Source organism: Tachyglossus aculeatus, chromosome 14 (assembly GCF_015852505.1).
Source record: "Tachyglossus aculeatus isolate mTacAcu1 chromosome 14, mTacAcu1.pri, whole genome shotgun sequence".
Classification (NCBI taxonomy): Eukaryota; Metazoa; Chordata; class Mammalia; order Monotremata; family Tachyglossidae; genus Tachyglossus; species Tachyglossus aculeatus.
Genome location: NC_052079.1, coordinates 4816070 through 4960248, shown reverse-complemented (window position 1 = coordinate 4960248; position 144179 = coordinate 4816070). Strand labels below are relative to the sequence as shown.

The 144179-nt window shown below is 44.1% G+C and overlaps 2 protein-coding genes across 3 annotated transcripts; both read right to left on the bottom strand.

Moving 5' to 3' along the window:
* Window positions 1-60586: 60586 nt before the first annotated feature.
* VCPKMT (valosin containing protein lysine methyltransferase) lies at window positions 60587-69943 on the bottom strand. The gene is made up of 6 exons (XM_038756739.1): window positions 69696-69943; window positions 67275-67385; window positions 66957-67023; window positions 66273-66392; window positions 65714-65818; window positions 60587-63356 (listed from the first exon to the last, which is right to left on the bottom strand). The coding sequence occupies exons 1-6, from the start codon at window positions 69941-69943 to the stop codon at window positions 63342-63344; spliced, it is 666 nt and encodes a 221-aa protein (XP_038612667.1). The 3' UTR covers window positions 60587-63341.
* Window positions 69944-72431: 2488 nt separating this feature from the next.
* SOS2 (SOS Ras/Rho guanine nucleotide exchange factor 2) lies at window positions 72432-142209 on the bottom strand. 2 transcript variants are annotated; one of them, XM_038756171.1, is made up of 23 exons: window positions 141899-142209; window positions 110099-110224; window positions 109289-109420; window positions 106028-106192; window positions 104804-105007; window positions 103598-103741; window positions 102272-102382; window positions 101091-101189; window positions 91287-91414; window positions 89368-90023; window positions 87884-87965; window positions 87060-87182; window positions 85588-85691; window positions 84806-85028; window positions 83622-83741; window positions 83321-83483; window positions 81828-81945; window positions 81010-81182; window positions 79272-79388; window positions 77016-77277; window positions 76108-76149; window positions 74841-74949; window positions 72432-74224 (listed from the first exon to the last, which is right to left on the bottom strand). In XM_038756171.1, the coding sequence occupies exons 1-23, from the start codon at window positions 141983-141985 to the stop codon at window positions 73711-73713; spliced, it is 4002 nt and encodes a 1333-aa protein (XP_038612099.1). In that variant the 5' UTR covers window positions 141986-142209; the 3' UTR covers window positions 72432-73710. The 2 variants fall into 2 exon arrangements, with proteins under 2 accessions (XP_038612099.1, XP_038612100.1); XM_038756172.1 differs by having other exon boundaries at window positions 72432-74220; window positions 74840-74949; window positions 141899-142208.
* Between the last annotated feature and the right edge of the window lie 1970 nt (window positions 142210-144179).

Below are 144179 nucleotides of genomic sequence, written 5' to 3'. Positions count from 1 at the left end.
ACCACTGTTATAGTGTTGTGTTGTACTCTCCCAAGCACTTATTACAGTAGTCTGCATAAATACGATTAAGAAAAAAAAGAATGAGAAATGGATATATATATGAATTAGTGCTTGAAATTGTGGGGTTACAGGATATAAGGAGTGAGGAGCTACTAGCTTCTAATCAAGACAGTTTGTAATGGAAGAGATGCCAGGACTCAAAGAGATTCCATAATTTTATATTTAAAAGTGCAGTAATTTTCCCTCCGTGGCAATGGCCTGTAACATCTGGTGGTAACACCTTTGGGGCTGGGGATTCCGTCTCCAGAGGGGCTAGGGCCGAGTCCCCGCTTTTAATGGCTTGGAACTCTTGGAGAAGTAGCAGAGAGACTTTTATGAGAACGGCTGCCAGTTGAGCACTTAAAAGTAATTGCTTTGTTTCATTTTTCAACACCAGGCCTTCCTGGGAGGCAACTTTAGAGGGTGTGGTTGGGTTGGATCCTGTGGGGGAGGGTGAAATTTGGTGCAGGCGGGAGATGAGAGATCAAAGGACTGGCCTGACTGCCAACCGTGAACAGCAGTGGGAAGAAGCAGAGTGGCCTTGTGGAAAGAGCCTCAGCCTGGGATTCAGAGGGCCTAAATTCTAATTCTAGCTCTGCCACCTCCCTGCTTTGTGACCTTGGGCAAGTCACAACTTCTCTGTGCCTCTATTTCCTCACCTGTAAAATGGGGATTCAATACCTGCTTTCCTTTGTATTTGGGCTATGACCCCAATGTGGGACAGGGACAGTGTCTGACCTGATTAACTTGTACCTACTCCAGCACTTGGAACAGTGCTTGATACATAGTCAGTGCTAAACAAATACCATAAAACATGAGATTAAATAAAACCCACCCTCTCCAGCACTTATGTGTCAAACACTGAGCTACACAAAATTGTGGATTCAAGATAATTAGATCAGAGAGGGGCCCTGGCCCATATGGGGTTCACAATTTGTGAGGAAGGGAGAGTACAGATCTTATTCCTATTTACAAATGAGAAAACTGAAATGTTTCCTAAAACTGAGGTCCAGAGATGCCAAGTGACTTGCCCAATGTCATGCAGCGGGCCAGTGGCAGATGTGGGACTAGAACTTGGGGCCAGGGTTCTTGCGGAGAAGGCGGGGTGTTCCAACTTGTGTTGGCAGAGAGACATACTGTCATTCTTTACTTTGGCCCCTTGAGCATGAATGCGCCCTCCTTTCCCACCCGACTACATCATCATCATCATCATCAATCGTATTTATTGAGCGCTTACTATGTGCAGAGCACTGTACTAAGCACTTGGGAAGTACAAATTGGCAACATATAGAGACAGTCCCTACCCAACAGCGGGCTCACAGTCTAAAAGGGGGAGACAGAGAACAAAACCAAACATACTAACAAAATAAAATAAATAGAATAGATACGTACAAATAAAATAAATAAATAAATAAATAGAGTAAAAAAAATATGTACAAACATATTTTTGGTGACTACATCACCTTCTTAGAAAAGGATCGAGGGGCAGAAGCATAGGGCAAGGAGAGGGGCACCAGGAGATTTCCTGTTAGGGAAGTATCTTTCTCTTCCCAAAGATTGGCTTGTGCGCCCTTGAGTTCAAAAGGATGCTTCCATTCTCATTCATGGTCAGCTCCTCCTTCAAAAACACTCATAAAGAACCATGGCTCTCCAGTTTCATTCCCCCAAGTGAAGCTTTGACTTATCAGACACCCCCCAACACCCCCCACCCACCCACCTTGTGCCCCTCCAGCCCCACCTAAGGGGCAGGGCAAAAAGCCAGCAGCTTTTCAACTTCTCCTTTGCATTTCCCAAGTTATGGTGAGTTTTCCGTCAGACCTATTTTTAGCCTTGAAGATTCAGCAGGATTTCGAAGTTTGTGCTTTGGATGCATGCCATCCTAGGACTGCATGCAAAGCCTTCTGCAAAAGCAGCTCCATTTTGTAAGAGATAGGATAATGGCCCATTAATATTCCCGCTGCTAGCACGGAGTGCCCTGATAGTCCAGCTCTGGTAACTACAGAAACCTGCCCGTCACTTCACTCACGAAAACTGCATAAGGGGACAAAACTGCTGGGAATCCACTTTGCCCTGTGGGGAACAATGAAAACAGACTAGGGACTGCAAGACCCTGATAAGGAGACACCCCAAGGGAAGCGGGGTGGTTTGCCACAGCTCCAGGGACCTTCTAGACAGTAAGCTCATTGTGGGCTAGGAACGTATCTACCAACTGTTACATAGTACTCTCCCAAGCGCTTAGTACAGTGCTCTGCACATGGTAATCGCTCAATAAATACGACTGATTGATTGATTGCCCCACCCTGGGAGGAGCTCAGCCTCTACAGGATCTGACTATGAAAAGATCGACACTGGAGATCACAGTGGCCTAGCCCCAGCGTCTATTTCTTCATTATCCTTACTGACACTCTTTCTCTCCTTAAGACCATTCTTTAATCAGTCAATCAATCAATCGTATTTATTGAGCGCTTACTGTGTGCAGAGCACTGTACTAAGCGCTTGGGAAGTCCAAGTTGGCAACATATAGAGACAGTCCCTACCCAACAGTGGGCTCACAGTCTAGAAGGGGGAGACAGACAACAAAACAAAACATATTAACAAAATAAAATAAATAGAATAAATATGTACAAGTAGAATAAATAAATAGAGTAATAAATATGTAGCTGGTAGCGATAGGATTATGAGTCGGCCATAAACACCTAGGCCCAGTTCCTACCCTTAGCAGCTGGGTTGTATTTACCCAAGGGGGAGGAAGCGGGGAGCTGCAGTCTCCCTCCCAAACTTTCCTATCCAAAATATCACCAACCTCTAAAGGTTCAAGGAAGAGAATGTAAGCCCCCCGAGGGCAAGGATGGAATTTTGGTGTATAAATCCACCGGCAGCATACATTCATTTATTTTCATTCAATCGTATTTATTGAGTGCTTACTGTGTGCAGAGCACTGTACTAAGCACTTGGAAAGTACAATTCAGCAACAAATAGAGACAATCCCTACCCAACAATGGGCTCACAGCCTAGAAGGGCGGAGACAGACAACAAAACTAAACAGGTACAAGTATATGTATCAGGATGAAATCACTGAATAAACAGCTGAATATACAGTTGAGTATACCCAAGTTCTGAAGATGACTTAAGTGCTAAGAATGACTTACTGTATGCCCATCTCTTTAACTTAGTTTAAAAAGTTAAAAAGTCAATGTAATCCATCCAAAGAAACAGCTGACTACTTAAATAACAAGGTAACGTTGCTTTGAGAGTATCACCTCAACCTTACTTCAACAAAATAATCCATCAAAAATGAATGACCCACAGTACTTTGAACAAACATACATCTCTAAGAAGTTCAAATAAATTGACACACAGCTGTTAATTAATTAATTAAGGCATTTGTTAAGCACTTACTATATGCCAATCACTGTTCTAAGCGCTGGGTTAGATACAAGGTAATTAGGTTGTCCCACGTTGGGCTCACAGACTTAATCCTCAGTTTACAGATGAGGTAACAGGCACAGAGAAGTTAAGTGACTTGCCCAAAGTCACACAGCTCCATACATTGAGCACTGCCTATGCAGAACGCTGTGCTGGGCCAGTACAATAGAATTAGAACACAATCTAGTCGTGGGAGGTGGGGCAGAACCTCAAATTACAGATCAGAGGAAGGAGGAGATGGGGTTACATACATTAGTGCTGAAGTGACAGAGTACAGAGGATTTGTACTCCATGCTATGGGCGGTTGTGAGTAGTTCGGTGTTTAGGTGGTGCAACCGCGGGGAGGGATGGAAGATGGGGAGACTAGAAATTAGTTGGGGAAGGCCTCCTGGAGGAGGTAGGCTGTGAAAGTGGGGAGAGCTGGGGTCGGCCAAATTTTAAGGGAGAGTTCCATCATCATCATCAACATCATCAATCGTATTTATTGAGCGCTTACTATGTGCAGAGCACTGTACTAAGCGCTTGGGAAGTACAAATTGGCAACATATAGAGACAGACCCTACCCAACAGTGGGCTCACAGTCTAAAAGGGGGAGACAGAGAACAAAACCATACTAACAAAATAAAATAAATAGGATAGATATGTACAAGTAAAATAAATAAATACAGTAAAAAATATGTACAACCATATATACATATATACAGGTGCTGTGGGGAAGGGAAGGAGGTAAGACGGGGGAAATGGAGAGGGGGACGAGGGGGAGAGGAAGGAAGGGGCTCAGTCTGGGAAGGCCTCCTGGAGGAGGTGAATTTTCCAGGCAGAGGAAAATGCATGAGCAATAGGCCAGGGGAGGCACAGGAAACAGATTAGACTGAGAAGAAGGACTGCAGTGTCCTCTTCCATGTCTGCTCAATAAGCAATAGCTACTTGATAAATACCACTGACAGAGATGATCCGTCTCTGGGAGGAGAAGGAGTGGTAGGGAAATCCTGGGAGTGGTCTGCGATGGTAGTCAACACAAAGCCTGGGGCATTAATACCATCTGATTAACAGAGAGGAGCCCTGGGTCTTCATCTAATAATAATAATAATGGCATTTATTAAGCGCTTACTTACTATGTGCAAAGCACTGTACTAAGCGCTGGGGAGGATACAAGTTGATCAGGTTGTCCCACGAGGGGCCCACAGTCTTATTCCTCATTTTACAGATGAGGTAACTGAGGCACAGAGAAGCAGCGTGGCTCAGTGGAAAGAGCCCGGGCTTTGGAGTCAGAGGTCATGAGTTCAAATCCCGACTCCACCACTTGTCAGCTGTGTGACTTTGGGCAAGTCACTTGACTTCTCTGGGCCTCAGGTCCCTCATCTGTAAAATGGGGATGAAGACTGTGAGCCCTCTGTGGGACAACCTGATCACCTTGTACCCTCCCCAGTGCTTAGAACAGTGCTTTGCACATAGTAAGCGCTTAATAAATGTCATCACTATTATTACTAAGTGACTTGCCCAGAGTCACACAGCTGACAAGTGGCGGAGCAGGGATATGAACCCGCGACCTCTGACTCCAAAGCCTGTGCTCTTTCCACTGAGCCACACTGCTTCTCTGGGTTTAGTACAGTGTTTGGTCATTGTATATATGTTTGTACATTGTATATATGTTTGTACATATTTATTACCCTATTTATTTATTTATTTTATTTGTACATATCTATTCTATTTATTTTATTTTGTTAGTATGTTTGGTTTTGTTCTCTGTCTCCCCCTTTGAGACTGTGAGCCCACTGTTGGGTAGGGACTGTCTCTATGTGTTGCCAATTTGTACTTCCCAAGCGCTTAGTACAGTGCTCTGCACATAGTAAGCGCTCAATAAATACGATTGATGATGATGATAGTACAAACTGAACAGGTACCATCACTAGTTAAAAAAACCTCCTTGATACTCCAGAAACTTCCCATCCAGGTGCCTGGGCTCTGCGACTTCCAAGAGAGGCAAGGCAAGCAGCCTCTCTTCCGGCCAGTCAGCCAAAATTCCAGCTGACGGCATCAGAGTATATGCCTACGATGCAAAGAGCTTCCTAGCAGCAGCGAAATGCAGCCCCAGATCTCATCCAGAAGGCTTAGATAACTGCTCTTTGCCTCCCGACCGCGGCTCCTGGACTCTCTCGTCAGGGCAGCGTCCCGTCGATCCCGGCCTCTTTCCGTTTGGGCCCCCAAAACGACTACGGCCCCATTTTTGCCCGGCCCGAGGAGGCCTCCGGTGCCCGCGGGAGCGGCGGTGGCTGCCGTCAGCACTTCTTCCACTTCCGTAGCTCCCGAATCTAGGCCTTGCAAAGGTGGCAGGAATTTTGATTTTATAATGAGCACCACAAAACCGGGCACCTTCCCAAAGGGCAGCTCGCAGCTTGAGGGTAGACCGTGGCATTTTGAAATACCAGGATGCTTTCTGGGGATGACTCAGGCGTCATGGGCCCAGCCAAGAAATTACCTAGGTTATATGAGAGTGTTTGTGCTTTCAAAGGCAATGAGAGTTATGGGAAGAAGATAACGCATATTTAAGAATGAATCCTTCCGTTTAAAATGCTTAGACCACGTTCTGAGCCATGAATCAATCTCTTTCAGTCTCTGTCTGTCTTCTGCGTCAGCTTGCTTGAGTACTCCCAGCTGCCTATAACACAGCAGTTATACTGTTATTTACCCTACTCCTCACTCACCTAACATATCCACATATCCACTTTCCTTCCTCCTCTGTACAATTATTTTACGCTCTGTGTCTCCTACTAGAGTGTATGCTCCTTGAAGGTAGGGAATCAAGCCTACAACACTCGACTGTCCTCTCGCAAGTGGCTTAGTACAGTGTACTTCCCAGAGGAGTGGTTCAATAAATACTATTGATTGATTGATGGAATAATCAGATGCATTAAAGAACATCCATATATACACCAGTGCTGTGTGTGGATATCAAAATATACATGCTAAGGGGTGGCCCAGGGGTCTCATTGAGCCTGCGACCAAATATCTCAAGGGAGCATTGAGTTTCCCACCTTCTTAGTTGTTTGTCTTTAAAAGAACCCTCTGCCGTGGGGTCTCTTTGTTGCTTTCGGTTGTAGGGTCCACTGCCTCTTCCCCTCTGTGCCCAACTCCTAGATCACCCAGTGAGTGAGGGAGGTCTCTGGGGAAGGGGAGGCACCCTGCCTTTGAGGCAGGAGAACGCCAACCTTGGGAAAAGTCTGCAGGAGGTTGCCCTAGTTTGTTTATTTTGCATTCTTGGAGCTGGTGACTGCTGAAATAAATGATAATAATGATGGTATTTGTTAAGAGCTTACCATGTGCCAGGCACTGTACTAAGCGCTGGGTTGGATACAAGCAAATTGAGTTGGCCACAGTCCCTGTCCCACAGTGGGCTCACACTCTTAATCCCCGTTTTTTACAGATGAGGTAACTGAGCCACAGAGAAGTGAAGTGACTTGCCCACGGTCACGCAGCAGATAAGTGGTGGAACCAGGATTAAAACCCATGACCTTCTGACTCCCGGGCCTGTGCTCTATCCACTACGCCACGCTGCTTCTGAACCCTGGGTGCAGTTAAATGAGATGCCAGGGATGACTCAGAGAACTAAGACTCCTGGACACTCAGTAGGGCTGCTGCCCCAGAAGGAATCAATCAATTGTATTTATTGAGCACTTACTGTGTGCAGAGCACTGTAGTAGGCACTTGGGAGAGTACAAAATAAGACGGTTGGTAAAACACCACGTCCCCCCACCTCCACTGGAAGCAACAGCTTCCAGACAATGGGGACAGATGAAGCTCTGGATTGAAGTAAGTTTTGCTCTGGCCTGACATGGGCACCACTCTCAGAGCCCAGTGGAGGGAAATCAGAAGCTAAAGGGCCCTCAGAACACCCATCCCATGTTCCCTGCCACCATTCCCCTTCCTGTCTGGGACCCTCCAGTTCCCCCACTTGTCTTCTCCAAGCGCCTCCCCGCCAGCCTCTGCCGGAGAGCTGCAGATGAATCGATTCAAGATCTTCCAAGTTCACGGCCTTGGTTCCCCAAAATAGGGTTAAACTAGGTTAAGACTCTTTTAGAGCTCAAGATGAAAATGCAGAGCCTCTAAGAGGCTGCCAGCTACATCTCTGACAGCCCTGCCTGTGAGCTGGACATCCAACTTCTCCCCTGCAGGAACCCTTGCAGCCCCAGCAAAGTTCAGGGATTGGCCTCACCGACCAAACTCAAAGTACGAGACCGAGGGGGGCAAAAATGAACTGGAGTTTGGAAGTGCTCCATGACGAGCCTGTGTGAAAACTGGCAGCGTGCCACTCAGTAGCCTTAACACATAAATTGCAGAGTTCAGTGAGGGCTTGAAGAGTGTTTCAGAAGAGGCCTAGGGGTTGCACTATTTATTTATTTTACTTGTACATATCTATTCTATTTATTTTATTTTGTTAGTATGTTTGGTTTTGTTCTCTGTCTCCCCCTTTTAGACTGTGAGCCCACTGTTGGGTAGGGACTGTCTCTATATGTTGCCAATTTGTACTTCCCAAGCGCTTAGTACAGTGCTCTGCACATAGTAAGCGCTCAATAAATACGATTGATGATGATGATGATGCTCTGAGACAGTAGGGCCGGTACCACTGGCAAAGCCCCCCTTGTCATCCAGGGTTTCTCACTCAGTTCCCACCAGCCATATCAACCCAGGGACTCTGGGCTTGAGCAGTGGGAACAGTGACTTCTTCCAGCCCAGCACCCACACCAACCTTCCCTTGGATGAAGACCCTTTAAGCCCCTTTTGGAGGAAGACTGGAGAGCGACGGATAGTGTAGACGGCTGAAGACACAGAGGGATCACTTGGGCCAGAGGTTTTAATCCAGGCCCATCTGTCCAGACAGAGGCTATGTGAACAATCAGGACGGCCCTGCCCCTTCCCTAGCTCACTGAATCATCTAAAACAAGCTGTTGGCCTAGAGAGTAGGGGGAGGGGGTGTTAACCACGTTGTTACCTGCACTGTCCTCCTCCAGGGGAGGAGGAACCAAAACACATGAAAGGGCATTTCCAAAAAGATAAAGGGTTTGGCAGTAATGCCTACTCACCTTTACCACAGACTTTGGATGTGGAGGATGAGGGGCCCTTGGTAGCCAAAGCCACATCAGTCCCACACGGGGCTGAGATGGTCAACGCCGGAGTCGTCTGTCTGGCCGGTGGGGCCTGTGGCTTCAGCGGTGCTTCTCCACAGAATGATTAGATGGCTGCCTTTCTTCTGCACCACTTCTTTCTCCCAGCTAGAAGCACCAGCTCACTAAGCAGCTCCCCTCGGCCCTGTCAGTTTTGAGGTGGAGTTCTTGCAACCCCCTTCCCTCCCGCAGCTACTTCTTCTCTCCCACCAGGCACTCTCCCCAGAGCGGAAGAGCTGCTGCTGTTGCCTCGGCTAGTCGGGGGAACAGCCCGGTTAGCATTTCCTGGAGCCAGCCAGTGAGGTGGGTCAGGGCTCCCAAGGCTGGAGGGTCGAGTGGGGTCCCGGGTCTTTTCCGTGAAGCTCCCAGAGACTATTGATTTCAAAGGGAAAACCAAACAAACACTTTCCCCCTATTTTTGTCAGGGATAATTCCACACAAACTGATGGCCCCTCCCCAGGTGCCCAAAGAAAGGGTTTAGAGCTAGTGGGCACCCAGTCAGTGAGGGTGAGAGGTTTCCTCCAAGGCAGACTGCAGAAGGAGAATGCAGCCCAGTGGGTATTTCCGTATCCAAGCATGGCCCTTTTAGGGATGGGGCTGGCCAGAGTGGTAGTTCTGAATCCTAAATCGAGGTTCCTGGCGAGGGCTGCGACCTCACCAATGTCCAAGAAAGCACTTCTTCTTTCTTCCTATGAGTAATTATTTTGTCTTCTCTGTTAGATTAGAAGCTCCTAATCTAAGATACACAGAAAAAATTGTGTATCTTACATTTATCCTGTTTTCTCACGGGCTTATTACAGTGCTCTGTATCCATTAGGCACTCAAAAAATACCACTGATTAATTGATTGAAAAAAAAATATCGCTCTCTACCACGGCACCGGAAGCCAAAGGAGACTAACCCTATATACAGTATACATCTATCAATCCCCAGCAGTTTTTAACTAAGGGATTCAGGTTTTCACACCCACGTACCTGGCAGGTACTCTGAGATCAGCCCGCCCCTCGGATTGGTATCACATCACGGGTTTATTCCAAAGGTGCAACTTCTTTTTCCCCTTTCATCTCAGCCTCAGTCTCTCCACCTTGGTTAGCCAGAGCCGGAGGAAACAGACCAATTAAACCCCACCCAGCCAAGGCAGCCTTTCTGTCACCAAGTTGATAAAAATGAGATTAAACGGTGCCCTTGGAGATGTTCTCTTGGCTTCCCCAGTAAAACAGGCTAACCACCAGGGCAACTTCTCACCTTCTCCTCAAGCAGAGCGGGAGGGTGCCAAGGAGAGGGGAAACGGGAGAAGGTGAACAGAAGGACAGGCAGAGAGAGGATGGGCTGCCTCATCTGAGATCAAGTAGTCCCCTGGAGGAAAGCTACTTTCTGGGAGCCAGGTGAGTTTATTAGCTGGGAAGATACCAAGAAGTGTGACTGTAGGGTTGAGTCCAGACCTGGCGACTCAAACAGTGTGTCTCTGTTTCAAGTTTAACCAAGATACGAGAAAGGGAGAGAGGAGAGAAAGTGGAGGGAGAGGAGAGAGACAGACAAATGTCTCTTTCGGTTTCTTTCTAAATCTGGCAGCGTGATTGATTTCACAGAGAGGATTGTAAACATCAGTGAGTTGTGTGGGGGTGACCAAGGCATTTATCCTAATTTGCCCAGCTTTCCCCTCGAAAAGTTGTTCCCAAAGTCCTCCACTCTCTATCTTATCCCCCTTTTAGACTGTCCCCTTTTAGACTGTGAGCCCACTGTTGGGTAGGAACTGTCTCTATTGTACTTCCCAAGCGCTTAGTACAGTGCTCTGCACATAGTAAGCGCTCAATAAATACGATTGATGATGATGATGATGGTTGGGCATCTCTCAGTTTAATGGGACATTTCAGGGTTGAATTTGCAGTAGGTTCCAGCCAGGGACTGGTTGGAAGAGCTGTGGCACCTCCCCTCTCAAAAATTTGATTGATTGATTGATCGATCGATCAATTGAATTGACCAGAGGGCCCGGAAGAAGCGGTGCCAGGAAATGCACCTCCCAGTGCCTCTGAGCTCCTTCAAGGCACTCTCCCACCCCACCCAGCCACCCTCAAAGAGCAGCAAGGGAAAGTGGCCAGTCTTTTAAATGATATATTACAAATTATTTATTTATATTAATGTCTGTCTCCCCCTCTAGTCTGTATGCTCATTATGGACAGGGATTGTGTCTGCTAATTCTGTTGCAAGTGCTTAATACAGTGCCCTGCACGTAGTAAGCACTCTATAAATACCATTGAGTGATGAGCTTGTTGTGGGTAGGGAATGTGTCTGCTGTTATACTGTACTCTCCCAAGTGCTTAGTACAGTGCTTTGCACATCTATTCTATTTATTTTATTTTGTTAGTATGTTTGGTTTTGTTCTCTGTCTCCCCCTTTTAGACTGTGAGCCCACTGTTGGGTAGGGACTGTCTCTATATGTTGCCAATTTGTACTTCCCAAGCGCTTAGTACAGTGCTCTGCACATAGTAACTGCTCAATAAATACGATTGATGATGATGATGATGATGATGATCATAAGCGCTCAATAAATACGACTGAATGAATGACTGCACTGACTGATTCTTGGGGCCCCAGCTCCCTCCTCAGAAACACACAGCACAAGGATGTTTAAAGAGTTGCCTCAGAAATGAGGCAGCGTGGCTCAGTGGAAAGACCGTGGGCTTTGGAGTCAGAGGTCATGGGTTCAAATCCCAGCTCTGCCAATTGTCAGCTGTGTGACTTTGGGCAAGTCACTTAACTTCTCTGGGCCTCAGTTACCTCATCTGTAAAATGGGGATTAAGACTGTGAGCCCCACGTGGGACAACCTGATCACCTTGTAACCTCCACGGCGCTTAGAACAGTGTTTTGCACATAGTAAGTGCTTAATAAATGCCATTATTATTATTATTATAAACGGTGACCCAGCAAGCCTGGCTGCACTTCCACCTCCTGGTTGTGGGACCAAGTCCAATGTTCTCCCATCCTGGTAGCCAGTTTCTTCCCCCCACCCCACCCCCTGTCTTCACCCCCTCAGGCTCCACGGTGGTCCAGAGGGCGTGGAGGTAATCAACTGGGGGTGGTTTCTGGGCCTTCACCATTCCTGCCACAGCAAAAACCTGGCTGTCACCTGTGGGGAGCTGCCGTAGAATGATCTGGGCCAAGAGAGCACGGGGGCTTTATTTATGTTGCAGCACTCTAGATGGGGGTGCTCCTGGGGACTTGGTTCAGCGTAAAAAGAGATCTGGGAGCCAAAAGAACGAAGGCCGGCCACAGGGGATGGGAGGATGGACGGTGCGGCAGTCTGGGCTAAGTTCAGTCCTGAGAATGAGAGCGGCTGCTTGGATTCTCAGTTCCAAGAAAAAGTAGGTCATCCTCCCTTCTGTAACAATAATTACCCAGATCCTTAAGAGGATGAGCCATGTGATCTTAACCCGTCGCCTGCAGAGACAGCATTTGGTCACTCTCCGCTTTCTGGTTTTCTCCAAGACACTGATCTCCAGGGCCCCGGCTTCAGATTTCAGAAACTGACCGCCACCAGATGTCTGGGTAAGAGGCTCCAACCCTCCCCGGGCTACAATAGTCTGGGCGGTACTGATTTCAACACCTGATCAAGAGCAAGGGCCAAGGGTACTGGTGGGTAGGTGAGTGTGAAGGAGAAGGGTCAAGTAGAAAGGGCAGAAGGGCCACGGGTGCCCGTGTGGCTCAAAACCCCCTCACCACCTCAGCTTAAATGGGGGTTGAATAGATGTGGCAGCATATGACCTTCTCTCACAATTATCCACGGAATAAAAAAAGAGAACTCACCCCTAGAAGGCTCTGGTTTCCAAGCACTTCCCACTAATCTCTGCGGAGAGCTCGCGCATAGCTACGTCCCTGACAGAGCACCTCCCCGATCAACGTCCTGAGGAAGGATGACATGGCACTTGGCTGCAAAGTGAAGACTCATCTCTCTTGGACTGAGAAAACTTTTTCCCCAGGAGGCCAGATCGGGTTGCATTACCCTCACTGCTGGGACGTTTAATCATAACGATCCAGCTATTATATAACGGCTTCCCTTCTCCGGACCGAGTTTTCTGAACCGATGGAAATGTGGTTAACCCCTGAGTTGTCAACTCCAGGGTTCACAGCTGAGAAAGGAGGGCTTGTGAAATATCTCTTTTGGGTGGTGAAGGAAGACCAGAGGAGGTGGGATTTGGAGTGCGGCGTAGAGTTGGGTTTTAAGGCCGTTCACAGGACTGGGATCGTCTAACTGGTCAAGATGATGGCCCAAACCAGGCACCTGACACCCAGCTTTCAAACCCAAAGTACAAGCTCCAAAAAAGTACCCACGGATCCCAGAGAATTTGGTAAAAGAGGGACCAATCCCACTGGGTTAAGAGTCGGAGCTGCCAGCTGGCTCTCCCAGCTTCTCTTGCCCTCCACCAGCCCAATTTGATTCTGAGTGTTTTCGCCATGATGCATTCAGAACCCATTCCAACTGCTGCTGTCCTTGGAACCCAAATCTTCCTAGAATTTGGCAGCCCCCTTGGATTTGAGGAGTGGTTGGCAGAATGGCATAGAATAACTCTGTAGGGAGGTGCCAAAAAAAAAGTCTCCTGGTTTCCTCCAATATCTGGATCACTGGGGCCACACTGTATTTTGTGGGCAGTTCAGGATGCTTTAACTTGGGAAGGACAGAATAGAGCTGGAGACAGTACTGAGAAGGGAAACCCAGAAGATGTGGGGACTGGACAAGCTTCCACATGAAGGCCGGCTGAATGGGAGAAACTATCTAGTGCTGGGGAGATGACTGAAGTTTACAAAATCACTACAGGTGGGGACAGGACAAACATGGAGCTGTTGTTCACCAAATCTGCTTACTTTGTATTCACCCCAGCACTAAATACAGTGCTTTAGCATAAAGCGGGTGTTTAATGAACACCACTCCTCATTCCAAATTCCACAGCAGAAGGGAAACTCTGAATTTTAAGGATTGTAGGTTCAAAGTACACAAAAAAAGACACTGCTTCCCAAAGCCGGCAATAAGCATATGGAAAATATGTACATTGAAAATACTGGCAGGTAAAAGAGCGCTTGGATAAATTGATGGACAACTTGAGGGAAAGTTAAGGACGAGGGAGAAAATTAGGGGGGTTCAATAGTCCATCCTTAACCATGAGAAGGGGCATGCAAGAGGGCCACCATCACACTGTTCCTCCAGGCATCCCTGTGCCATTCATTGTTAGAGAGAGAGTCCGGAGCTGGGTGGTCCACGGGTCTGACCCAGAAAAGACCCATGGAGAGCCACCCTCAAAGAAAAGCCTATCACTCCAACCTAAAGGCAGGGCCCTAGTGTTCCCTCTGGGTCAGCCAAAATGAAGAGGGAACAAGATGCTCTAGGGAGAGCCTTCAAAACTCACAATAGTCCATTGTTTTATAGGCACAGCTGCTCCCCCAAGTCTGATTCCTTTCTCAGTGTGGCTTGGAAATCAAGCTTCCCAGGGCAAGTGCCAGAAGAAGGGGGCAGAAGCTTCCTAACTTCTGGGTTTCCGAGGCAGAATCCAAGCTAGAGAGTGAGAAGATACTCCACCCTGGGGAGGGAGAGGCAATTACTTTCTTACCTCATGACAGCCGAGTGTCTGAAGCCGACCTCGGCCTTCAGCATGAACAACTGATCTTTAAAGTTCCCACATTCTGTTGCACCTTCCCTCTTCTCTCCTTGTCATTTCCTGGGTGAAGCGTTTTTTGGGGAGCTAGCTTGGCAAAACTGGATTTTGAGTATGATTCCTTTTTTTCATGAGCAGTGAAGTTCTGGAACCTACTTCCTAGCATTGAAGTTAGGCTCACCCCAAAATAGTGACACTGGGTGGGACACGTGAAGAGAACGAACGAAAGCAGGGCATCCAAAGAGCTGCAGTGTGGCGAGCTGAAACTGGGAAACCAAAATCAAGCAGAGCAGAAGAAACTTTCTGAGGGCACAGTGAAACAAAGCCTCGTAAAATGTTGCAATCACGCTGAAATCTTGGGACGGAGTTTCTGAGGAGAGATCAGCATAGCGTACTGCTAACGAGAGAGCAGTTGCTCCTTTGGAGAAAAAGCTTCATGGGGAATGAGAGATGAGGTGGTGATAGAAAACAGTGCCAGGCCTTGCAAACATTAAACACAAGATGAAGAAGAGCATTTTTGTACACACAATGTGGTTGGGACTGTGGGTCCTGCCATTGTCCTTTTCAGCTTCATCTGCACTCATAGATTGATTTCAACATCAGTTGTGCCTTTGAAGAACTATACCAAATATGTACATATGTACATAATAATAATAATAATAATAATAATGGTATTTGTTAAGTGCTTACTATGTGCCAAGCACTGTTCTAAGCACTGGGGTAATCAGGTAATTAGGTAAACAAGGTAATCAGGTTGTCCCACTTGGGGCTCACACTTTTAATCCCCATTTTACAGACGAGGTAACTGAGGCAAAAAGAAGTTAATTGACTTGCCCAAGGTCACACAGCAGACAAGTAGCGGAATTGGGATCAGAACCCAATCTGACTGCCAAGCCCATGCTCTTTCCACTAAGCCACGATGCTTCGCTACATACATATACATATATGGATATGATTCATTAGCCAGAGAAGCCCCCTCAGCATACCGCCTTCCAACCAAAGATATCCCTATTAAGCATTCAACCTGTCCCCAGAGAGCAGAAATGTCTGCCCTAGATAGCACGTTGGGTGGAAGCCCACTGGTCTTGCCCAAAGAAAATACCCCGGCTGCTTCAGGGCCTTGGAGAAAATAATAGCCCCACTGTTGGGAAACCTGGTCCCGGCTCTGCTGCACGGAGGCCCGATGACATGTGGAGGAAATCTGAAGTCGATTGGGTCATGTTCGTCTGCCCTGCTTATCTCACAGTCAGGGGGAAAGAGCAGTCAGCACAGTAGAGGGACTCAGCCTCCTGTTTGTCTTGATCCCTTCCTTTCCATGCGGCTGGGGAAATCCTGCCAAGATGAGAGCATTCACTGAGGTGGCGGTGGAGGGCACATCCCTGAAGCTCCCCAAACCTGTGCTCCCTGGGAGAGAGGCTCGGCTTGAGCAGACCATCACCTTCCTGGAACTGGACTGGACTAGGAGCCTGGAAGGAGCCAGGAGGACACCATGGCTGGTCTGCTGCAAGTGGGCTGGAATTTGCAGCTCAGGTTTCTTTTCACAGACAGACTTTGTATGTCGTGGCCGTCTGGCAGGCCGTCTTCCCTGTGATGATCTCACGGCCTTTTGCTCATATCCAATTTCAAGCCCTGCGCTCGAGAGGTTGATGACCAGTTTGGGCAAAGTGAATCCAGAGGAGCCACGGGACCTGGCTCGAGGTCACAGTCACCGACTAGACGAGGGTGATGGGAGGCAACAACTGCCACAACCAATCATCAGCCTTAGGGCGACATCCTTCCTTTCAATCTCTGCTTGGTTAGCTCTGAATCTCTGCAAGCTGTACGAAAGGAAGGCATGCCAGGAAAGCTGCCAGGCCCACTTACTACTATGTCAGGGTGGCAGGGGCTGGGGCCTTTCCCTGCTCTAAGATGGGTGGCGGGAGATTCAAGATCATGGCATCTTGTATCTACCACAGCCCTTACTACAGTGCCTGGCACATAGTATGTACTTAAAGAACACCCTTAAAAAATGGCAGAATGGTGACTGGGGTGGACTCTTCAGGCATCCCATCCTCTCACACCCTGCATTCCTTCCTGTGGGAATAACGGCTGCGGTTGCTCTCTCGCTCTCACCCAGCTGCGATCCTGCCTCAGGTCTACCTCCTCTCAGTGGTTCTGACTGAGGTCCCCCCGATGAGCGGCAGGAGACAGGCATGGAATCAGCTAGGCATCCTGGAGAAATCCCTCACACATCTCAGTCCCACTTTGGTCCGTCTCTATGTCTCCATCCTCACCCGGAGCAGTGCTTAAAATCTGTCAAAGAGCAAAACTCAAATCCCCTATGCCTATCCCAGAATGATACACCCCATAGTTTATGACCTTTCCTGACCTCACAGAGGTCATCTTTGAAAATGGTGGTGGGCATAGAGAGGGACTGGCTAGGCTAATCACTAATAACTCTCGGGCCTAATTAGACTAAGAGTCCAAAGTTGCAGTCCACTTGAAATGGAATTTTTCCTATGACCTTGTAAAGGCTTTGTTCTAACTAAGCCATAATCCAAATCACAAGAATACCATGTTCGAAGGACATAGTCTAGTCAGGTGCCTTGCTTCCAGGATTGGAGGGGTTTATCTAGAGGGCAGAGGGGGCTAAGGAGCCATTCTACACATTTCTGTAAAGCCTCAGTTTTCCCAAACCTCAGCCTGTGGGAAGAAATGAAAGCAATTTCCATCACCAACTTCCCTCAGGATTTCCTGAGTCACAGAACTGTCTTCTAATCCTCCTGGGTCCTAATCCCAAATTATTTCAAAAAGCTGCTGCTGCTGCTACCAGATTTAGGCAAATTATGGGATTTACACAGAGGCCAGCTGAACAGAATGTAAGGAGTTAAAAAAGGGTTTACAATTAAATGGGACTAACCTGAAACCTGTTAACTCAACCACAAAACAATCGACCCTGCCCCAGAGACCTCAATCTCCCAACACAACTAGGAGATTGTCAGTATTCTAAAACACACTTAATCAAGGACTCTCCAGTTCCTTGTTATAATTGACATTTTCCCTGTGTTTGGAATCTTGACGTTTCAAGAGAACACAAATCACTCTTCCTCTTTCCCATCCCATCCCAGCCACCCTCTGCCTTCTGAATAACTCACATGGTCTGTCACCTGCCTGTTACCAAAGAGAGCTGCAGTATAGCTGGGGGAAGGGGTCTGTCATATTGGACAGATGATCACTCTCCCCACCTTCAAAGGCTTATTGAAGGAGCATCTCCTCCAAGAGGCCTCCCCCAAGTCGAACCTCATTTCCTCGTCTCCCACTCCCTTCGGTGTTGCCCTTGCACTCGCACCCTCTATTCACCTCTCCCTCAGCCCTACAGCCCTTTTGAACAGATTTTTAATTTATTTATTTGATTTAATGTCTGTCTCCCCCTCTAAACTGTAAGCATGTTGTGGGAAGGGAACACATCTACCAATTCTGTTATAACATACTCTCCCAAGCACTTAGTACAGTGCTCTGTACTCCCCTTCCTTCCTCTCCCCCTTGTCCCCCTCTCCATCCCCCCCATCTTACCTCCTTCCCTTCCCCCCAGCACCTGTATATATGTCTATACGTTTGTATATATTTACTACTCTATTTATTTTACTTGTACATATCTATTCTATTTATTTTATTTTGTTAGTATGTTTGGTTTTGTTACACAGTAAGCGCTCAATAAATACGATTGATTGATTGATTGATTTTGTTCTCTGTCTCCCCCTTTTAGACTGTGAGCCCACTGTTGGGTAGGGACTTTCTCTATATGTTGCCAACTTGTACTTCCCAAGCGCTTAGTACAGTGCTCTGCACACAGTAAGCGCTCAATAAATACGATTGATTGATTGATTGCTCTGCACACAGTAAGCACTCAATAAATGATGGATTGGAAAGGGGACGCTCAATACTAACAAGTTCAATGCATAAAAATTGATTGGTATTAACACTGCATGAGCAGTCTCCCTGAAATATCAGCTCTCCCAAATTCTCTCCTGTCCCATTTCTACCTGGTAAGGGAGTTTTTTCAGAGTCTAGTTTTCAATCAATACCTTCCCTTTGGTTTCAGTTCTACACAAGCAAACCACACGGTCAGTGGAGTGCTGCTGTCTTAATGCCTAGAATGTTTCCAGGAGGCCTCACCATTAGCCCAGGAGTGGAAGGGGCCTGTCTAGATACCAGTTTTTAAAAAGAGGACCTTCTCAGTAGTACCGCTGGCCTAGTGAAAACATGATACTACACTTAGTTAACACTATTCACATTTGCTACAGGCTTCAGAAATTTGGACTACCAGAGGCGGGAAGAAATCTGTCACCTTCTGCCTTGGTTGACCACCCTGGCGGCCGTGATTCTGGACGCTTTAAGGGGATTCAGCATCAATCAATGGTATTTACTGAACACTTTCTGTGTGCAGAGCATTGTACTAAGTGCTTGCGAGAGTACAATGCAACAGTGTTGGTAGTCATGTTCCCTGCTCATGTTAGAATAATAATAATGATGACATTTATTAAGCGCTTACTATATGCAAAGCATGGTTCTAAGCGCTGGAGAAGTTACAAGGTAATCAGGTTGTCCCACGTGGGGCTCACATCTTCATCCCCATTTTTACAGATGAGGTAACTGAGGCCCAGAGAAGTTAAGTGACTTGCCCAAAGTCACACAGCTAAGTGGCGGAGCTGGGATTTGAACCCATGACCTCTGACTCCAAAGCCCGGGCTCTTTCCACTGAGCCACACTGCCCTCCTAAGACTAGAAGTTAGAAGAAGTTAGAATGACATAATGAACTTTATGACATAATGAACTTTTAGACTGTGAGCCCACTATTGGGTAGGGACTGTCTCTATATGTTGCCAACTTGTACTTCCCAAGCGCTTAGTACAGTGCTCTGCACACAGTAAGCGCTCAATAAATACGATTGATGATGATTTTGCAGAAATCCAACCCAACCTAAGTCAAAATCATAATAGTAAAAATAATACATGTAACATTTTAACAATTCTAATCTTATAATTAGTGGATCTCAAAATTTTGGGGCTTCAAAAATTCTGACTATGAATCCTCGTAGAGTTGCTAGGCCGCCCTGCTGCGGTAACTGGTCTCCCAGCCCCCGCCAATTTCGTTGTGGGCAGGGAATGTGTCTGTTTATTGTGTTGCGTTGTACTCTCCTAAGCAGTTAGCAGAGTGCACTGCACGCAGTAAGCCCTCAATAAATACGATTGATTGACTGACTGATGCACTCTGAGGCAGCTGCCTCCCTCACTTACCATCTGTAGATGGCCTTGTTTCAGATCCAGTTGAAAAGTAAACTAAGGTGGAGAAAATAAGAAACGTTTCAACAAGATGAGGCCCAAGTGTCCAGCTGGACTTCAAAATGGAGAGGAATTTGGAACTGGCTCTATCAATGGATGGGGAGCCAAGGGAAAAAAAAATCAGAGAAGAGGTGATGTGGACACTTTTTACCATGTGTGAAAGTGATCTCCCAACATTCCTCCCCATGATGCGCTCTGGAGAGGGAGAGTTTAGCATACATGGAGAAAGGCCTCTTGTGGCCTTCAAGGCTGGAGATGACCTCAGCACAAGCCTGCCCAGTAATACAGGATGCTGGCCAAGCAACTTGGCGAGCTGGTTTCCCAAGCTACCTCTGCTGGAATTGCTCTTGCTCTCCATCAATTAAACATCTGGGCCACTGGGCTAAAAATAGCTGGTCCTTGGCACGCTGAATGAAGGGAGTTTTTTGTTTAACTACTGGATCAATTTTGGAGCTGAATTTTGGAGGCAGCCCTCATAGCAAGCACCCTTCTAAGCCTAATGGAGTTTGCACGTGCAGACAAGAGGATGGTTACTAGCACTCTGGAGATCCACTCCAGAGCCAGTCCCAGGAATCCTGAGGCCAGGACGTCTCTCTGGTTGCCCGATGGCATTTTCATTATTCTGTACTCTTCCCTTTAGCTTTCTCTCCTCCCATCCTTCCCCCCAGCCATCGCTCTCCCTATTGCCTTCCTGTAGTTTTCAGATCAGTCCTTAAAGCCTAGGTAAGGTGGTTTTAGAGACAAGAAGGAAAAACAGGGCTACCAGTACCCTTGGGCAACAGCTGTCAATCAATATGCATGACTACACAACACAATCACGTGACATAAACACCCGGTTACTCAACCTACTACCTTTCATATCGACTGTGCCAAACTGACACAAAAATACAGTACCAGCAACAAACCCCCTCTGTAGGTGACCTGCTAATCTAAAATCATTAATATTGTTAAGACATGGAGATAATCTACGAAATTTTTTCAATTTTAGTCAGCTAAAGGGCAAGGAGGGTCACTTGGGAGGAGAGGGAGAATGGGAAGGGGCCTGCTGTGAAGAGGAGCAGTGTGGCCTACTGGAAAGAGCATGGGCCTGGGAGCGAGAGGACCTGGGTTCTAATCCCTTCTAGAATAAATATTCTATTTATTTTATTTTGTTAGTATGTTTGGATTTGTTTCCCCCTTTTAGACTGTGAGCCCACTGTTGGGTAGGGACTGTCTCTACATGTTGCCAATTTGTACTTCCCAAATGCTTAGTACAGTGCTCTGCACACAGTAAGCGCTCAATAAATACGATTGATGATGATGATGATCCCTTCTCTGCCACTTGTCTGCTGTATGACCTTGAGCAAGTCCCTTAACTTCTCTGTGCCTCAGTTACTTCATCTGTAAAATAAGGACTAAGGCCGCGAACCCCATGTGGGATATGGAATGTGTCCAACTGATTATCTTGTCTCTACCCCAGCGCTGAGTACGGTGCCCGTCACATAGTAGCGCTTAACAAATACAACAAAAAAAACTTGCCCAGTGCTTAACCGGTCATCAATTCCAGCAGGAGCTGATGACTACAGCCTGAACTTTGAGTTGGCATCTCTCCCATCCATGCTCCTTTCCTGCTCTCTTTCCTAGGAACTTCCTGGACACCCCCAGGGAAACTGTTGACCCTAGTGCCCACTGTCCTGAATGTCTTTCTCATCCAGAGAAGACACCGGGGAAGGAAGGACACAATGCATGTCAAGGGTGAAGACAGGGAGGCATGATTTTTGAGAAGATTACAATAGATGGTTATACTTTTTTGAAATCCTTTACTTTGTGGGTGTGGCCTCATTAGAGCATAAGTTCCTTGAGGGTCGGGAACACATCACTTATTTATGGTGCATTTTTCCAAGTGCTTGGTGCATTGCTTTTACCTAGTGGGCACTTGATACATGTTATTACAACTAGTGGGCAGAACGGAATGGGTGTGGCGGGGTGGAAGAGAGAGGAATCCAGCCCTTATTTTTTAATTCATTTGAACCCATGAGACCCATCTATCAGAAGCTGAAGTCCTAGCCTGAATGCACGTAACACAAAGGATTTGGATTATAGCCCTCAGACGATACCCACAAAAGCAATATATATTCCAAACGATATTCTGGAGGTGAGACATTGCTTTAGCTAATGGAAAACTAAAGAAAAAGTTTACTTTCCAAAATGCCCTTTCTTTTTCGGCCTTTGTCTATGGAATATTGGACATTATTTTCATTCCACATCTGCTGTCCATCCAACAACCTTTCCAGAGTTCATTCCCCTGGAGAAGGAGAAAGGACCATATTTAATGCTCATCATATTGGAGACACTGGTCAAGCCAACCTTAGGATGATAACATCTTCCAATAATTTCCTCTAGCTCTTTATGTGAAATAAAGCTGGCAAAGGTTTTTAAAATGTGGCCTTTGATTCCCTGCTTCCGTGGAATAAGGTATCCAGAGATGCTGCCTGAATTTTTTTTTTTAGAGAAACATTCAGTCCATGTTTCCCCACTCCTCCAAAACCTCCAGTGGTGGCCCATCCACCTCTGCATCGAACAGAAACTTCTTACCACAGGCCTTAGAGCACACAATCATCTAACCCCTTCCTACCTTACCTCCCTGATTTCCTACTACAAGTCAGTCTGTACATTTCACTCCTCTACCTTGATCTTATCTATTTTAGTAGGTAGTACCTCTACCTACTCCCTCGATCTTATCTATCTCTCCTCCGACCTCTCAACCACATCCTGCCTCCGGCCTGGAACGCCCTCCCTCTTCACATCTGACAGCCGATCATTCTCCCCACCTCCAAAGCCTTACTGAAGGCACTTATCCTCCAAGAGGCCTTCCCCACGTAGGCCTTCATTTCCTCTTCTCCCCCTCCCTTCTACGTCATCCTTGCACTTGGATTTGTTCTCTTCCTTCACCCCTCCCTCAGTCCCATTGCACTTCTGTACAGCTCTGTAATTTATTTATTTATATTAATGTCTGTCTCCTCCCCTAGACTGTAAGTTCGTTGTGGGCAGGGAATGTGTCTACCAACTCTGTTACACTGTATTCTCCCAAGCGCTTAGTACAGTGCTGTGCACACAGTAAGTGCTCAATAAATACAATTGATTGATCATCATCAATCGTATTTATTGAGCGCTTACTGTGTGCAGAGCACTGTACTAAGTGCTTGGGAAGTACAAATTGGCAACATATAGAGACAGTCCCTATCCAACAGTGGGCTCACAGTCTAAAAGGGGGAGACAAAGAACAAAACCAAACATACTAACAAAATAAAATAAATGGAATAGATATGTACAAGTAAAATATTGAATGAATATTGATTGAATCAAGGACCAGAAACCCTGAACAGTTACACTGTCTCTGTTACTCCAAACCACACACCCATTTCCTCTCTTCTTGCCCTTTTCTTCCCTTTCCCCCAACATCTCCAACACTGCTTTCTTCTTTTCCCCTACTTGATGGTCTTTTCCTTGACAGTGAGTCTTTACTAGTTTACCCACAGCTCCTTGAGGATTTCTTGGGAGATCAGCATTTGCCGGACAGCTGAAACCACTTTCCTCTTATAAGAAGCTTGCTGTTCTCCGGACAGCCTTTGAATGCTGTGGGCCCTGGAGGTAGGACTGGTTGAATGGAAGAGGGAGGGTCTTGGAGAGAGGAAAGATGGATGGACACGTGGAAGGAGGAATTTTGCCATCCAGAACAAATCCATTTCAGGGGGGTTTGGCTTCAATACAGCCCAAGCATGACTTGAAAAGAGGCGGGGAATCTCTGGAGGCTTATTTAGTCAGGGGAGAGAGTGTGGATGATGCAGCCCAAATCATCACCGCTACCACACAAACAGTGCAACCATTTGTCCTGCTTGTATTTGTACATCCCTTTTCCTACCTACCCGTTATTGCCCAAGCCAAGCTCTTCCAAAAGATCAGAGGCCAGAAACTGTGTTTTCCCGAGCCACAGTTTACAAGTGATTCCCTCTCAGCACAGCACCACTCACACCCATGGATACAGACTGTCAGCAGCATATTTACCAGCCCAAAGCTCTATTCTTCATTTTATTTGGCTTTAGCAGCCTTGTGAATTGCTGCTTCACTAGACTCACCGCCACTTTTTAGGGCTGGGGCAGTGTGGTTTAGTGTTAATGGCATGGTCCTGGGAGTCAGGAGACTCGGATCTGCCAGTTATCTGCTGTGTGTCCTTGGGCAGTCATTTAACCTCTCTGGACTTTTGTTTCCTCATCTATAAAATGGAGAAAAGTTATCTGCTCTCGCTTCATCTTAGAATCCTGGGTGGGACAGAGACGTTTCGATCAGATCATCTCGTCGCTACCTTGACTTTTAGTACATTAGACAGCACTTAATAAATGCCATAATTATAAAGTCATCATCATCATCAATCGTATTTGTTGAGCGCTTACTATGTGCAGAGCACTGTACTAAGCGCTTGGGAAGTACAAATTGGCAACATATAGAGACAGTCCCTACCCAACAGTGGGCTCACAGTCTAAAAGGGGGAGACAGAGAACAAAACCAAAGTCTCCAGAGCCTGCTTGTATAGAGTTATAGGGATCATTCTGAACATCAGGTTCCCCTCTATGCAGATGTGGCCTCTTCAAAAAACAGTTTATAGTAATCTAGAACACCAAGCAGCCAAAGGGGGGTCCTTAAGGCCCGTGGTGTAAGTGGGAGAGCCAGTGGGGGCACAGAAACCCCTTTCAAAAGGGGCCGGTCTCCCAGGAGATTGCAAAGGGGAATGGTGTTTTGGTCACTACTGGCCAGGGCAGGAAATTCCTCCTTCAGCTTTTGTTTGTTTTTAATTAAAACAATGGACAAAGGGCCCTGTCCCCCAGCTGAAGGCCAGCCCTCCTGGTGACTCTGCCAAACTGAAACAAAAGTCACCTCTGATGTGGGAGCTCAGGAGGGAGGCTCTAGCTTCTCAACTCCAACCCTGAGCTGCTGAAAGATCTGACCTTCCTTTGACCGCACAAAATGGCAATTTACCTCTAGGAACGAATGGAAAATGGGAGGAGCGGGAGTAATTCCCAGAGATTTAAATTCTCAACAAATGACCACCTTTCCATTAGAAGGTAAGGGCGTGAATAAGGCTCTTCCCGGGCTAATACAACTATCCACCCAGCCCAGGATTCCCCCTCCAACAGTGGCCACCGGATATTTGGGGGCATTTCCAAGGTGGTTGGCAACAATCAATCAAAACCCTGAGCTATCTTGGATAGGGCTGCCTGGATGACAGGATTGAGGATTCCTTTTCCTTTTCCCCTTATGACTGAGAGAAGACCTAAGGGGAAGTGTGTGGTTGTGAGGGGGGAGGGACTGCTCAGGGCTGTGGCCATCCATGGGAACTGAGCCCTGCCTCCTCTCTCACAGGTCTATTTTGACTGCACCAGGATCCAGAGTCATATGTCTGGGGTACAGAGAGCTGGACCTGACTGCTCAGGCTGTTTACCAGAAGCACTCTGGGCAGTCTGTAGGAGTATTTCAGCATCAAACAGAGAGTCTGCAGGCACTAGAACCCTGTGAAGATTAGAAGACTGGGACTGTGTCCAAACCGACTACATTGTATCTACCCCTGTGCTTAGAACAGTGCTTGGCCCATAGTAAGTACTTAACAAATACCACAATTATTATTATTATTTGAACCCAGAACAAGCCAGCACCCCTGGTTCTTACAGAAACCAGGGCTCTGCTAAGACTCTTTAAGGGCAGGGATTGTGTCTTCTGTTACATGATAGAAAACTTAGTACAATAGTCTGCACACAGTAGATTAATCAATCAGTGCCACTTATTGAATGCCTGCTGTGGGCAAAATGCTGGAGTAAGTGCTTGAGAGTTGGTAGACGTGTTCCCTGCCCACAAGGAGCTTACAGTCTAAATACTACTGATCGACCGATCTGCCGTCGGACTCCGGCACCTATCACGGTGATATAGAACGAAACAAGGGCTTAATCCTGTGGCTCACTGGGAGTCGGCACTCTGCCTTCGAGGAAGGGGTTACCGGCCGCAAAACAGGAAACAGATGAGACTAGCAACCCCCAAGAGATCCCTGCTCCTGCCTAGGCCAGGGCTAAGCTGGGCTGGGTATGGAAGGCTGTGGGGGCTGGGCTTCGCCCCCAAACTTGGTGGACCGCCTCCCCGACTGGACTGCCCAGAGCTGGCTCAGCTGGGCCTCTGGGCTCTTGAATTTCCCATACATACACTCTCACTCTCTGTCAGCCCTAATCAATCAATCAATCAATCGTATTTATTGAGCACTTACTATGTGCAGAGCACTGTACTAAGTGCTTGGGAAGTACAAATTGGCAACACATAGAGACAGTCCCTACCCAACAGTGGGCTCACAGTCTAAAAGGGGGAGACAGAGAACAGAACCAAACATACCAACAAAATAAAATAGGATTGAAATGTACAAGTAAAATAAATAAATAAATAAATAAATAAATAGAGTAATAAATATATACTCTAAGAGGACTCTAAGAGAGCTCTAAGAGGCCCATGCTTCCTCACTGCTCCGACTCAACAGCAACAGGGATGGCACATCCACACTGCCTCTTCCTGCTCCCAGGCTGGGGGGGGCGGGGGGGGCGGTCCTGGCTCAGGAACAGAACTGGGATGAGGGGGGAGGCCAGAAAGAACCATGGCGGCACTGCTACTTTCCTTATACAAGTTGAACACCTAAAATGAGCCCAAACTGGTCTCGAGAGCTGGTTGCAGCAGGTCGCGCTGGGAACGTCCCACAATTTTTCCTGCAGAATGTCCTATTTATAAAGCTGAGTCACTGCAGGCGGCTGTTTCTGCAGCCACCCCCAAGCACAGGGGACACACTGAACAGGAAACCAGCAGCAAATCCCAAACTACATAAAGCGCTGAGGGAACTCCGGGGATGAGGTTCCTCCCCTCGGCCCTCCCGGCCTCCCTGCGGACAAAGATAAGGACTATGAGTGGCCGACAACCTCACGCTCCTTTCCTCACCCTCACAGGTCTTTCCTGCCCCTCAGATCCCTCTGCACCTGCCTCTCCACTCTTCCTCCTTAGTTCAAAGGTTACCTTCAAACCGTGCAATTCCAGAAGCACGGTCGGGAAGTGGAGGCTAGCACTGAGGCCCTTTCATTCCTTGCCCTGAGGGCAAATCTCTCCTCCCTGTGGCCAGGCTATTATCTAAACCTTTTGCCCTGTAAGATACCCATTCCTGTTAAACACAACACAATGTTCAGCCTCTAATGGGCATAGATCATTGAAAACTTGGTAATAATTTAAATCTTTTAAAATGCATCCCGGCCGAGTTTCAGGCCAGTGTGGCAGGGTTCTGCTATAGATCAAAACTGGCTTAGGGGAAACACACAAGATCAAGAGTCAAGAGACCCACGTTCTAGTCCCAGGGCTACCACTGACCTGCTGGGTGACCTTGGACAAGTCACTTAACCACTCTGGGTTTCAATTTCCCCACCTGTAAAATGAAATCAATAATATCTGTTCTCCCTTCCTCTTTGATCTTCAGCCCTGTGTAAGATAAGCATGGTACCCAATCTGACTATCTTACCTCAGTGCTTAGCACCAAGCGCTTAACACCAATACCCTTTTAGACTGTGAGCCCGCTGTTGGGAAGGGACTGTCTCTATATGTTGCCAACTTGTACTTCCCAAGTGCTTAGTACAGTGCTCTGCACGCAGTAAGCGCTCAATAAATATGATTGATGATGATGATGATGAATACTCCAGAATTTCTGACCCAGAAAAAAACACAGCCTGCCCAACCATCATTTCCAACTCCCACCTTTCACCTCTCTTATCCAGGACCTATTCTGACCTTTCCTTGCCTGAATGTTTCCTGTAGCGTGGAAGGCAAAGTGACCTCTGAGTGACCTATGCTCTGCACATAGTAAGCGCTCAATAAATACGACTGATGATGGTTGATGATGACCTGATGTCAGAGGAGCCCCTTGCAGGGTGGAAATTGGCTTCCCATTGCAGCATGGAGCGGGAGAACCCCGTTGTTTGTGAATGCCAGGGCTCCCTGTGGGACTGGCTGAGGTTCTGCTCAGGCAGACCAGCTGCTGGCTAAGCCAGGCTTGTCCGCTTGACATGAAGAACGCTGAATGTCTGGAGACATATGATCTCAGAGCAGACTTCTGCTCTTTCTCTACCAGAGATCAGAGGGCTGGCCCAAAAGAATCTCAACACAGACCTCTAGGCTTACAGTCATACACACACACACACACAATCACTCTCCCTGCCTACCCTTCATGTTCTCCCATCCTCCTCCTTTCCACCCCCTGCCCCTAATCAATCCACCCAGTTGCAGCCCCCCTGACTTGCATCACCCTCTTGCTTCCAAGACAGAAATCCTCTCTCTCATTCCTGTTCTGGACTCCCCTAGTCAGCTAGCCGGGGAGTTTATTTCAATCATTCTGAATTCCTTTGAACAGCAAAGCATGCAACTGAAGCTCTCCCAAGTGACTCATACTGAGATAGAAAAAATGGACTCTGACGGGAGCATTTACAGTTCCAAATACCTAATTTTTTACCAGCTACACCCCAGGCAGCAGTGTCAAATGCACTTCAGTGTGCAAGATTTATTAAGACACAAAACTCTAGGGCAGGTTTATGCAAAGAACTTCGTGTACTAATTAACTTCCATCTAAGGCAATGTAATAGGGTGGAGGAAGGCAGGAAAACAGGAAAGGTTGGCGGGGTGGGGGAAGAGAGGGTGAGGGAGAGAGGGAGAGAGGGAGAGGGAGGGAGAAAGAGAGAGAGAGAAAGACTGAGACTAACTGTATGTGTATAGGTCTGTGCTGTGGATCTTTTAGGCCAACCCTCTGATCCCTAGTAGAGAAACAGCAGAAGTCTGCTCTGAGATCATGTATCTCCAGGCCTTCAGCTCTGTCATGTCACGAGGACTAGTATTTTCAACTAAAACATGATGTTCAAAAACAAAAAAAGCTCATTACATACCTGCCACTGATGTCACATTTCCACTTCACCTCCTCCAGGAGGCCTTCCCAGACTGAGCCCCTTCCTTCCTCTCCCCCTCGACCCCCCCCTGCATCCCCCCATCTTACCTCCTTCCCTTCCCCACAGCACCTGTATATATGTATATATGTTTGTATATATTTATTACTCTATTTATTTATTTATTTATTTTACTTGTACATATCTATTCTATTTATTATATTTTGTTAATATGTTTGGTTTTGTTCTCTGTCTCCCTCTTCTAGACTGTGAGCCCACTGTTGGGTAGGGACTGTCTCTATATGTTGCCAACTTGGACTTCCCAAGCGCTTAATACAGTGCTCTGCGCACAGTAAGCGCTCAATACGACTGATTGATTGATTGATTGATTGATTAGATCACTGAGGGAAAGTTTCAGTGACAGTTGAGGAGACTGAGGCCCAGAGAAGTGAAGTGACTTGCCCAAGGATCACACAGCAGGCAAGAGGCAGAATCGGGATTGGAACCCAGATCCTCTCACTCCCAGGCCCTGGCTCTTTCCCCTAGGCCATGCTGTCTTTCTGGCTCTGGGTATAGAGCCAAGGGGAGGGGGCATAATGGCTCCTTAAGAGGCTTGTCGCTACAATAACGTTTGACTGGGACTACAAGGAAAACAGCAAGATTGAAAATACATGCTTTTTTGTTTTACTTTGGGATGTTGATAAGAGGAATTGTGGTATTTGCTAAGTGCTTACAATGTGCCAAGCACTCTACTAAGCTCTGGTATTTTTGTGAATTTCCAGGGCTAGGAATCAAACAACTTCTCTACCCCAAAATTCTACTGAGAGCTCACCTCCTCCAGGAGGCCTTCCCAGACTGAGCCCCCTCCTTCCTCTCTCCCTCCTCCCCCTCCCCATCCCCCCCCGCCTTACCTCCTTCATCATCATCATCATCATCAATCATATTTATTAAGTGCTTACTGTGTGCAGAGCACTGTACTAAGCGCTTGGGAAGTACAAGTTGGCAACATATAGAGACAGTCCCTACCCAACAGTGGGTTCACAGTCTAAATGGGGGAGACCGAGAACAAAACCAAACATAATAACAAAATAAAATAAATAGAATGGATATGTACAAGTAAAATAAATCAATAAATAGAGTAATAAATATGTACAAACCTATATATATATATATATACAGCTGTTGTGGGGAAGGGAAGGAGGTAAGATGGGGGCATGGAGAGGGGGACGAAGGGGAGAGGAAGGAAGGGGCTCAGTCTGGGAAGGCCTCCTGGAGGAGGTTAAGTGCTTACAGTGTGCCAAGCACTCTACTAAGCTCTGGTATTTTTGTGAATTTCCAGGGCTAGAAATCAAACAACTTCTCTACCCCAAAATTCTACTGAGAGCTCACCTCCTCCAGGAGGCCTTCCCAGTCTGAGCCCCCTGCTTCCTCTCTCCCTCCTCCCCCTCCTCCCCGCCTTACCTCCTTCCCCTCCCCACAGCACCTGCATATATGTTTGTACACATTTATCACTCTATTTTACTTGTACATATTTATTATTCTATTTATTTTGTTAATGATGTGCATCTAGCTTTAATTATATTTGTCCCGATGACTTGAAACCTGTCCACATGTTTTGTCGTTGTCGTCTAGACTGTGAGCCCGTTGTTGGGTAGGGACTGTCTCTATATGTTGCCGACTTGTACTTCCCAAGCACTTAGTACAGTGCTCTGCACACAGTAAGCACTCAATAAATACGATTGAATGAATAAATGAATAGGCACTCAGAAAATACTATTGAATGTATGAAAAAGGCAATGTGAAACAAGGGAGAGAAAAATTCCTCATGTGAACTCTCTCCACCTTCTCTGCCCCTACCAGACCCCCATTCTAAGTCACAGCACTTTCGTCCCCCACAGTTTTCCCCCCTCACTCACTCTTGAGAGTTTGGACCCAACCCTGTGAACTTACATCCCACCATAAGTCAAATGACCAACATTCCTCCAGCCCTCAACCTCACAGGGTGTTTTCCACTGGTTTAGGCACTTCCTTGCCTTGCGGATATCCATTCCTTGAAAATTCATCATCATCATCATCAATCGTATTTATTGAGCGCTTACTGTGTGCAGAGCACTGTACTAAGCATTCTACTTGGACCACTATCTTCTTTCAGTTTATTTGATTTTTAAGTCCATTACCAGGATGAGCAGTGCCTGGGATTGTTTAAAACTTGGAGTAATATCAACTTGGAATCTTGAACCAACTTCTTCCCCCATTGAACACACATAATTCCCACTACTGTTCTCAGAGCCCTTGAGGGGCTCATGGGACTTTGGTCAATTCTGCTTTGAAAGAATAGAACTATTTATATATATATGTATATATGTTTGTACATATTTATTACTCTACTTATTTTACTTGTACATATCTATTCTATTTATTTTGTTAGTATGTTTGGCTTTGTTCTCTGTCTCCCCCTTTTAGACTGTGAGCCCACTGTTGGGTAGGGACTGTCTCCATATGTTGCCAATTTGTACTTCCCAAGCGCTTAGTACAGTGCTCTGCACATAGTAAGCGCTCAATAAATACGATTGATTGATTGATTGATATTTCAAATCTTTTCGACATCCACAAGCCCCTCACTGGTTTAACAACCCACCCCTCTCCTAAGAATCGGCTCTGGAGGTCAGAACGTACCAACCTAGCCTACTTAACCCACCTAGCACAGCACCGTATATTGGTGGATTCTAAGTGCTATTTCAGGGAATAATGAGATGAAACAAAGAATCTTACAGGAAAAGAATACCGAGTCAGTGTCTCCTCAGAGGAAACTTCTGCCTGTAGAGAGTTACATGACTGAGAACTCAGTCCTAATTAACCACTCTTTGTTACAAGTTTGGGGTCCAGGCCAGCCTGCTGATGGACAATAAGCAGTCTGAGGTGAGTCACATAGCAATTTGGCTTATCACCTGGAACTGGCATAAATCCACCCGCAATATTGATCTTATGCTGAGCATCATACTAGGTGCCTGAGAAATGTAAGAAAGGAGCAAGAGAAATGGACCCTGACCCCGAGGAGCTTATTGTCTAGAAAGGGAAACATACATTGAGGAATATTCCATGGAATCGACCCCCGGCCCACGTCATCCCCCGGGCCTGGAATGCCCTCCCTCTGCCCCTCCGCCAAGCTAGCTCTCTTCCTCCCTTCAAGGCCCTGCTGAGAGCTCACCTCCTCCAGGAGGCCTTCCCAGACTGAGCCCCTTCCTTCCTCTCCCCCCTCGTCCCCCTCTCCATCCCCCCATCTTACCTCCTTCCCTTCCCCACAGCACCTGTATATATGTATATATGGTTGTACATATTTATTACTCTATTTATTTATTTATTTATTTATTTTACTTGTACATTTCTATCCTATTTATTTTATTTTGTTGGTATGTTTGGTTCTGTTCTCTGTCTCCCCCTTTTAGACTGTGAGCCCACTGTTGGGTAGGGACTGTCTCTATGTGTTGCCAATTTGTACTTCCCAAGCGCTTAGTACAGTGCTCTGCACATAGTAAGTGCTCAATAAATACGATTGATTGATTGATTGATTGAATTAATTGGTCAATATGGTATAAATTACACCCAGGGATCAATCAGGACCCAGGATTTATTCCTGGCCAGCTCCACAGTCTGGATGGAGAGGGGAAAATCCAGTAACACCCTTTTCCATTATGAAAAATCTTCCCCCAGAGCAGGACATTTGGGAAGGTGGCAGGGTCTGGAGCCATTCTCCTGGAGCAGGGAGCAGGTACCCCTGCCGTGAATCCCTCCGCTCCTCAGCAATGTATCGGAGAAGCTCTGACTCACAGGCCCCAACTTGTCTCCTCCGTCAGCAGCGTTACTCTGGCTAAGGGAAGACGAAGAGCGTCACAGGGACCAGCCCTTCCTCTCTCAAATACCCATTTCCCTGTTTCTTGGAGGAATTGGCCCTGGATTGTAGCATGCCAAGTGCGAATGGTAAGGACCAGGCTTTCCAAAACTGGCACGGCTCACCACCGGATAGCTCTGTCATCTACAGAATCGGGGCCAAAGACACAGAGACGGGTGGGAAGGGCTGAACGCTTCCGGAGATAAAGGGTGAGGTCAGCCTTCAACTACTTCTAAGTTGCAAAAGTTGCACAAACCAAAGCCCGTGACTAAACTAGTTTTCCAGAAGTGGGACAAGGGTTTGCCTGAACCAGGGGAAAGACACCTTTGGGAGAAGACGCTAGGGGTAGTTTTACACTTGGCCCAGCTGTTGAGTTGCAGCAGGAACTGTGGTTTTGAGGGCTCAGTTGCCCCGTCAGCAGAACGGGTCTGGTCTCAGGTTTGCTGAGATGCTATTTGCAGAGTGTTGTGAGCAAGCTCCGGGGAGAAAGTTTCTGGGCCGCAGGGGAGAGGATACAGGAAACTGCCTCCCCCACGAAAACTGCTCATTAACCCCTGAACTCTTGGCTGATGCAAATAGCTCACGGAGTCACACACAGAAGGTCCAAGGGAAGGTAATCCCCGCCTCCCAAGAGGTGTAGTAGTCCTGGCATTTACTGAGCACGTGCTTTGTGCTGAGCATTCTACTAAGTCACTCTACCCTGATCTCGCCTATCTTGCCACCGAACTCTCACCCACACCCATCTTTGGCCTGGAACAGTCTCAATCCCCATTTTACAGATGCAGTAACTGAGGCCCAGAGCAGTTAAGTGACTTGTCCAAGGTCACGCAGCAGACAGGTGGCAGAGCTGGGATTAGAACCCATGATCTTCTGACTTTCAGGCCCATACTCCAGCCACTACGCTATGCTATTTCTCATGGTGCCTTCAGTCCCACCCCAGGACCCTCCACAGGTGCCACTGGGCATGAGAAAATTCATCACATATGTGTAGCAGTGTCTCAAACACTGAGCCACAGGCCATCATCTTACCTCCTTCCCTTCCCCACTGCACCTGTATATATGTATGTATGTTTGTACATATGTGTTACTCTATTTTACTTGTACATATCTATTCTATTTATTTTATTTTGTTAGTATGTTTGGCTTTGTTCTCTGTCTCCCCCTTTTAGACTGTGAGCCCACTGCTGGGTAGGGACTGTCTCTATATGTTGCCAACTTGTACTTCCCAAGCACTTAGTACAGTGCTCTGCACACAGTAAGTGCTCAATAAATACGATTGATGATGATGATGATGATGGAACACCCTTCCTCTTCATATCCAAGAGATAATTACTCTCCCTACCTTCAAAGCCTTACTGAAGGTGCATCTCCTCCAAGAGGCCTTCCCTGACTAAGCCCTCATTTCCTCTTATCTCACTCCTTTCTGCATCTCTCTGATTCAGTTCCTTTTTCACCCCTTCCTCAGCCCCACAGCACTTATGTCTATATCCATAATTTATTTATTTAATGTCCTTCTCCCCTGCTAGACTGCAAGCTCGCTATGGGCAGGGAACATGTCTACCAACTCTGTTATATTGGACTCTCCCAAGGGCTTAGTACAGTGGTCTGCATACAATAAGCACTCAATAAATATGATTGATTGATTGAACTAAGTCAATTCATATATACAGTGCCCATCTCCTGAAGGGTTCACCATCTAGGAGGCAGAAGACAGATACCTAAATCATTGGCAGCTGATAAGCAAATGAACTCTTCCCAGCAGCAGAAAGTCATTTGTTCAAAGACCTTCTCCAGAGTAATGGTGAGAATTTGGGAGAATTTGAACAAGAAAGCACACAGACACCTAAACAGAAAGCCCGCGTCAGAGGCAAATCTCAGATGACTTCTTGAGGATCCCTTCGACTCTATGAGTAACATTTGCCACAAAAATACAAATTGTCAACTCTTTGGTGTTTCCAGTGACAATGTATGGGTCCGAGAGCTGGACAGTGAAAAAACAGGATAGAAAGAACATCAATTCTTTTGAAATGTGGTGTTGGAGAAGGCTTTTGCGAATACTGTGGACGCCCGAAAAACAAAACAAATGGATTTTGGAGCAAATTAAGCCAAAGTGGTCTTTGGAAGGCCGAATGACTTGACTTAGATTAGCATATTTTGGACACATGATCAGGAGGACTAATTCTCTGGAGAAGTCACTAATGCTAGGAAAAGTCCAGGGAAAACGTGGAAGAGGCAGACCAGCAGCTAGATGGCTAGAGAGCAAAACAACGATAACAGAAGAACCATTAGAGAGGTTGTGGATTATGGCAGAGGACAGGACATTCTGGAGAAAGTATATCCATGGAGTCGCTATGAATTGGAAATGACGACGGCACTTAATAATAATAACAATAATAATAATAATTTGAATATAGAAGAAGGTAAAGCTAATGACCCCCCACTTCAGGGAAAATTCACTTAAATGTCGGTTGGAACCATTCAAGGTTTCATTTTTGCACACCACGGTTGCCAACCATGGAAAAGAAAAAAAATCTGTATTAAAACTGGATTCCTTTAACTCCCCGAATAATAAGCAGAAAGTGGTGTTCATTAGGGCATCAGGGAGGTAATTTACTAAATGGTACCCTAGTGCCCTGACAGATTTAATTCCCTTCCCACAGGTAAACAATGTATTCCCTGAGATCTATTCACTCAGCCAGATTAATCAAAAGCCCCACCCCATCATTATGCCATCTTTGCCCTGCCATCATTAACCCAGGTGGCCTCCCCTACACATCTTGAACCAGGCGTGGCAGACCTTGAAGTCAACGCTCCCTAAAATGGGAGCGATGAGTATCTCGGGGGCCCTGTGCCCCGGAAACCTGCCTCCTACTCCCAGAATCGAAGCTTCCCCCGAAAACTGCCCATTGGCCCTTGATTTCTCAGTCGCGTGATGCCAAGGGCCATCATGTTAAGCTTCCAGGGCTGGTCCTGGTCCAAGGCCCTGCTGAGAGCTCATCTCCTCCAGGAGGCCTTCCCAGACTGAGCCCCTTCCTTCCTCTCCCCCTCGTCCCCCTCTCCATCCCCCCCATCTTGCCTCCTTCCCTTCCCCACAGCACCTGTATATATGTATATATGTTTGTACCTATTTTTTACTCTATTTATTTATTTATTTATTTTATTTGTACATATCTATTCTATTTATTTTATTTTGTTGGTATGTTTGGTTTTGTTCTCTGTCTCCCCCTTTTAGACTGTGAGCCCACTGTTGGGTAGGGACTGTCTCTAGATGTTGCCAATTTGTACTTCCCAAGCGCTTAGTACAGTGCTCTGCACATAGTAAGCGCTCAATAAATATGATTGATTGATTGATTGATTGTTCCTCTGCTGTCTGAGCCTGCCCCACAGTGACCCAGAGGAATCCTCCTGCCTCTCTCTGGACTATGTGCTCTCGGAGGGTCTGGGTCCCTGCCAGGGCAGCCGTGGGCCATGCGCTCTGCCCAGGAAGTCTGGGCTAATCCCCAGCTGCCGGTGGGCTCCGAGCCTCTGCGAGGTGACAGCCTGGAGCCGAGGTCACAAGCAAGCGGGCATGAGGAAATGACCCGTCTTGGCTTAACAAGTACCTCGCCCAGTTCCCTCCCCTCAATTTCTCACCGATGATTAACTTCCCTTCAGGCAGAGAAGCCCATCCCTGCAGGTCAATGAGCCAGTCTGGTGCCTCTCCCTAGAACTGGCCCTGCCATTTCAAGCAGTGGCAGCTGGCCTGGAGCCCCGGTGTGGCTGCAGAGACAGTTCCTGAGACAACCAAATCAGGCAGAAACTCCTCACCCTGGACTTCAAGGCTGTCCATCACCTCGCCTCCTCCTACCTCACCTCCCTTCTCTCCTTCTACGGCCCAGCCCGCACCCTCCGCTCCTCTGCCGCTAATCTCCTCACCGTAACTCGTTCTCGCCTGTCCCGCCATCGACCCCTGGCCCACGTCATCCCCCGGGCCTGGAATGCCCCCAATCCCTCTGCCCATCCGCCAAGCTAGCTCTCTTCCTCCCTTCAAGGCCCTACTGAGAGCTCACCTCCTCCAGGAGGCCTTCCCACACTGAGCCTTCCTTCCTCTCCCCCTCGTCCCCCTCTCCATCCCCCCATCTTACCTCCTTCCCTTCCCCACAGCACCTGTATATATGTATATATGCTTGTACATATTTATTACTCTATTTATTTATTTATTTATTTTACTTGTACATATCTATTCATTTTATTTTGTTAGTATGCTTGGTTTTGTTCTCTGTCTCCCCCTTTTAGGCTGTGAGCCCACTATTGGGTAGGGACTGTATATGTTGCCCACTTGTACTTCCCAAGCGCTTTGTACAGTGCTCTGCACACAGTAAGCGCTCAATACATACGATTGATGATGATGATGATGAACCAAATGTGTTTAAACTCTGTGGGGAGGACCAAATACAGCTCAGTCTTCTACAGTCAGACCTATCCACCCAGCCAGCCAGCTTCTCCATTTCCTACGGTCTCTGGCCCCGGCCTCCACCATGATGGGCGGGCGGGGGGGTAGACCGTCAGGTGTCCAGGCCGGGGTGCCAAGTGAAGTGACTCAGAGGAAGGGAGGGACAGCAGTCACAGCCTCTCCAGCTCGGTCTTCCTTTCTGGGCTGGGCCAGCAAGGAGATTACAATGAATCCCCGGGCATTGTTAGTCTGACAGAGAAAGAGAAAGCTCACTTGGTACGCTCAGTTTCTGTTTTTCGGATGTTCCCTGTGTCATGAAAACAGTTCCACCCACGCAGCCCAGGGCCGGGTATAGGCCCGCTGCAGTAAAATAGCTTTTCTGCAGTTGTTAGGGGTGACCGAAACGTCATCTGACGGTCACTCCAGGATCCTAGGGGGAGGGATCGGCCCCCGCCCTCATTCACATTTGGTCCCTTATCAGGGGATCCAAGGACTCACAGGTTGGGTTGAGAAGGTGAAAGGAGAAATGTGAAGAAGGTTCACACACAAAAAAGCCTAACCTGATCCATTCATTCATTCAATTGTATTTACTGAGCGCTTACTGTGTGCAGAGCACTGTACTAAGCGCTTGGGAAGTACAAATCGGCAACATATAGAGACGGTCCCTACCCAACAACGGGCTCCCAGTCTATCACACTGCTTGAATAATAATAACGATTGGGGTATTTGTTAGGTACTTTCTCTGGGTCAAGCACTGTTCTAAGCACTGGGGTGGATACAGTCCCTGTCTTACATAAGGCTCACAGTCAAAGCAGGAGGGAGAACAGGTATTGAATCCCCATTTTACTGATGAGGAAACTGAGGATCCTGATAGACAGAAAAGAAACGGTTCGGTGGATTTGAGGGAGGGGCAGTTTCCATGCAGGGGGAGCAAGCCGGCTCACTCACAATTTCTATCTCTCTTTCTCCCTTTGTCGGCTACAAATCATTTTGGGCCCTGTGAGAGGTGGAGGAGGAAAAGGGTTGAAAAATCCTCGTAATCAAAAACAGCAAATGAAACAGCCTTTACAATTACGCTCTACTGTTCCTGACCGCTCCTTATAAACTGGTGTTATCTGGCTTCAGGCAGCAAAGACTGCCCGTTTAATCTCTTTAGACCAGAAAGTCCTTATGCTATTTTGGGCTGGGAAGTGTGGTTGGCTCTGGGCAGCTCCATCTCGATTCATCAAGGAGCAGGGAAGGGAGAGATCAAAACCAGACCCTGGCACACTGAACGCCGGCTCCCTGCCCTGAAACGAGACAGACAATGGTGGCCAAGCTCTGGGGTTTTACAAGTGCAACTGTGACTAGGGCTTTTTATTTTTGTTTTAATCCATTGGAATTCAACTCCACCTAGACTCTTCTGAGCCAGAGATGATTAAGCAGTTAAAACACTTCCTCATTCTGGTTATATACATTCATAAGGTTTCTGAAAGGTCTACTTGTCAACCTGACATGAAGTCCTTCAGGCACTGCTGTGCTGTTTCAGAAAATGAAGACGATATAAAATTTACTGACGGGGGGGAATGGCGACAGACTTAGTTCCTCTTTTATGCTCTGCCCTTGGTTTAAACGAGAGGCCCAACTCCTCTAAAATTCCTCGCTGCTGTGGATCAACCCAAAAGAAACAGAGGTGAAACTCTCCAAAGGAACATCACTGGCCTCTAAACAAATGAAAATAAATACATTTGTTTCATCTGAAATCCATTCCTTAATCCTGCGGCAGTTTATTCTGAATACTGATTTGTCACCGCACCTAGTTGCTGGCTGTTATCTCTCACGGCCAGAATGAAGAACTTTTACTTACTAACACACGGCATTTGGCACTCAACAAGGTGGAGTGGGGAACTGTTCAAATGTAACTCCTACCACACCCCCTTCTCTCCAAGCAGCATGAATAGTAGACAGAGCACGGCCCCGGGAATCAGAAGGTCATAAATTCTGATACCAACTCTGCCACTTGTCTGCTGTGTGACCTTGGGCAAGTCAATTCACTTCTCTGTGCCTCAGTCCCCTCATCTGTAAAATGGGGATTAAGACTTTGGGACCCACGTGGGACAGGGACTGCGTCCGACTTGATTTGCTTGTATCCTCCTCAGTGCTTAGTACAGTGCCTGGCACATAGTAAGCACTTGAAAAATACATTATTATTATTGTTATTATCAATTGCTGCCCTCTCCGACCCCTGTGCAGCCACTGGGTAGATCCTGGACCAAAAAAGGAAGAAGCTAAAAGCTTTGAGCCCTTTGAAGCTGCTGGGGCTACTGGCCCAGCAAGGTCACTGGCTCCTTTGTAACTGTAGGGACTACCCCAACTTGGGTGGAAGACTCTTTCAAAACGGGCTAAATGTTTTGGGATTCAGGGGACCTGGCCTCCCACTTTAATCTCGTTTGGTTTGAATGATGTTGATTTTGCCAGAGTCGGCCCCTGCGTGTTTTCAACTGATCAATTACTGGAGCACTTACGGTGTGCTAAGCGCTTGGGAGAGTACAGTACAATAGAATAGATAGGCACAAACTGGTGAGGCCTTCTGCAGTGAAGACCCAGTGATGATGATGATGATGATGATGGCATTTGTTAAGCGCTTACTACGTGCAAAGCACTGTTCTAAGCGCTGGGGGGGATACAATGTGATCAAGTTGTCCCACGTGGGGCTCACACTCTTAATCCCCATTTTTACGGATGAGGTAACTGAGGCTCGGAGAAGTGAAGTGACTTGCCCAAGGTCACACAGCAGACTCGTGGTGGAGCCGGGATTTGAACCCCCGACCTCTGACTCCAAAGCCCGGGCTCTTTCCACTGAGCCACGTGTGTGCAGGGCACTGTACTAAGCGCCTGGGAAGCCCAAGTTGGCAACATATAGAGACGGTCCCTACCCAACAGTGGGCTCACAGTCTAGAAGGGGGAGACAGACAACAAAACAAAACATATTAACACAATAAAATAAATAGAATAGATATGTACACGTAAAATGGAGTAATAAATAGAGCAACAATAGAGTAATAAATAGAGTAATAACAGTGCTTTGTACATGGTAAGTGCTTAATAAATGCTATTATAAAAACTGTGCAACCTTGGGCAAGCCACTTCCCTGGGCCTCAGTTCTCTCATCTGTAAAATGGGAATGAAGACTGTGAGCCCCCCCGTGGGTTTAAACCTCCATCCCCTCTGACACTCTTTTTCCCCACCTTGCCAGTTCTGCTGCCGTCTACCAGCCACCAGAAACAAAGACTGATGCTGTCCTCAAAATTCTTCAGGCAGCCAGCAAGAAAACCTGGGAAGCTCTCTCAAACATTCCTCCTTCCATTCTGTGGTGCTTGGGCTTTCTTTTAAATGTCCCCAAGGCTCACTTGATCCGGGGCGGGCCTTTCTGCGGAATTCTTCTCCAGTGGGTTCCTTGGCTCAGACAAGGTAGCAGGACAAAGCTGGGCATAGAGGGAGGGTTTCTCTCTGTAACTGGTTCCAAAGTCTTGCATTTCTACCCATTTCTGAGCACCCAGTAAAACCTGGGTGGTGGTTCCCACCCTGCCTTGAGCGTCTTTCCATAATACTTACGTAAAGGGAACATTTTTGCTTCCTGAGGACTTTCATCTTTTGCATCACAGGTCAAAAAAAAGTTCTCTCACATACACACAATCTGAATGATTAGAAATGTTAAAATCATCAGGAGAGTCAGCTAGACTGCAAGCTCTTTGTGGGCAGGGAATGTATCTGTTTATTGTTACGTTGGATTCTCCCAAGAGCTTAATATAATGTTCTGCAATGCAGTAAGTGCTCAATAAATAGGACGGACTGAGTGACTGACTCTGGAACCAGGTGCTCCCTTTCCATTGTAAGGGACATTCTTAGGGTAACAACAGGAAACCAGAATTTTTTTAAAAAATTGGAGTGCTTGGTAGGAGGAGAGAGCGAGAAAGAAAGAGAGTAGGGAGAGATAGGAGAGAAGGAAAGGAAAGACAGAGGAAAGGAAGGTGGAAGAGGCAAAGAGGAGGGAAAAGAGGCGAAATAAGGAAGGAGGGTAAAAGGGAAAGAAGAAAAGGGGAAGGAGGGAGGCAGTGCCCAAACATATGTGTCAGCAACTTCTTCCGTTTGCATTCCTGGGGTGCAGTGACAGAAATTCTTTCTGTCCCCACTGGAAGAGATCGGTGCCAATAAAACCGACGGGAGGAAGCCAATAAATTTTAAGTCCTGCGGGTGACATCCACTGAGAAATTAACTCTCGGACTTCAACCGCACAGAAGTTGCAGCCTCCATGCATTATTAAAAGCCTGTCATTCATAATTGATCTCCACATGCATTTCTCCGGGCTTGAAGGCCTCCCATAAAAGGACATGCTAGCCGGGTCCCCTCACCCAGAATCGACTGACCGTACCGCAGAGGGCTGGAGTGAAGCAGCCGGGGCGGCCACTTGATCCCGATGGCCCGCTAATCTCCTTTTCCATCAGGGTCGTAGGGAATCTGACCCAAGACCGGGCGACCCATAAGACGGGATATGAACACACTGCCTTCTCTTTGCTTTCCTACTGTCTCACCCTCCCGGGTAGTCGCCATTCGGGAGGAAGGATTTAATGGGCACAAAGACTGAAATTCAGTTTAAAAAGAGATCATGCTCTTTCAGGGGCAGGTTCTTTCCCAAGCATGGGGAAGAAATGGATGGTCTGGGCAGGAGTCTTCCCCTTTTAGACTGTGAGCCCACTGTTGGGTAGGGACTGTCTCTATATGTTGCCAATTTGTACTTCCCAAGCGCTTAGTACAGTGCTCTGCACATAGTAAGCGCTCAATAAATACGATTGATGATGATGATGATGATGAGTGGGGGTGGTACGAGGGGTGGGGGCAGGGGAAGCGCGGACAGGCACTTCTGGCTCCGCTTTCCTGGGTGAACCCAGAGGAGCCTCGCACCTCCGGCAGCCTGGGTGGGTGCAGCCTCCCTGGGAATGTGGAAAGATTCCCTGCTGTCAAGGCCTTTTCCTGCCTAAGGAAGCGCCTGTTGAGCCCTCCCGGCCCTTAACGGCGGAAACGGCAAACGGGGCGGGACAGGGAAAGTGCATTGCCTCCTTCCTTTGGGCCGGGCCCATGTCACAACTCCCCTCAGCCCAAGGGAAACACGGGAGCTGAAAGGGACAGTGAGTGCGGCCAGAGCTGAATTTCTAGGAAACTCTGCCAAGAGTCCCAAGTCACCCGCAATATGGTGCACTGATTCTGTGGGCTAGAAGCTCCCAGGCCTGCCAGCTCTGGGTTTGACTCTGACCATTTCCTTTTAATGGACTCGGGCTTTCAGCAAGCCACAGCTCCAGCCCCTCAATTTCCAAACTTGTATTGTGGGCCGAAGCAACATGGACCAATATTCTGAGGGATTGTGAGCTAATAAAAATGATCGTTGACGCAGCGTGGCCTAGTACGGCCCGTGAGTCGGAGGATCCGTGTTCTAATTCCGGCCCTGCTACTTGCCCGCTGTGTGATTTGGGCCGAAACACTTCAACTTCTCTGTGCCTCAGTTTCCTCATCTGCAAAATGGGGATTCAATGCCTGTTCTCCCTCCTACTTCGATTGTGAGCCCTTAGGGGACTGCAACCAACCTGATTACCTTGTATCTACACCAGCACTTAGAACAATGCTTAACACATAATAATAATAATAATAATAATAATAATAATAATAATGGCATTTGTTAAGCGCTTACTATGTGCAAAGCACTGTTCTAAGCGCTGGGGGGATACAAGGTGATCAGGTTGTCCCACGTGGGGCTCACAGTCTTAATCCCCATTTTACAGATGAGGGAACTGAGGCTCAGAGAAGTTAAGTGACTTGCCCAAGGTCACACAGCAGACATGTGGCGGAGCCGGAATTCGAACCCATGACCTCTGACTCCAAAGCCTGGGCTCTTTCCTCTGAGCCACGCTGCTTCTCTAATAAACGCTTAACAAATTACCTATGAAAGGATAAAGACCATTATGAAGACATCAATAATAATAATAGTAACAATAATAACAATATTAGTTGGCACTGATGTGGCAAGTGTGTTTGGGCCTCAAGGCCGTTTGGGTTGTTATCCCGGTGATGAGTGAGTGAAGGGGAACATTCACCCCTTCATTCATTCAGGACTATTTACTGACCACCTAGTGTGTGCAGAACCCATACTAAGAGCCGGGGAAGAGTACATTGGAGAATAAATTAACCGTTAAGGGGCTCACAATCGAAAATGGAAGGCAGGCAGCAAGCAGGCAGGTTGGTCATGAGCGCAAGAATAAAGATTAAAATGATGAAGGAAAATAATAAATACAAAGAGATCTGTAGGCATTAGTCTGATCCTCTCCTCCAAATCTTCTCAGTCCTCACTCTCAGTCTTTTCCCATTTAACTGCCTCACTGCAATGGGACAGAATCTGGGGTCAGGACAGTGGAGAGGGAAGGTAAATGGAGTGGAAAATCAAGATGCGAAAGCATTTTACTACTACTCCCCATTATCGCTAGTGAACAGGTAGCCTGGCCTACATAGGTGGAAGGAAATTACAGGGAAATCATGCCACCATGAACAGGAGGCCCTCGGAATTGCTGCATTTGGACAGTCACCTGCCAGACCTGGTTGGACTGTGAGCTCTTGGAGGGTAGGAGAGATCATGTCTTCGACCTCTACTGTTTCCTCCCAAGCACTTAGTATGGAGCTCTGCACAATGTAGGCAATCAATCAATCAACAGTGCATACCGAGGACCTAAGTTCTATATACAGCACTGTGCTAAGTGGGAGAATATATTAGCATAGACAGACATGATCCCTGACCTCAAGTTTACTTATAATTCATATTATTTGAGTTGTTTTCTCCCCTTAAGGACAGAAGGAAAGAAGGAAAAGGGGAGAGGTACATGAGTTAGTGCTTAAATAAGGAGAAAATATGAGATTACAAGGATGGAGGGAGGTCTGGACTAGTGAGTTAGATTTGGGAGGTTATCAGAGTGGCCTCTGAGAAGCGGCATGGCCTACTGGATAGAACACGAGCCTGGGAGTAAAAAGGATCTAGGTTTCAATCCCGGCTCTGTCACTTGTCTGCTGCGTGACCTTGGGCAAGTCACTTAACTTCTCCATGCCTCAGTTACCTCATCTGCAAAATGGGAATTAAGAATGTGAGCCCCATGAGGGACATGGGCTGTTTTCAACATGATTAACTTGTATCTACCCCATTGCTTAGAACAGTGCCTGGCACCTGGTAAATGCTTAATGAATACCATAAAAAAAAAGATGGTAGCTGAAGCTGTGGGAGCTCATCTAACATGAGTGCAAAGACTGCATGTGATAAATAGGACTGGTGGATTGCAGATCACTAACTTCAGCAACAGCAGCTCTGGCTGAATCAGTCAGGTATTCGGTTTAGAGCTGAGATGTGGACAGAGATCGATAAAAATTCCACCCCTTGGGCACTTCAAGCCCATGATGTCCCTTCCGAATGGTTGTCTGTGCTACAGAGAATGCAGCAGTGGAGCGCAAATACAGCATCTTTTTCATCTCGGGATCAGACCATAAATGTATGATCTGACTTCCAAAGTGGACTCTCACTCTCTCCTTTCTCACCCAAACCCCACTAGAAAAAGCCGGCTCTCCAGCTGGGGAGCCGGCTACATCACACCCTGATCCTCACTTCCAAGCTTGCCGGAAAACCTGTGCAACATCCTGATGCAAAAGAAGTGATTCATTCCTCACAGCTCTGATTGTGTGGCTCACACTTCCCGCTGGAAGAGCAGGTCACTGACGTGCCTCATTCTCCAGCTCTTGTGCATTCTTCCCTCAGGGACTTGGAGGTTTTCGGTAAAAGCTGCCGTTCTCAGATGATTCGGTTCATTTGCCATGTTAAAAGAGGGTCTCCCCAATTGTTGCTGAGAAGTTCGGTGTTCATTCAACTGTATTAGTTAAGAGCTGTGTGCACAGCACTGTATTAAGCGCTTGGGAGAGTACAGTACTACCATAAACAGAGACGTCCCTGACCACAGTGAGCTTTAGAAATGGCCTGGCTGTCAGTTTGCACCTGCGTGTATTTATCAAAGAGAACATCTAAGAGACAATCTCAACTCCTCTCCTCCTCAGATGGACATCTCCATCTGGATGTCTGCCCGCCATCTAAAACTCAACGTGTCCAAGACGGAACTCCTTATCTTCCCTCCCAAACCCTGCCCTCTCCCTGACTTTCCCATCACTGTTGACAGCACTACCATCCTTCCCGTCTCACAAGCCCGCAACCTTGGTGTCATCCTCGACTCTGCTCTCTCGTTCACCCCTCACATCCAAGCCGTCACCAAATCCTGCCGGTCTCACCACTGCAACATTGCCAAGATCCGCCCTTTCCTCTCCATCCAAACCACTACCCTACTCATTCAATCTCTCATCCTATCCCGACTGGATTACTGCATCAGCCTCCTCTCTGACCTCCCACCCTCCTGTCTCTTCCCACTTCAGTGTATACTTCACGCCGCTGCCCGGATTGTCTTTGGGCAGAAACACTCCGGGCATGTTACTCCCCTCCTCAAAAATCTCCAGTGGCTACCAGTCAACCTACGCATCAGGCAAAAACTCCTCACCCTTGGCTTCAAGGCTGTCCATCACCTCACCCCCTCCTACCTCACCTCCCTTCTCTCCTTCTACAGACCAGCCCGCACCCTCCACTCCTCTGCCGCTAATCTCTTCACTGTGTCTTGTTCTCGCCTGTTCCGCCGTCGACCCCCAGCCCACATCCTCCCCCTGGCCTGGAATGCCCTCCCTCTGCACATCCGCCAAGCTAGCTCTCTTCTTCCCTTTAAAGCCCTACTGAGAGCTCACCTCCTCCAGGAGGCCTTCCCAGACTGAGCCCCCTCCTTCCTTTCCCCGTATTCCCCCTCCCCATCCCCCCACTTTACCTCCTTTCCCTCCCCACAGCATCTGTATATATGTATATATGTTTGTACATATTTATTACTCTATTTTACTTGTACATATATATTCTATTTATTTTATTTGGTTTATATGTTTTCTTTTGTTGTCTGTCTCCCCCTTCTAGACTGTGAGCCCGCTGTTGGGTAGGGACCATCTCTATATGTTGCAAACTTGTACTTCCCAAGCGCTTAGTGCAGTGCTCTGCACACAGTAAGTGCTCAATAAATACGATTGAATGAATGAATGAATGAATTCCCCCTCCTCTCCTTCCAAAGATATATGGGCCCCTTATATTTGGGATTGTGGGACTGGTGCTGATCCAATCAGTCAGTCAGTCAATTGTATTTATTGAGTGCTTTACTGCATGCACTCTACTAAGCTCCTGGGAAAGGACAATAGAACAATAAACATCTTCCCTGTCCACAATGAGCTTACAGTCTAGAGGGGGAATATGCCTAGATGGAATGCTCCTAGATGTCTCCTGGGGTCGAAGGAGGTTATGTGGCAGCTGCAAAGCAGATTAGAACCATCTCTCTGACACTTCTCTAGCTGCAGGAAGGTTTTCCATGAATTCTATTTGCTTTACTCATTTACTATGTCACTGTATAAAGCCATTACCAAAAACAATAGAAAAATCATTCCTCTTGCCTGTGTTTATGGAGCCCTTTACTTGGATTGGATTCAACATGCTGTTTAAGGAGGATATAACCTCTTTGCTCTTGAAGGTAGATGGGGTGTAGATGTAAGACTCACTTTTTAGTCCAAACAACTCCTAGAGAGATCTCACATAGTAATACTTGTGGTATTTGTAAGCAAGCACTGTTTTAAGTGCTGGGTTAGATATGTTAATCCTGTTGAACACAGTTCCTTGTCCCACATGGGGCTCACAGTCTACATCGGAGGGAGAACGGGGATTGGATTCCCATTTTATAGATGAGAAAACTTGGGAAGTTAAGTGACTTGCCCAAGGTCCCACAGCAGGCAAATGGCAGAGCAGGGATTAGAACCCAAGTTCTCTGACTCCCAGCCTGTGCTTTTTCCAATAGGCCATGTTGTTCTTAGGGTGGAGGTGGTGCTGAGAGAGAACTGATAGAAAAGACTCAAGACCACTCTTCTTCCCTCCCCTACAGACTCCTTAAAGGCAGGGAACGTGTACTATGTGTCTGTGTGCTCTCCCAAGCACTTTGAACAATGCACCACATTCGCTAGGGAACTCCATAAATATTGTTACTACCACTTCCATTACTTTGTGCCCCTTTGAGAGTGAGCGACAGAAAGAGGCAGAGAGCTCTTTACGTCTCCCACCCTCATCTCTCCTTTGGGAGGAACTACCCTCCCTACACCTTGGGAGCTCCTCCTCCTGCTTTGTCAGGAGCCACGGCCCCCAGGTCCCAGCTCTTCCTCAAGGGGCTCAAATTATCTGTGGCACTGGAATCCAGGCTCCTCTTTCCCCTTGAACACCAACCATTTCCTCAGGATTTCTCATGGTCCCACAGGGGCATTGTAGAGAACACCCTAAGGCGATGGGAGCAGTCGTTGGATGAGTTCTCCCTCTACCTTCCTGTTCCTCAGTTCATTTGTCGCAGCCCCTGTCCCGGGGCAGCGCTCTGGGCAGCCCATGCTCAGCAAACCAACCTCTGACCGGCCTTGGCTCTCCTCCAAAAACAAAGCCAGCAGAGGCCCCGGGCATCCGGCCCGAGTTACTCCCAGCTGGCTCAGGCCTGGGCCTGCCCCGTTGCGCCATCCACCTCCCACCCCCGGCTCCTGTGGAGAGCAGCGGCCGCAATCTGCTCGCTTTCCTCAGGTGAGGTGTGGCCCGCAGCTCCAGAGACCTTGCCCATGCCCGGGCCCCACCCCAGTCAGCCCCATCCAACTGAGATTGTTCGAACTTGCAGGTCTGTCGGCAACACGGAGCTAAGGAGCCGAGCCTCTTCAGGGTGACCTTGAGGGCTAGAAACGGAACAGCCCGAGTCCTTTTATCTACTGGGTCGGAGGGGATGGATCAACAAAGCGCTTAAAAGGAAAGGGCGATTAGAGAAAGCAAACAGGGGCAGGAACCTCTCCTGGGAAACAAGAATTTGGGATTGTGGGGCTGGTACTGGTGTAATGCTCCTAGATTAGGTGTGGTTAAGTCAAGAGGAACGGAGTGCAGGGCTAAGCTTCATGTTGGCTGCTAAGCTGGGCGCTTAATAGCCCAGGTGCTTCTGGGCTTCTCACTGCTTTTATCCAGTGAGACCTTGGAGGCATCTTAAGCAACGGCAGGCCCACATCTGGCCTGTTCCCTGCCTGCTTCACTGAAAGAAAAGGTTGCCGCTGCAGCTGCCATATCAACTGCAACGGACTTGAACGGGCAACAGAACTGGAGGTCACCTCATTCCTCGAATGGGCAAGAGGCAATGTAGATATTGGCTGGCCTCAGGAGAGCCAATCTTCCGGTGCCAACTAGACAGGTGGCAACCTAAACCCAGTGGAAAATGGAGACCCTGAAAATCAGAGAGCACCTCCTGCAGAAACTTCCATGGACGAAAACGATACCACCAGTTCCAATTGCCTTCGGGAACAATCATGGATCGTGGGCCCTCCCCTGGAAAGTTAGTATCCTTACCTGAATGGTCCAATGCTATCTCTGGGGTTAACGGACAAAGTCAGAAACGCAGACTCCAGGGACATGCTAGTCATTAAAGACTTAGGAAGAGGTTGGTTAGCGCCTTCTCTTAAGTGGTTTCCAATGACATTTCTGGATTGTTTCTGGATTTCTGGAGTGTTTCTGGATTCCTTCTAGACTGTGAGCCCACTGTTGGGTAGGGACTGTCTCTATATGTTGCCAACTTGTACTTCCCAAGCGCTTAGTACAGTGCTCCGCACACAGTAAGCGCTCAATAAATACGATTGATGATGATGATGATGATTGTTTTCACTTGTTTTCTGGATAGGCAATTTAGCTGTGAAGCTTTGCGATGGGTTCTTGGATCTACCACAAACTAACTTGCTCTGAGACTTCCCCTCATGGTGGCTCTGTAAAATAGGGGTGGAAAGGTGAGGCTTCTGTTCTGGGAGGCTTTGAGGAGCAGTGTTGCCTAATGGAAGAACTTGGGCCTGGGAAGTAGGGGACCTATGTTGTAACCCTGGCATTGCCACTTCTGCTAGGTGACCTTGGACAAGTCACTTAACTTCTCTTTGTCTGTTTCCTCATCTGTAAAATGGGAATGAAACACTTGCCCTTCCTTCCCCTTAGACTGAACTCTCTGAGGGACAGGGACTGTATTTGACCTAATTACTTCTGTATCTACCCCAGAATTTAGTACAGTCCTTGACACATTAGTTAACGCTCAAATACCACGGTTGTTATTAACTAATTGAAGAACTAGAATATTTTTGAGTACTTAAAACCTCAAACTTTCAATGTCATAATCTGTGCTGATTGTGGACCAAACCAGCGAAGCTCCAGACAGATCAATCATCTAACATCCGATTCAAAGAAGCTTCATCGCAAAAATCAACCAACATCCTTCAAACCCCAACCTTAACCTTAATCTCAACCCTCAACAGGAGGGTTGACCCTGATGGGGTTTGATCGCTGATGTTGAGTTTTTGAAAATATTAATTCAAATTTTGCAGTGATTAGTCGTTTGGCATCTCATCTAGCTGACTCATTGTTTTCTCTTCTGTATTCATTAAAGTCTCTCCCACCACTGAGGAAGTTACTGAGTTGAAAGTTATTGCTCACACTGGATAAAAAGGACCAAATGAAATGGTATTCATTCTAAACAAATTAGAAAGAACCTCTCTAAAGGTCTACACTTGATGGTGCTTTAAGCCTGAACCTCAGCGGTCAAAGCCACCTTTGCAATGATGTTCCAGGAACGTCTATGCAAGGGGATAATTTTGTCTCTCAAAGTGATCTGGGCTCATTATCGCTTATGAACTGGAAAGTTGAAAAATACATAGATGGGAAAATAATAGCATCCTGACTATTGAGCAGACAGGCTGCTCTTTGAATTACACATTGTGTCATTATGTCAAGAGCGTTATAATGATTATCTAGGCCGGGCCTCTGATAATGGGAAGTGCTTTGTTGCACAAGGTTTCCCTCAAACTTTTCAGCATCAGGAAAAAACCCAGTCTCTATGCATGTAGGTTGACACATTATCATTTAGGTAGCTGCAATGATAATGTGTTAAATGATGCTGCAAAATCATTCCCTGAAAAACCACCTCCAGGCCCACGATAATGTTCACAGATGACACAGCTGTAACTGGCACATTGAAGGACAATGGAATTATTCCATTTTACAATTTCAAGAAGTCCCTATAGAGTTAAATTAGATCGAGATGGGCAGAGGCTCTGGAAATGGTGTCTTAATGATTTCTCTTACAAGTTTCAGGACAAGGAGGGGTGGGATGGAGCTCGATTTCAGATGGCACAAAAGCAAACTCTAAAGCAGAGAGAAAAGGTGTCCAAAGATCTAGATGAGTAGAGAAGCAGCATGGCCTAGTGGAAAGAGCATGAGCCCCTCCCCACAGCACTTGTATATATCTGTACAGATTTATTACTCTATTTATTTTGCTTGTACGTATTTACTATTCTATTTATTTTGTTAATGATGTGCATATGCCTTTAATTCTACTTGTTCTGTTGATTTTGACACCTGTCTACATGTTTTGTTTTGACGTCTGTCTCCCCCTTCTAGACTGTGAGCCCGTTGTTGGGTAGGGCCCGTCTCTACATGTTGCCGTCTTGTACTTCCCAAGCACTTAGTACAGTGCTCTGCACACAGTGAGTGCTCAATAAATATGATTGAATGAATGAATGAGCCTGGGAGACAGAGGTCCTGAGTTCTAATCCTGGCTTTTACACTTGTCTGCTATGTGACCTTGAGCAAGTCATTTTACTTCTCTTTGCCTCAGTTTCCTCATCTGTAAAAATGGGGGTTAAATCCTACTCCTTCCTACCAAGACTGAGAGCCCCATATGGGACAGGAACGGACAGGAACTGTGTCTAAGCAAATAACCTTGTAGGTACCCCAGTGCTTAGAACAGTGCCAGGCACATAGTAAGCACTTAACAAATACCATTCTTCTTCTTCTTATGACACTTCTGGGGTGTCTGAATCCAAGGACAGTCATACCCTACACATCAGAAACCACTTGATGTGTGCACTTAACAAATACTATTCTTCTTCTTCTTCTTATGACACTTCCGGGGTGTCTGAATCCAAGGACAGTCATATCCTACACATCGGAAACCACTTGATGTGTGCACTTAACAAATACTATTCTTCTTCTTCTTCTTATGACACTTCCGGGGGGTCTGAATCCAAGGACGGTCATATCCTACACATCAGAAACCACTTGATGTGTGCACTTAACAAATACTATTCTTCTTCTTCTTCTTCTGACATTTCCGGGGGGTCTGAATCCAAGGACACTCATATCTTACACACCAGAAACCACTTGATGTGTCAGAGAGTTGGCAAACTCTCTCCAATGGGCTTAGAGATGGAGTAATTCCAGGATTCACTGGAGACTCGATCCTGTTCATTTAGTTCCTGCATTTCAAACCTAACTGGTACGTTTTTTATCATTATATACAATAAAATAATAAGCCCGCGAATACTATTATAATGATAATAATAGTATTTGTTAAGCGCTTACTTCATTCCAAGCACTGTGCTAAGTGCTGTGCATACCTGTATATATGTATATATGTTTGTACATATTTATTACTCTATTTATTTATTTATTTTACTTGTACATATCTATTCTATTTTGTTAGTATGTTTGGTTTTGTTCTCTGTCTCCCCCTTTTAGACTGTGAGCCCACTGTTGGGTAGGGACTGCCTCTATATGTTGCCAACTTGTACTTCCCAAGCGCTTAGTACAGTGCTCTGCACACAGTAAGTGCTCAATAAATACGATTGATGATGATGATTGATGCTGGGGTAAATGCAAGATCAACAGGTTGGACACAGGAGGGGGAACAGGCATGGAATCCCCACTTTACAGATGAGGAAACTGAGGCAAAGAGAAGTTCAGTTACTTGCCCAAGGCTACACGGCAGGCAAATGGCAGAGCTGCAATTACAACCCAGGTATTCTGGCTCCTAGGCCTCTGCTCTTCCCACTAGGCCATTCTGCTTCTCCGAGGAGGATTTGGGTGGTCCTCCTGCCTGGATTACAACCTCTTCTTGTCTCAGATAAGTACCTGGAGTGACACACCCCTCTCCCTTCAGGGTAAGTAGTAGAGTAGAAAGTCATGATGGCTTTAATACTTTTCCTCAAAAACCTGCTTTTAGAGGATACTATCACAACATTTGAAAATGATGTGATGCTGTGCCCAAGCACACACTGGGTTTTGGTTTGAAGGAAGATGGAATGTGCTTTTTGGTTCTTTGAGCATCAGGGATGCAGGTACAATAGTGAAAAGACACCAAGTCCTCATTTTCCCTTCTCCCGCTCCCTTCTGTGTCGCACTTGCACCCCTTATTCACCTAACTCTCACCCCAACAGCACTTACATCCATATCCGTAATTTATTTATTTATATTAATGACTAATCCCCCTCCAGACCATAAGCTCTTATTGGGCAGGGAATGTCTCTACCAACTGTTTTGTTGTACTCTCCCAAGCGCTTAGTACAGTACTCTGCACACAGTAGGTGTTCAATAAATATGACTGACTGATCGATTGATAGCTGAGTTAGTAAACTCAGACTTCCACACCAGCAAACTACAATGAATTGTGCGTAAGCTTCTGCAAAGAAAAGGCTTGCTACAGAAGCCTAACGTCCTATATACTAAAAAAGAACAGAGAACACCCTTGCAGAAGAAGCATCCTCCAGTTCCTGCTAGAAATGTCCTTCCTTTTGCCTATGTAGAAAGAGCTACAGTGGCATTACGCCAAAGTGCATTATGAACATTTTCAAGGCTAACAATTGGAGAAACATCAATTTTTTTACAAATAATTTTAACATTTTACACCCCTCAGATTATCAGTTAGAAAGTACAATTCCCACAGTTCTGCCTCTTCTTGTTTTGATTTCACAGGCAAGAGCTTAATTAAAGCATACTTACTCAGAAACAAGGACTATGAACCTGACTATATTAACCGAGTGGAAGCACATGACATCTTCCACAGGTTCCAACCTGTCAATACATATGAAAATCTCAACGTTTAATCTGTCTTACTGTAGGTCAACAACTTAATTTGGCCTATGAGATCATCTAATGAAGTGTCAATCAACACGGTTTACCTTCAAATTTTAATCTAAGATATCCTATGTCCTTCACAGACTAATTCCCCCAACTTCCCGAGAGCCAGGGTTCATTCTAAAACTTTTCGACATTGAAATACTCTGTGGCACCTTTTAGTCTGCCATCTTCCTTAGGTTTGCGTCCAGAAATGGGATTTCTAAATGCACCACCAAATGGGGCCCAAGTCTAGGAAAAACGCAACATTTAATATAAGCAAAACAGAATTCACAGAGTACCAAACTACATATCTAGTAAAAAAAAAATCCATTTAAGATAGTAAATCTATTTATCCCATCAAAATAAATTAGCTTTGATTCTATCATCTGATGCTATAGACCTGCATATATGTATATATGTTTGTACATATTTATTACTCTATTTATTTATTTATTTATTTTACTTGTACATATCTATCCTATTTATTTTATTTTGTTAGTATGTTTGGTTTTGTTCTCTTTCTCCCCCTTTTAGACTGTGAGCCCACTGTTGGGTAGGGACTGTCTCTATATGTTGCCAATTTGTACTTCCCAAGCGCTTAGTACAGTGCTCTGCACATAGTAAGCGCTCAATAAATACGATTGATGATGATGATGATATAGACAATGATCAGTGAGTGACTGATGTAAACAGAGGCTAAAAGAAAGCCACGCTGAACCATTAAATGGCACACTTTAAAACCCCAACAGAAGCGATTCCAGATACTTATAACTGTCGTTTTGGATGATCTCATTTGTCAAAATCTCCGACAATGTTAGCTCTCCTAGGCTCCTGAGTTGACCATTCCTGGCAGCTGTGACTGGCCCCTGGAATTTTCTGCTCCCAGCCTCTGGTGCTGCTGTTCTGCGGCCTTGGGTTCAAAACCCACTTTAAACCTACTCAGTGGGAAATAAGCCTTTCCCCTTTGGTCAAACAGAGGGCTATGCTACTGCAGCAAAAATCATTAATTCGGCCTGAACGCTAATTAGCTCATCCCAGGGAAAAGGGAAAAACAGCCTGGCTTAGTGGAAAAAGCACGGGCTTGGGAGTCAGAGGAAGTGGATTCTTATCCCGGCTCCGCCACTTGCCTGCTGTGTGACCTTGGGCAAGTCACTTAACTTGTCTTTTAGACTGTGAGCCCACTGTTGGGCAGGGACTGTCTCTATCTATATGTTGCCAACTTGTACTTCCCAAGCGCTTAGTACAGTGCTCTGCACACAGTAAGCACTCAATAAATACGACTGATTGATTGATTGTCTGTGCCTGTTACCTCATCTGTATAATGGGGATTAACAGTGTGAGCCCCATGTGGGACAACCTGATTACCCTGTATCTACCCCAGCACTTATAACAGTGCTTGGCACCTAGTAAGTGCTTAACAAATACCATAATAATAATAATAATATCCCCCCAACTCACAGCGAGATTTCCCCAAATTTCTCCTAGTAAGTTCTGGAAATGAAAGACAGTTCTTCACATTGGCTGATTTGCTTGTTAAAGGTCATTAAAATATTAAAAGATATTTCCACCAGTGGGTACCAGGGCAGTCTGGACTTCAGTAAATATGTGGATAATCGTCCTCCTATTTCATACTGTTTTGTGCTAAAATGATATTGCTATTTTTATATTATATATTATATATATATATTTATATTATAAATATATATGTTATATATTATAGATAATGATTTACCTATTTATCTATTTATTTTATTAGTATGTTTGGTTTTGTTCTCTGTCTCCCCCTTTTAGACTGTGAGCCCAATGTTGGGTAGGGACTGTCTCTTTATGTTGCCAATTTGTACTTCCCAAGCGCTTAGTACAGTGCTCTGCACATAGTAAGCGCTCAATAAATACGATTGATGATGATGATGATATTGCGAATTCTCTTCCAAGCACAGCATAAGAGATTCAATCAATCAATCGTATTAAAGAAATACATCGGGAGAAAACACATTATTGGATACTTGTAGTATGTTTCTGCGTGTGGGAAACAGACAGTAAGAGACAAAAGAAAATGAAGGCTGGATTTCTCCAATGGCACTGTATTTTATAGGGCACTGGGATTATGCGCTTTGCTCTTAAATCTCTCCTTATGTTTACACAAACCTCCATTGCTGAAAGATGTTGTGGAAAATACTGACTACATAATGGAGTACTCTGAGCTGCCAGAAGGAAAGGTGCTGTATAAACGAAAGAATAATTAATATACTGAATAGGAAGCCCTGAGGGGGAAGACACATTATTTCATAGACAAGGGCTTTCAGTATCTAGAATCTCAAAGGTTCCTCGCAAGCACAGAGGTAAATTGGCCGCCAGATTCTGGGTTAGCCAGGGGATCCGTTGCTCATGGCTAACAGGGTTTTCCCCAACTTCCTTATACACTGAGTCTCTCCTCCGTTACCTTGTAGGGGACTCTGCAGGGGTTGCCCTCCTAATGAACAATAGAAATAATGTTTTCCCAGAGGTGAATGGACATCATCAGATTGACCTGACACTCATTCTACACTGTGGCAGGATTTTAGGTAGAGAGAGAATTATTCAAGGCCACATTCTGACGACTACAGTTTTGCAAGTCACTGGAAATCAGAGTCAACCTTTCTCCGCCTAAAACTTCTTGCTTACCCAGTTTTCAGGTATTAACAGAGTAGCCTTGCCTATTGGAAAAAGGATTATAACTAGGGCTCTTCCTCAATGTCTGCAAGAAGTCTCAGTTCTCTACTAAGCTCTGAATGCCTGATAATATTTTTGCTTTTAACACCCACTATGCAACCAGGTTTTAAATACAGCTAACAAGTGCAGAAGTTTACGACAATGAAATATAAAATAGCCATGCGGCAGTTTTTACTGTCTATCTACATTGAAATGTACTTTTGGGCTTGTTGGTGGTGCCTATGTACCACTCAACCATGTATTCTGCAAAATGCTGATATGAGCTCAAAATAAATTAAACTCAAAATATCAATATGTGGATTTAAATCCCTTTCTATGAAAGTTCTTATGAATAAATGAGCATAAGCATTATTTGAGCACTGACCTATTGAGTGCTGATGCCTGTGTACTTGTTTTGTTGCCTGTCTCCCCCTTCTAGATTGTGAGCCTGTTGTTGCGTAGGTATTGTCTCGATCTGTTGCCAAACTGTACTTTCCAAGCGCTTAGTACAGTGCTCTGAACCACAATAAATAAATACGATTGAATGAAGGAATGAGTGTTGAAAGGCCTCCTCAGGGAGCCTTTTTTTCCTGGTATGAGTTAAGCACTTACTATGTGCCAGACACTTTACTAAGCACTGGGGTAGATATAGATCATGGGGTTGGATATGGGCCCTGTCCCACACGGGGCTTACAGTCTTAATCTCCATTTTACAGCTAAGGTAACTGAGGCCTAGGGAAGTTAAGTGACTTGCCCAAGGTCACAGCAGACAAGTGGAGGGGCCGGGATTAGTACCCAGGTCTCTTGACTCTCAAGCTGGTGCTTTTTCCACTAGGCCACACTGCCTTCCAAGGTAACGGTCTGAAAGGGGTTGAGTTTTCAAGAGCATGAAAGCCTGAGATGGTGAGGACCAGATGAGCAAGTTATGCCATCAGTGTGTTTTAGTGATTTCTGTTTGCTTTTACCAAAATTGGGAACACTTTTCCCCCTGGCCTTTTGTTTCCAGCTTTGGAAATCACAAAAATGTTAAAAGTTCTATGTTACAAGCTCTTAACTGTCAAGCCTTTAAAGTAATTTATGCACCCTTCGTATTCAAAGAGGGGGCTATTGATAGTGCTCTAGAGAGTGTATATTGTCACTGAAGAAATCATGGTTAGCCCAAGAGTCCCTTTTGCTCGATATGTATAAAAACACAATCCCACCTCACTGGAGTCTAAAAATGTTAACCACAGTGTGAGGCTGTCCTAAACTGACCCTTTAGGAAAGTTATAAGCAATAAAACATTTAAAGCCACATTAGAATTGGTGCGTGGCCAGTCAAATAGTTTTTCACCCTCTGCAGTTTTTGGTTTAAAAAAAATAAATATGCCAAAACCCAAAAGACCACAAGTTCTATGATTGGCCAGTAATATACCTGGATCGGCATTACATTATGGCAGGGACTCAATATCCCATTCCTTGTATTTTGGCTCCGGGGGCCACAGCCAATCAACTTAGTCACTTGTGGCTCCACTGAAACCACAGCTCAGGATTCAAGACTCGCTCCATCCAGATTGCTGCATTTTTATTACAGATGTGAATTCGGGTATTGGACAGCAATTAACAGCAAGGATTAGGTCGGACACAGTCCCTGTCCTGCATGGGGCTCACATTCTCAAGTGGGAGGGAGAACAGATATTGAATTACCACTTTACAGTTGAGGAAGCTGAGGCACAGAGAAATGAAGTTATTTGCCCAAAGGCACACAGCTAGAAATAGGCAGAGCAATTGGCAGAGCTGGGATTAGAACCCAGGCCCGTGCTTTTTCTGCTAAGCTACGTTACTTCATCATCAATCGTATTTATTGAGCGCTTACTATGTGCAGAGCACTGTACTAAGCGCTTGGGAAGTACAAATTGGCAACATATAGAGACAGTCCCTACCCAACAGTGGGCTTACAGTCTAAAAGACTTCCCTGAAGCTGATGACCGGCATGGGGCCTGTTCAAGTAATTCGACCAAGGGGTGGTGACCAGTGACGATGGTAGAGAAGGGTAATAAGAAAGCGGCAAATGGATGAAATATTCTGGAAAAAACACCCCCAAGATTTAGGAAAAGTCTAGTTATGGGTTTAAAATATTTAATAACATTTAATAAGGCAACATTAAACTAACTGAAAAGAGAGTGCAAAAAATTATACTTCAGTGGCAGAGCAATATACGCACTGAGTCGTTACCAGGTGATTTTTTTTCCCCAGATTTTCAAATTCAAGTGGTTTAAAAAAAACGGTAGAGCATACATTTCCAAGGATTACAAATTCTGATCCTCTTAAATACTTCCTTGAGTTAAAGAAGATGTAGAAACTGTAATCCCTATTCCAGATCTAAGCGGCAGAGGCACGTACAGGGGCTGTGGGAGAAGGCCACAGGACTTTGGAGGGACTGTGATTCTGACTAGAGACAGAAATGATTTATTGATCTGAGACCACCGTCGGGAGGCAGTTTAGTCAGCTGCCTTCACCCTGCTCCACAACTGTCCAAGAGGGAGCTGACCCAAAGGCGCTGAGGAGGGACTGTTTAGGACAACAGTGCCCTTCCTTCTGCAGGGCCTCTGGGGAATGGATAGGAAAGCTGATCCGGGCAACTCCCCTGCCCAGGCTCTTTCAGGAGGCAGAGCTGGCCTCGCGGTTTACTGCAGCGCAGGCTAAAAACTGTGTTTTGGGGCCTCGAGTCTCTGGATAATTTGTGGCTGCAGACCTATGCTCAGGAAGAAGTCTTGCCCAAGATTACAACAGTAAGATTGTAAGTCAGCGAGAAACAGATTGCAAAGATTTGCTTGCACACTAAGTGAGAGCATTTCTCTGAGAGCAGGAAAAGAGAAGCAAATTATTTTCCAAATAGTTTCTCCAAATAGTTTCAGTCAAGCATGCATTATGAGAAGGAACAAACATTACCCACAGTTATCACTCCAAGGTGAACACCAAGTTATCCGCTTTTTGCGTCACGAATGAATCTAGGCCTTTAAAGTATCTGTTTCACCAGAACGATAGGCGTCATTAGCAGCCAGGACATTTTGAGAGTTTCATTTCTTTAGATGCTGCACGAATGAAATCCAAACACATCAGGAGAACAAGAGTGCAATGGAAAGGAAAATAAAATAGGAATGATTACTGGGGCAGTAATACGTATCGAACACGCCATGCAGTTTCATCTCACGTATACAGTGAGCGTGACAATGAATTAAGATTCCAAGTTAGTTATCAGCTTTTGTTCTAGTTTGTGTCTGAATCTCAGAAGTGCGAGAATGGGTCAAAGTTGGTTCTGGTTTAGCCACTGCGACCCAATGACCTGTTTATAGAATTTCACAGAATTAGTCCAATGATGCCATCTACAGGGAAGAAAGTCCCACATCGAACATTCCCATTTTCCAGCGGCTGGACATTCAAAACCACACTTCTTCTAATTTTTATGATATTTGAGAAGCACTTACTCTGTGCCAGGCACTGTTCTAAGTGCTTGGGTAGACACATGGTAATCAGGTTGCACAAAGTCCCCGTCCCACACAGGGCTCACAGTCTTAATCCCCGTTTTACAGATTAGGGAACTGAGGCACAGAGAAATGAAGTGACGTGGCCAAAGCACACAAGTGGCAGAGCCAGGATTAGAACCCACGTCCTCCTGAGTCTGGAGGCACATATGTCTCGCTGATACATGCTTCAGGAAAACAATTCAAAGAACAGTTTACATTAAATATCTTACAGCAAGCCGCCTATTGTAGCAATGCATTTCTCAAAATTAAAGTTGGAAATTAAAATTTCAAACACCAAACACCACAAACACCAATCCACCAGATTCTGCAAATAATAATGGCATTTATTAAGGGTTTACTGCATGCCAAACACTGTGCCAAGTGCTGGAATGGAGAAAAGATAATCAGTTCGGTCACCGTCTAAGAGGTAAGATCAGATGGTTTATCCCCATTTTACAAGTGAGAAACAGGGTACAGAGAAGTTAAATGACTTGCTCAAGGTCACGAAGCAGGCAAAAGTATGTTTGTACTCAATGTCAGGAAAGACTCTGAATTGCACTCCGCAAGTGAATAAACCAGATTCTTCGCCCTCCACCAGCCAACAGAAATGCCGAGAATACTAAATCCCAGTGTGCTACATATTCAATTACGAGTAATCAATAATATTGAGTGCAGAGCACTGTGCTAGGCGCTTAGGGATGGACAATGAAGGTGGTAGACAGAATCTCTACCCTTACAGAGTTTATAATCTAGGGAGTAAACATTCCCGGCCAGCAGGAAGTAATGCAGATAACTTATCATCACTGTGAACCTATGAACTTGGGGAAGCAGTAAAAGCAGTAATTACATCTCAATCACCCCCATAACTGATGTGTACTTTAGGTAGGATTCAAGGAAACATTCTATACAGTAGAATACACGTCTGTGGTCAAAAGGAGTCAATATACATGGAATTTTACAACCTGGTTATGCCTTTAGGAAGAGCTGAGCTAAAATCTGTGGACTGGAAATCGTGATGTTCAACAGCCAATGTTGTACCAGCAGATGCAGCAGAATCCAGAAAGAAAACAGATTCCTTTCAGTACTTCAACTAGTACAAGTGAATCAGTACAGATGGTGAACAACTGTATATTTGCAAATAATGTCATATCACTGGAAAGGAGAATACAACAATCACAGATGTAACATCACACACTTGGACTAGAAAGAGCCCAAAGAGCAATGAAATGATGCATGCCAGTCAATCGTATTTACTGCATGCTTACTCCATGCTGAGCACTGTACTGGGTGCTTGGGAGAGTACAATATAACAATCAACAGACACATTCCCTGATCACAACGCGCTTACAGTCTAGAGGAGAGAATGAATAAAGGCAGAAGTCAGGGGGACGCAGCAAGGCATGGGAGAAGAGGACAGGAGGGCTTAGGCCTCTTGGAAATGTGCCTTCAAATAAGGTTTTCAGTGGGGAGAGAGCCATTGTCTATCGGATGTGCTAGGTTTCACTCAGAGCACACATTCTACATGAAGACAATGCCAAGCACACGGGTGGCCAAGATGCAGTGCAAGTTACATATTCGAAGCAAAACAAAACGTTTTACTTTTGCTATTAGGGATGTGTACTCCCTAGATTATGTTCCTGAGTTGGTACATGGAACAGCGGACAGCCATTCTGGCCTTGATGCAGAAAGTACCCTCACACAGCACTGAAAATGAGTAAAATTCAATTACAAAAGAGAACAAGATGGACAAAAAGGACATTTAAATGTCTGACTCATCCAACACTAGTGTGAATGGCTAGTCACTCTCAAACTCACGTATTTTGACATTCCGCTTACTGAAGTTAAAAAGAAGTACGCAGCCAATACAAACCTGGGAAAAAATGGAGCAAACTAACATTAAACTTACTAATGAGAATTTTTCAAAGGTACCAACAGGTGGCTTTTATGGTTTAGTAACTAAGGAAAGTATTATTTCCTTACTATCATGAAGGGAGAGGCTCTTTTGAGCAATATCTCTGTAAGGGAGGGACAGGGAGGAAACGGAGAAAAGAGCATCAGGTGCTGCAAACATCAAATACAACAATACAACAAGGGACAGTTGTTGGTGCGGCCAAACTGTGGGACCGCAATTACCTTTTCAGTCTCATAAGCACTCATGGGTGAAGTTCACTGCCAGTGGGGTCTTCAAATCTGACTACTCTATATAATAATTAAGAGAGCCATACTTTGATGCTTTTGTAAGATGTCATGTGGGTTGCTATTAGGGATTGAGAAGAGGGATTTTAGGCTGAAGAAAAAGAGAAATATTGCAGAGAGCTTCTCCAACAGGACAGAGAGTGGACAGAAGAGCACATAACCTCTGACTGTATAGGAGACCACGAAGAAAACTTAAACCTCGACTTTCAAAAGGACTTCCACAGAAGCCACCACATGAATCTTACTTAAATTTAAAAAGCCCTTGCTTAAAAAAGAAAACAATTTCATAACTAATTGCGTTTTCTAGGCTGTGAATTGATAGGAATGTTCAAATCAGGCAACCTACATTTCTTTTCTCTAACCTACATTCTCAGATATATTAATGCTAATTCTAAAACAAGGTAAGTTGCTGGTTAACAGTGGGGCAAAGTACAGTTCCCAGAAAGGTCTGGGAAGGGCCAGATTTACAGAGGCCTATTTATTGAAGTCCTTTTTAACTCTCAGCTAATTTGCTCAGTAAAATCCCATTAATTAGCTTAGGAGATCACTTGCCTGCAGCGGCACTAGACAGTGTTTGGGAAGACTTTATGTAGTTTCACACATATCTGAAGATAATTTAGTGAGGCCTATAAATCGAGGTCTGAATTTACATGGGGGAAAAAGTTCTACTTTAAATACTGAAAAATATGTATAATTCAAACATTAAAATGAACAATAAATCATCACAATGGTCATTAATGAATAAATTTACTACCTGGGTACGAGTCCCTGATCCACAAACTGCAATGAGTGTTTTTTAGGAAAATAAGTCATTCACCGGCATGTTTGGAGGTGATAGAGAACAGCTAAGTTGCAAGAAATAGCAGTGGTTAATTTTTATGTTGGTTACTACCTGAGTACGAGTCCCTGATCCACAAACTGCCATGAGTGTTTTTTAGGAAAATAAGTCATTCACTGGCATGTTTGGAGGTGATAAACAGCTAAGTTGCAAGAAATAGCAGTGGTTAATTTTTATGTTGGTGGACACTTACAAAGTTATATACAGATGGACAGTAAATAATACAACTTCCACTTTTTCAAATATATGCCCTCGAAGTCAGTAAGAAATCAGAAAAGACTTCAGCTTTAAACAATTCTCACAACTTGGTATTTGAGGCACCAAAGCAGAATCGGCAGAAAAATGTTTAACTAAAAAGATGGGATTCAGGTGCCAATAACTATTTTCTTGGAATGCTGCTGGTTCAGGGATTATTTCTCCTTCCTTCCTCAAGCCTTTCAGATTTCATTCTAGACGAGGATAATATTCAACCATCACCCTTCCCAAGGGTATTATAAAGCATTTGATCTCTTTTGTGTTCCAAAACTTAATATAGTGTAAATCTTCATCAGGAAAAAAAAAAATCAACCAAACAAGCAAAACAAACATTTCTCCTAGGAAAACATGGTAAGATGCTCTTTAGTTTCCTAATTTATGCCCTGTCTGATTGTACTGTGTACTTTTTTACAGGACTCTATCTCACCTCAGTATATGTTTTGTTTGAGTAATCCACCTGAAACACTCCCTCAAATCTGTGATTTCATGTAGGGCAAAACAATAGTATAGGTTAGACTTAATATTGTACTCTCCCAGGCGCTTAGTTCAGTGCCCTGCACACAGTAAGTTCTCAATAAATATGACTGATTGACTTCCTTCCCCAGTTTGGTATAAGGAGCCTCCCTTCCCTTCAGGACTGTTAGCATATAATGACTGCTACTTCTTTGAATTCTATGTGGTAACCAATTTTCTGCTTGTTTCATTCATCAAATCCAGTCTCCACGGATATTTTAAAAAACAAAACAAAACAATAAAAAATTCTTTCCAAACTGTATTCCCAGGCTCTATCCACACCATTAGCTTATCCAGTTGTCATAGGCTTGAATTAGTCGGTCAAATGGGTTCATGATGGCAAATTCTATAAAAAAGAAATTTAGGCTTAAAAAATTTTCTCACCTCCAAAGCACTGAATACTCACTAGGCATAGCAAACTATATTAGAAAGGTACTTCGGTATTCACAAGTGCTGTGGGTCAACCCTGCTGTCAGTATTTTGGTACTTTTGGTACAAATGAAAACAGCCATGTAGATAGTGACTTTCTGAGTTGATCCCACAAAATTTCATAGGCATTATCAATTGCTTCCAATAACACACTCTCTTGCCCTTTAAATTTCCCTCACCTCACTTCCTTGATCCTTATAGTGAGCACTAGCCTCTACTTCCTACAGATACATCTTATGAAATCTCTCGCCCCGTCCCTCCTCCTCTCCTTAACTTCCATCTTCAATTGCTCACTCTCCACTGGCTCCTTCCTTTCTGCCTTCAAACACGCCCATGTCTCCCCCATCCTAAAAAAAACCCTCTCTTGGCCCCACCTCCCCTTCTAGTTATCGCCCTATCTCCCGCCTACCATTCCTTTCCAAACTCTTGAATGAGTCGTCTACACCCGCTGCCTCGAATTCCTCAATGCCAACTCTCTCCTCGACCCCCTCCAATCTGGCTTCCGTCCCCTACATTCCACCAAAACTGCCCTCTCAAAGGTCACCAATGACCTCCTGCTTGCCAAATCCAACGGCACCTACTCTACCCAAATCCTCCTCGACCTCTCAGCTGCCTTCGACACTGTGGACCACCCCCTTCTCCTCAACACGCTATCCAACCTTGGCTTCACAGACTCTGTCCAATCCTGGTTCTCCTCTTATCTCTCCGGCCGTTCATTCTCAGTCTCTTTTGTGGGCTCCTCCTCCCCCTCTCCCCTCCCCTTACTGTAGGGGTTCCTCAAGGGTCAGTTCTTGATCCCCTTCTGTTCTCTATCTACACTCACTCCCTTGGTGAACTCATTTGCTCCCACGGCTTCAGCTATCACCTCTCTACATCTCTGCCTCTGCTCTCTCTCCTTCCCTTCAGGCTCGTGTCTCCTCCTGCCTTCAAGACATCTCCATCTGGATGTCTGCCCGCCATCTAAAACTCAATATGTCCAAGACTGAACTCCTTATCTTCCCTCCTAAATCCTGCCCTCTCCCTGACTTTCCCATCACTGTTGACGGCACTACCATCCTTTCCGTCTCACAAGCCCGCAACCTTGGTGTCATTCTCGACTAGGCTCTCTTGTTCACCCCTCACATCCAATCCGTCACCGAAACCTGTCGCTCTCACCTCCGCAACATGGCCAAGATCCGCCCTTTCCTCTCCATCCAAACCACTACCCTGCTGGTTCAATCTCTCATCCTATCCCGACTGGATGACTGCATCAGCCTCCTCTCTGATCTCCCATCCTCCTGTCTCTCCCCACTTCAATCTATACTTCACGCTGCTGTCCGGATCATCTTTGTGCAGAAAGGCTCTGGGCATGTTACTCCCCTCCTCAAAAATCTCCAGTGGCTACCAGTCAACCTACGCATCAGGCAAAAACTCCTCACCCTGGGCTTCAAGGCTCTCCGTCACCTCGCCCCCTCCTACCTCACCTCCCTTCTTTCCTTCTACAGCCCAGCCTGCACCCTCCGCTCCTCTGCCACTAACCTCCTCACTGGGCCTCGTTCCTGCCTGTCCCGCCGTCGACCCCCAGCCCATGTCCTCCCCCTGGCTTGGAATGCCCTCCCTCCGCACATCTGCCAAGCTAGCTCTCTTTCTCCCTTCAAAGCCCTACTGAGAGCTCATATCCTCCAGGAGACCTTCCCAGACTGAGCCCCCTCCTTCCTCTCCCCCTGCCCATCCCCCCCGCCCTACCTCCTTCCCCTCCCCACAGCACCTGCATATATGTTCATACAGATTTATTACTCTATTTATTTTACTTGTACATATTTACTATTCTATTTATTTTATTTTATTAATATGTTTTGTTTTGTTGTCTGTCTCCCCCTTCTAGACTGTAAGCCCGCTGTTGGGTAGGGATCGTCTCTATATGTTGCCAACTTGTACTTCCCAAGCGCTTAGTACAGTGCTCTGCACATAGTAAGCACTCAATAAATACAATTGAATGAATACACAGAGGAATTGCCCCACTTACAAATTCCCATAAAAACCTGCAGTTTTAGCTTACTGAATAAGCCTTATACTTTCCAAAAACACAAAATCAGTTCAAAGGGGTTCAGGACCACTTGTCAAAAGCTGATGTTCATTCAGCATGCTCCTTATGCTGTTCATTACCTTTCCCTGTCCAAGCTGTTGTGACCACACACACAAAACAAAGACAGTGGCAATGCCTTTTAGAGGAATTCTGTGTTCTGGAAGTTGCAAAAACAAATTCAGTGGCTTTGTAGGGTGAAAATAAATTACCATTTTTTTCCGTTGGATGTGTAAAATATGAATATCTTCACTCCGATATTCTTCATCATGTTTTTGCAGGGGAATCTTTTCCAGATCAAAATCCAGCTGAAGAAGCTATAATTGAATTAATAATAGATAAACTTCAGGTTGACTATCTTTCCCGTAATCTTGTTAACTTCTGATTTAACATTATGAAAGCCTAATCAAATCAGAAAACATGTTAGGGCATTTGAAATACAACACCCTATTTTCCTTATCAACATTAACCTTACCCTTCTAGTGGAGTTTGATAATGCTTCTTTACTCCCCAAAATTGGAAAAACATTGCTAAGTGGGCAGGCCCTGAGGAGTTACTAAAGCCCCTGGCAATCTGGGAATTTAAATAACTTTGCAAGGATAATTCTCACCTTATAGCAATACCAAAAACAGAATTCTATCTTTGCATCTTTTAACAACAGATCTGAACATGAGATTGTCTGTCAAAATATACAGTTTTACTGCAAAAAAGGCCTTTAAAATTAAATAGCAAACTGCTGACATACTCATTAGTTATCAGATATGAATTTACCTCAAAATACTTTTTCTCTATTTCTGGATTTTTCCCCATGGTTCGTTGCTCATAACAACATATGATGCAGGTTTCAGGCCCAGCAAGATCTTTCAGGGTCTTCAGCAGTGGCTCCAATGACTAATCAAAGAAAACATTTTCCATTTAAAACTGTTGCTCTTTTCCTATGTCTGGGGGTAAATCTCATTAAACCTAGTCACTGAACTTACTCTTTTCTATTTATGTGAAATGGAAGTTTAATAATTAATAATATTTAACATTTAATAATTCTGATATCTACACGGCTGAACAACACTAGTATTCAAGTAGAAAATCATATCAAGGCTAGTATGTCCTTTGGGACACTGTCCAACAGCCTGTTAAAATAACTTGGCATCAACCTTTAGTCCCAGAGCTCTACCATGCTGCTGCTATGTGACCTTGGGTAAGTCACTGTCAGTGGCCATCTCCTACGGATAAATCCTCACAAAGCCTAGATTTGGATTATGGATTACCTATTGGTTTACCTATTTATCGGTATTTTATTATAGCAAATAAGCTACAAATACATGCAATGTTATGGAAGATTTTGTTTCTGGGTTACTTCTGCCAATCGTCTCCCATCTCAAAGGGGAAGAAGTGCCTTTCCCTATCATTTTTTTCCTTTCCCCTATTAGTCTTCGGTGTCATCACTTTACCGGTTACCTCTTCGTAGTATATGCAGTCTGCCATCAGTATATAATCTGGTGTAAATTCTGCCACTTCTTCTCCCCTTTAAAGACAAAACACAGCACAGTTACTTTACAGCATAAAAAAAATACATAAACTAGAAAAGCTTTGGGAGTGGCCAAAGCCCCACGTGGGACAGGGACTGTCAGATCTGATTTTTCTGTAACCACCACAGTGTCTGGCACCTGGTAAAATGCTGAATACTTAACAGAATTACAGTTATGACATTTTCAGCCCAAGTCAACAAATGTAACCAATTCATAAGTGGAAATAGGGCTCAAAGGTCATACCAACCATTTCAGTACCTTGGCTTGAACTGAGCCCGTGACAAGGTGCTTGTTCATGTCAATGTTCATCTTCAGCAGGTCCTGCAACTCCTCGAGATCCGTGACCACAACGTTTGCCCTACAGAACGGCAGCATATGTGTGCGTATAACATATACATTACTCAAAAAATACCATAGCTCGTGATGTTCGCCCTTCCACTCTCCTAAGTCGGACCTGGTGATCTTGTATCTACTCAGTTTTGGATGCACAGTAAGCACTTAAAACGGTGAGCGCTCTAGACTGTAAACACATTATGGGCAGGGAATTTATCAGCTAATTCTGTTGCATTCTTCCAAGTGCTAAGTAGAGTGCTCTGCACATAATAAACACTCAGTGAATACCACTGAAGGATTAACACATACCAATCAGTTGTATTTATTGAATGCTTACTGTGTGTAGAGCACTGTACACAGTAAGCATTAATAAATAGTAAGCGCTTAATAAATGCCATCATCATCATCATCATCATGATGGCATTAAGCGCTTACTATGTGCAAAGCACTGTTCTAAGCGCTGGGGAGGTTACAGGGTGATCATCATCCTCATCAATCGTATTTATTGAGCGCTTCCTGTGTGCAGAGCACTGGACTAAGCGCTTGGGAAGTAACAGTTGGCAACATATAGAGACGGTCCCTAGCCAACAGTGGGCTCACAGTCTAGAGAAGCAGCGTGGCTCGGTGGAAAGAGCCCGGGCTTTGGAGTCAGAGGTCGTGGAGTCAGAGGTCGTGGGTTCAAATCCCGGCTCTGCCACTTGTCAGCTGTGTGACTTGGGCAAGTCACTTCCCTTCTCTGGGCCTCAGTTCCCTCATCTGTAAAATGGGGATGAAGACTGTGAGCCCCCCACGGGACAACCTGATCACCCTGTAACCTCCCCAGCGCTTAGAACAGTGCTTTGCACATAGTAAGCGCTTAATAAATGCCATCATCATCATTACTAAGCGCTTGGGAAGTAGAAGTTGGCAACATATAGAGACAGTCCCTACCCAACAGTGGGCTCACAGTCTAGAGAAGCAAGATGGCTCAGTGGAAAGAGCCCGGGCTTTGGAGTCAGAGGTCGTGGGTTCAAATCCCGGCTCTGCCACTTGTCAGCTGTGTGACTTGGGCAAGTCACTTCCCTTCTCTGGGCCTCAGTTCCCTCATCTGTAAAATGGGGATGAAGACTGTGAGCCCCCCACGGGACAACCTGATCACCCTGTAACCTCCCCAGCGCTTAGAACAGTGCTTTGCACATAGTAAGCGCTTAATAAATGCCATCATCATCATTACTAAGCGCTTGGGAAGTAGAAGTTGGCAACATATAGAGACAGTCCCTACCCAACAGTGGGCTCACAGTCTAGAGAAGCACTGTGGCTCAGTGGAAAGAGCCCGGGCTTTGGAGTCAAAGGTCGTGGGTTCAAATCCCGGCTCTGCCAATTGTCAGCTGTGTGACTTGGGCAAATCACTTCACTTCTCTGGGCCTCAGTTCCCTCATCTGTAAAATGGGGATGAAGACTGTGAGCCCCCCGTGGGGCAACCTGATCACCCTGTAACCTCCCCAGCGCTTAGAACAGTGCTTTGCACATAGTAAGCGCTTAATAAATGCTATCATCATCATCGTTACTAAGCGCTTGGGAAGTACAAGTTGGCAACATATAGAGACAGTCCCTACCCAACAGTGGGCTCACAGTCTAGAGAAGCACTGTGGCTCAGTGGAAAGAGCCCGGGCTTTGGAGTCAAAGGTCGTGGGTTCAAATCCCGGCTCTGCCAATTGTCAGCTGTGTGACTTGGGCAAATCACTTCACTTCTCTGGGCCTCAGTTCCCTCATCTGTAAAATGGGGATGAAGACTGTGAGCCCCCCGTGGGGCAACCTGATCACCCTGTAACCTCCCCAGCGCTTAGAACAGTGCTTTGCACATAGTAAGCGCTTAATAAATGCTATCATCATCATCGTTACTAAGCGCTTGGGAAGTACAAGTTGGCAACATATAGAGACAGTCCCTACCCAACAGTGGGCTCACAGTCTAGAGAAGCACTGTGGCTCGGTGGAAAGAGCCCTGGCTTTGGAGTCGGAGGTCGTGGGTTCAAATCCCGGCTCCGCCACTTGTCAGCTGTGTGACTTGGGCAAGTCACTTCCCTTCTCTGGGCCTCAGTTCCCTCATCATATGTAAAATGGGGATGAAGACTGTGAGGCCCCTGTGGGGCAACCTGATCACCCTGTAACCTCCCCAGCGCTTAGAACAGTGCTTTGCGCATAGTAAGCGCTTAATAAATGCCATTATTTAGTTCATTTAAAACCGCGATGGGATCGCCTCAGGGCGCCGGGCCTAGCGCGGGCTCCCCAGCCCCCCACCCGAGGCCCCGCCCCTTCCGGTCCCCGGCCCCGCCCCTTCCGGTCCCGCGGCCCTCACCCCAGCGTGGCGGCCATGAGCCCCACGGCGCCCGTGCCGGCGCCCAGCTCCAGCACGGCCCTCCGTCGGAGCGGGCGGGCCCCGCGGCCGCAGAACCCCGGCGTCTCCAGGTACTTGGCGAGGACGAGGGCGGCGTCCCACACCACGCAGCCCACGCCGCCGGAGCCGTACTGCTGCAGCCGCAGCACCGACCCGTCCCGTTTCTCCACTGTCCTCACGAAGCCCCTCAGGGCCGGCGTGGCCGCCATATTGCGCCGCGACGCCCTCCTCCTCCTCCCCCCCCCGCGGGCGCTGCGCGCGCACCGCGCCCAGTTCCCTCGGCCCCGCCCACAGGCGACCCCTGGTGGCGGCTCCTGGTACAGCGTCGCTCGGGGCACGAGGCCCGGGCGGCCCCGCCCCCAAAACCATACTCACCCTTTAAATACACATAATAATAATAATAATAATAATAGTAGCATTTAATCTCTACTGAGATCTCACCTCCTCCAAGACGCCTACCCAGACTGAGCCCCTTCCTTCTTCTCCCCCTCGTCCCCCTCTCCATCCCCCATCTTACCTCCCCACAGCACCTGTATATGTTTGTACAGATTTATTACTCTATTATCTTGTACATATCTATTCTATTTATTAGTATGTTTGGTTTTCATCATCATCAATCATATTTATGATTGATAATGATAAATATGATGATTCATCATCATCAATCGTATTTATTGAGCGCTTACTATGTGCAGAGCACTGGACTAAGCGCTTGGGAAGTACAAATTGGCAACATCTAGAGACAGTCCCTACCCAGCAGTGGGCTCGCAGTCTAGAAGGGGGAGACAGAGAACAAAACCAAACATACTAACAGAATAAAATAAATAGAATAGATATGCACAAGTAAAATAATAGAGTAATAAGTATGTACAAACATATCTACATATATACAGGTGCTGTGGGGAAGGGAAGGAGGTAAGATGGGGGGGATGGAGAGGGGGACCAGGGGGAGAGGAAGGAAGGGGCTCAGTCTGGGAAGGCCTCCTGGAGGAGGTGAGCTCTCAGCAGGGCCTTGAAGGGAGGAAGAGAGCTAGCTTGGCGGATGGGCAGAGGGAGGGCATTCCATCTTACCTCCTTCCCTTCCCCACAGCACCTGTATATATGTTTGTACAGATTGATTACTCTATTTATCTTGTACGTATCTATTCTATTTATTTTATTAGTATGTTTGGTTTTGTTCTCTAGAGAAGCAGCGTGGCTCAGTGGAAAGAGCCCGGGCTTTGGAGTCAGAGGTCAGGGGTTCGAATCCCACTCCACCACATGTCTGCTGTGTGACCTTGGGCAAGTCACTTCACTTCTCTGAGCCTCAGTTATCTCATCTGTAAAATGGGGATTAAGACAGTGAGCCTCACATGGGACAACTTGATCACCTTGTATTCCCCCCCCCCCCGCGCGCTTAGAACAGTGCTCTGCACATAGTATGCACTTAACAAGTCATCATTATCCAAGCGCTTAGTACAGTGCTTTGGACACAGTAAGCACTCAATAAGTACGATTGATTGATTGATTCTCTGTCTCCCCCTTCTAGACTGTGAGCCCACTGTTGAGTAGGGACTGTCTCTTTGTGTTGCCGACTTGTACTTCCCAAGCGCTTAGTACAGTGCTCTGCACACAGTAAGCGCTCAAGAAATACGACTGATTGATTAAGCACTTCCTATGTGCAAAGCACTGTTCTAAGCGCTGGAGGGGGGGGGATACGAGGTGATCAGGTTGTCCCACGCAGGGCTCTCAGTCTTAATCCCCATTTTGCGGATGAGGTAACTGAGGCCCAGAGAAGTGAAGTGACTTGCCCAAAGTCACACAGCAGACATGTGGTGGAGCCGGGACTCGAACCCATGACCTCTGACCCCAAAGCCCGGGCTCTTTCCACTGAGCCACGCTGCTTCTCATCTAGGAATCGTAAAAACCTGCTTCAGCTCGGGTTCTCACGGCGGCAGATGGCAACCTCTCCAAACAAATGGGATCGTGTTAAAAAAAAATCAAATTTTGACCAGACGATTAATAATAATAATAATAATAATAATGACGACATTTGTTATGCACTTACAGTGTGCGAAGCCCCGTTCTAAGCGCTGAGGAGGTTACGAGGTGATCAGGTTGTCCCACAGGGGTCTCACAGTCTTAAACCCCATTTTACAGATGAGGGAACTGAGGCCCAGAGAAGTTAAGTGACTTGCCCAAACTCAGCTGACAAGTGGGAGTCTGGATTAGAACTCATGACCTCTGACTCCCAAGCCTGGGCTCTTTCCACTGAGCCACGCAGCTTCCCTTATTACCACTTTAACAGCTTACTAAAACAGACAGATGATCCGTGCTGTATGTCCCATTTACACTTTGAGGTTACTGGGGTAAAATAATAACAATAATTATGGTATTTAAGCACTTACTACATGCCAAGCACTGTCCAAGCGCTGGGGTAGATACAGGATAATCAAGGTGTCCCACGTGGGGTCACAGTCTTAATCCCCATTTGACAGATGAGGTAACAGGCACAGAGAAGTTAAGTGACTTACCCAAAGTCACACAGCAGACAAGTGGCGGAGCCGGGATTAGAACCCACGACCTCTGATTCCCAAGCCCGTACTCTTGAACTACACAAAAACGACACTGGCTAAAAGTTGAGGGGCTCTACACATTGCGAAGAACTGGTCATTATAAGGAATCCTTTGCATTATAAGGAACACAGACATTTTAAAATATTTTACAAATTAAGACTGGGGTGATTTATTAATCTTGTTAAGAACTCTGATACAAAGCACAGTAAAAGGCCACAGACCAGGAAATAAAACAAGTGGCTTTTGGCCACTTTTACAACTGCTGCTACAGTACTACCTTAAAAACATTCATTCTCTCATCAGCTTGAACAACTACGTAGCCCAAATGGCAAAGAAAAAATTCATTCCTTTGGCTGTTTAAAAAGTTTAATATAGTTTTAGTGTTTGCTGGTTTAAATACTACCAATCTCCAAAAAATATATATATTTTTAAAATGACTGTAAATGCAATGAGATCTAGAGAGAAAGTTATTAGGTTTGGAAGGCAAAACTCGGTTCCTAAGCCACAGAAAGCTTTCCTCTGAATGTGTGAGTTTGCAAAGTAGCATACTGTTTTATAAGCCGCAAGTCACTTACATTTATACAGGTTATTAGCATTATCTGAAATATACAATATAAACAAAACTGTACATACATGGCATATTAGCTTTGTTCTCCGAAACAGTAGGCAACTCATTAGCTTAAGACACTTTTGCCTGCCAAAATAAAAGGCACATTTGAACAGGATGCATGCTAAATACGCAGATTTTCTTTTTCAATAACTGGGTATGGTACCCAATAAGGTAGTCTGTCTACCCTGCCAACATAATCAAAACCTATAAATGCGATCTGACCCCTTAATTTTCTATCTTCAAATTAGTTCTCTCTTGTCTTTGTCTTCAGCAGCAAATCAATGGCTATAGCCTGTAAGTCAAAACATTGTGGGATTGGAGAAGAGTGGTTATTATTCACAACGCTCCAGGAAGGTACTCACAAAATCAGAAGATGAGGGCCCCTGTACATGTGTGAATCCATAGTCTTAAAAAGGCGTCTGGTTTTCAAATTGGAAAAATGCCACAAATGCACCTTTTTTAAAAAATTTTTGGCCCAGTGCAATCAGCTGTCAGTTGAATTCATTTTAGTGTAATCTTCAGTGCAAACGGGGAGTTCTTTATACTGGCCTAACTGTCGGCGGCACTGAGGATCCAAAGACAAGGCAATGCTACGGACCACCTGAGGGAAACGCTGAAGGAGCATGGAGACGTGCGTGCTTTTTGTTTTCCCAATTTAGGGCTTTTCTGGAGCAGGGGGGGAAAAAAATCAGCAGCATTTTTGTAAGAGCGTTATTTGTAAAAGTACTAAAATCCACTGCCTTTTTTGAATAAATAAAAAAAGGAACTTTACAAATACTATTCCAGTGTCAACGACTAAATATGGCTAAGGTCATTGAGGAGTTTCTGCGTTTTCTAGCAAAGACAGTCTGTGCAAAGGAGGATGAGAAAGCTCCCTCTTGTAAGTCTTTGGAGGCAGTTTGGGTAAATGAGGGCTAGAATTCTGCCTTGGCGGAACCGGGGGAGCTGGAGGATGAGCAAGGTTGTTGTGACTGGAACTGAGCATACAGCAGCGACGAGGTACCCTTGGAGAGGGGGTGCTTGGAGGAGTATTTGGGGAATTTGGACACGTACTGGTTTCTCTGAACCAGTCTGGATCTCTGTGGAGATGTCCCATCGGCGGTGGCTGAAGGTTAAACGGACAGTTGACGAAGTGTTCCGGTGGGCGAAGCGGAACTGGTGGGGGAGTATCTGGAAGGGGGTCCCTCGGGGGTGGTGGTGGTGGACTGTGAAGAGGTCCTTCAAAAGGACCACCGTACGCAGGAACCCGTGGCTTTATCTTCGGAGGTGGCGGCTGCCTTGGTGGAATAGCAGGAGGGTCGTCGCCGGATTTCAGATTTCCCTCCGATACAAAAACAAAACCGTCACATACACGATCCATTCATTTAAAAAATTCTAGCTAGACTAGCTTTAGGGCTTCTAATAGATGACGTTATTCCCAAATTGAGAAAATTAGGAAATCAAGTCTTAAAACAGGATATTTAAAATCCAAAGGTACACTGTTTTCAGACTGTGAGCCCACTGCTGGGTAGGGACTGTCTCTGTATGTTACCAACTTGTACTTCCCAAGCGCTTAGTACAGTGCTCTGCACACAGTAAGCGCTCAATAAATACGATTGATGATGTACACGAGGCTGATCTGAGATTCAAATCTGCCATCAGTCTTAGTTTTTTTAGCCAATGTAAAATATACTGCCAGTATCATATCTGAATTGTTTCTAACTAGTTTTAAAAGAAAAGAATATAGGACTTGGCAAGGTGTTTGTTAGCTCATTAAAAAAATCAGAAAAAATGAGTCTGTAGGGAAGTCAAATTTTGGGCTCTTGGTTTTACACCCTTGAAACTGATGTAGATTAAAGTTACTGTATCACTCATAAATCAAATCATGTTCCACAATGTTCTTTCAATTCACTACTACATTACAGCATTCCAAAAACCTATGGTTGAATGCACTTCGGTACCTTGGAATTTGAAGCGTCCTGATCGAACTTTTTGCGAGGTGGAAGAGGAGGAGGAACCAGTGGCTCTTCGCTTAACTTATGTAAACTTCCACATGAACTGAAAAAAGACTCTGAAAAGAAAACAATCACTGTAGCCACAATTCAGCACCTGCTCTAACAGAATCACTTCGGAAATATTAACAATAGAAAGAATGTTCTTATTATGCAGAAAAACTAAGAATCTGGCTCCTGCTAATCTATCCCCTTATCCCTAATCTATTTTCACGGCCGTCTCCCCTTGCAGACTGTAAACTCCTTGTGGTCAGGGATCACGTCTACTAACTCTGTTGTGTTGTATTTTCCTAAAGCACTTAGTACATTGTCTGCACAAAGTAAAAGCTCAAAAAATACCTTTGTCTGAAAACAGTTTTAAACTTATGCATTTTCTAATTCTTGGAGGAAAATTTTGCAGGTCAAAATGACTAAAAAATGCCGCATCTCACAAAATGCACTTAGGAAGCCACACTCTCAGTCATAACAGATCGATCGTATATTTTGAGTACTTGTATACACAGCACTGGACCCTTGGGAAAATAAAATATAATAGAGTTGGCAGATGAAATTATATTACTGGCACATATTTACTATCTTTGGATTTTATGACAAAAATGGGAAAAAAGTAATGCAGGTGGATGATATGCAGATGGCAAGTTTAATTAAATACTGACATTTCCAGGATAGCAGTACCATATGTTTAACTGTATTTCAATCAAACTACAGCACAAAAACTCCAAATCGTGAGAAAAATGATTTTAAAATGAAAATCCTGGAGTGGGATTAAAATTCTCAAATATATCTAACAGAAGTAGACAGTGAATAGCCTGTTTTATACATGGAAAGACCAAGAACAAAGATTAATTCATTTGCCTTTGGTAACAAACTATATCAATGAATGTTAGGGATTAAAATTAAAGAATTCTGACACTGCAATACTATGTATGCAGTTATTTATTTACTGTAAATAAATGTAACGAGTACTGTAATAATGTCTGTTATACACTCCTAACCGCTTAGTACAGTGCCCTGCACACAGTAAGCACTCAATAAATACCACTAACAGAAAAACTTTACATGTACTTTTTCTTCCTCTAAACTTTGGCCCTAAAGGTACATTCTGCAATATTCATGCAGCATAAAAAGCATGGCTGAGATTTTTATACTCAAGATATTTTAGTCTGTGTAACAATTTAAGACTCATGAAAAATGTTTCAGAGAAACTGAATACTCACTTGAATGGGGCAAGAGAACTGGAGCAAAGATGCTGTTGCTTCCTATGATGGAAAAAAACACAGATTTTAAAACAAATGGCAGTCAATCTAGCATTCTTCAGTTTTATATACATATGGAAGGCACTGAATGAGAAGCAAGGAGAATATTTTTATTTTGAACGACACACATACACAGAAGACTGTTTTATGCAGGAATATACAGGCTGAAAAGCAAAGAGCAGGTGCTCAATAAATACTAACAATCCTCAGAAGGAGATAAATAGAGGCAAGAGGGTTTTTTTTAAGGAGTCACCCTGGCCCTGCCAGAAGCAAACAGTTGTTTACAACCTCTAAGCATTTGCCCCTGAAACCAAGTCATTAAAGAACCTCCTTTCCTTCAGCTTTCCCTTTTCCCGATCCCTCTCCGCTCCAGAGCCCATGGCTAAACCCAGGCCCCAAAGTTAATGGATTGGGGCATTTCTTGGTTAAACAACAAAAAAAACCTGCATATTTTTATATTTAACACACACACACACACACACACACACACACTCAATTCTGATATAATGTGTTTTTTTTACATGATTTGGACATAATTCCAAGTCAATCCACTGGGCTGCAAGTTTCTTAATCAATCAATCAATGGTACTTATTGAGGGCTTACAGTGCAGAAAGCACTGTTAAGGGTAGGGATCCAGTCTACAACTACTGTATTGTACTCCCCCAAGGGCTTAGTACCGGATTCTGCACACAGTAAATGCTCAATAAATATAACTGACCGATTGATTTGGTGCAGAAACACCAAATGTCCATGCCCATGTGTATGGCGTTAGTCAAGGGGTGAGCACTAGAATAAAATTTTGAGGTTCTTCAAGACCACCTTAGAGCACACATTTCTGCTCACTCTCCAAGTGATACCTAATACTTACCATAGGAACTGTTGAGATCTATATCTAAAAATACACTAAGGTCTGAAGAAGCAGAGACCGGTGGAGTAGACGGCGTGTTTGGAGACGTTGGTGCTGACACTGTTGCCTCGTGCTCAGCTTCAGTAATCCGACTGAAGCTTATCTTACATGGTTCTCTTTCTAGAGGAGTTGGGTGACCTCGTAAAGTGCTTGAGGTAGAGCCATGCCTGCCCGCATTGGGCCTTATTCCAGGGGACTTTAAAGAGAAAGTTGTTTTCCTAGGCTAGAGAAGGTAAATGAGAATAAAATTATTACCAACCAGAAATAGAGATATTCTTATAAACCACTCTAGCTTTTTATGAATCTTCTGTTGAGACAACTATTACCAAATTCTGCAAATTTCTTGTAATTTTATTAAAATGTAAAATATATGGAAATCTCAATCTTCATCACTGAATTGGCCCAAATCTTCTAATGGTATTTATTAGGCAGTCACAAAGTTTCAAGCTCCGAGCTAAGCGCTGACGTAGATTCAAGATGACGAGGTCAGAGTTCCGGGCCCACATGGGTCTCACAATCTAAGAGGAAGGGAGAGCTGGGATCTTATAACCACTTTTCAGATGAGAAAAGCAAAGTTCAGAGATCCAAGGTCATAGAGCAGGCAGTGGCAGAGTTTGGATTACAATCTGTGTCTCCTGACTTCCATTCCATGGTCTTTGCATTAAACCATACTGCTTCTTACTTCAAGGGAGAATTAATCAATCAATCAATAGTATTTAATGATCACCTATGTGCAGAGCACTGTACTAAGTGCTTGGGAGGGTACAATATAACAGAATTAGCAGACCCATTCCCTGTGAATTAACAAGTTTACAGTCTAGAGAGGGAGATGGACGTTAATATGAATAAGTAATTCAGAATGTATAATTTAAAGGTATGTACATAAGTGCTGTGGGACTGAGGTGAATATCAAGTATTCGGATATCAAATATCCAAAGGTCATATATCCAAGTGCTCAGATGACGCAGAAGGGACAGCAAGCCGGGGAAAAGAGGGCTTAATTGGGGTAATGAATAATAAATGTGTTATCAGTTTTCACATACATTTGCAGAAAAGTTTTACCTAATCCCTATCTTGTACTACAGCCATCCCCTCAGGTTCACACAAATGAACGATCATACATGGAGGCTGTCAAAAGCCAGATACCTGGCTAATGGCCTTACCATAGTTTTGAACTCCCAGGGAAAATATAACACCCAGATATTACAGGGAGTAACAACCACATTCTTCTTTGATTTCTTACACTACCACCACCTTGGTTGATACAGACCGACAGACCCAGTTCTTCTTTGTTTCACCTACTCCTTCCTCCCACAAGTAAATCTTCACTGGCCACTGCTGCTTATGGGTTTCAATAGCTGGTCTTGTGCTAAAATTCTCATGTGCTAACCTTACGGATTTTAAAATGTAAATACCATTCATTATTGGAAGCATTTTCAAAAAAGTTCTTTTCGTCAAAATCTGGAGAAATAGTACCTGTATATTAAAACTCACATGTGGCTCTAAAAATTGAGCTGGAAATGTTTAGGACTCAAAAGGAGGAATGAAGTCTTTAATCACTGTAATTTGGTTCAGTTTGAAGTTCGATGTTTTGTTTTTCATGGTATTTGTTAAGCGCTTACTATGTGCCAGGCACTGCGCTAAGCACAGGGTAGATACAAGATAATCAGGCTGGACACAGTCCATGTCCCACAGGGGTGCATAGTCTTAACTCCCCATTTTACCGAAGAGGTAACTGAAGCACAGAAAAATTAAGTGACTTGCCCGATGCCAAACTTCGGACAAGTAGTAGAGCCGGGAGTAGAACCTAGGCCATCTAACTCCCAGACTTGTGCTCTTTTCCCTAGGCCACACTGCAACTCTAGCCTTTTCATATCTACTTCTTGGAAAGTGTACTTTAGAGCTTTGAGGCTCCGCTTGGTCCTTGGGATAGAGGACAGCTGGAATTCCAGTTACATAATACTGCTTTAAAAGATTGCAATTCTCCCTACCCCTCTATCTTCTTTACTAAGAGGATTGAATATCATTCCTTTCAAGGGGATATAGTAGCTGGAAAGCTGAGAAGAACAGAGGAAGGAGAAAGAGAAAGAATAGCTTTTCCGAAAATGCAATTTCTTTTCTCCGGGCTTGATTTTTAAAATTCTGAAAATAATACTTATTTCAAGGAACTTTTAGTAAGTAATAACTGTTTCCCTATTGAAGAACATAAGAACTTACAAATCGAGGTGGCTGTTTGCAGTTTCGGGGTTCAATTTCGTGTGATTTATTGAACAAGTAGTCTGTAAATTCTTTTTCAGATGTATTGCCCATAGGATTGAGATTTTCAAAGAATCCCTGGAATTAAAGACAAACAAAAGTAAGCGGTCTTCCCCTGTTCTGTGGCTATCAGTTTTCAGATCCACTTCTTGTATCCCAATTTTACAAAGGCTCTGCTCTTCAAGAATATACCAGACTTGACTATATGAAATCAATGGTATTTATTGAGCACTTACTGTGTTCAGTGCACTGTACTAAGCACTTGGGAGAGTATAAAACAACACAGTTGGTAGACATGGTCCCTGCCCACAACGAGTTTACAGTCTAGAGTAATATATGGTGGTTACCTCGTAACAGTCAACAGCTACATCATTCTGTAGGAGTTTTAAGCTAAACTGTGTTTACTAAAGGTATAAACACATATCAAAATATATATTTTTATTTAGGGAGTGAGTTAAAAGAAAGGAAGGGGGGAGGTGTTACTGCCTAAAGAGCTGTATTTTCATTGATTTTTATTTGAAATTATTTGTGTATTCACTTTAAAATTTACACACATTACTTTAAATGAGTTTGCCCATTTTTACTCCTTGGCATTCTACAAAAGAGCTTTTGTTTTGTTACACCTTTTTTCATTTACTATTAAGAAAAAAACCTCTGAAAATATGATTGGCAAACCAGTGGCACACTTCAAACAACAGTACGTGAAGACTATTCACACTTCAACTCTAAAAATATAAAGACACTCACTGTCTCAGAAACAAAAGCGCTCCTAAGGGTCAAAGTATCATTGGGTGCATGGACAAACTTGGAGTAAGGCTTCCTGGAGGGTGGGGAGAAAGGTATGGGGGCTTCAAGGGTGACAGGCTGCAGGGAGGCAAGAGCGATAAAAATGTAATTTGGGTGAGAGAATAGGATGTGCCTGTCCTGGATCCAAAGTACTGCACAGCACCTAAAAGCTCCTACTTTGGGCCACAAATCGGACAGGAAAGAATTACGCTTCCTGCCTGGCTCTAAAGTGAAGCCCCTTATCAGCCGGGATCTGGGGTTGCTTAGGGGATAATGAAGCTTGGGCCTGGACTCACAGCCTGCAGAGCAGGGTGAAGGTTAGGAGAGACCCTCACTTCATCATCATCAATCGTATTTATTGAGCGCTTACTATGTGCAGAGCACTGTACTAAGCGCTTGGGAAGTACAAATCTTGGGACCCTCACTTGGCTTCCTAATTCTACAGGAGCACAGAAGCCACCTGTGAGGGCCCAGAGGCCACGTCTAAGGAGGGGTCGGGTGGGACCCGAACCCCGGCTACAGCTGGAGTCCTGCTGAGAGCCTGTTGGATGATGTGGACAGCGTCCAGCCCTGTAGACAAGAATCTGGATCCATTGTGGCCTAGCTGGAAAGAAGCGAATTGAAAGTGGAGCTACCCATTTTCTTGTTCCACTTTCTGGAAACTTGGTCCCATCCGGCTCTTCGGGGCAGGTGTTCTAAGAATGGCTACCCATCCTGCCCAAAAATCACAGGGAAGAAAAAAAAAAGATGCTGAGAGCTTCAATTCTCAGATTGTGGTTGCCAAGGGGATTTAACCATTCTCTGTAGTTATGCCTTTGCCTCTGCCCCGTATTTTGCCTTCCAATAGTATTACATTTCTATAGTGGTACTGACTATTCAATATTTTTAAAAGTCATCAAACAAAAAGACTTACCCTTATTTCTGCTTCAATCCGCAAACAGTAAGGCTGATTCTGATACTGTTGAATTTCTCCAGTAATTTCGGCTACTTTCCTCCTCTTACTGAAGTTGATTAATTCTTTTCCTTGTTTCTTCAGAAAGTCATTATTTCCTTCTTCAGTCTTCAAAATATTGGTTAAATAAATTCCTAACAAAAAAGGATTTGAGGGGTTATTTTCATTGTTCCTGCCAATGAAAGAACAAGTAGCCCCTTCTAGACCTATTAGAACAACCAAAGAGGGGGAGACCCAAGTTAAGTTACAAAAAACACTTAACCACGTGACCTAATCTAGACTCAAATTTAATAAAGAAGAGTTTAGCCTGACCCAAAATCCATTTGCCCACATTTGAGAAAATAGACTTGATATTTGGGGAATGTAAAATCAAGAAAATTAGGCAAATTAATTTTCATAATTTGAACCTCCCCAGAAGGAAAAAAAAATGCCTTCATTAAGTTTGAATAGGAATATAAATATACTTTTATTTGAATTTTTCTACTTTGAACACAGGAAAATATTTGCAGTTTTATAGTCAGATAACAAAACAACCCATAATTCTAGGCACAGATATTTATCTACCCAAGTTATACCATTCAACAAAACAGCCCTTCAACAAAAAAAGGTTTGACAAAACAGATCTGCAAAAAGCATTTAATAAAATAATCCTACATTGAAAGAGAATATGCCTGAATATTTTGCAATAAAAATGAATGAAATAGATTCAATTAACTAGCACTTTATAGTCTAAATTTATTCGAGGAGCATAAACTTTTGTAAGATATGGGCAAAATTACCAAAAAAAGGCACACAGGGTGGATTGATTGATTTAAGTTTCGCCAGGTATTTTTTAAAGTGATCTTGGCTTAGTTCCACTGCTTCATCCAAAATTCTCCTTTTCCTCTCTTGTAATGCCTAAAAAAAAATCTTGCTTCATAATTCAAAATATGCAGATTTCAATATGCAGATTAAAAAATATGCACTTCAGATACAATTTTTTGTTTCAGTTTGAGCTTCCTACTCCGTTAACAGCACTACATACACATTAATTGAAAATTCATGAAAACATTACAAATATAGTAATCAAAAATATATTCATTTTCCAGATAGTTTAGAGCTAAAGAAAACTTACTTTTAAAGGCTAGAATAACTCAGTATAGATTCCAAAACCAGACTAAAATTTTCTAGTACATAGGGTTGGTTTGCATCCCCACGAATGCCTAATCAATACTGGCTGAAGAACACGGAGCAAAAAAGATTTTTCCTAGATTTGTTTAACAAGGGCTCAAATGTCACTTTAAATAAAACCAAAAAACACTTTTATAAAAGCGTGAAACTTAGGTTCCAGACCCTTCCCACCATTAAAATAGCAATTTTGTAATTGGAAAGTACAATTCGGCAACAGATAGAGACAATTCCTACCCAATAGCGGGTTCACAGTTTTGAAGGGGGAGACAGACAACAAAACAAAACAAATGGACAGGCATCAATACCATCAATAGAGATAAAGAGAATTATAGGTATATACATATCATTAATAAAATAGAGTAATAAATACATACAAATATACACAAGTGCTGTGGGGCAGGGAAGGGGGTAGAGCAGAGGGAGGGAGTAGGGATGATGGGGAGGGGAGGAGGAGTAGAGGAAAAGGGGGGCTCGGTCTGGGAAGCAGCCTGGCATAGTGGATAGAGCACGGGCCTGGGGAGTCATAAGGTCCTGGGTTCTAATCCCGGCTCCGCCACTTGTCTGCTCTGTGACCTTGGGCAAATCACTTTACTTCTCTGGGCCTCAGTTCCCTCATCTGTAAAATGGGGATTAAGACTATGAGCCCCACGTGGGACAACCTGATAACCCTGTATCCTCCCCAGCGCTTAAAACAGTGCTTGGCACATAGTAAGCACTTAACTAATACAGCGTCTAGACTGCGAGCCCGTTGAGTAAGGTCCATCTCTATATGTTGCTGATTTGCACTTTCCAAGCGCTTAGTTCAGTGCTCTGCACACAGTAAGTGCTCAATAAATACAATTGAATAAACGAATAAATGAATTTTTATTCCCCCCCCAAAATATTACGCTGAATCAATGCAGTAAAAACTCATGTAAAGCAAAAGGTGACCTATGTTTGTAGACAAATCCTATGCATAATCACATATTTTGCTACTCCTTTTTATTTACTATTTTTATCAAAAACCTCCACTTCCTCAAAAAATTGGGACAGAAAAAGGCTTGCATACTTTTATTTTCTGGACATAGGTTAGTTATTTCTAAAAAAACAGTGTAATACTTACCTCAAATGTGTGGTCTAACCTGTACACAGGCACTGAATTCACTGCACTGACAATCTCCAACACACCATTGAAATTGTTTAAATCTTGAAAAACTTGCAGGATTTCTATGACTCTACTCAACACTGCCACTCGTTCTTCAAGGTTCTCTGCTTCCACTATACACCTAACGAACAACAGATTTTTGGAAAACACTGATTTAGGAAATTTACTGGATACCTGAAATTTTTTATAGAAAAAAAACTCCGTACCACCAACCTAAAATTTCATTAAATATTAGAAGAATAACTGAATCTGTACGTACTTTTCAAACCAAAGAGTAAGATTGGTAGTATGCCTGATCATTTTCAATAAATTTGGGGAATTGATTTCCTTATCTTCTTTAGTCCACACACTTCCAACAAGTTCCGAAGGCTGAACTGCTCTGTTGAACCAGAAGAACACAAGATTTAATTAAAGGGCTGACAATACCATTTAATTTTCTATATGGTACATACAAAAAAGTTTCCGCTAAAAGTACATCTGCACGGGGAACAGAGGAGGCTAACTGGGTGATCAACTGACAATACTGTCAAGAGAGACTGATAAAGAGAGGCACAGTCACACTGAAAGAGAGACCATTCCTCCTGAATTTAATAATGGAGAGGAAGCGCTTAGTACAGTGCTCTGCACATAGTAAGCGCTCAATAAATACGATTGATGATGATGATGATGTCCAATGGGGCGGTGAACAGCCACCTCCCTGCCCGTCCTCTGCCAGGGTGGAGGGAAGGAAGGACAGGAAGAGAAGGGAGATATACACAAGCGTGAGCCAGACCTGCCACAGACCCGAAAAAGGAACATGAGCTAGGTTTACTACTGCTATATACCCTGTATATATGTTTGTACATATTTATTACTCTATTTATTTATTTATTTAACTTGTACATACCTATTCTATTTATTTTATTTTGTTAGTATGTTTGGTTTTGTTCTCTGTCTCCCCCTTTTAGACTGTGAGCCCACTGTTGGGTAGGGACTGTCTCTAGATGTTGCCAATTTGTACTTCCCAAGCGCTTAGTACAGTGCTCTGCACATAGTAAGTGCTCAATAAATACAATTGATGATGATGATACTGCTCTAGTTGGAGGCAAAATAGGCCGCAGCCAGGAATGGGAGAAGAGCCTGGTCCGGACCGTCCTCCTCACGCACTCCAGCCGCTGGTCTGACTTTCAGCCAGGAGCACAGGAGGCCCAAAAAACTATTAGGGGAAAATGAATGGCTTTGGGTCCAGAGTCCCAAAATTGGGCAGCGGCTCATTCATTCAATCCTATTATGTGCTTACTGTGTGCAGAGCACTGTATTAAGCACTTGGGAAAGTACAGAACAACAATAAAGTGACAATCCCTGCTCACAACACCACAAATTAATGAGCAACTTTTGTAGTTACGGGGCCTTCTAAAAGACTTTTCTGAACTTAAAGACTGAACAGCCACTGCAGTTCTTTACCTGTACAGGTCAGATTCGAGAAGTGTTAGCTGACGAGCAATTTCTATGGGATGGAGTGTCATGAGGTCAAAAGTTTCCAACTGCCCCGGTCTGCTGAGATGCCATTCAATTGGTGGAGGTGGGCTTTCAAATGTAATGCTATGGCTGATTCCATTTGCCTGAGCTTGTTTTTTCCTCCTGATGATTTTAGCAATTGATTCTACCCACTTCTTCATGGCTTTCCCTGAAAAAACAACACATCTGTGGAAAAGCCTTTCATGTATAAGCTTTAATACACTTGCACAGTCAAAAACACCCACCCCTGGGGTGAATGTCACTGTTAGTTGTACATTCTTTGAGTGTGAAAAACAACCACACCCAAATATATATATATATATATTTATATACACACACACACACACACACACACACACACACACACACACATGCACTTGTAAAATAATATCTTGTATTTACTACTCTTTTAGCAGTCATTCACAACTGAGGTAAAATGAGAATTAGGGGATAAACAAGCCATAAGAATATGTACAAAAATAAAGAGAAAACCTCTGTTTTGTTTTTATACTTACCAAGACCTATTTGTGTCTTCAGTGTGTTCACAATAGAGATAAAAGATGCCTAAGTATTAGCTCTTTACCCTGTACTTTTAAGCCATTTTGTACCCACTTGGAAAAATAAAATAAAATAAAACAAACAAAAACAAAATAAAACTATCCTTAAATTATTCAAAAAAGTTAGAAATAAAATTGTGATTGGCAATGAGCCCGCTGCACCCAACATACCTCTTACACTTGTAATAAAAGATTCTAGTTTTTCAAGCAATTCCAAATCTCTCTCAAAGTCATAAAAATGGTGCTCAACCCAGTGTCGAAACACATTCAGTATCCTGGCAAAAAGAAAAACAGACATTTTTAGTAAAACCCAAAACAGAAGACTACCCTCTCTTCTTCCCCATATCTACAGCTTCAAGGAATAGGTCTATCCGAAAGAACCACTACGGGTTTCGAACAGTGAATTCCTGCTTACAATCTAGCAGCGTCCATGACACTCCAGGTCACAATTCTGACATACCCCTCAACACTACTGAATCAAGCTATCCTAAAAGAACACAAAAGCTGCCATTACACTCCCAGTAGAGTTACTAGGATCGGCTGGCTGTCGATAGAGCCCCAGAAGAGTGAGAGCCCCAGAAAAGTGGTAGCCCACACGCCTGAACATCATAGGGTTCAAAGCTGAAGTCAACTAGATTGGCTTGGGCCGAAAAAACTACTCGTCCTTTACAGTCCCTCCAACATTCCCCATTTGTGGGAGGTTTCAAGCTAAGGGGGCATTTGGGGAAAGGCAGGGGACAATCTTCACTGCCAGAGGAAAATACTTGGCTGGGTGACCTAGTACAGGATTGGTAACATTCTTAAACTCAAGTGTTGCTTTCCGCACAATGCCCGGTACTGCAAATACACGTGCCATTCACTCACTGGAACCACTTCACAAGAGTGACAGCACCACCCGTAGTAGCACAACCTACAAGTGAGTAGAGACTCCCATTTCCAACTTGTCCTAGACCCTCTTCGGTCCTTAAGTTTAGATTGTTGCTTGAACGCAGCAGTAAAAGACCAAACAACTGCCTTTACGGGCTCCAGCTGCTTCCCTACCTCTGGCAAAGTTCCTAAATGGCACTTAGCCAGTGTATGCTCCCCTAGATTGTAACCTCACTGTGGGCAGGGACCTTGCCTACTAACTCTCCCAAGTGCTTAGTACAGTGCTGGGCACATAGAAAGTGCTCAATAAAATTGACTGATTCATTGATTTGATTTACATTAAATATAAATTACACACCTGTAATTTATGTATTTATTTATGTATTCTAACGTCTGTCTCCCCATCTAGACTGTGAGCTCGCTGTGAGCAGGGAATGTGTCTGTCCTCTCCAAAGCACGTAGTGCAGGGCTTTGTATACAGGAATCACTCAATAAATATGACTGACTGACAATGAAAGAATGAATAAACTGGTCTACCCCAGAATAAAGTGAGAAGGAGAAGGAGGAGAAATGCTCTGACCACTCTACAAGCCTTTGGAGAGGTGCAACCATATCCCTTTGGTGGACAAAATAATGTTCTCCATTGCCAAGGGAGGGAGAACTGGACTTCAGTTAATGTACCCCTTTCCCCACCTGCCCTCCACCACCTCTGTGGGAAGCTGTTACTGAAGCTCTAGATTTGTTTTGGAAATATAATAATAATACTAAGCCCAAACCTCAGTTGTACTGGCTGGACATATTCCTTGCGAAACCTTTTAAGGTCCGCACTGATAGGCTGCTCTCCTTTCTCCACTGCCAGCCTATCCGCTTCCGTAGGCTCAGGATCTGGGATTTCAAATCTAAAAATAAAGCACAAAAAAAAATACACTCATTCTTGATAGTTTTGCTGTGAAAGCTACCACAAGACTGGAGGAAACAAAGTTGGCTGCTGCTTTTCTATAACTTTCAATAAATTCTAAAAAAATTGCTTTAGAAATCTTGGATAATGTGGAGTAAGAAGTCATAAACTATATTTGTCCCATTAATTCCATCTTTCAAATTTAGGAGGTAAATACTTTCCTTTAAAGATTTACACACTTATAGGTGTAAATACAAAAATTTTGAACCTCAAATTAGGCAAATACAATGGAAAAATGCAGATATAAGAATTTAGCTAATAATTAAAATCAAAACTTCTTTGAAAAGTTTCCTTCTATTTTTTGTTGTGTTCCATCCAATAAAGGAGTAAATAGCATACAGAGTTTGGACCTACAGCTTATTTTTAAAACAATTATAAGCATCAAGGAAGGGGGTCTTTTATTACAGTATCACCTCACTCATATATTTGGGCTGCTGGAACAACATTAGATAGCTAATATACTCAGTTAAAATTTAATTAATTTCTTTAAAAGTGTTGCAATATACCAAAGAAACATATTTTTATACAAATAGCTCTTCACTTTCATTTTGCGTGGACAAAACATTAAATCCTTCACACAACCTGGGCCAGCTTTAAAAAAAAAAAAGAATTTAAAAGATAGGTGAAATATTCCCTGCTTACCTTTCGATCAATAAGCTCAACAGTTCCTGTGGTTTGCAAAAGGACCGGTACGTTGTAAGGAAAGTTCGCACAAAATTCGGATCTACAAAAGCAAAAGATTGATGAAAATAAAACACGGCAATAATCATTTTTAACCTGAAGATGGGGTCACAGGAACTGAATAAGACAACATTCATGACCAGATGATGTAATACTAGCCAACCCTTCCATTTCCACGTTCTGCCCAGGGACAGCGAGTGCTGTTCTTCCTCTAAAAAGGGAGGGAACAGCATGGCCAAAATCCATGCGAAGTATCCTGGGTGGATTTAAGCAATGAAAAGGAGAGAGGTAGAAGAATACTGCCCTTTTAACACCTTCACAAAGACAGCTACCTGTTGGTCTGTGTGGTAGCTACTAAACTCTGGCTGCAATGCTGCTGCCCGGACAGGACAAGCCTAGATCATCATCATCAATCGTATTTATTGAGCGCTTACTGTGTGCAGAGCACTGTACTAAGCGCTTGGGAAGTACAAGTTGGCAACATATAGAGACAGTCCCTACCCAACAGTGGGCTCCCAGATGATCTCAGCACATCCTACTTACATGTCCACTCTATTTATTTATTACTCTATTTATTTATTTTTTTACTTGTACATAGCTATTCTATTTTATTTTGTTAGTATGTTTGGTTTTGTTCTCTGTCTCCCCCTTTTAGACTGTGAGCCCACTGTTGGGTAGGGACTGTCTCTATATGTTGCCAATTTGTACTTCCCAAGCGCTTAGTACAGTGCTCTGCACATAGTACGTGCTCAATAAATACGATTGATGATGGTATCACTGGAAGCTCAAAGAGTCTGAAAGAGTCCCAAACCTTAGATTACACTGGATTTGTATGACCTCATCTACCGGACAGATTTCTAGGCTAAAATCAGCCCCTAACGGTCTTGGAACTGAGGCAAAAGTTTCAATTCAGATGAGGCACAAGGGAGCGAATCACAGGCGAGCAATGTAGAACAAGTTTCAAGTGAATCTGCCTTCCCCACAATTCCAAACTCATCATTACAACCTAATATTAATTTACAATTTGATTTATAAATCCCAATACACAAAAGCATATAATTTTATACATCTCAATATGAATGGAATCAACCCAGAGATTATTTTTTTATGGTATTTGTTAAGCACTTACTAGGTGCCAGGTACTGTACTAAGCACTGGGGTAGATATAAACCACTCACGTTGGACACAGTCCATGTACCACATGGGGCTCACAGTCTTAATTCCCACTTTAGAGATGAAGTAACAGGCACATAGAAGTGCAGGGACTTGCCCTAGGTCGCCCAGAAGACAAGTGGAGGAACCAGGATTAGAACCCAGGTCCATCTGATTCCCAGGCCCATGCTCTATCCACTAGGCTTTTGCTGCTTTTACTGCCTGTTCTCTGAGAAAACAGATTTTTAAGTACGACTGCCCTCCCACCTCAACAAGCAAATACCCCCACATACCTGCATACATATGATACGTTAGTCTTTCAATTAATTTCACCACAGTTCCGCCTTTAATTATAGGAATTCCACTCCTACTTTGTAAGTTGTCTTCAAAAACAATGTTTTCTTCAGAGTCTTTCACAACAAAACGATACAATTCTGGGCTGGGTAGTCTCAGAGGCTGCTCGTTTTCTTCTTTAAGTAACACCGAATCAAGCATTCGATCCAGAGTACTCCGATACTGAAGAGAAATTAGAGCTGCCATCCAATTGTTTTTTTCCTCAGCAGACTTGGCAGAAAATACAATGCTGTTCTCATCTTTGGAAACTAATTCAAAAGCATGTTTGCACTCACTAGTGTCGTCTTTGTCATTGATTTGAATTTTCCTCATGATAAACTTTTCTTTTAGTCTGAACTCTGCACTGCTGTAACCTGGAAGCCGGGACTGCCCATGATTTGTCTTACAGCTGATCATCAAGCCATCGAAGAGAAAAATATGGCGTTCGTGCTTAGCTCCTAATCTTGTTAGTGGGCCTTCCATGATGAATTCGTTACAACACTGGCCAATATCTTTGCCTTCCCATCCATCAATATTTTTCTGAATTTCATTCATTTTTTTGATGGCCAGGTGCTTGCTTCTTATTTGACGGTTATAAAACCGACAAACTGGATCCCTAAAATACAAAAACAAATGAATTATTTAGATACTACATGGAACAAAAGAATAATAAGCTTTCTTCACTGAACCCTCTGCCCTCTGAATAGACCAAAACACAAAACAACTGGCAGCGGAAAACACTGGACTCGGGTAAAGTCTTCGGTTTCCCGTTACCACCTCTGCTACTAGCTCACTAAGTACATCTGGGGAAATCATTTTCCTTTCTTGAATTTCCTCTCCTCATTTGTTTCTCTCTAAACTGTAAGCTTGTTATGGGCAGGGAATGTGTCTACCAACTCTGTTATTCTGTACTCTCCCAAGCACTTTGCACACAGTAAGTGCTCAATAAGTACAACTGACAGAAAATAACGTCTTTATCCTTCCGTATTTATGCTACCAATAGCTGTAGCATTGCTTTTTCTCCTCTCACTGGGGTAAATAGCTTCTGACTATTAACCTCCCTTGAGAGATTACAAGGTCCTTGAGGGCAGAGTCCGGGTCTATTATTCAACATAGTACAGTGCACTTGTATATAGTAGGGAACATCCAAGAATGAGATATAAAGAATTTGGAAGTTTGAGAATTGAGACTTGTGGATATTATCATGTGTTGAATCAAGTTGCGAGGACAGTGCATTTCTTTAATGTTAAACCTAATAATGTTGCAGACTTCTGCATGTCAAAAGTCAAATAGTTGCAAAAACTATTGGCAGAATGTATTTTGCTGATTTTACCCTGCTGGAGATCAATCTTATTTATTGAGCACTTACTCTGAGCAGAGCACTATACTAAGCACTTGGGAGAGTACAATATAAAAATAGACACATTCCCTGCCCACAACAAGCTTCTGAATTACTATGTAAAGAAATGTGAAGTATGGTGGCACTGAGTTTCAAGAGTGAAAAATAACTGGTCTACTTGGAAATGTACAGAAGCAGCGTGGCTCAGTGGAAAGAGCACGGGCTTGGGAGTCAAAGGTCAGGGGTTCGAATCCCGGCTCCGCCTCTTGTCAGCTGTGTGACTCTGGGCAAGTCACTTCACTTCTCTGTGCCTCAGTTACCTCATCTGTAAAATGGGGATGAAGATTGTGAGCCCCACATGGGACAACCTGATCACCTTGTAACCCCCCACCCCAGCGCTTAGAACAGTGTTTCACACATAGTAAGCGCTTAACAAATGCCATTATTATTATTAAATGTAAAATGGCTTTGGTTCAAAGATACCCGGCTGTCAGCAAATGTAGTTTGGAGTTGACTCAGACCCTTGGGATCGAATCTTACCCAGGGCGCCGTCTAGGTGAATGCTGCTTGTAAATCCGTTCCATACTACATTGAAGATTCAACAGCGCAGTAATGGCTTGTTTCAAACACTCTCTGTCCTCCTCTTCTTCACTGCATTCTTGTAATTGCTAACGGGCATACCAAAAGCAAAATTACATTTTGCATAATACTTGACTATTTTTTCCTAATCTTCGGAAAGCTACAGAAATGCACTATTTGAATATAAGCACAGAGAGTCTAATCAATTAATTGAAGACAATTCTGCCACACTAAAGGGAAGAGAATATATAAAACAAACTGCCAAATAATACCGGGACAACTTTTTCCACAACTCCTATTCTCCTTGGATTCTTTTCCCAGTTTTCCTGCAAAATACATTTCTGGCATTATATAACACGAGTATACTCAGAATAAGGGCTGAGTAGGAAAAAAATGTCACACTTACAATTTTACTGGTTAGTTAATGAAATGGAGTCAGATTGAAAAATACCATAAAATCGTATTCCTACATGTATCAGCAGTCCTTCAAATAACCGAGCTCTTATTCATGCCTCTGGGTATGGCTGAAGACAGATACACGACCACCAATCCATGGCAGTGATTGATGTATTTGTACCTGCAACATATTATTTTTTTTCCAATAGGTTCTCCTGGTAATACCAATCTTTCTGAGGCCTCTGCTCAAGGAGAGCAAACCCCTCTCTTGATTGTTGAATGACAGTTTGATCTATTCCCTGCTGCTGTCTCTTAATAGTCTGGTCTATACTGTATTGCTTGAAACTATGTTTCAATGCTTTTCCTATGGTAATGAATCCCATTTTAGCTTGCCACACAGCAGCACCCTGGATAACCCACTGTCACCCATCTCTGCATGCCCCATTCAATCAAGTTATTTAACAATGAACACTGTCTCAATACTACTACTAATAATAGTTGTGGTATTTGTTAAGCACATCCTGCTTGCCAAGAACCGCACTAGGGATAAATACAATATAAGCAGGTAGGACATAGTACCTATCCCACCCTGGGCTCTCAGTCAAAGGGGAAGGAGAACAGGTATTTTATCCCCTTTTTAAAGATGAGGAAAATGAAGCATAGAGATATTAAGACTCCTCCAACGTCCCACAGCTAACAAGTGGAGGAGCCGGGATTAGAACCCTATTTGACTGACAACCAGTAGCTACCTGTCGATGATCCAGTCTTCCATATCAGTGTTAATTATGTATGGAGAGACGTGCCTTCTGTGGTAGGTCTATGCTTCTCAGCCGTATTGAAGGTTATCAGTTTTATAGACCTTTAGATAGGTATTTATTCAACTGTATTTGAGCGCTTACTGTGTGCAGAGCACTGTACTAAGCCCTTGGGAAGTACAAGTTGGCAACATATATTATTCATATTATTATTCATTCATATATTGACTGAGCGCTTACCTTAATAATAATAATGATGACGACATTTGTTAAGTGCCTACTATGTGCGAAGCAATGTTCTAAGCGCTAGGGTATATACAAGGTTATCAAGTCGTCCCACGTGGGACTCACGGTCTTCATCCCCATTTTAATCATCCATTCATCCCATCGTATTTATTGAGCACTTACTGTGCTCAGAGTGCTGGACTAAGCGCTTGGGAAGTCCAAGTTGGCAACACAGAGAGACGGTCCCTATCCAACAATGGGCTCACAGTCTAGACGACTGAGCGCTTACCTTAATAATAACAATAATGATAGCATTTGTTAAGCGCTTACCATGTGCCAAGCACTGTTCTGAGCGCTGGGGAGGTTACAAGGTGATCAGGTTGTCCCATGGGGGGGGCTCACGGTCTTCCTCCCCATTTTACAGATGAGGGAACTGAGGCCCAGAGAAGTTAATAATAATAATAATAATAATAATAATAATAATAATAATAATAACAATGGCATTTGTTAAGCGCTTACCATGTGCCAAGCACTGTTTCAAGTGCTGGGGAAGTTACAAGGTGATCAGGTTCTCCCACATGAGGCTCACAGTCTTATTCCTCATTTTACAGATGAGGTAACAGGCTCAGAGAAGTTAAGTGACTTGCCCAAGGTCACACAGCTGACAAGTGGCGGAGCGACATTTGAACCCACGACCTCTGACTCCCAAGCTCAGGCTCTTTCCACTGAGCCACGCTGCTTCTCTATGTGCTTACCTTGGGCAGAGCACTGTACTAAGTGCTTGGGAAAGTACACTACAGCAATAGAGACAATTCCTGCCCACAAAGAGCTCACAGGTTGGGGTGGGGAGGAGAGACAGATATCACTCATTCATTCATTCAATCGTATTTAGTGAGCGCTTCCTGTGTGCTGAGCACTGTGCCATGTGCTTGGGAGAGTACAATCCAGCAAAAAAGAGAGACAATCCCTGCCCACACTAGGCCCACAAGATTGATGCCACCACATGCCCTTTCAAACTCCGAAAGACATACTTCCCCACTTGGTTCAGCTTTCTACTATTTTATATTATTCACTCATTCATGCTGAATGGCGAACTTTGTCTTCTTCCTCACTGCCTAGTCCAGTGCTTTGCACACAGTAAGTGCTCAGTAAACAGTATTAAATGAATTAATCCTCAGACACTGTACTACCTAGGCATCCTTCAAGTCTTGTGGTATTTCCTCAGAGTTCTATTTTTGAGGAAAAGTTCACACTGCATTACCTACCCTTTCTTTACCTGTACATTTACTAATGACCATGTGGTACAATGTCTTATATTTCCCATATTTCAAAACAAACAAGTTCTTATTTATTCTTATAATCCAGAATAACTCTAGACTCTGGACTGGTCACTCCATGACCTCTTAATATTTTAAAATAGATTAACCAAATAAGGTTTTCAGGAAACAATGACACCCTCAAAGTTAAAGTGGTTAACTGGCACATAATTCAACTATTCTAACAAATGAATTTAGAAAATTCATGCGCCGCCACTTCAGCTCTCTGAAATAAGTTATGTAAATTCAAGAATCAGTCCCAACAAGGAGATTCAACCGCAAGCTTCAATAAAAAAATTCCAAAACAATTTATCATTGAAGGAAAAATCAAGTCACGTAACGACTGAATCATGTTTCAAATGATTGAAATCTCACTGCCGCAAGATAACTGAAAAAGGCTATCTGCACTGTTTGGAAAATGGTTACCATGCACGAAATATGACAGCATGAAACTTCTCAAAACAATAGTCACATTTCACCAACTCTGGAGGAAAATTCCATCAGGGTTGCTTTAATACAATAAAAAAATTCAAAGAGCCCTTTCTATAAACAACTGTTACTACCCAAAATCAAGGGATATGAATATTTGTTTATATTTTAAGATCAGTAAGATAGTGACTTTCTTTTCCTTCCTTCAGTAAAGATTGGAGGCTTCCACTAAAAGAAATTAAGAAAATAGCATTTGACCTGCTAGGCCCCCACCCTTATACATGGGATTTAAAGCACTAATCTCCATACACTGCATCGACTCAATGTATTGTGTGGTATAGAATGGTATCTTGTGATCAAGAGCATGGGAGGATTTAAATGATTTGAAGAGTTTATGAAACTGTTATGCCATTAAACATTTGCTGCAGTCCCAATATTGAAAATGGTTTGGTACAAGAGTGAGAGAAAAAGCTACGGCATTTAAGATGAGCTTTATCAAGGATCACTGCATATAAAGTATGGCTACAAGTGACAAAAAAAACCCCAAACAAATGAGAATGGAAATCTAATTCATTTGCTGCTTAAGGGTTGTTTTACAGGAATTCTTCACTGTACTATACCTAGAATCAGTTTCTCTGATAAAAGACAGCAAAAGGAGATGTTGGAATGTTTACTGGAGACTTTCAAATCACAAATACTGCGCAAAAATCTACTGCTACAGAAATGTTTGTCAAAAGAGGTCAATTTTTATAGCTGAAGATGCCAGTATATAAATAATGATGGTATTTGTTAAGCACTTACTATGTGCAAAGCACTGTTCTAAGCACTGTTATTGAGTTTTTGCAGTTGATCTTTAAATTGGTCAAATTATTATCAAGCGACTAAGTAGTTGTTCAACAGGTAAATGAATTAGAATATGCAAAATTCATTTTACAGTTATAATTTTTATTGGCATTAATGTTGGATCTATTCATGATGTTTTCAACTATGAATGGCACTTGTGCATTGTGGCATTACAAAATAAACTATGATTAGAAATTTGTAAAAATTACTCAAAGAAGTAAAAAACTACGTTAGGTAAAGGTGAGGGATCCCTAGAGCCAGAAATGGTTCATTTTTCTGCAAATAGAAAGATTAAATCCTTTCCTTTTTTATGATTCTGTAAGCAGGTTCAGAATGTGGACTTCATAAACTGAACACTCTACACTGTTTGTTCATTTCCAGCAGGTTGAATTCAATTTAATCAACTGTGGGAACAATTTTTCCTGAACAGATCTTGAAGATATATTGTTTCCCAGCATCGTATCTGACAACATAATCCATCACTCGAATTACCCAAGCAACTTCATCATGTGTGCAATTCTCCAAATACTAAAGCACTAATATTTGTATAACCAAAATTTGAAAGAAAAAGTCAACATTTCCACAAGTATCCATAAACGGAAATTGTGTTTTGCTCATTATTCCAGGTGCAAAGACAATTGACAGTTTTAGGGTTTGGCAAAGCACCCAACGTGTTCCTTAAATGGGTGTAAATGACAAGTACAAGAAAAGAGGATCAAAATCAGGGGCTGATGTTTTAATAAGTCATTTGCTAAGTAATTATGCTAAGTACCCGAACATATACTTGGGGAGAAAAGTGAAAGAGGGGTACCTGTAGTACGCTTCTTGGCTACAGATTAATTGATCGATCAATTGTACTTATCGAGCACTTACTGTGATGCAGAGCACTGTAGCAAATTCTTGGGAGGGTACAACATAACAGAGTTGGTAAATATGTTCCCTGCCCACAAGCTTCGAGATGGAAATTTAATCCCTTTGACTGGGAGGCTACTTTGACCAAGATTTTAGATTTATATGTAAGAATTCCCTTGACCTTATGAAACATCTTTTAAAACAGACTGACCAAGCTTCTCTTGAACTCGTATTAAAAGATGCATCTATTAGGTATAACTATATGCCAGCAGCAAGACAAATTGTGATTTACAATAAGTTTTCCTTAAATCTTCTTGCAGTGACTCTCAATTTAAATCTGAAACATGAGACATATCTGTTTTTCCAGTAGTTATGATCTACTATTGTCTTTAAATTTCAGAGAGGGAGTTACAACAAGGTGATAAATGGAAGAGTTACAACTCAGATAATTTTGTCTCTTCCACAATTAATTCCTCTAGGACCTTTTTCTGAGTTATCTTTTTTTCCACATGATTTGAAGTATCTGTTACCAGACATTTCTTTCCTTTACTAGACCTGAAAATATAAGCTTCCTTCATTTCTATATCCATCTCCCTGCAGTGCACAGAAATCATTTGGATTTATCAAAACTAGAAGAACAATTTGAGATGAAAAGCTTCTACAAGTGTCTTGTACAAATACTCCCAACAATCACATTTGAATATTTTTCAGTACTCTCAATATTTCTATGACTACAAAAGAACTTGGCAACATGGTAAAGAACCATATTTAAGGTATAATTTGGTACTTATCAATTTTATGCCTTATTTAAGTCCTGTTCTACTTGCCAACTGAAAGTTTATTTCAAATAAGCCACAAGTTTGTGATACATTAAATTGGCAATGGTTGGAAGTATTCCCATTATTGGATAACAGATACTCTAACAAATGCTTTCTATTGTTGCATTTCAGTGTAGCATCGTAAAATATCCCCCAAAATAAATTGGAAGACTCTTGTGCCCAGTAACTCAAATTTAATCCAAACGGAATCGTTGGGTTTTTTTCCAGGAACTGGATGATATTAATTCAGTAATTACTTCCACTGGGAGATTGTCAAAAGAGTGCAGGGCCTGCTAGTGTAATATTTGGCTCTAGAAAAAAACTAAGAGTCTACTGAGCTGTAGTACTGCCTGACTTCTTCTACGGCTGAGAGAACTGGACCACCACCAGGCCGCCATACCTGGTTCACAGAGCAGTTCACCCAACTCTGCCTATGCGTTAGTCTCAATATCAAATGACAAGACGAGACCACAAACAATGAAGCTGTGAAACGTTGTCCCCTAATAATAATAATTTGTAATTTGTCAAGTGCTTACTGTGTGGCGAGCATGGTTCTAAGCATTGGCATCAAAGCTAGGTCTATCTTGACAAAGCTAGGCTGGTTGGGGCACCTGAAGAGAAAGTGGCACAGCCAAACAACTAATCTATGGAGTGCTGAAACTGGGAGAGTGAAAGCCAGGGGAGCAGAGGACATGTTTTCAGGTCAAGGTGAAACAGTTTCAGCCGCTGCTGCAACCCAGGAGAAAACTGGAAGTCAGCTGCTAAAAGGAGTGGCTTTCTTCAAGCATGAGTTTTGTAAGGAACGAAAGGCAATGAGGCAAAAGAGAAAAGGCAATGAGGCAAAAGAGAAAACAGCCCCAGGTGCTACGAACATTAAGCATGACAACACAAGCTTGGCCTTTTCAGCCACATACGCACTTGGGTGGGAATTTCCCCATCATTCAAATATGAAGGACCACTAGTATATCTGTATTATACTAGGAGGATAGAAATCCCGACAAATACTGTAGATAATGAAGTTCTATCAAAGGAAAAACTGTGCTTTGGTAGAGAGTAAATTTCTGCTAGAGCACATGTTTTCAATGTCTAGTTTGGCTATAATGCAAGAGAAACTTCCCAAATGCTTAGTACAGTGCTCTGCACACAGTAAGTGCTCAAGAAATATGACTGAATGAATGGATGAATGAATGAATTAAAGAATATTCATCCCACAATATGAGTCTGTCCTGGTATGACGTGATCCATCGCTGTTTTAAAAACAAAATTTTCAAGCATCTTCAAGAACAAAACTACCACATAATCACAAATAATCATTTGAAAAATAAGGATCACTGTGTGACTCTCCTATTTCATACTCTACCAAATGCTGAGTACAGTGCTCTGCACACAGTAGGTGCTCAATTAGTACCCTTGTTTGACCAGTCAAAAAGTATTTGGGGAGTGGCTGAACCATTAAAGTAAAACCATTGGGAGCAGTTACGAAAGGTTGCTTAAGGCAGATGATCGGCTTCGGAAAATTTTGTTGAAGATGAAAGGCACATATATTTATAGATTTCATATTAGTGATATGCAGAAGTTACATATGTTGCTGTTGTTTCCTCTGCTACCATATCATGGTTTTCAAAGCAAACAATATTAAGGAACCAGTTCCAGCCCAGTGCTCCAAGATTCGTACAAAAGCCTGGTACCTCCTTAGCAACTGACATGCGATAAAGGAACAACAGCAAAACTCTGAATGGTTTAGAGTTGCAGGATGAGGACTGAAGGGGTAGCAAAGGCTCAGAAGCTCCCAAGAATAATATACAGGGATCTGTGTGAGCGTTTGTTGGGAGGTGGAGAAAAGGGGAAACTAGATAGAATTTTTTTTTAAACCACAGAAATAATTTCATGCACTAACTTTCACTTTCTTGCTTGCTCCCCCCACTGTAAATAACCAGGCATTAATTGATGACACACACAATGTGGTGTGTTAATTCCTGGGACAAACCCCCATTCTGTTGCTGTTGAAATAAATCATCCATCAACATTACTTTAAGTAAAAAAAAATTAAGCAGAGCCATGTTAATAAGTGTCTACACATTTTCAAGCCATCAAAAATGTTGGCTATTTAATAGCCCTCAAAATATTATTCATTATTTCAGGCAAACAGTACATGAAATATTTGCTGATGACTCTTCTTTTATGCATCACAAATCAATCTCCAGCTAATAAAACACAATTAAGACTTAAATGGTAGGCCCTCAAAAGAACCCTTTCTTGGCACTTTGCCTAAACAGCCATTAAAAATTGAAGCTCTGGGCTACAACTGTCCCAAGACTGCTGTTTTCTACTGCCAGTATTTAGCTGCTTCAGGGCACACTGCTTTTTTTCTTCCTTTTAAAATTCTTTGTAGTTTTTTTTTCCGCACTTGTTCTTGGCACTAGTTCGTTGTTATATCTTCTTTGTGATGGCGCTAGTCCCTATTGAGTCTTAGCAACAATAAAAACAAACAGGAGACGTTCACATCCTTCGCTGTTCCAGTGAAAGAAGGCTAACACACAGAAGGTTAGCGGTGAAAAAACTCCCATTATCCAGTGTTAGGCTACAATTACAATAAAGCAGTGGGCTGGAAACTTCTGCCCATCCTCTTAGAATCACTGCCTATACAAAATTTTCTTGCTTTTAATTATTTTCCACATATCCAGATAAGCGAATGCAGATCCTAATCCAGGCAATGTAGGAAAACAAACCACAAATTCCCACAAACTTGGAGTAAAATTGCTGTTTCCCAGGAACATTTGCTGTTTCCCAGGAACACTTGGAACATTTCCAGGTTCCAAACCCATTTCTCAAATTTATATAAAAATTTATAAATAAGTTACCTTTAAGATAAACCTCAGGTTCATTCCTCTCAAAAAATCCTGTGATGAAAACAGTGGATTTTATCAAATCTGAACCACTTTAACTGAGCAGATATGTGGCAGACTATACTCATTTTAGGTAGTTTACAGAATATTCACAGCACTAAATGTGAAAAAATATTTGCTGCTTTTTAACTTTGAAGGGATTCAATGGTAGCATTATAAGAAAATGTCATCTCTTCCCTTCCATTCCTTCCCATCCCCACTTAATATAAAAGGGTACAGGAAAAAAAAGGAAAACATAAATTGTAAAGAAACCTCTTTTGGGCTACAATCAATCAATCGTATTTACTGAGCGCTTACTGTGTGCAGAGCACTGTACTAAGCGCTTGGGAAGTACAAGCTGGCAACATATAGAGACAGTCCCTACCCAACAGTGGGCTCACAGTCTAGAATACAATAGAACTAAATAGAACTAAAATTTTAAAAAGCAGCAGCAGAAAAAAGCAGCACATAAATTGGTAAGGATTTACAATCAGTAGGGGGGATTTATTTATATCCATCTTAAAATTCCTATGAAAATAACAATTTAGTGGAAACAGCGCCAAATTAAGACTCAAAGGGCTCTTGGGTTCCTTAGAATCTTTGTGCCTCAGAATTCCTAGAGATTTGAAAAAAAAAAAGGAGAAAACTTTCCCATACTTACCTCAGGGAAATATGAATATAAATTATGCAGATTTTGAATTAATCATTTGGAAGAAAGGAAACAACTTACGGTAGCTTTATCTTTAAATTATATAGTCTCAATAACTCATTTATATTACTGTCTGTCTTCCCCTCTAGAATGTAAGCTTATGGGCAGTCAGTCAGTCAATCATTTATTGAGGGCCTTCTCTATGCGGAGCACTGTACAAAGCACTTGGGAGAATGTAGCTGCTGATTCCATTATATTGTACTCTCCCAAACACTTTGTACAGTGCTCTGCACATAGTACGCACTTAAATACCATTGACTGATTTATTATATCTAGTTGTCTTCTATATTTGAAGATGATGCTACTGACTGTAAATTTTATCAATGTGATGGGGTGGTTGAAAAGGGTGATTCTTAACCAATAAATCATTTCCATAGCATGAACAGAAAGATCATCTCTTGCTCTTTCATGTTTTAAAGTGCCTGGGGCTGTGTTACTGTGTTTTAAAATTCTGCCCAACTCAAACGACAAGGCTTATAGTATTCACAAAATTCCACAAATACTGTAATCCTTTTCCTCAAAACAGTCTCATCTTACCTGTAATAATTCAAAATAGTGCAAGCAATGGTAAACTGGCACCAACATGAGACGTGGAAGGACATAACGCACTGCCTCTTTAAAACCATCAGCAATGGACTGGAAGGCAAAAAAAAAAATTAGCTGCACTTGGTTCTCTGTTACACAAACTATAATTAATTCTCTCAAAGCTGAGGTTAAAAAAATAAACATAAAAAAAGATTAAAATGGAGGACAACTATGGGAAACATACCGTCTTAGAAAATGAGAGCACTGGAATGATATTCTCCCCTTGCTCTTAAGCAATAGATGACATTTATTTCTATTTCATACAGAGAATAGGCAACAACAGAGCATATTCCTTTGCAAAACAATAATAATAATGATGATGGTATTTGTTAAGCACCCACTATGTGCAAAGCACTGTTCTAAGCGCTGGACAATGTCACTGAAAGCCACTGAGTGGTGACAGTGATGCTGGTAAAAACACAAGGAGAGCTATTGATGGTTGAACTGAATAGTTACAGTGAGATGTTCCTGGGTAGTTTGGCCACAGTGAGAACTGCCCTCTCCTTGGGTTTCAACCAGCCCTAGCCTCACCATCAGGCTATTTGGCAAGGATACAGTGGTGAGTTGAAAATTGGAAAAAAGTCATCCAAATTCATTGATGTTGACTTCAAATATTGGTTTCTGCAATCACTATTTACTCTTCACGCAAGTTTGGTGGAAGGAGAAGGGAGGGTGACGGAAAGAGAGGAGGCAGGGTAATATAGTGAGGGGAAACACGCTTCTCTCTACAAAATCTCTCCTGGAATAAATCACCTTCCAAGTCCATATCTGGACGTGAGACTGGGAAGGAGGAAAAAGAAGGGAGGGGAGTGTGAGGAAATTAGATTTCTCAATATTGGTCCGAGACACTGGTGTTTGGGACTACTGAACAGCTGCTCAATGTTAACAGGGTTGCTTAAGAAAAAAATTATCTCCCTCCATTGATCTGGATGTGGGTTTTCTTGCAGCTGAATGTATTTATTAAGTACTGACTGGTTTTTTTTAGATAACATGAATAAAAGTTACTGCATCATTCCAAGGGCAAAACTGAAAAGGTGGGGAACAAAAATTAGAGGGTAATCTACAAAACTCAGAATTGTAGAGCTGGAACTCTACTTACCTTTCATATAAAACCTCATTAAATCTAAATTTACCTGAAAATGGAGAGCAACTGCAGGTTTGGACATCAAATTATGGAAATGATCATGAAAGTCTGTCGAGAGAATCTCCTGTGACAAGGTTTCATAGGGGTCGAACGCTTGCTCCTAAGGACATGGAGAATTGGGTCAGGTTTCACAAGCTTAGAGCAGAAATGTTTTTCCTTAGTCCCCTGATCTCGTCTCTCTCCAACCCTCCGATTTCTTTCATTTTATCGGCCTCCCTGCCTCCAGCAGTTCCCCTGCCCCAATCTGCCCTGCCCACTGTCGCATCTTCTTGAACCAGCAAGCGGCACTTAGGACACAACTCTCCATTCAAAAACTTCCAATGGCTTTCCATTTCCCTCCACATTAAGCAAGCCCATGTTCAAAGCCCACTTACTTCTGGAGTCCTACCAACCCTGAATAATTCATTAGAGCCTGTGAACTCCTTGGAGGCCAGGAATGTGTGTCTTGCTTCTCCTGAACTCTTCCAATGGTTTACTTTGAAATATACTTTGAAATACTTTGAAATAAATATCACTGATCGATCATTCTCTCCTGTCCTGCTCTTTTTACTCCCATCACTTCCTAGCCATGGCTCCAACTTCAGCCAGAGAGGGAATCATAAGTACATCCTACTCCTCACCACTCTTATGACTCCCTCTTCTTCCTTCTCCCTGCTCTCCTTCTCCTGAGCCTCACACTAGGTAAGGACAGTCAGTTGTTCATGATTTTTCAGCAGTGGAACCAGGGCTGCCACACTGGGCTAAGCAGCTAAATTGAGCGGAAGAACAACTGTAATGCAGCAAAAGGCTCTGGCTGTGGTAAAAACGCCTTCGGCCCAGGAGAAAAATAGAGGAGGGGACAGAGCAAGCAGTGTGTGGCGTAGTGGAAAGAACATGAATCTGGGAGTGAGCCCACTGTTGGGTAGGGACTGTCTCTATATGTTGCCAACTTGTACTTCCCAAGCGTTTAGTACAGTGCTCTGCACACAGTAAACGCTCAATAAATACGATTGATGATTACTGATGACGTTTTGTGACCTTGGGCAAGACACTTAACTTACCCATTAAATCTCCAGTTTCCTCATCTGTAAAATGAGGATTCAATACCTGCTCTCCCTCCTACTTAGCCTGTGAGCCCCATGTGGGACAAGGACCATGTCCAACCTATTGCCTGGCAACTGTTTATAACAAATTTATAACACTGACTTCCTAGGAAAACAACCCACTATTTAACTTTTTACTTCATCCGATTTCTGCGGAACCAAGGATAAATACTGAGGGAGGCCTGTGAATGCTTTAGTAATTATGGTAAATAAGTATGTTTTACTAAACTTACTTCTGCCAGATCTTCAAAACAGCTGCCAGCTAAAGGGTGAGGACTACTCTCATCTGTCATTTCAACAGTGTCCTCAATTAGACCTAAAAGCTTCATGGTCAATTCATGAATATCTGAAATGTTGCTGAATATCACTTCAATATCCTGGAAAGAGAAGGAGTCAACAAACATAAAGGGTAAGTATCACCCTCATTTGACAACAATATTCCAATCTTGAATTGTGGGACAGGTAAATGCCATTCTGAGCAAATACTGGGCTTCATAACAATCTGAAATCTAACCACGGACTAATGGGGTCGACAAAAGACAAAGGCATCATTTATGCACCAAAGCCAGAGATGAAACGTGCCTACTGGATAATCTCTGAAGCCTTCAGACCCGAGCCCCAGGCCCAGAGCTGAAGAGCTTCCTTACAAAGACACCTGGAGTGGACTCCCCCTTGCTTGTTAAGATAATTCATAACAGGATTTGTCCAACTGGCCCCGGGTCTCTCTGAATGAAGTCAATGTCTTCAGCCTGTACTCATTTCCAGGACATTTTCCAGCTTGCTGTGGGGACCAGACCCTTGAATCTGAAGGTTATTTAGGCGTGCTCTTGAGCCTGTTAGTGAGAGTCACCCAACCTGATGCCCCAGGTCCTGGTTGCCATCTTAAAAATGTGGTTGAATAAGAGAAGTAAAACAGATCCCAGATAACAAAAATAGGTGCAGAACAGGCTCTTTCAGGACCGTTCAAGAACAGCAGGATGACACTTCGGGGAGAGGAAGGCTGATTCCATTTAGGAGAAACTTCTATCATACCAGTTGGCAGCCCTGGAAACACCTGGGAGCAGAGGCAAGGAATGTGCCTGTTTACTGTTATATTGTACCCTCCCAAGCACTTAGTACAGTGTTCTGCACACAGCAACCGCTCAATAAATACGGCTGAATGAATGAATATCTGATGTACCTCATCTCTGGAGAACCCATTACCACTGTCTAGAAAATTACCTCAACCTTTTTTGAACCTACTGATATTTTTCAGTTGTGTCTATGTTGGGGCTGGTGCATTTTATCTTTATTCAACAAGTTACATTTTTTAAAAACAAAAAGAATACATTTTTGCTCTACATATCAAAGTTGAAACTGACGCTATGTTTAAGGCTTAAGGATTCTTAGCTTTTACTTTGTGAGATTCAATAAATCCAAAATCCAAGAAAGATACTTACATAAGATGAGAACAGCTTTCTGTTAGATAGGAAAGCCTCGCGAAACACTTTTATAATCAGATTTAGCTCTCGCAGGTACTGCCTTTCTTCAGCAATTTCAGTTCTAACTAAGTCGTAGTAATTTAATTCACCTGAAGAAGAGGGCTCATCTTCACAGAGAGAAACCAAACCAATGTCGTCCTGATCAAACATGTCCATTAAAACCTGACAGAGAGATTTAAATCCATATTTCAACATTCTATCACTGCTACCAGTAACCAGTTAACACTCCATAAACATGGAGTATTTACTGTCAAATAGTTAACTTATTAAAATATTCAGAGTTACTAATCTTCGCAGTATCAATCTCACTGTCAACTTGTCAACTTTTTTCAAATGAGAATAAACTTGGTTGTTGAGTCCAAGAATTAGTACCACAGGTCATTTATTCCTGTGAGTGTGAATCCATCTGAACCACACATAAACATTTATGATGTACAGATCCCTGAGGAAAAGTGAAGAGACCATTTCACAAATTTTTCATTAAATGCATTTGGTAAGAATTTAAATCTCAAAACATTCTGAAAAATACTCAAAAGACCCAGGGGATGGTTCATGAAATCCTGCTACAAAGAAACATGCTAATTTCATTCGGATCCAACTGGAAAAACCAAAAAGGATGGGAAGGAGAGCGCAGGTACTGGGCCTCATACCTGGCCAGCTCAAGGACACTTTCAAGTTGGAATTTTTCCTCATTATTGCCCAGATTTCTGTACCACTGCTGCAAAAAAAGCCCCCCAAATTACAGAAGGATGAGTTTGAACACACCGCTGGGATAAGGAAACTACAAGAGTCATCACTGAGGCGAAGAGAAGCTGCAAGTCTGAAAACTAAGCTAGGCATGCCTGTTTCAAAAACAGTGAGGTCCTTTTGATCCCTGTAAGCTTGTTATGGGCAGGGAACATGCCTGTTAATTCTGTTGTATTGTACTCTCCCAAGTGCTTAGTACATTGCTCTGCACATACTAAGGGCCCAATAAATACCACTGATTGACTGATGTGGATTTTTGGAATCAGATATGTGGTCCGTCACATATATTATAAACTTTTAAAAGAAGTTTATTGATAATCTACTGGGAAAAGAAAGAACAAAAAGGACCCAGGAGGCAAAAATGCTCAATATCCACTAAAAGCAGTGTGTCAATGCTTTTGATCCAAATGAGTTCAAAAAACACTTAATTCTTACCTTATCTGCACACATTGATACTTTTATGTCCTGCTGGGAGATTTCATAGTGTCGGATATTGAAAACATAATTACCAGCTAATTTCAAAATATCAGCTGAAATATATTCCAATACGGCCACAATGTAGAGAGAAACATGGTAATCTACTTTATAGCCTAAGACTTCCTGTGAACAAAATGGGAAGAAAAAACAACCATAAAAATACTTGCAGAATTATCTTAGGCACATTCAATGGTATCAAATTCATTTTGATAAAGTAACTGCTATATTATTATGCAGTGTCACTGGAATCTGCTATCATCACCATCATCATCATCAATCGTATTTATTGAGCGCTTACTATGTGCAGAGCACTGTACTAAGCGCTTGGGAAGTACAAATTGGCAACATATAGAGACAGTCCCTACCCAACAGTGGGCTCACAGTCTAAAAGGGGGAGACAGAGAACAAAACCAAACATACTAACAAAATAAAATAAATAGGATAGATATGTACAAGTAAAATAGAGTAATAAATATGTACAAACATATATACATATATACAGGTGCTGTGGGGAAGGGAAGGAGGTAAAATGGGGGGAATGGAGAGGGGGACGAGGGGGAGAGGAAGGAAGGGGCTCAGTCTGGGAAGGCCTCCTGGAGGAGGTGAGCTCTCAGTAGGGCCTTGAAGGGAGGAAGAGAGCCAGCTTGGCGGATGTTGGGAGGGAGGGCATTCCAGGCCCGGGGGATGACGTGGGCCGGGGGTCGATGGCAGGACAGGCGAGAACGAGGTGCGGTGAGGAGATTAGCGGCGGAGGAACGGAGGGTGCGGGCTGGGCTGGAGAAGGGCAGAAGGGAGGTGAGGTAGGAGGGGGCGAGGTGATGGACAGCCTTGAAGCCCAGGGTGAGGAGTTTCTGCCTGATGCGCAGATTGACTGGTAGCCACTTGAGTTTTTTGAGGAGGGGAGTGATATGCCCAGAGCGTTTCTGGACAAAGATAATCCGGGCAGCAGCATGAAGTATGGATTGAAGTGGAGAGAGACACGAGGATGGGAGATCAGAGAGAAGGCTAGTGCAGTAGTCCAGACGGGACAGGATGAGAGCTTGAATGAGCAGGGTAGCGGTTGGGATGGAGAGGAAAGGGCGGATCTTGGCAATGTTGCGGAGCTGAGACCGGCAGGTTTTGGTGACGGCTTGGATGTGAGGGGTGAATGAGAGAGCGGAGTCGAGGATGACACCAAGGTTGCGGGCTTGTGAGACGGGAAGGATGGTAGTGCTATGTGAAGTAAATGTTTCCAAAATTAATTCTAGCCTTTGAGTCGGTGCTGGAAGCTTCCAACAAGTTCTGGTTCCTATGGTCTTTGTCCCCAGGCATTTCCTCTAAGGTTTAAGAAGTTAAGATCAAAGGCAAGTAATGGATCCATTGATAATCACTTTGCATGACAGTGCAGCCTTGTACCAGCTGCTTAAACACTAATCTGACCTCCTACCTTGTCTCCTAGTCTCCACACTCATCCACCTACATATAACTTTCCACTTGTTACAAAGACCTTCAAAGACAAAACTAAATAGCCTTTTGACATTATCCTTATTCTCACAGAAGACTAGAAACTCAACTTAAAAATGATCTCTTTTATATAAGACCCGTGAAAATTTTCTAAAAAAAATTGTTTCCTCTTTTGGCTCAAGGGAACCAGAACACCTTTTTACACAAGATCCACTTATTTCAAAAGGTGAAAATGGGTTGATTTGGGAGAAGAATTTTTTTTAAAGCAGCATGTGATAAAGAAAGTTATATTAGGCATCTGATTATAGCTTTTAATTGGTACAGAAGCAGCAGGAGACATGTTTTTCTAATAATTAAATAGGTAGGATCCTAAAAAAGGTTCCTCTGGCTTGAACATCAAAGGGGACTCCAGGAACATTTTCTGGCTCCAACCTTAAAGCTTTCTGAAAACCGTACTGCAGGGTCTGAAGAATTATTTTAAAGAATTTTAAAATCTGGAATGGAAGAGTTGCTAGAAACAGAATGCCATAAGCACAGAATCATTGGAAGATGAAAACCACCTAGTCTTAAACTGGTGCAAAATGAATATTTTCTTTCTGGCTGTTTTAGGTTTTTTTTAAATGAATAACTAGAAATTTGAGAATGATTGAATACTGAACTAGTCAAAATACCCCATCAATTAGCAGGGTCTGAGAGTGGAGAGGAGAAAAGGAATCACTGGAGCAGGTACAGAGTTCACAGGAAAAGTGGTAGGAGAGAAGTACTGAGACGTTTAGGGGAGGAGAAGAGGAGCCAGCTCTCATTCCAACTCCTCGGTTGCTGTGGATTGGCCCAAATTCCTGACATAGGCTCAGGATTCCCAAAAAACCAACCACTGTCCTTTACTGCATGAATACAGCTGATATTAATGTCAAAAAACCAACCACTGTCCCTTACTGCATGAATACAGCTGATATTAATGTAATACATGGGAGGTCAGAGGTTCTGGGGCCTCTTTTATTTGTTGCTGAATTGAACTTTCCAGGCGCTTAGTACAGTGCTCTGCACACAGTAAGTGCTCAATAAATACGATTGAATGAATGGGGCAAGCATCTCTGGAGCTGAATTGCCATCTGTGTTTTCAGGAAAGTGCTTCAAACCAAGCACTTTAGCCGACTGGTTTGACCAGAAAGGCATTTACCCTACCCCTATGGAGTAAGTGGACTGAGCCTCGAATGTACTCTTCGTTAGCAGCTGCTGTGCTCTGCACATAGTAAGCGCTCAATAAATACGATTGATGATGATGATGCTGTGACCTGGTCCTTTCTATTGGTGCTCAGTGGAAGCCCACTTTACAATCCCTCAGACAAGTTCATCTACGGCCAGGGTGACAGGGTCTACAATTCCAAGCTTAATGGCCTAGCAGATAGAGCACAGGCCATGGAGTTAGAAGGACCTGGGATCTTGTCTGTAAACTCTTGTCTGTAAACTCACTGAGGACAGGGCATGTATCAGTTTATTGTTATACTGTACTCTCCCAAGAGCTGAGTACAGTGCTTTGCACACAGTAAGCACTCGATATGATTGCTTATGAATGCTGTGTGACCTTGGGCAAATCACTTCACTTCTCTGTGCCTCAGTAACCTCCTCGGCAAAATGGGAATTAAAGACAGTGAGCCCTCTGTGGGTAGGACAGGGACTGTGTCCAATCTAATTTATTTGTATCTATCCCAGCGCTTAGTACAGTGTGTGGCACATCTGTATTAAAGATTTGCCTTATGATTTATTTTCCCATACCTTTAACGATGGATGAATTTTATCCACAGGTAGTAAGAGGGGATTTCTTCGTTTCCTTTTCTCAATGGCAGACTGCGCATCAGCAATGGCCCACTTGTCAATTGGATGGGGAAATGTCTTTTGAACTCGCTCCTGGACACAGATGATAGAAATTCATTATCTTTGCCTTTCAACACCCCACGTAAATTAAGTGCTAATACGTCCCTCAAAATATGGGAGAATCAAGCACAACATTTTTGAGATACGTTACATTGTTAACAATTTGAATTTCCCCAAATTCAATTTAGAGAGAGCAAGCAGACTCGATGCAGGTTTCATCACTAAGATTAGAAAGGTAAAATGATTAACTATCTCTCACACATTTTGCTCCTCTAATAGCAACCTAGTCACTGGTCCTTGTTCTCCCCTCACCTGCCACTGACCTCTCCTCTATACACTTATGTGTGACAAGCCATCACTCTCACCATCCTCAAAGCCCTACTAAAATCATATCTCCTCCAGGAAGCCTTCTGACTAAACTTCGATCCCTCTGCCCATGCACTTGGCTCCCATCCCCTAACCATTTATGTTTTTACTGGAGAGATATATATATATCCTTCTACTTGATTCTTTCCCTTACCTCTGATTGATTTTAATTTCTGCCTCCCTTGCTACACTGTAAGCTCTTTGAAGGCAGACACTGCGTTTACCAACTGTATTGCAATCACCCAAGTGCTTAGTACAGTGCTCTCTACAAAATAAGCACTCAAATACCATTGATTGCCTGCTATTCACTGACAGACTATAAAATGAGGACTTATCTTTTCTTACCTCCACATCTTGAACGGTCCTTGGTTGTGCAATGCATAATTTACTTAGCAGCTGAAGAATCAACTCTTCTATATAATAGAGGGAATCTTCTTTTGCTGAGAGATTTGGGTGCACTTGCTGCTGAACCTGTAAAAACAAACACAAATTATTTTCTCAGTTTACAAAGCTACACTGAGGGACAATGGGTGCTGATCAAAAGTCCAAAGAGAGGTCTTTATGCCACTTAACTAATATGATCATTACAGTCCCCTGAGGGATAGAAACCATGTCTAATTCCCAACTGTGTACTCTTTCCCAGTTTAGCATAGTGCTCTGCACACAGTAAGAGTGTAATAAACTGTAAGCTCGTATGTCTAGTAACCTTGTTATGATAAACTCTCCCGAGCACTTAGCAGTGTTCTACACACAGTAAGCACTCAAATACCACTGATGTTAACTGATATTAATACTATTACAATACTGTATCTTTATAAAGTACAGGGGCCCTCAGCATTTAAGCACTCACCACCACCCAAAGCCATTTTGTATCCTGATTTACATACTCCATTTAAACACTTTTACTCAATCAGTGGTATTTATTGAGTGCTTACTACGTAAAGAACACTATTCTAAGTGCTTGAGAGAGGAATTAACGACAGATTTAGAAACAATCCCACCCACAATGAGTTTGCAATCTAGAGAAAATAATTTTAGGCTGTGGTAGCTGTGACGTTCAGACCTATGCCATCAAAATGACCAGAGCTTATATCCAGCACCTCCAACCGCTCAGCACAGGGCCCTCTCATGTGTACAGTTTTTGCAACATGTTTTTAAAACTCCAGATAAAAACTGAAAGAACAAGTTGGTTTCTAAAGTTCCAAGGGTTGGTGCCCTGACAGAACCACTACTCAGGTAACCACATGAGCTTCAAGACCCTAAATGGTGAGAACACTGGCACCACTAAATCCCTCTACCATGCAGAGAGCATCATCACTTTCTCGATAGTAATAGTATAGTAATTATCGAGTCCCTGTGTACTAGCACTTGGAAGAAATGCAGAAGCACAAAATATTTTCCCTCATCAGGAGGAGTTTACTGTTTAAAGAGGAAGCTTAATGGGGCAAACATGATTAAGAGAATGAGGGACTATAGAAACAGAAGAGGAAAAAAGGCAATAATGAGCATACAGGTAATTAAGTGCATAAGAGTGCTGAGGTGAGTGAAGGGTGGCATGACCTGAAAGAAGGGGTTGGTGGGGGGAGTGAGATTAACTCATGATCTATTTGCAAAGTCATTCCCAGACCAATAAACGGAACTACTCAAAGGAGAAGGGGGGAGATGGTACTGGTAAATGAAAGTAGGGTGAATGTACTATGCAAATAGGGTAGTGACATTTATTCAGTGCTTCCGATTTTTAAAATCACTCTGTACGTGTTTTAATGAGCCCTACCAAAGCGAGCCATTCTCTGACACAGTAAAGAGACTTAGCCTTCTCTGATTAACCTTTCATTTCCCCACCCTATTCGCCTTCCCTTCTGTGTCACCTCTGTGCCTGGGTCTGTACCCCTTTACCACCTTCCACAGACCTTAAGTACATATTCTTCTACCCTGCCTCATACCCTACCAGTAATCTATTTTAAAGTTTTGTCTTTCCCACTAGATTGTAAGTCCCTCGAGGGCAGAGATGTGTCTCCTAATTCTGTTATATTGTATTCTCTCAAGTGCTTATTACAGTGTTCTGCATACTCTAAGTACTCAAAAAATACTATAGATTGACTGACGGACGCACTGTTCCTTCTCCCTTCATGTCGTTCTTCAGAGGGTCTTTCTTGACTTCCTCACCCTCCATCCGGCCCCCTTTTCTTCTAGGGAAAGAGATATGATGCTCTTTGGATCAATGGATCAACTGCTGAAGTGCTTACCGTGGTACGGCAAGTGATTCTGGAGCTAAAAATCCCAGCTTGACTTTAGGGTACACACTTGTCGTTGAGTACAAGACACAGCTTGTCTTAAGGTGCTATTTTTTTTTTTTTATCAACTGCGCACTTCTGTGCTGGCACAAGTAGAGCGTTCACAAAGCCAGAATGTATTCAGAAGGGAGTCAGGCCAATGTTGGCTATCTGTTTACAAAGATGCTGGGGTAATTCCCTAAATTTGACTTAATCATCTAGAGTTATTCAGTGCCTACTGTATATCCCAGCACTGTGAAGAGCCCAGAGAAAGAATATGTACTAAAGAGTTTACAGTCTAAAATATAAGTCTTATAACAAGATGCTGTTCCTTAATCATTTCATATTTCAACAACAGGACTAGAAAAACATTAAAAACATTAGTATTATCACTTAATACTACATCCACATCACTTTGCACTTCCAGGTTCTTTTGTCTCAGCACCCTAGAAATAGTTATAAGATAAACATTACCTCACCGGTACTCACTAACCATATTTTTCTAGAAGCGCAGCCAGGAAAAAAAAAGCACAATTAAAATAATCTTCATCCTTTAAGAGTGGATTAACAAGTTAGACCTGTAGCTAAATTACACCAACCTCTAGGTAGATATTTTCAACTACCATGAAGTCTCTTCACTAATGCTACAGCTAAGTGCAGTCACAATGAATGGAACTGGAAATCTATTGAGGCAGACATAGGACCACCACAAAGACGTCCGGCAATCAATCGGTGGCACTTATTGGGTGCTCACTGGGTGCACAGCGCTGTACTAAGTGCTTGGGAAAAGTACAATATAACAGAGTTGGGAGACCAAATCCCTGCCCACAAGGAGATTGTGGTCTCCAGCCCCACTTGCCTCTTTCAACAGGGCATTGCTCAAGCCAGAGAATCCAACCCGTGAGTCAGTTAATGAAGGCAAGGGACCAGGATGGGGCTCTGCACCTCCTAAGCTTTTGTCTCCCCTTTTTCAGTGCTCTGGAATCAGCCCCAAGAGTTGTTCCTGCTGCGACTTTGCTGGAAAAGGACAGAGAGACTAACAGCTCCATCCATGCTGTCTCTCCCTGCCCTGAAGACAGTCTCGCTACAGATCTGCAGAAGCAGAGAATAGGACAGGAATCACTCAGATTTATTGAGCGCCTGTGTGCAGAGCACTGTAATAATAGTAATAATTGTGGTATTTATTAAGCACTTACTTGGTGTCAGGCACTGTATTAAGCGCTGGGGTAGATACGAGCAAATCGGGTTGGACACAGTCCCTGTCCCACATGGAGCCGCATTCTCAATCACCATTTTACAGATGAGGCGCAGAGAAGTGAAGTGAAGGTCACACAGCAGACATGTGGCATAGCCATGATGAGAACCCATGACCTTTTGACTCCCACGCCCATGCTCTATCCACTATGCTGTGTTACTTCACTATACAAGCGCTTGAGAGAATACAATGAAACAGAGTTGGGAGACCCATTCCCAGCCCACAATGAGTTTACAATCTAGAGGAAAGGCAGGGATAGTCAATGCTACAGAAGGGCAGATCACTGCCTAAAGCAGGAACTGCTGAGGAGCTGGACTGTAGACCATCTATACGGGAGGGGCATTACACCGTGGCTTCCCTGGTGAGAAAAACCGATACTCAGAGAGTGACAAATTCCAAAAGACGTAGTTCCCAATTCAAATGCATTCATATCCTCTTGGCAAGACAAGGGCTTAATTGAAAACTAATCTTAAAAGAAATTATCAGAAAGAGTCAAATATTTCAATAAACGTTTTCCAAAAATCCAACCAGCCACAATCCAATACTAGCATATATTTTAATGCTCTGCTGATGCTTAAAGTCAACCCCATTATGAATTTATAAACATATTAAATTACTAGCATGTTATATAATTGCTAGGATAACTCTAGACTTTGCACCCAGGTCTGGGTAAATCATAGCGTGATTACAAGGGGATCCACATAAGATGGGAACCTTGAGAAAGTACCTCCTTAGACTGAAAACCTTATTACTCAAGGATTAAAATCCAAATCAAGGAAGTTGCATCCTTTCTCTTTATCAACTTGGATTTTTTTTTTTTACATTTCTCACAGTTTAGCTTCCTAATCTGTTATTTATCACTAATGAACAAAAACCTCCCCTAACCTCCTAGGTTTTAAAAGGTTTCCAAGGGGTGGGGGAAATGATCAAACCCTATGGAGAGGGCAAAAATTACAAGACGAGCTGAGTATGAAAAAGAACCCACTCACACCCCACTCTCCCTGACATCCACACGTGTACACAACTAGTGGATACAGTATGGGCCTGGGGGGGCGAAGGGGGGGGATCAAAGAGACCTGGGTTGTAATCCTGCCTCTGCCACTTGTCTGCTGTGTGACCCTGGCCAAGTCACATAACTTCTCTGTGCCTCAGTTACCTCATCTGGAAAACGGGGATTGAGACTGTGAGCCCTATGTGGGACAGGGACTGTTTCCCACTGGATTATCTTGTTGTCTCCCCCAGAGTTTAGTGCAGTGCCTGGCCCATAGTAAGCGCTTAACAAATACCATACAGTTATTCATACCCTCATACAAACACCCACACACTCCCTCAGATACATACGTATTAATGTCTGTCTCCCCATCTAGACTGTAAGCTCATTGTGGGGAGGGAGTATGTCTGTTATATTGTCATATTGTACTCTCTCAAGTGCATAGTTCAGTGCTCTGCACTCAGTATAACAGCTCAATAAATACAACTGATTGAATGCCTTGACGGACTTGCTAGGCATATAGTGGAGTAGCAGCAGAAGTGAACTAAGAGCTGAAAACAGCAACCAGCAGCTGCCTGAGATTCCCGCTGCAAATGCTCTCGGTAGAGCCCATCAAGGCTCAGTGGGGTGAGAACTCAGGGCAGCAAGCAATATACTTAGCTGTGGTTTCTTTTATCTTCTTTCGCTGCTGCTGCTGCTCTGGGCCAAGCTCTCTAACTCTACCACCTTGACCAAAAGAAGCCGCCACTCCTCCCTTCCCCGGGCAAAGGGGCAAACTCAAACTAGGGCTAAAATCTAAATGTTCAGCAAGGCTGCTGACCACGGGTTCCAATCCCGACTCTATATGTTGCCAACTTGGACTTTATTTATTTATTTTACTTGTACCTATCTATTCTATTTATTGTATTTTGTTAGTACGTTTGGTTTCGTTCTCTGTCTCCCCCTTCTAGACTGTGAGCCCACTGGTGGGTAGGGACTGTATGTGTTGCCGACTTGTACTTCCCCAGCGCTTAGTACAGTGCTCTGCACACAGTAAGTGCTCAATAAATACGATTGATTGATTGATTGATTGACCAGCCAAGTCACCAATAAGTCTGACCCCCTCTGTGCTGCCCTTGTACTTGGATTCGTACCCTTTATTTACCCCACCCTCAGCCCCACAGCATTTAAGACCATACCAATAATTTATTCATTTATAATAATAACAATGATGGTATTTGTTAAGTGCTATGTGCAAAGCACTGTTCTAAGCGCTGGGGGGATACAAGATGATCAGTTGCCCCACATGGGGCTCACAGCCTTAATCCCCATTTTACAGATGAGGGAACTGAGGCCCAGAGAAGTTAAGTGACTTGCCCAAAGTCACACAGCTGATGACTGGAAGAGCCGGAATTTGAACCCATGATGTATGACTCCAAAGCCCGGGCTCTTACCACTGAGCCACGCTGCTTCTCTGTTATTAATTATTATTATTATTTATTAATTCTCTATTAATGTCTGTCTCGCCCTCTAGACTGTAAGCTCCTTGCAGGCAGTAAGCATGTCTGTCAACTCTTACACTGTACTCTCTCCCAAGTGCTTAGTATGACGTTCTGCACCCAATAAGCACTCAAAAATAATATGACTGATTGACTGAGGGATACGAGTCTATGGGAAAACTTTCATCTTCCATAGTGACAAAGGGAGAAAGTGGAGAACCTGTAGAAAGAAGACATGCAAATGGAGGGGGGGTTCCAAGTGGAAGAGGAATTTGAGGGGTCCTCTTATCTTTGTGTCCCCTAGTGCAATACTTACCCTAACAAGAGGCCAGGGAAATGGTATGAGAAAGTATGGGTATGAAGTGTATAATAATAATAATAATAATGGCGGCATTTATTTAGCCCTTACTATGTGCAAAGCACTGTTCTAAACGCTGGGGAGGTTACAAGGTGATCAGGTTGTCCCACGTGGGGCTCACAGTCTTAGTCCCGATTTTACAGATGAGGTAACTGAGGCCCAGAGAAGTGAAGTGACTTACCCAAAGTCACACAGCTGACAAGTGGCAGATCTGGGATTCGAACCCATGACCTCTGACTCCAAAGCCCAGGCTCTTTTCCACTGAGCCACACTAGAGGCAAGAGCAAGGGGCAATTAGGTGGTCTGTGTAGAAGGAGGGGAGAATCAAATCTATCAAGAGTGTTTATTGGTGACCTACTGGGTGTGGAGCACTGTATTAATGCTTGGGAGAGCACAATAAAATCAGTAGAAATAATCCTTGCCCTCAAGGAGTTAATGATCTAACGGGGAAAACGGACACTAAAATAAATTGCAGGTAGGAGAAAGCAATAAGAGTACAGGGCACATAAACTGGGAGTGTCGTGGAGAAGGGAGGAGACAGCAGCTAGAGAGTCCTGAAAGTCTTTTTTATCAGAATCTCTGGGGACAAGGAACTGAACTGGGCCTTCCTAGAAGGAAGTGGAATCGGGCTAATGGGAAAACTGGAGTCTGGCCAATCAGGATATGGTCAGGGAATTTATTAAACCTGGGTAAATGTCTATGGCATTCCTTTGGCCCTGGACCTTGCTAGCAAATGTTCTCTTTAAAACTGTTTTAGTTAAATAAACAACTCTGTGCTAAATACCAATCTCTTCATTATGCTATAAGATCAAGGTCAGAGCCTATCTCACCTTCATGTCCTCAGAGGACATGAGCTAATCCTGGAATGCATAAGTACAAAAAGGGACAGGGGGATTGAGGAGGTCACATACGAGAACATGTCACAATTCTGGACCTCTCTATCTGCCATGTGAGATGAGAGAATAGGCCCCAGAGGAAAGGCACCTTGGAAAAAGGCAAGGTGGCTGAAGGCATTAAATACTCCTTCAAAGAGTAAATATGCTACAGGTCAATGCAGAGTGAATCTGTTTAAAATACTCTAGGGAAGAATCTAAAGTAGGGAAAATTGTCTTCTCTTCCAGCAGTCTATTTTAGGCTCATTTTGCTTTAGCAAGTGTGTTGAGTAGAACCATATGAAATGCTTGTTAAATGGCAACTGTTGGTTTGTTTTGTTCACTTAGTTCTCTAAACCACCTTCGCTTCTTACTAAAGAGCTTTATACCTTGTAAAAAAAAAAAAAGACAAATCTTGAGAGGATGATATGCTCTTGGGCAACCCAAACCCACAACCTTAGGCAATCCTAACGATGCTCCTCAAAGTTACTAAGTGCAAAACAATAAAGTATCTAATCTTAGTGGCCTGGGGCTAAACAAACTTGATCCCAACTATTACCAGGTCTAATGTGCCCAACAGATGACAACAAAGTTCTCTCCTGAGGGGAAGGTTCAAAGGACTTGAAAGACTTGAGGCCGTAAAACTCTTTATGTGCAGGGTCTGAGGAAAATGATGAGTACACTCAGCAGCTCTCCTACACAGGGAGGGTGATACATTTCTGATAAATCTGCCATTACGGAAAATGCCTTGTCCAACACAGAACACAACCTTTTTTTCCAATTCCACATCACATGCTATCCGGATAGATGCATGTGGTCGAAAAGAACGTTGCTTAATTCCCTTCCAATCAATCAATCAATCGTATTTATTGAGCGCTTACTGTGTGCAGAGCACTGTACTAAGCGCTTGGGAAGTACAAGTTGGCAACATATAGAGACGGTCCCTACCCAACAGTGGGCTCACAGTCTAAAAGGGGGAGACAGAGAACAAAACCAAACACACTAACAAAATAAAATAGAATAGATATGTACAAGTAAACTAAATAGAGTAATAAATATGTACAAACATATATACATATATACAGGTGCTGTGGGGAAGGGAAGGAGGTAAGATGGGGGGGATGGAGAGGGGGAGCACACTTCCAGCACTCTCTCCAAAACATGTTAATGAAAACAAGCACTATAGGTGAACTGAGTATGGAGGCCAGACTACAAGCTGAATTTTACGTCTGGTGAAGCCAGCAAAGGGTTACATGGTAACAAGATTTACACCATAACAACCCATGTGTCACAGGTTTATGTCACAGCCTGCACTTTCCATACCCAGCTTTTTAAGCACGTACTTGGGCCATGAAGATGATGATGATGGCATTTGTGAAGTGCTTACTATGTGCTAGGCACTGTTTTAAGTGCTGGGGGAGGTACAAGGTAATCACATTGTCCCACGTGGGGCTCACAGTCTTAATCCCCATTTTACAGATCAGGTAACAGAGGCACAGAGAAGTTAAGTGACTTGCCCAAAGTCACACAGCTAGTGACGGGGCTGGGATTAGAACCAACGACTTCTGACTCCCAAGCCCGTGCTCTTTCCACTGAGCCACACTGCTTCTCTAGCCATGCTGAAGAGAGTGGGTTACATTACTGTAACTGAGTTCCTTCTCTACCTGAGTGGAGAAGCAGCGTGGCTCAGTGGAAAGAGATCAGGCTTTGGAGTCAGAGGGGTCAAATCCCGGCTCCACCAACTGTCAGCTGTGTGACTTTGGGCAAGTCACTTAATTTCTCTGTGCCTCAGTTCCCTCATCTGTAAAATGGGGATTAAGACTGTGAGCCCCACGTGGGACAACTTGATCACCTTGTATCCCCCCTGCGCTTAGAACAGTGCTTTGCACTTAGTAAGCGCTTAACAAATACCATCATTATTATTATTACCTTACTCATATATAACCATTCCTTAGTTACTTTATACTCTAAAGACTGGGGACTGTATCCATGTTTTATTGGATTAAGATTAAGAACCCTTGGGAGTTTTAATTTTAGCTTTTTAAAAACCTTTAAGGTCTGTTCTGAGAGGAAGTTGTACTCCTTATTAAATCATATTCTTTGCACTGCCTTTGTGTCTCATAGGTAAAAGGAACCCACGGACTCGTCCGGAGTATTTTCCTTAGCTCCTTATACCAGCAACAGAGCTTTCTTTTATTTCTGCTGCAGAGCAGTTTCTAGCCATTTGGCATTGGAGCTTGCTCAGTGACAGGTGGCTCAGAAACAGAAGGAAGGAAAAAAATTCCCCACAGAAAAGCCAAAGGGGTTCATAGGGTGGAGGCTTTACAAATGCAGATGAAGGTATTGTGTGGGGCCTTGAAAGACCGACTTTCAAAACTGTAGGTCTGAGTCCACAGTTGATGGTAATGTAGAGTTGTCCTTTGGTCTGAAGAAGGTGCTGATGACAGGGAGACTGTACCCATGGTTGCGTGTGTCAGAGGGAATCACTGGCCCACTTGGTCCATGAAAATACAGTAGTGTATTTTTTCTGGCCCAAGAATATATCATACCCTTGAAAGAAAACCAAGAAGAGTGGTGGCTCTGACTTTGGAATTTTCAGATTTCAGTTTGGGTTCTAAAACTACGAGAGAGAAAGAAAAGCATTACTTCCTGTTTATTTTTGTTGTTGTTGTTGTTGTTCTTAAACAGTTGAGAATGCAGACTGGAAGACAGATTGACAGAACAAGATCACAGTGACCTTTGTCCCCAACAGACATTTAAGTAGCACCCTCTTTCCTCTCCCCCTCCCCATCCCCCTGGCCCTACCTCCTTCCCCTCCCCACAGCACCTGTATATATGTTTATACAGATTTATTACTCTATTTATATTACTTGTACATATTTCCTATTCTATTTATTTTGTTAATGATGTGCATCTAGCTTTACTTCTATTTATTCTGATGACTTGACACCTGTCCACATGTTTTGTTTTGTTGTCTGTCTCCCCCTTTTAGACTGTGAGCCCGTTGCTGGGTAAGGACCGTCTCTATATGTTGCCAACTTGTCCTTCCCAAGCGCTTAGTACAGTGCTCTGCACATAGTAAGCGCTCAATAAATACGATTGAATGAATGAATAAGCCTGAATCCTTAGATCCTGTGAACCCTTTCCTCAGGGTAGTGATTATGCAAGGGACTACAATAATAGAAAAGAGAAAAGTTAATCATCTTTAACTATACTACCTCAAGATACAAGGAAAACCCTGCCCCCCAAAACCTGGATAATCTGCCAGAACACAATCAGCAGGCTTTCAAAACGGACCTCATCTAAATTAGCCAGCAGCCAAAAATGACCAAGTCCCCCTGAATGTTTGTGGAATGTATGTGGGCTGTGTATTCTTTGTACTATCCCTCTAGATATGATCTAGAAAGCGCAGGTAAATAATTTAAAACCATGCTGATTGACCAGTGTCTTTGGGGCTTAGGTTTATGAATTAGTAAACTACTTCCTAAATGGAAGTTCAAGACACAGTGATTATGTGGCCTAATAGAAAGAGCACTAGGTTTGGAAGTCATTGGACCTGGGTTCTAATCTCAGCTCCATCCCTTGCCTGCTGTGTGAACTGAGGCAAGTCACAACTTCTCTATGGTTCAGTATCATCGGTAAAATAGGGAGTAAACACTTGCTCTCCTGCCTATTTAGACCGTGAGCCCCATGAGGGGCAGGGTCTGCATCTGATCTGTTTATCTTGTATCTACCCTACAGCTTAGGACAGTGCTTGGTACAAACTATTTATGCACTTAACACATACCACAATTATTATAATGACTGCACTTTGCATTTTCTTTAGGAATGGGAGAATTTTAGGCTTAGCCAGTCAAGACGAACATTCCCATGAACAAGCAAAAGATAAGGTAAAGAAAGGACTATATTAAGACAACATCATTATAATGATAATGATGGAATTTGTTAAGCGCTTACTATGTGCCAAGCACTGTTCTAAGCACTGGGGTAGTTACAAGGTAATCAGATTGGACACGGCAGACGTTTGGATTTAGGCTACCAAGACTTACAAAGGAGGATAGATCAATCAATCAATGGCGTTTATTGAGCGCTATGCACAGAGCACACTGTACTAAGTGCTTCAGAGAAGGCAATACGGCATTCTTTGCCCATAACAAGGACAGGAAAGCTGGAAGCATGGGTCCTGGAACAAGAGCAGCACAAGAAGCATAGGATCTCAGTCTCAATGCTGCCTCAAACAGAATGCTACTAGGGTAGCAATCAGAAGGATGTCAAAAACAGTTTCAGACTCACAAGAGTTTTTTTAGGAAAGTGGATGTTTAGATGTACACGAACACTCCGGGTCCCATTAGGCTTCAGATGCCCAAGAGTGGAATAGATCTGAGAAGATGTGGGGAAGGTCTTAAAGATAAGGGTAAAAAGCTCAGTCCTGCCAAAAATGATAGGGAGCTATCGTAGGGCTTTAAGAGAAATGATGACATACGGAAATAAATGATGTTACTATGATAACTGTAAGGGAATGACGGCATGGAGTCCAGCGAGTTGCAGACTACAATAGCTCAACCAGAAGACCCGAGACTTTAGACTAAGGACTAGCCTGGGAGAACACAGAGGAGAAAGCAAAGCTGTAAAGGAAGTTGAGGGTTAGGTGACCAACTGGGTGTGGGGGGCAAAGGACACTGAGGTCAAAAAATGCCTCAGATTTCTATTGAGAAGAGGCCAGAAATACAGCCTTTCAAAGGCAGCAAATCTTGTGTCTGGATGGTCTGGTCGAAAACCCGACAAGACGGTGGTTCAGACCTCTTTTCTAGGATAATAGTAATGGTATGCACTAAGCATTTCCTTGGTGCAAAGCACCACGTTAAACACTTGGGAAGTAAATCGGGAGCATGAGGCTCACATTCCTTGCCCACGAGGAGCTCACCTCTGAGGGAGACGGCTAGAGAAACATGGGATAGCACTGCTACACGGCGTATGAAGGTCACCCATATGAGGCTGCCTCTCTCTGGTCCTGTGAGAACCAGTCCATTGGATAACTTGGGACCACCTGCTGCCCTGAAGACTCTAGGCCCACTGAGATGCTCAACGGGGCCCTGGGCCAGCCCTGCTCACCCTGCTCTAGGATAAGTCAAGTGCTTAGTACAGTGCTTTGCATGCAGTAAGCACTTAATAAATACGACTGTTTTCCTTTACCTGGTCAGGCTTGGAGATCTTATCAGCTCATACGACAAGTAGGAAGGCCCAGACAGGCTGGCTTCTTCTGGGAAAAAGTGTGGATAAGATCAGCTACAGCGATCAAGAAACTGAATGGAGGGAATAGTGTCAGGGGAAAGGCACTTCCGCTCTGTCTTTAAAGGGAAAAGAGTTAGTTTCAAGCTGTAGTATTTTCTATCGGGACATTCAGAAAAACTAAAACTTGTTTACTGAAAAACAGGACTTACTATCAACTGAATCACTGCCTTTAAACACCCTGACTCAGAGACAGCTCTCAGAAAGCAATCAATAGGCTGGGAGGGACAGGGGATGGGAAGGGGGAAGGGGACACATGCCACCCTCCTCACCATGTGCTGCAGCTATATCCTCAAAGTACAAGCCTGCCAGAAAAATGGCTCTGGGGATATCAGTCATCATGTTTCCTGCAGCCTCTTAACACGGCATGGCAGGAACAAGATCAAAATGAGAAGCAGCGGGGCCTAACAGAAAGCTCACAGGTCTGGGAATCCCAGAACCTGGCTTCTAATCCTAGCTCGGTCAACTGTTTGCTGTGGAACCTTGGGCAAATCACTTAACTTCTCCGTGCTTCAGTTTCCTCAACCAAAGAATGGGGATTCAATATCTGTTCTCACTCCTACTTAGACTGGGGGACCCAAAGTGGGACAGGGACTGTGTCCAACCTGATTAATGGGTACCAAGATGAGTGCTCGACATACAGTGTTTAAAAATACCATAACAATAATGATGATAATAATAATGATAAAGATGGTGGCCACTGCCATTTTCATCCAAGGCAGCCACGTTGGAGGTGGTGGACGCATGAAGAGGCAGAACCAAGAAGCAAAGGGACATCTCCAGCCAGAGTCTTTATTTACCCTTTCCCTCTACACCTGGCTCCTCTAGGCCACTGCCTTCCCTCCTGTCCAAGTCTCTGACCTTCCGGTCGCACTTGCCTGGCGCTATGTGAATCACCCACGCAGAATCTACATTTGCTTTGGTTAATTTAGTATGAAGATGAGGAAATAAATCCAACTCTAATACACCGCTAATGAGCTTTGTTAAGCACAGATGTACACTCTCGCTTGGGACAAATATAATTAAATCCAGTAGATCTCTTACCAACATTGTTTTCAATAGCTGTCAATACCATTGATACGCTATTGTATATTAATGCATGGGGTGCTAGTAGAAAAAAGTCACATTTACTAGAAGCTTCCATTCATGACAATAGAACGCCATGCATGCAACTACTGAATGGGTACTAATTTCCTTTTAAATTCTGTTCTTTTGCATTCTTTTGGAGGTGGACTGTGTGAGTCCATGGAACACAACTGGTAGGAGCAGATTTCTGGGGAAGGTAAGAATTCTCATATAATCCACTTGGTCTAGGAGTCACAGGGAACATCTTTCAGTAAACATTGAGTCCCCATTAATAGTTAATAGATGTTTATTTTACTTTCTAGGAAGATCATTTAGTATTGCACTAGAGTTAATTGCTATTGACTTAGTGTCCCATATAAAGAAATGCATTAATTTTGCATTAAACACTCTAAATTCAGATGCATACTTACAAATTTTATTGTACTAAGATTAATGTTAAACCCCTCAATGGCACCTACATCATCGCTACTTAAAACATTATTACTACAAACTTCCCTTTTACACTGTAGTCAATGTTTTTATGTTATCTACATCTCTTTCAAGTTTTCTGAAGTTCAGAGGGCGAAATTTTGAAAAAAATGGAATGCTTATCAAAGTTCGGTGAAAAAAACTGAATATACACAAAGCCTTCCACATTTATTCCCAATCTTAACCAAAAAGTAACACTGACCACAAAAGGGGAGTTGCTAGGCCTAGTCTCCATCCTTAGTGAATTTACAATCAGTCAGACATATTTATTCATTCAGTCGTACTTACTGAATGCTTACTGTGTGCAGATCACTGTACTAACTGCATAGGAGAGTACAATACAACAATAAACAGACAAAATCCCTACCCACAATGAGCTTACAGTATAGAGCTTACTGTGTGCAGAGCAATAAGCGCTTGGGAGAGTACAACATAATATACAAGCTCGCTGAGGGCACGGAATGTGTTACACTGTACTCTTCTAAGCAGTTAGTACCATGTTTTAACTGCAGTAAGTGCTCAATAAATACGAGTGACTGACAGATTCCCTGCCCTCAACAAGTTTATAATCTAATCAAAATAAAACACTGCAACCAAAAAAGTCTACAAAAAGATCATCTATTAAGAATTTATTTCTTCAACCTACAGCTAACATAATTATGTATCTGTAAAATTATTTTCCTTAATGAAGCATTCTTGGTGACTTTACTTAGAGAATGGTGGTTCTTACTTTAAAAGACAGCAACATAAGAGAGAGGTATTCTGATCTGGAAGTTTAGTAGGATCACCTCCTTTCCCCAAGAAACACATTGGAATTTTTTCCTAAAGGATCTAAGAACATGCTTCTAGGACAAACATCTGTCTACAAAAATGTGAATTCTACTTCTGCCACAGACTGCTACTTTGGCCAAGCTGTTTACTCCCTCTTATCTTGGTTCCTCTAGAACATAAAAATAGGGTGAAAATGTCTCATGCTAATGTAAACCTGGAAGTTGTATTACAACATGTAATGACAATGTTCAAAAGTGATGAAACCAGAAGATTTCTTCAACTTTATGGTTAAAACTATCAAACAACAACAACAACAACAACAAAAAATGAGAAAGTACATAAAATATTGAAATCATGGACTTAAAGCAAAAAATTGAGGACCTGAAGTCACCAGATGGAATGACTGGATTAATTTTTTTAGCTGAGGGAAAGCATATTTCAGTTTATTTTGTTATTATCAATTACTAAGTACAATTCTCACCTCATGCGGTGGGGAGATTGGTTGCAGCCAATGCATGGTATGCATTTTAAGGGAGGAGAAGAAAAGACAACCTTCTGCCACAGGCACCCATCCTGAATATACCCTCAGCCCATGGGTGGATTAGTCTCACCTCTTACACAGGCCAGCAGGGTTAATGAGGCAGGCAGAACTAAAACCCATATGAAAGAACCCTGCTTCCGAGTGGCCTTCCTGGATTAATTTCCACACACTTAATTACAACCCCCTAACTGCTTCAGTACACCTGTGCTACCTAAGCACTAGAAGAAATACAAGGTTATGAGATGGAACACAGTCCCTGTTCCGCATTGGGCCCCCATTTTATAGACGAGGAAACTGAGGTCAGAGAGGTTAAAAAATTCACCCAAGGCTACAATGTACATCAGTGACAGAGATGGGACTTTAAGCTAGATCTCCTGACTCCCAACCCCAGGTATTTCCATTAAGCCACACTGCCTCCATATCTTATATACCCTATTATTTCCTATCTGTAATTTTTTTTTGATTGTCTCACTTGATAGATTGTAAACCTCTTGAAGGCAGGGATTACTATGGACTGTACTCTCTCAGGAGTTTAATACAGTGCTCTGCACAAGATAAATACTACTGCTCGATTGAAGTCCCAGATTATTTAGGGTGCCTTCTCTGAATACTTCCACCTCTACATTTCTTGGGGGAAATGGTCATTTTACAGTGAAGAGTGTGACATCTAGGGAAAGCCAAAACATTCACTTGGTGGTATTTATTGAGCGCTTACTGTGTTCACAGAACTATACTGAACGCTTGGGAGAATACAGTAAAACAGCATTGGCAGACACATTCCATGCCCACAACAAGCTTACAAATACATGAATAATATATAACTTATAGATATGTACATAAGTGCTGTGGGGCTGAGAGTGGGGAGAATAACAAATGCCCAGAGGTCACAGATCCAAGGGCAGAAGGGAAAGGGAGCCAGGGATAACAGGGTTTAATCGGGGAAGGCCTCAGGGAGGAGTTTATGACCTTATTCCATTACTCCACTATTCCCTCTTCTGAGCATACCAAGTGGGTTAAAAGAACGGGGTGGGCAGAGAGAGATTCGGGGGGCTCCTAATCCTTGAACACAGGTGTTCCCTGGTCTATTAGTTAGAAAATAGAACCCAATGCTTAGTGGTACAACCTGGGAACCATTGTGAGCCCCCCCACCATGTCTAATTCCCTCCTGGATATTCTCTCCCAACACTCAGTGCTCTACACCCAGCAGGCACTTAATTAATACTATTACTACTTATTAGCACAACCTTTCAGCTCCATGTCATTCTCTGCTAACACTCAATGGGGAAATTATGACCAGTTTCCTTATTATTTCCTCTATAGAAATAGGGATTTTTGTTAGAGCAATTTTGAAGGAATGACAGAAAACAGTAGAGCGCTGAGATAAATTCTTTAGAATCCTTTCAACCACCTAGGGGTAATGGTTCTGTAAGAATGCATCTCATTCAGTAGGAAAACAGGATTTGGAAAAGAGTTTTACTTTATGGACAGTTTCTGAAAAATACTTATTCCAATTTTTAAGGTGTCTGAAAGTGAAACTACAGCTACTTCAAAAATCAAATTCTCAGGAAGAATGTTCAACACTAAAAGCAGGAACTCTTCATTTCGAAACACTAAAGAGAACATAGAATAAAAGAAACCAAAATCTTTTAGAAAGGACACCCTAGAGAAATATATGATTAACTTATCATTTGTTGAGTAATTGAATTGCAGTTATCATTCAACTTCTACAGCAAATCACTTCTGTAAATGAAGAAAAAAAGCAGTTGGTAGCTAAATGTCCCCAAATTGTTATTAGCTACATTAAAAAAAAAACTTACTTAAAAAAATGCAGTACTTAACAGAACACAGTTATGATGACACTCAAGAGACTGAAAAGTGTGTTTCATAATGATAGTTTCATAAAAATATGGTGAAATAGGGTCTGGGGCTGAGGAAGAGGAACACTTTTTTATGTCCAAGGTAAAAGCAGACAAAGATAAAGGTATGTTTTAAAAATGTTAAGCTGCAACATCTCGTGAATTCTGAGAGTTCCCTTCTGAGATGTAACTTAGATGTTTCGTTTTCCATACTGATAGTTTTTAGGTTAAACTCCACTCCCTACCTATCTGGTGCCTACCTTGAAGGCATCCTTTCACCACCACGAAATTTTGTATATATAGCGGCACTTACCTGACCATAAAATTCTGCTTGGCAAAAACACAAATCTGACACTCGGAAATAACTGAAGAGGGGGGGAAAAATATCTCCTCTTTCGACAAAGCTGTATGGCACCAATATCTGTGCTCTTTCACTGATTTCAGCACTCTATAGATACCTCTGACCCCAAAGTAAACCCCTTAGGCCTCTCGTATCACAACAATAACTGAAAGAAATACAGTCCAGGGTTTGCAGACCCAGTGGAAATTTGCAAATAACTTCACTCCTCTTCCCAACACAGAAGCCTTTCAGTCACCCCTCAACTCCACCTCCACTTCTCCTCACCCACACCTCAGGCAGTAGCGAAGTCTTTCCCCATCCCCCAATCCTGTCCTTTTGGTCACTGCTCTGTGAAGCCTCAGTTGACAGTGTGGTTGCCATCATGCACACTCGCACTCTTTCCAATGCCTCACAGAGTAGTGCCAAGGAGCTGGCCTACTGCTTCCCGCAAACCCAGTGATCTGACAGCAGCAGGAGGCTAGGCAGGAAGAGGATCAGGATGGCTCTATTGATTCTACATCAGTGGAGGTGGCAACGACAGCTCAAAAACGCATAGAACATCAGTCGGAGAAGAAAGAGGAGGAGGAGGGAGAGGTTGGAGTAGTTGGTGGGTGCTAGAGAATGGCAAGGGGCAGAAAGGAGAAAAGTGAATATGGGAATTGGAAAGTGGGTGGGTAGATAGGCAAATTGCAGGTTAGTTGCTTCTGCCTCTGTGAGTGGAGGTCCTGCTGGACAGTTAGAGCACACACTGGGAGAAGCAGTGTGGCCTACTGGATAGAGCCTGCGATTCAGAAGGACCCAGGTTCTCATCCCGGTTCCGCCACTTGTCTGCTGGGTGACCTTGGGCAAATCACTTCACTTCTTTGGGCCTCAGTTACCTCATCTGAAAAATGGGGACTAAGACTGTGAGCCCCACGTGGGACGGGGATTTGTGTCCAACCTGATTAACTTGTATCTACCCCTGTGCTTAGAACAGTGCCTGGCACATAGCACTTAACAAATGTCATAAAAAGGAAAAAAACTTTTTTTAAAAAAGGTGGCAGGGTTGCCTGGGAAGGGGAAGGTTGGAGCAGGAGAGGGAGAAGATAATCCGTGTCTCACCCCTGTAACCAGGAGGATTGACTGCAGGGGAGAAGTCAGAAGCCAAGTGAAAATTCCTCCCTTTCCTCCTCCAGACTGAGGACATCTAGAGTGAGGGGGGGAATGTGGCAGCAGCAGCCCCCCGTGCCTGCCTCCACCACTGACAGAGCACTCACCCAAAATAACGGCAAAATAGACCCTGCTACTGCCGGCGGAGGAGAGAAGAGGGAGGTGCTGAGGCTGGGGGGAAGATGGACACAGAGAAATGTCAACCACTGGGGTTTGCTCTAATGGCAGCTAAGGCATTGCACTTTGGAACAGGATTAGGGACATCAATGGGCTGGCGCTCCAAGTTCAAAAAATACCACAGTCAAGCCTCCGGGCAAGGAATAGAGTCAGAACCTTATTCTGATTTCCCTCAGGTCATTATCCTATCTGAAACAGAGGGCACCCCCCACATTAGCCTTTATTGTTGACGAGATTTTATGGAAAAAGGAAAGGGGGTAGATCTCCTGTTCCTCCATCAGCAGAGGGGGAATTTCCCAGTCCTCAGCTACCTGTCTCAACCACTGCTCTCGACCATGTGACAAGCACAAGGAGACACTGACATTTTTGATGGGTTAGAGAGGGAGAAGGGGAGAGAGATCCCCTTTCCTCTCCTGGTCTCTCTATCTTTCCCACATTTTTTTGCTCCAGCCCAACTGGTTGATTGATGGGCTGCCCCAAGTTTACTCCAGGCCAAGGCTCAACTCTGGCCCAGCCTGGGTCGGAATGAGACAATTTGGTCCTTCCGTCTCCTGGTCAGCCTGCACTTTGTTTTTGCAGGAAGGCAGAGAGAGTCTTCTGTCTGGATGGTGTTCCTTCCCCTCCTCCAGGCTCACCAGCAGCTGTCCTTGGTTTGGGCAGTTCCTGGGGAGCCAGAGAGGAAACCCAATTTGACTGCGGCTCCAGGATCCCTCCACAAAGGCATATGGCCCCCTTATAATAATAATAATGATGGTATTTGTTAAGTACTTACTATGTGCAAAGCACTGTTCTAAGCACTGGGGAGGTTACAAGGTGATCAGGTTGTTCCACGGGGGGGGGGGGGGGGGGGGGCTCAGAGTTTTAATCCCCATTTTACAGATGCGGTAACTGAGGCAGAGAAGTTAAGTGACTTGCCCAAAGTCACACAGCTGACAGTTGGCAGAGCCAGAATTTGAACCCATGACCTCTGACTCCAAAGCCCGGGCTCTTTCCACTGAGCCACACTGCTTCTAAGTTCGTTCTCCTTCCCGCTCACCTTCCATTACTGATGTGGCCCAAGGAAAAGAGACAATGGCCTCATGAGAATCTGAAAGTTCACCAGTACTAAAATGGGGTGGGGGTGGAGGGAAGGGGACAGCCTACAAAGGGAAATAAAAAGTAGCATACGAAGCCTAACATTTTTATTGCCATGCTGGGTGAGACAATTTCTGATGCCCATCTTTTCTTCTGCTCCACCCTCTACCCCACTAGGATGTTTTTAGGGCCCAAGAAGTAGTCTTTAGTAATTGTTTTTGGATACATCCCACCAAGCCAAAAATAATAATAATGGCATTTATCAAGCGCTTACTATGTGCAAAGCACACTAAGCCAGGCACACAGAGTACCAGCTCTTGTTTTCTCACCACATCACTGCCCCAAAATACGCACTCACCCGCAACAAGCCGATGAAATTATTTCTCTGGTCCCACCCACAAATATCCACACAGACGATTACTTATTAAGCAATACCTAACAATGATTTCAGTGTAAGAGGAAATATGCCTTCCTCCTGAAAGTGATGTTCCTCCTTCCCGAAAGTACAGTTTCTTTTAATCTGTAATTTATTTCTATTAACGTCTGTCTCCCCCTCTGGACTGTAAGCTTACTTTGGGTAAGGAATGTGTCTGTTTACTGTTATACTGTACCTTCCCAATGCTCCACACACAGTAAGCGTTCAATAAATGTGACTGAATGAATGGTTATTTAATCCTAAATGCCCACAACGTACCAGATAGGGTGGGAATAAAACTGGGCATTCCAATATAGATTAGTGAATGATATTTTAATAAGAAAGAGGTGAGCCTGAGCACTGTAGTACACTCCATTATGCTAGAACACATTTGCATTAGGCATTTTGGCAAGCACACAGTAGGGAATTTGGGAACTTTTGTCTGACAATGTGAACCTGCCTGGCCTCAGCGCAGCATGGCATCAGAAGAGACAGCTGGGCTCGCATAGGCAGTGACTATTTCTTAATGAGGGTTTTGTGCATTTGAGAAGAACTTTGTGTGCTTTACTGTAAAAACCACTTGGCATAAAGGGACTTGAAATGCATACAAGTATCAAACCACATATTTTATGTGGGCGTCCTACAGGGAATTGTTGCTGTCCATGTCACTGTTACGTCACTCCGTAACTGGCCGGTAGATGATTCCCACATAACAGGCTACTTTATGGATGCCTTCAACTTTTGTTTAAAGGCTACGATTAGGAGCAGGATGGCTTTGGCCCATTCTTCACTAAGAAGTGAAAGCACTTTCTACCAGAAACGTCACGGCTGCTTTCTTGGGAGGTGGCTGCTGCTGCCACTGGTGGGATGGATTAATGGAGCAGGCAGTAATTGTTGTGCACAAATTCACAGGGCTCCCCTCCACTCACACAAATTCTCAGACCAAGCACTGCGAGACCTACATGGCTAAAAAAATAAACTGGACTAGGAAACAATTTGAATTGTTTGAAATCACAGCACAGATCATTCTAAGGGCAACCTTTTTTCCATTTGATTAGGCATTTAACAACTAAAATGATATTGCAAATTTTGCAGCCACATGAAATTCATATGAACTCACAGGCCAGGACCTGAAAAAAATTAGGGCCTAAATGGATTCAAACTGCCCCCCAATAAGGATTTTTATAAAAATAAAAGACCACAGAACTAATACTAAAGTTGCAGATGATAAGAGATTTAGAAGACAGGAAACAAAACCTCATTCTTCTTTGTCAACTTTTAAAATCCGTTTTGCAGTATGGGGGCATTAATCCAGGTGAATTGGTTTAATATCTTTGTCATCAAAAATCAGACTTTGGAAAACATTTAAAAATACTACATTCTGTTTTTCTTCTTTTCCTCCACATATAAATTAGGCAAACACTATTAGCTCATTATTAAGAACAAAAAGGCCAAAGGCCAAATGAATGATCTCTTATTACTCTGAGGTTTACAATCCCTGTAGAGAAGTCTTCTTGAATTTACATAACACTTTTCTTCCAAAGAGTTTAAAACATCTTATACACTTTATTTCATTTATTCTAATACTACTTCCTAATTCTCACTAAGCCGCCTTTATGGGGTTATATTAATATCACCCCATTTCACAGACGAGGAGAGTGAGATGTGGGAAAATTAAGTTACTAATTAAAGCCACAAGATACACTGGCAAAAAGACCACCATAACTCAAATCTTAAGATTTCCTTCCAGAACACACTTACCTATCTTCTTTGGTGTCTCACTACACCTCCGCAACAGAAAGGAATCTTAGCTAGTTAATCTTTAAAAGTGACAATGCTCTAGAGAATGCTCTGTCCATTAGTTCCATTAAAATACCTTCTCAAATCACACAGCCAGTCTACCACACAAACACAAAGTACCATCACGCTACAGTTACTTTGGAAGAAAGGAGTTGGTAGTTATTAAAAAAGACAGACACTGGATTTATGTCAAGTAGCAACAAAGGTAGTGCTTTGGCTCTTCGGACCAAAGCAGTTTAATGGAATACTGTTGCTTCAAATGCACAGTTCCTAAGTTATCCTTCTCTGTGACTGAGTAATCATATGGAAAATATTTGTAATCACCTGGCTCTATACCCATATTAGAATTAGACCATTAAGAAAAATGGAAATAAGGCTACTGAATTGAAAAGCACAAATTATCTTTCCTTCCACAGTTCCCCTTTAAAGAACCTGAGAGGGCAGTCCTTCAACTAATTACCCCTCTCAATTCCTTCATTCTAATAATAATAATAATAATGATAATAATGGTTCTTGTTAAGTGCTTACTGTGCACCAAGCACTGTTCTAAGCACTGGGGTAGGTACACGATAATCAAATTGGACATAAAGTCATCACCAACAGAATTTCCTGAATGCCACAAAAACGCAGAGCTCTGTACAAGATGCTTGAGGACATTATAGAAGCAGCAGCCTCTGCAGCCTTCTGCTGCTCCGCTCTCTCCTTCCCACCTCACAAAGGGTCCCTGACCTCTTTGGGCCCCAGAGCCTAAATCCGGCCCTAAATCTCACCTGCCGGGACCCAAATGGTTCAGCTTTGTGGTAGTCGGCCCTGACTTCATAGGCAAGTGCCACCCACTTGGGACCCGTGTCCTGCCAGGCTCTACCAGTCAAGATCATATATTTGCACCCTGTACGGTGCTCTAATATTTAGGCAGCTATGATGTTTCCAGGGGAGGGTTAAGTGTACTTCGGCCTTCTCTAGGCTGATAAAAAATTTAGTCGTGATGTCAACATTAAAATGACCCTATGCCTAATGGATTTTTGTATTACCAAGGCTAGATGCATCAGTGATGGGCCAAAAGAACTCCCAGCCCCATCTATCTTGGGCATCGATGGGGCGGAATGGCCTCTGCTGCCTGCACACTTCTCTCCTTTCACTCCTTTCTTTTAGTGGTAGCACTTACTGAATCCACATTTTGTGGATTGTATTAGACCCTCTATCAGACTGTATCTGATCTTGCACCGTTTCAGGCTCTTGGAAGTAGAAAAGAATGAAGTGAAATGTTCCCTGGCCACAAGAAGCTAACACTCTAATGGGGGAGCCAAACATAAAAATAGTTACCAGGTTGTTTCCAACTTCATTAAGCTGAATAGACTTTCATAAGTGAGTTCTAAGGAGGGCGTTTTGAAATTAACCGGGAAAAACTCACTGGAGAAGGTGGGATTTTAGGAGGAATCTGAATGTGGAGGGGTCTGGGATCGGTCTGATGGAGGGAGGGAGCCCCTGGGCAGAGGAACAGCATGGGCGAAAGGCTCAAGAGTGAGGTACTGTTAGAAGACTGGCTTAGGAGGAATGAAAGCAGCAAGTTGGGGAAGAGTGGGTGAAGAGAGCAGATAGGTAACAATAATAATAATAATAATAACAACAATAACTGTGGTATTTGTTAAGCGCTATGTGCCAGGCACTGTGCTAAGCACTGGGGTAGATACAAGCAAATCAAGTTGGACACAGTCCCTGTCCCACGTGGGGCTCACAGTCTTAAACCTTGTTTTACAGATGAGGAAACTGAGGCCCAGAGAAGTGAAGTGATTTGCCCAAGGTAAAGGTGGGGCCAGAAGGTGGACAGCCTTGAAGTGGGACATTTCATTGGATGCAGAGAGAAGCGGGCAGCCGGTGGAGCGTTCGGGGGAGAGGAGAGACACGGGCCGAGCAGTGCTTCAGGAAGATGATCCAGGCAGTAGGGTAGGGTACAAAATGGAGTGGGGAGAAGCTGGAGGCTGCCAATGTCATCATTCCTCTAGGCCTGACATAGAGGATAGAGAACAAGCCTGGGAGTCAGAAGGTCGCGGGTTCTAATTCCGGCTCCACCACTTGTCCGCTGGGTGACCCTGGGCAAGTCACTTCACTTCTCTGGACCTCAGTTACCTCATCTGTAAAATAGGGCTTGAGACTGGGAGCCCCATGTGGGATAGGGACTGTGTCCAACCCGATTCGCTGGTATTCACCCCAGTGCTTAGTAGAGTGCCTGGCGCATAGTAAGCACTTACCAAATACCACAATTATTATTACTTTCTTCCCTTCCCCATTTCAGTATAAGGAGCCCATACCAGAGCAGCTGTGGCACTATCGCTTACCCAAATGTATGTGTTGAGGACCAAACTGTCCACAAGGTGCATGCCCAAATTAAGCTGCTTAATCACGCAACGGTTTTACTTCTAAAATCATTTCTGCAGTCCCCATTTATACTTTGCTCGACTTCTCAATGTGTCACATTATTAAAAATGCTCGAATCAGCATCCTTCATCCCATCGGTACATTATTTCAGTGCCTGTCCCTCCCATTAGACCGTAAACTCTTTAAGGTTACGGATCAAATTTACTGACTACTCCCCCAAATGCCTAGTATAGTAAGCATCCAGGAGGAGTTTAAAAATAAGATTATCAGGACTTTTCTACAACTCCTCATGGCCTTCAGAATTTCTCCTCTGCCATCAACAAAAAGCCCAGTCTGTCACACTGTTGACACAGAGGCACATCTTAAAGACTGTGCAGGAGAGAAAGGGGAGGTTGCAGGAGATGAAAGCGGCCCATTCACATTCACCATAGTTTACTGCAATCACCATCATTCACTCAATCGTATTTATTGAGCGCTTACTGTGTGTGCAGAGCACTGTACTAAGCGCTTGGAAAGTACAATTCGGCAACAGATAGAGATAATCCCTACCCAACAACGGGCTCATAATCTCGAAGGGGAAAGGCTCTGCAGCTCTGGCCTCAGGAACCCTGAATATCACGGAACCGCTATGAGAAATATGTTCGCACTCTCCTCCCCCATACTTTGAAACACACCAATCTAACCCACCGCACTCAATAAGGGCAACAAGAAGCCTGTCAGAGTCCTTCGCAATTAAAACTGTGAAAATGACCATGCAAAGATTGTAATAAATGCAGCGTATTTTTAGATATTTGAAGACTTGATTAGCAGAAAAAAAATTGCTGCGCCCCCCCCAACCTTCCTAGAAAATAAATCCGTATTACTTGGAATTACTTCAGTTTCTTAAACATCTAAATTAGAATGACCAGTTATTTTAAGTCTCCCTCATTTCTAGCCCTTGATTTGCTTTTATTAATCCTGAACCAATCTGTAATCTAACCAAATACTACAAGCAATGTGATTCATGGGCAAACTCTCCTGAAGGGAGAATAAGAGAAATGTTTTGCCTGCTCTCCTTTACCTCTTCAGGTTGCCTCTCGGGTTCAGAAATCCTGTTAGGTAGAGATGGGCACAAGACCGCTTTTCCTGGTCTGAGTTGGCCAGATTTTGGTTCCAATTTCAGCCAAGTCCTATAACCAGCAGGATCCAACTCCAACCGGCCAGGACCAGGACAGACTGCTGCGATCCCCTTATCATCCCTGGGAAAGTCTAGCGAGTGGATACAATTTGCTGCAGGGGTTCAGCTGTACCTTGGCTCTGGTTTCCCCAAACCTTCTCTCAGCCCTGAGAGGAAAGGAAGGTGTGTCAATGTCCATAACCCCTGTTTTTTCTCCATATCTGAAAATTATTTTAGTGTCTTGTCTCACCTGCTAGACTACAAGCTCCTTGAGGGAAGGGATCATGTCCACTAATTCTATTGTTAATTACTATATAATAATAACAATAATTGTGCCAACTGTTAAATACTTACTACATGCCAAACACTGTACTAAGCACCGGGGTAGATTCAAGATGATCGTCAGGCAAAGCCCCTGTCTTGCATGGGGCTCAGAGTCTAAGTAAGACCGAGATCAGGTATTGAATTCCCATTTTACAGATGAGGGAACTGAGGCATTCAGAAGTTAGGTGACTTGTTCAAGGTCTCACAGCAAGCAAGTGAAAGAGCCAGGATTAGAACCCAGGTCCTATGACTTCCAAGCCTGTGCTCTTTCCACTAGACCACGCTGCTTCTCCCAAGTGCTCTGCACATAGCAGGTGCTCAAAAAATATTACTGACTGGTTGGTCAGGAGGCCTCCAAACCCAGTCCAAACTTGGCTGAGCTGGTGGCGGAGGGTTTCCTTATTTTGGCTGTTTAATATGGAATCCCCTCCTCCCCACAACTACTGGCTTGGGGCCTTCCGCTTTAAACAAATGACTGCTTTTACCCAGAAAAACAATATTTATACCAATGCTTCAGCTCCCTGAGGTTTGGCATACCTGCCTCCTGACCCTGTTCATAGATTTTATATTTTTAATTTTGTACATGATTTATAACACGCTCAAGGCCTACCACTCCAAATGACTGAATAATTTACATGGTGCATTTTATTTCACTCACACGGTGCATTTTATTCCACTCATGTATCCTACTGAACCCATCATAAACAATTCTGACAACCAGTAAGAAAATTCTAAAATAGAAGGAACTATAGCAACTATGTACATCTTATAACTGTGTTGAAGAGCTTTGTCTGATACCACAAAACATCAACATGAAGGAACAAAAATATGTTTGATTGCATTCTAGAAATTGCTATAAGGATGAGAAACAGTGGGATGTTTTCCAGAAAGTCAAATTTTAATAAACAAGTGGTGGCTCTGCCTCTTTTGCTAATCTGGCCAGGTTGCCTTTTCTGGGAAAAAAACACAGTGAAGGTCACTTTAGCCTTTTTTTTGCCACTGAAGAGGAAAAAAAATTTAATTTTTTTCTTAGCTTTTATGCTACTAAAGTGACTGAAACGCTGCTATTTATAAAACAAGTCTAACTTTTGTTAGTTAGCAACTTTTGTTGCTCAATACGATTGAGTGAGTGATTGATCGATTGATATTTATTACTCTATTTATTTTACTTGTACATATCTATTCTATTTATTTTATTTTGTTAGTATGTTTGGCTTTGTTCTCCGTCTCCCCCTTTTAGACTGTGAGCCCACTGTTGGGTAGGGACTGGCTCTATATGTTGCCAACTTGGTCTTCCCAAGCGCTTAGTACAGTGCTCTGCACACAGTAAGCGCTCAATAAATACGATTGATTGATTGATTTTGTTGGATGACTTTTTTCAATTTCTGCCTTTAAAAGAGAAATGTGGCCTTTCCAATCGTTTGTTTTTAAAAGACTCTGGTTTAGGCAATATGGTCCAAAGCACTTGATAAACACACCCTCGGAAGCTGAGACTGATTACAGAAAGGATGCCACACAGTGCACAAATTACTCAAAAATGTTAGACTTCCTATTTCTGGTCCTCTATACAATGATTCAGAGATTTATTCATCCCTAGCGTCAAGGCTGTACTTCTGCTACCGGCTGAAAACACCAGTTCAGATCGTTAAGTTGACATCACAAACTGTACAACAGATAAGAACTGTTCTTGACTCACAGACAATTCATTCCCGCACAAGACAGGCATACACAGAGCAATTGTATTGCTTCACGGATCTGGGTGGATACCTTCTCTGGGAACTAGCCTGAAGGAAAACCAAAAAAGAAAACCCCCAAACCCAGAAATTGTTTGCTGTGGAAAAGGGTGAATTTTCTAAAGGCCAGCTGGCCTTTTTTCCTGCCAAGAGATCCAGGCGGTGGAGAGAACGCAGTGGATGAACAACAACAACGGAAGTTGAGGCAGAAAACAGCTGAAACAAGAAATCCAGTTTGGCTTGCGCTCACGACATAACCTCCCCTCCGGGGCCAAACGACAACTTCAAATAAAGGTGCCTCTGGACCCGACTGGCAAAAGTCAGCTTTCAGTCAATCAAAGTGGTATTTGTTGGGTGCTTTCTGTGTGTAGAGCGCTGTACTAAGCGTCTGGGAGAGTACAATATTATTTATTGAGCACTTACGGGCTGAAGACGACTGTATTACGCGCTTGGGAGAGTACAATATCATTCATTCATTCATTCAATCGTATTTATTGAGCGTTTACTGTGTGCAGAGCACTGCCTTAAGCGTTTGGGAGGGATGGTAGACAGGTTCCCTGCCCACAGTCAGTCAATCGTCTTTACCGAGCACTTACTGTGTGCAGAGCACTGCCCTAAGCGCTTGGGAGAGGTAGTAGAAGGGATCCCTGACTGCAATCACCTTTATTGAGCACTTACTGTGTGCAGAGCACTGCCCTAAGCCTTTGGGAGGGACGGTAGACAGGTTCCCTGCCCGCAGTCAATCGTCTTTACTGAGCACTTACTGTGTGCAGAGCACTGCCCTAAGCGCTTGGGAGAGGTAGTAGAAGGGATCCCTGACCGCAGTCAATCACCTTTATTGAGCACTTACTGTGTGCAGAGCACTGCCCTAAGCGCTTGGGAGAGGTGGTAGACGGGTTCCCTACCCGCGGTCAGTCAATCGCCTTTACTGAACACTTACTGTGTGCAGAGCACTGTCCTAAGCGCTTGGGAGAGGCGGTAGACGGGTTCCTTGCCTGCAGTCAATCATCTTTATTGAGTACTTCCTGTGTGCAGAGCACTGCCCTAAGCGCTTGGAAGAGGTGGTAGACAGGTTCCCTGCCTGCGGTCAGTCAATCGCCTTCCCTGAGCACTTACTGTGAGAAGCGGCGTGGCTCAGCAGCAAGAGCACCGGCTTGGGCGTCAGAGGTCATGGGTTCCAACTTGTACTTCCCAAGCGCTTAGTACAGTGCTCTACACACAGTAAGCGCTCAAAAATACGACTATGAAAGAATGGGTTCTAATCCCAGCTCCACCACATGTCTGCTGTGTGACCTTGGGCAAGTCACTTAACGTCTCTGAGCCTCAGTTACTTCATCTGTAAAACGGGGATGAAGACTGTGAGCCCCATGTGGGACAACCTGATCACCTTGTATTCGCCCCAGTGCTTAGAACAGTGCTTGGCATATAGTAAGCACTTAACAAATGCCATCATTACTGTGTGCAGAGCACTGCCCTAAGCACTTGGGAGAGGTGATAGGTTCCCTGACTGTAGTCAAACACCTTTATTGATCACTTCCTGTGTGCAGAGCACTGCCCTAAGCGCTTGGGAGAAGTGATAGACAGGTTCCCTGCCCGCAAACACCTTTATTGAGCACTTCCTGTGTGCACAGCACTGTCCTAAGCGCTTGGGAGAGGTGGTATACAGGTTCCCTGGCTGCAGTCAGACACCTTTATTGAGCACTTCCTGTGTGCAGAGCACTGCCCTAAGCGCTTGAGAAGCAGTGTGGCTCAGTGGAAAGAGCCCGGGCTTTGGAGTCAGAGGTCATGGGTTCAAATCCCAGCTCTGCCATATGTCGGCTGTGTGACTTTGGGCACGTCACTAACAGCGCTTGGCACATAGTAAGCGCTTAACAAATAACAAAATTATTATTATCTGTAAAATGGGGATTAAGATTGTGAGCCCCACATGGGACAACCTGATCACCTTGTATCCTCCCCAGCGTTCAGAACAGCGCTTGGCACATAGTAAGCGCTTAACAAATACCGAAATTATTATCTGTAAAATGGGGATTAAGACTGTGAGCCCCACATGGGACAATCTGATCACCTTGCATCCTCCTCAGCGCTTAGAACAGCGCTTCACACATAGTAAGCGCTTAACAATTACCAAAATTATTATCTGTAAAATGGGGGTTAAGGCTGTGAGCCCCACATGGGACAACCTGATCACCTTGTATTCTCCTCTGCACCTAGAACAGCGTTTCGCACACAGTAAACGCTTAACAAATACCAAAATTATTATCTGTAAAATGAGGATGAAGATTGTGAGCCCCACATGGGACAACCTGATCACCTTGTATCCTCCCCAGCGTTCAGAACAGCGCTTGGCACATAGTAAGCGCTTAACAAATACCGAAATTATTATCTGTAAAATGGGGATTAAGACTGTGAGCCCCACATGGGACAATCTGATCACCTTGCATCCTCCTCAGCGCTTAGAACAGCGCTTCGCACATAGTAAGCGCTTAACAATTACCAAAATTATTATCTGTAAAATGGGGATTAAGGCTGTGAGCCCCACATGGGACAACCTGATCACCTTGTATTCTCCTCTGCGCCTAGAACAGCGTTTCGCACACAGTAAGCGCTTAACAAATACCAAAATTATTATCTGTAAAATGAGGATGAAGATTGTGAGCCCCACATGGGACAACCTGATCACCTTGTATCCTCCCCGGCACTCAGAACAGCGCTTGGCACACAGTAAGCGCTTAACAAATACCAAAATTATTATCTGTAAAATGGTGATTAAGACTGAGCCCCACATGGGACAACCTGATCACCCTGTATCCTCACCGGCGCTCAGAACGGCGCTTGGCACATAGTAAGCGCTTAACAAACACCAAAATTATTATCTGTAAAATGAGGATTAGGATTGTGAGCCCCCCCGGGGCAACCCGCTCACCCCGTATCCTCCCCAGCGCTTAGCACATAGTAAGCGCTTACCCCATGGCATCATCGTTATGACGATGATATTATTATTAACACGTGGTTCAGTGGAAAGAGCCCGGGCTTGGGAGTCGGAGGTCACGGGTTCGAATCCCGGCTCCGCCACTTATCGGCTGTGTGACTTTGGGCGAGTCACTTCACTTCTCTGGGCCTCAGTTCCCTCATCTGTAAAATGGGGATTGAGATTGGGAGCCCCCCGTGGGACAACCCGATCACCCTGTATGCCCCCCAGCGCTTAGAACAGTGCTTTGCACATAGTAAGCGCTTAATAAATGCCATCATCATCCTCTCCCCCTCGTCCTCCTCTCCATCCCCCCCATCTTACCTCCTTCCCTTCCCCCCAGCCCCTGTATATATGCATATATGTTTGTACATATTTATTACTCTATTTATTTATTTTACTTGTACCTATCTATTCTATTTTATTTTGTTAGTATGTTTGGTTTTGTTCTCCGTCTCCCCCTTTTAGACTGTGAGCCCACTGCTGGGTAGGGACTGTCTCTAGAGGTTGCCAACTTGTACTTCCCAAGCGCTTAGTACAGTGCCCTGCACACAGTAAGCGCTCAATAAATACGATTGATGATGATGATGATGACTATCTCTCTATGTTGCCAATTTGTACTTCCCAAACGCTTAGTACGGTGCTCTGCACACAGCAAGCGCTCAATAAATACGATTGATGATGATGTCTCTATATGTTGCCAACTTGTACTTCCCAAGCGCTTAGTACAGTGCCCTGCACACAGTAAGTGCTCAATAAATACGATTGATGATGATGACTGTCTCTATATGTTGCCAATTTGTACTTCCCAAGCGCTTAGTCCAGTGCTCTGCACATAGTAAGCGCTCAATAAATACGATTGATGATGATGATGACGATGACTGTCTCTATATGTTCCCAACTTGTACTTCCCAAGCGCTTAGTACAGCGCCCTGCACATAGTAAGCGCTCAATAAATACGATTAATGATGATGATGACGACTGTCTATGTTGCCAACTTGTACTTCCCAAGCGCTTAGTACAGTGCTCTGCACACAGTAAGCGCTCAATAAATACGATTGATGATGATGATGATGTCTGTCTCTATATGTTGCCAACTTGTACTTCCCAAGCGCTTAGTCCAGTGCTCTGCACACAGTAAGCGCTCAATAAATACGATTGATGATGATGATGACTGTCTCTCTATGTTGCCAACTTGTACTTCCCAAGCGCTTAGTACAGTGCCCTGCACATAGTAAGCGCTCAATAAATACGATTGATGATGATGACGACTGTCTCTATATGTTGCCAATTTGTACTTCCCAAGCGCTTAGTCCAGTGCTCTGCACATAGTAAGCGCTCAATAAATACGATTGATGCTGATCAACAGCGGCGGGCGGTGCCGGGACTGACCTTCCTGAGGGCCGGGACGAAGAGCCCCCGCCATTTGGGGCCGTTCTCGTCGCTGAAGAAGTCGTAGGGCTGCGGCGGCGGCTGCATGTCCCCCGCCCGCACCGGAGGCCGCAAAGTCCGGACGAGTCCCGCGTCTTCCCGGCCTCCTCGCCGCCGTCGTCGTCGTCGTCGCCGCCGCCGCCTCGGGTCGGTCCTCTCAGTCTCCCGGCTCCCGGAGCCCGGGCGGCCGGTCCTTCGTTCGGGGCGGCGGCCCGGCCTCCCCCTCGCCCCGCATCCCCCCGTTACGGCCGCAGGAGCAGGAGAACGAGGAGGGCGGCGGGTCGGCGCCTCAGCCCCCGGGCCGTCGCCTCAGGCCGGCCCGATCCTCCGCCCGCGGCCTCGCCCTCCCCGCCGAGCATCATCGCCCGCCCCCCCCCTCCCCTCACACCGCCGCCGGTCACCCTGCCGGGCCCGGCGCATGCGCACCGCGAAAGACGGGCCAGGCGCGCGCGACTGGGCGCGCCTGCGCACCGCGAATTACGGGCGAGGCGCGCGCGACTGGCGCGCGCATGCACACCTTGAAAGACAGGCCAGGCGCGCGCGCAACTGGGCGCGCATGCGCACCGCGAAAGACAGGCGAGGCGCGCGCGACTGGCGCGCTTATCATCATCATCATCATCAATCGTATTTATTGAGCGCTTACTATGTGCAGAGCACTGGACTAAGCGCTTGGGAAGTACAAATTGGCAACACATAGAGACAGTCCCTACCCAACAGCGGGCTCACAGTCTAAAAGGGGGAGACAGAGAACAAAACCAAACATACCAACAAAATAAATCATCATCATCAATTGTATTTATTGAGCGCTTACTATGTGCAGAGCACTGTACTAAGCGCTTGGGAAGTACAAATTGGCAACACATAGAGACAGTCCCTACCCAACAGTGGGCTCACAGTCTAAAAGGGGGAGACAGAGAACAAAACCAAACGTACCAACAAAATAAAATAAATAGGATAGATATGTACAAGTAAAATAAATAGAGTAATAAATATGTACAACCATATCTACATATATACAGGTGCTGTGGGGAAGGGAAGGAGGTAAGATGGGATGGAGAGGGGGACGAGGGGGAGAGGAAGGAAGGGGCGGAGTGTGGGAAGGCCTCCTGGAGGAGGTGAGCTCTCAGCAGGGCCTTGAAGGGAGGAAGAGAGCTAGCTTGTTGGAGGGGCAGAGGGAGCAGGGCATTCCAGGCCTGGGGGAGGACGTGGGCCGGGGGTCGACGGTGGGACAGGCGAGAACGAGGTACGGTGAGGAGATCAGCGGTGGAGGAGCGGAGGCTGCGGGCTGGGCTGGAGAAGGACAGAAGGGAGGTGAGGTAGGAGGGGGCGAGGTGATGGATGGACAGCCTGGAAGCCCAGGGTGAGGAGTTTCTGCCTGATGCGCAGATTGATTGGTAGCCATTGGAGGTTTTTGAGGAGGGGAGTAATATGCCCAGAGCGTTTCTGGACAAAGATAATCCGGGCAGCAGCATGAAGTATTGACTGAAGTGGAGAGAGACACGAGGATGGGAGATCAGAGAGAAGGCTGGTGCATGCGCACCGCGAAAGACAGGCGAGGCGCGCGCATGCGCACCGCGAAAGACAGGAGAGGCGCGCTCTCTGGCGCGCTCATGCTAACCCCCCACCACAGCCGTCGACGCCGGGGTGGCTCTGGGCGCGCATGCGCACCGCGAAAGACAGGCGAGGCGCGCTCATGCGAACCCCCCACCACAGCCGTCGACGCCGGGGTGGCTCTGCCCCCGCGCGACTGGGCGCGTATGCGCACCCCGAAAGATTGGCGAGGAGGCGCGCGCATGCACACCGCGAAAGACAGGAGAGGCGCGCGCCTTGGCGCGCTCATGTGAACCTCCCGCCACAGCCGTCGACGCCGGGGTTGGGACTCGGCGCGCGTGCGCACCGCGAAAGACAGTCGAGGCGCGCGCGCGACTGGCGCGCGCATGCACACCGCGAAAGACAGACGAGGCGCGCGCTTAACTGGGAGCGCATGCGCACCGCGAAAGACGGGCGAGGCGCGCGCGCTAGCGCGCGCATGTGAACCCCCCCACCACAGCTGTCGACGCCAGGGTGCCTCTGCCCGCGCTCGACTGGGCGCGCATGCGCACCGCGAAAGACAGGCGAGGCGCGCTCATGCGAACCCGCCACCACAGCCGTCGACGCCGGGGTGGCTCTGTCCCCGCGCGACTGGGCGCGTATGCGCACCCCGAAAGACTGGCGAAGAGGCGCGCGCATCCACACCGCGAAA

Coding starts and splice junctions, on each gene's coding strand:
- VCPKMT (XM_038756739.1), bottom strand. CDS start 69,943: ATGGCGGCCACGCCGGCCCTGAGGGGCTTCGTGAGGACAGTGGAGAAA. Junction 67,386..69,695: donor CTCATGGCCGCCACGCTGGG/GTGAGGGCCGCG, acceptor GCCGTTCTGTAG/GGCAAACGTTGTGGTCACGG. Junction 65,819..66,272: donor TAGAGAAAAAGTATTTTGAG/GTAAATTCATAT, acceptor ATTCAATTATAG/CTTCTTCAGCTGGATTTTGA.
- SOS2 (XM_038756171.1), bottom strand. CDS start 141,985: ATGCAGCCGCCGCCGCAGCCCTACGACTTCTTCAGCGACGAGAACGGC. Junction 81,183..81,827: donor ACCCTGTGTGCCTTTTTTTG/GTAATTTTGCCC, acceptor CTTTTTTGTTAG/GAATTTATTTAACCAATATT. Junction 74,225..74,840: donor CAGGACGCTTCAAATTCCAA/GGTACCGAAGTG, acceptor TGTTTTTGTATC/GGAGGGAAATCTGAAATCCG.